Source organism: Pongo pygmaeus, chromosome 4 (assembly GCF_028885625.2).
Source record: "Pongo pygmaeus isolate AG05252 chromosome 4, NHGRI_mPonPyg2-v2.0_pri, whole genome shotgun sequence".
Lineage (NCBI taxonomy): Eukaryota > Metazoa > Chordata > Mammalia > Primates > Hominidae > Pongo > Pongo pygmaeus.
Genome location: NC_072377.2, coordinates 138,795,706 through 138,922,639, shown reverse-complemented (window position 1 = coordinate 138,922,639; position 126,934 = coordinate 138,795,706). Strand labels below are relative to the sequence as shown.

The following is a 126,934-nucleotide window of genomic DNA, read 5'->3' as shown; positions in this document are numbered from 1 at the left end:
CGTGGCTCACGCCTGTAATCCCAGCACTTTGGGAGTCCAAGATGGTCAGATCACAAGGTCAGGAGTTTGAGACCAGCCCAGCCAGCATGGTGAAACTCCGTCTCTACTAAAAATACAAAAATTAGCTGGGTGTGGTGGCGTGTGCCTGTAATCCCAGCTATCCAGGAGGCTGGGGCAGGAGACTCGCTGGAACCCAGGAGACAGAGGCTGCAGTGAGCCAAGATTGCACCACTGCACCCCAGCCTGGGCAACAGAGCAAGACTCTGTCTTTTTAAAAAAAAAAAAAAAAAAAAAGAGGCCGGGCGCAGTGGCTCATGCCTGTAATCCCAGCACTTTGGGAGGCCGAGGCAGGCAGATCACCTGATGTCGGGAGTTCGAGACCAGCCTGACCAACATGGAGAAACCCCGTCTCTACTAAAAATACAAAATTAGCCAGGCATGGTGGCACATGCCTGTAATCCCAGCTACCAGGGAGGCTGAGGCAGGAGAATCACTTGAACCTGGGAGGCAGAGGTTGCGGTGAGCTGAGATCGCGCCATTGCACTCCAGCCTGGGCAACAAGAGTGAAACTCCGTCTCAAAAAAAAAAAAAAAAAGAAAATGCATTTTCCTACAGTCTGAGTAGGAAGTTATGAAAAAAAGAGAAGAAGAAAATGCATTTCCATAGGTTTGTCATCGTGAATTCCATTTCTTTATATGATATGAAGCCCTGATAAAATAATAATAGCCTTTCAGGAATGCATCCACTGCATAAAGCAAGTTTAAATTGTGGAATGATTTCCCTTCAATTGCTTTTATTTATTTTTGTTTTTTCAGAGCCGGGGTCTCTCACTCTGTCACCCAGGTTGGAGTGCAGTGGTGCAATCATAGCTCACTGCAGCCTCAAACTTCTGGTCTCAAGTGATCCTCCTCCCAAAGTGCTAAGAATACAGGCAGGAGCTACTAAACCCAGCCTCCTTTACTTTTTTTTTGAAGACTTCTCTAGTTAATCAAAATCAAGTTTTGTTTCAATTTTCTAATAGGTTTTCTCTCATTGTTTTCTCACTTAAACTGCTTTTCTTCTCATCTTTTAGAATTTCTGTGGCTATCTCACATATAAAATTAACCAGTATTTTAGAATTTCATCCTTTATTTCTGGAATAGAAAGTGGCAAGGAAATCTAAATGTTTGCATTTCAGCAATACTTGTAGTATAGGTAAAATGGCCCACTGTCAGCCTTGAAACAGTACTTTATATTACGATGTTCATATACAGTCTTGCTGAAGACTTGGGGTGAAGATAGAGTGAGATCATAGGAAGGGACAAGTAATAAATAGGAGGAGAACTTTTTTTTTTTTTTAAGACGGAGTCTCTCTCTGTCGCCTGGGCTGAAGTGCAGTGGCGCTATTTCGGCTCACTGCAACCTCCACCTCCCAGGTTCAAGCAATTCTCCTGCCTCAGCCTCCCGAGTAGCTGGGACTACAGGCGTGTGCCACTACACCCAGTTAATTTTTGTATTTTTAGTAGAGACGGTTTCACCATGTTGGTTGGCCAGTATGGTCTCAATATCTTGACCTTGTGATCTGCCCGCCTTGGCCTCCCAAAGTGCTGGGATTACAGGCGTGAGCCACCACGCCCAGCCTGGAGAACTTTTTTTTTTTTTAAATCCAAACTACACCTAGAAAACTGCTTTCTGAGACATTCCTTAGTCTGTGGCTCACCTAATAATCCTCACTCAACCTTACCAGGAGGTAAGGATTCTGTCCGAACTCAGGATCCATTTGGATCGGTGGCCTACCTATGGGAAATGAGAGGAATCATATTAACTGTCACTGTCCATCCTCTGATGCTTTGTAGTCTGTAGTAAAATACATACTGTCCCATATAAAAAATGAGAATTGTGTTACCCTAAATGTCAGATAATTTGATGTTTCCCAGCTCTCCAGCTCTAAAGAATCTCTGCTGGGTATCCCTTTATGTCTGGAAGGAGACTGTCAGCTTCTGGTATCTGAGACCTGTGTGCCCTATAACATCTAGTTATGGCTATCATTCTTAACTAGTTCAGGGATACCTTTCTGTAGGAATAAGAGTAAACACAGATCTTCAGAGGCAAGAGTTTTAGAACTTATTGAAGACTTTTGGTCATATGGAAACTTCATTCAACAGAGTGCACCCCTAAAAAAAAATCTCTACTGTCATTGGGTATGTGTATCTGCGTGTGTGTGTGTGTATGTGTATACATATATATATATGTGTGTAATGAAAAGCAAGCCAGGCAAGATTGTTTCTCCCCAAAGTTCACTCTGTCTGTTCTTTTTTTTTTTTTTTTTTTTTTTTTTTAAATTTAGAGACAAGATCTTGGTATGTTGCCCAGGCTAGAGTACAGTGGCTGTTCACAGGTGTAGTCACAGTACACTACAGCCTTGACCTTCTGGCCTCAAGCCATCTTCCCACCTCAGCCTCCGGAGTGGCTAGGATTACAGATGCATGCTGTGCACAGCTTACTCTGCCTTTTCTAAAGTTAGGACTCCTGGGGCTACGGGGTGGTGGTGTTGGCTACCCTTCTTATTTTGGTTTGGAAGGTTTTCACAATGACTGCAGTAGGGTCAGAGTCCTCTGCATGTGGTCCTATCAGTGATGGATGTGGGTCTGAAGCCCTGCTCATCAATACACACTGGACCAAATGAGGAGGTGGGTAAAAAGACTATCATCTGAACAGATTTCTTGGAAATCAAAGAACAGAAAATAAAAATTGAGGCTGGGTGCAGGGGCTCCATGCCTGTAATCCCAGCACTTTGGGAGGTGGGAAGATCACTTGCCAGGAGTTCAAGATCAGCCTAGGTAACATAGTAAGACCCCATCTCTACAAAACAATTCAAAAAAATAGGCATGGTGGTGCACACCTGTATGTAGTTCCAGCTACTTGGGAGGCTGACGTGGGAGGATTGCTTGAGGCCAGGAGGTTGAGGTTGCAGTGAGCCATGAAAGAGCCGCTGTACTTCCAGCCTGGCCACTGAGTGAGACCTTGTCTCCAAAAAGAAAGATGGGGAGAGGAAAAGAGATTGAGTGACATTGACACTATTTAGCTCCTATTCTTACCTACACTAGAGCGAGAGCTTTTTTCCTTGATGTTGTGTCAAACAAGGATGCCTCCTTAGAATATAAACCAGTGGTCCTAACCCAAGTCCTTTCTTTCCCAGCCTCATAGACTAATGAACCAAAGAAGCCAAAGTATCCTTGAATGTGGCCCCCTCTAGCCTCATTTGCCTTGGAGAATGTTGGTGTTAGAGGTCTGAGGCAGGTCTTGGTCCTCACCTAATATGACAGAGACGCAATGAACAGTAAAGAGGTCAACCTTGAGCTGTGTGGGCCTAGTGACTAAAGTTCTTGCTTTGCTATGAAAGTTGGCACCAAAATCTCATCCTTCTAGGGCTGCATTTTCCATTTCCTCTGACACTCTCATAGTAAGAATGTTGAATTGTCCCTAGTAGGTGTGAGCTGGTAGATATTCCTTCAAACTGAGTGTTACTTTACCTCAGTGTAGGCATTTGCAAAGTGGGGATGATTCTTACTTCAAACTTTATTGGAGGATTCAGTGGAAAAATGAGTATCTATAAGTACCTGGCACTTAGTAGGCTCTCACTGCTTCATTCCTGCCCTAGTTTCCCCTAAGCCCAAGGAGGGAAGATAGGAAAGCTTTTCAACTAACTTAGATTTACACAAAACAGGTGCCCACAATCATCCTACGCAACCAGGCTCCATCCCTGCAGAAGTGCTGCAGAAGTGGACCTTTTCAGTTTAATTTGTGGTGCAGAGCCCAACATGCAATCTGGCACCCATTAGATGCTAGGTAAATGTGGTTGACTGATGAGTGGTGGCAGGCACTGAACAATGCAGCACCAACCAAAATATCAGGCTGTTCCGTAGGGGGAAGTAGCAAAACCTCCAGGGGAAAGGGTTACCAGGTGGCAAACCTTGGCCAGAGGTCATGTCACCACTGCACCCTGCCCCTATACAACCGCACCTCAATACTAGGTGCCTTGTCACCCCTGTACTGCTGGATCTAGGAGGTCTGGAGCTTGTGCAGCCTGTGGGTATGCACCTTTCATTGTGGGCATGGCCTTTGCTCCGGCACTTGGTATGTGGCAGGAGGCTTATCCTGGAGTTTTGTTTTTGTTTTTTTGAGATGGGAGTTTTGCTCTTGGTGCCCAGGCTGGAGTTCAGTGGTGCGATCTTGGCTCACTGCAACCTCTGCCTCCTGGTTTCCAGCGGTTCTCCTGCCTCAGCCTTCTGAATAGCTGGAATTACAGGCAGGTGCCACCACGCCCAGCTAATTTTTTGTATTTTTAGTAGAGATGGGGTTTCATCATGTTGGCCAGGCTGGTCTCAAACTCCTGACCTCAGGTAATCTACCAGCCTCACCCTCCCAAAGTGCAGGGATTATAGGCGTGAGCCATCACACCCTGTCCTGGAGTTTTGTCCTACAAAGTGACTAGATTCGTTATCACTCTGGCTGTGAATTTTGGGCCCCAGCTCACTACAGAACCCAATTCCCTTTAAACCAGCTGTTTTCAACATCTCAGGTGGTAAGACTATGACTCAGATTCCTTCTTTTTGTATTTAACAAATTATCTTTTATGATGATTTTCTACTTTTTCAACAAAAAACAGAACTGCTATTTAAGCCGGGAGTGGTGGCCCATGCCTGTAATCCTAGCTACCCAGGAGGCTGAGGCACGAGGATTGCTTGAGCCCAGCAATTTGAGTCCAGCCTGGTCAACATACGAGACCCTGTCTCTAAAAAATAAATAAATAAATAAAATTAGCTGAGGGGGCACGTGCCTATAGTCCCAATTACTCAGGAGGCTGAGGTTGGAACTGCTTGAGCCCAAGGGCTCCAGGCTGTAGTGAGCTGTGATCATGTGACTGCATTCCAGACTGGGCAATAAAGTGAGACCCATTTAAAATGTGCCCAGAAGCTCAGAGCTTGGACCCCAGAGGTCCCTTGTTATTCTACAGGACTCCTGCTCACAGCCTATGCATGCATGGCCAGAAGCTGTCCAGAAACCAGTTCTCAGTCTTTGGCTTTAATAAAATTTCAGTCTTTAGTACTTTTATTGTTATTCTTAAAGCCTAATCCCTGACTTGGTTTTGAGAGGAAGCCATGGTGATTGTAGTCTCAAGCTGCCCTGTGCTAAAGAAGACCCAGCTCCAGTCAAAGAATTAATGTAGCAACACCCCGTCTATACCAAAAAACGAAAGAAAAAAAAAAAGAAAAAAAAACTGTGTAAGCACTAAGACAGGAACTTTTTCCTACAGATGAGTTTATCAAACTCACCACCTCCAAGTCCTGGTATTGCCTTGGTTGGCTTGCAGAAGGTTCCTTGTCTTTATTCTAAAGGCAACTTTCCAGCTGATGTTCCAGGGAGTTTCCACCTTAAACCACAACCTTATGGCCCATGCAGGAATACTCCTATGACCAAAGATCTCTGCTACACAGCAAGGTTACCAGTTTAGCTTTTCTTTGCAGTGCTCCTTCTCACCTGTAGCTGAAACTAGTAATACAGGCTGAAGTCTCTGGATTTCACCCTGATCTGTGCCTAGTATGGTCATTAGGCCAAGCAAAAGCATCTTTTTCTATAGGAGGGGAAAATATCCCTCAGATTTAAAATGAGGTTAACAGCTAAGCAACTTCCTATTGTTTTCTTTGTACTAACATCAACACAAAAACATAAAATTTCCAATTCAATCTTATACAATGACTTTATACAGGGGCCAGCCAAAGAACTTCAAACCTTTCTGTTTGATGTTCTCTTGTTCAGGAGTGCTGCTAGTCCAGCACTCCTGTACTGGTGGGTTATGGTATTGGCAAAAGATCTTGTTTGTAAAGATGGAAAGGAAGAGGGCAATATATCCCTTGGGCTTCAGAAATAAAGCAGCATAACCAACCCTTTGCTCTTTTTTTGAGATGGAGTCTTGCTCTGTCACCCAGGCTGGAGTGCAGTGGCGCAATCTCAGCTCACTGCAACCTCTACCTCCAGGGTTCAAGCGATTCTCCTGCCTCAGCCTCCCGAGTAGCAGGGATTACAGGAGCCCTCCACCATGCCTGGCTAATTTTTTATTTTAGTAGGGATGGGGTTTCGCCACGTTGGCCAGGCTGGTCTCCAACTCCTGACCTCAGGTGATCCACCCGCCTCGGCCTCCCAAAGTGCTGGGATTACAGGCGTGAGCCACCGCACCCAGCCCCCTTTGTTCTTAAGGGGATCTGCCTCAAGTGCTTTTATGTCTGCATTTTGGCAGTCTTAAAGACACAGTAGAGAACAACTCCTGCATTCCAGAAGAATGGCTAAATTGTTCAGGTTGATGGAACCCGAGGGGATCTTTTCAGAGACAGGCTTCGATTCCCTTTACAGGAGTTCCCAGCCCAGTGGCACTTTATGAATCTGTCTTCCCAGTAAGACTTCAGAGGAGCCAACCTCCCCTAAAAGACTATAGAAGTATCATACTTGTAACCAAGACTGTTACTATTATATAAAGACTTTCTCTAATTGGCTAAAAGGTTACTTTGCTTTCTCTAGGCAGAGCCCACTCTATTATATATTAGAGTCTTCCCAAATATGTTAATCCAGAAGTCACTGATGAACAAAAGCAACATGTGGCCAAGCTTTAGCATTTACTTCCTGAGAGTCATTTCATATGCAAGTTTCTCACACAAGTCTGAATCTTCCATATGCCAAAGAGAACCCTGGAGCCCAAGTTCTTCCAGAGTTCTTGATTTCAGCCATCAAGGAACTAATGTTGAGCTGTGGAGCAGTCAGATAACCAACAAGGTTTGTAATGGGCACAGATCATTCATCTTTTTGGCTCAACTAAAAATTCCTAGGCCATCCTGTGAACACAAGAAGCCCTGAAAGCTCAAGAGATTTCTGACAAAATTGTTTTTTAAAAAATTTGTAGTGATGGTGAGGAGAATTCATTGAAGGAAGAATGGCATACATTTAATTGTGTCTTCTTGTTCAAATGATAAAGAAAAAGTCCTTTCAACAATAAAATTTGGTTTCTAATATCTTTGCTGTCATATACCAGAATGACTGATGATAACTAATCTTTCCCCCATCTGGTAACAGTTCATTCCCCCCTAATTAGATGGGAACTAAAGTAATAGAGCTACCATCTTGGCATAAGGCCTCTGTCCTATGGATAATTTCATTTACCGTGAACAGCTTTCCAGCTATTCACTTTTCTATTTAAATACATGATTCTCACATAACTCAGATTCCACTTGGACTCTACATTGTTGAATGCAATGGAAAAGAACTGTCATTAACACCATCAAGACTCCAAAATTTGATCCCTGCCTCTTAAAACCTGGGAGAACTGAAATATGAAACACCTTAGACATAACTCTGAAGTGTACTATGATCCTCAGTGTTCTCTCTTAAAGAATACTAAATGAATAAACGAAGTAGGCAGTTAACTTGTTTAATGAGCATTAAACAGACTGTTACTAATACCACACCTTTAATAACTTACTTCGCTATCTTCCACCTACATGAGTGTGAATTTAGAGCTGTGGAGCAGTCAGATAACCAACAAGGTTTGTAATGGGCACAGCTCATTCATCTTTTTGGCTCAACTAAAAATTCCTAGGCCATTCTGTGAACACAAGAAGCACGGAAAGTTATTCATATTAATGAAACTTGGTGTGGGGGGTGGGTGGAGGAGAGAAATCCTACAGACTCAACGATATTTCCAGGAAGGGGAAAAATGTGGCTTATTGATAAGTCAGTTCTTTATATAGAAACCAGAAAATGTTCCTAAAGTCAGTGGAAAACGGTAGTCAAGAAAACCCTTTCAGCTGAGTGCAGTGGCTCATGCCTGTAATCCCAGTGCTTTGGGAGGCCCAGGCAGGATTATCAGTTGAGCCCAGCACTTTGAGACCAGCCTGGCCAACATAGTGAGACATTCTCTCTACAAAAGTAAAAAAAATTAGCCGGGCATGGTGGCATGCACCTGTAGTCTCAGCTACTCAGGAGGTTGAGGTGGTAGGACCGCTTAAGCCTGGGAGGTTGAGACTGCAGTGAGCCGCCTGGGGCCACTGGACTCCAGCCTGGGAAACAGAGCAAGACCTTGTCTCGAAAAAAAAAAAAAGGAAACCTTTTCATTGGAGTAGACACAAGTCTGTATAAAACTAAGTTAAAATTATTTCCACAAATTTGGATGAATGTTGAAGTTCTGCAGAATTTCTAAAACCAATCTCAACCTCTTAAAAGATAGCACATTTCTGGATAAGACCACATAGGGTTCAAATCCCAGTTCTATGACTTACTGGCTGGTTGATCTTGAGCAAGTCACTTCATCTATCTGTGGCTAGTTTCATCATCATCTTTTTTTTTTTTTTTGAGCCAGAGTCTCGCTCTGTTGCCTAGGCTGGAGTGCAGTGGTGAGGTCTCGGCTCACTGCAACCTCTGCCTCCCAGGTTCAAGTGATTCTCCTGCCTCAGCCTCCTGAGTAGCTGGGATTACAGGCACCCGCCACCACGCCCGGCTAATTTTTGTATTATTAGTAGAGACGGGGTTTCACCATGTTGGCCAGGCTGGTCTTGAACTCCTGAACTCAGGTGATCCACCCACCGCAGCCTGCCAAAGTGCTGGGATTACAGGCGTGAGCCACCGTGTTTGTGAATTTGAAATGAAATAATATATGTTAAAAGTGCTTAGAATAGTGCCTTTCACAGATTATTCTGTGCTAGGGGTATTGTTACAGGGAATTGCATCACACATGCATTTAAACTTTTTAACATGAATCCATCAATATAACTTTGTACCAACATAAATAAATATTTTAGTTCTAGCTTCTTGCCCTACCATACATTTATGAAACTGACCTAGAGTTTAAAGTAAACACTTTTTGTACGACTCAACCTTGTAAATCGAAGGTTTATATCTGGTACTTAACCAAAGAAATAGGAATCTGTTCCAAGGCTGCAGAAAAAAGTGAGGAGTTATGTATAGATTGAACCTTCTTAAGGATTTTCTCAAAAAGAAATGTGGACACTATGAGTTTTATGCATATGTTGAATTTTGGAGTTAGAACTCACTGACCTCCCTGTAAAGTAACACGTAACTTCTTTATAATTATTTACCAATACTTGAAATGTTCCTGTTTTAAACTGGGAAAGGCAAAAACAGGTCAAGGATAAAAATGGATGTTGAAGTAGTAACCAAATAGCATTTAATGAAATAAGAGGGCAGACCCTCATAACTACTGTATATTTAATCTAGGAGTTACTAGAGTGAATGTCTATAGTTTGTTTTGGAGCTGAACTATAAAAGCACCACACAATTAAAGCATCTTTTTGGGAGCCACGATTCCAGTGAGTGAATTCCCATTTGTATCAAAGTTCCCTAAGATCATACACTTACCTCAGAATTTGCCAAGTAATAGCTTTTATTTTTAAAGACAGGGTATTGCTCTGTCACCCAGGCTGGAGTGCAATGGCATAATCACAGCTCACTGCAGCCTCAACCTCCTAGGCATAAACTATTCTGCCACCTCAGCCTCCTAAGTAGCTGGGACTACAGGCAAGCGCCACTATGCCCAACTAATTTTTTAAAAAATTTAAAGTAGAGAAAAGTCTTATTATGTTGCCCTGGCTGGTCTCGAAGTCCTGGCCTCAAGTGATCCTCCCGCCTTTGCCTCCCAAAGTGCTGGGACTACAGGTGGGAGCCACCTGGCCCAGCCTATAAGCATTTATCCAATCAATGTTAAACGTTGCATAATGAATAGAAGCTGTAGATATTGCCGTACTGTAACCCAATCTTATGGATATGACAAGAAACTCTTGGGGTTACTGAAATAGCTGTTTTAACTACTAGAGACTACACAGGTGGTTCAACAAAATTTACTTGTATATTTTCCATTTTCTATACTATTTGAAGGCATAGGATAGTTTTGTATTAGCTTTCTACAATACTGTGTTTTAAATTTATCCAGTAAACTAAGATGCAGTACAACTTTTATACAACTCAGGAGATTAAAAAAAAAAAATCTCCACAAGAAGAAGCAACTCAGCAGGCCCTGGCATTAAAACATTTCCCAGAATAAACAGATATGCATTGCATTAAAGGTAATTTTCAAATATTTAAGTTACACCAAGATTTCCCTCCAATATGTGCCTTTCTCAAACCAATGCAACTAATTCATTGCTAATACTGGGGCATGAATTTTTGGCAAATGTTTATGGTTTTACTTTCTTCATTAATCAAAAATTTTTTAAAGTGCTACCAAGCAGCAAAACAAGTCGTATCAGTTCTCTGCTCGTGGCAGAAGTGCCAACTGTTAAATCGCAAAAGGTACAGTTTTAACAGTAAGTAATGCATGAAGAAATTGTAACAAATGGCCTAAATACAGAGTTGGACAGAATCAAACCAGTTATGTCTAGAATTACTCAATTGAAACTAATAGAGGTACATTCAAAATAAAGTTGGAGATTATAATCGCTATTTAGAATCAAATTTGAAGACTTCCTTGATAAAATATAAGAATGTTCTTTTGAAATTGTAAATGAAACTATCAATAGATGGAGAACTAGAGACTTATTAACCCCTCCTACACACATAAGGAAATAAGTGACAAAGTCTCTTGCACTGAAGTTATGTATTTTAACAGCTTTACATGTAATATTCATATATAAAAAACTTTAAGTGCTTTTCTCCAATTTAAAAATCTAAAGAATTCAAAAATAAGGCATTCAATATTTGAAAAAAGTACAGATTTACAAAATGTGTATATTCTGTCATGAAAACTCCACACCAACATTATACACTTGGAAAAAAATACAAACAGGATATATTACAAATTTATGCAGCAATAACTTAGTTCACACCATGCAATAAAAAGTACATTAATCAAGATACACAAGCTTTTGTAGGTTCTAAACTGAAGGACTTTTTTCTTTTTTTTCTGCAGAATCCTTAAAACCTGTGGCACTTAAAATTTGTTAGCCTTTCTACTGAGAGGTAAATTATACACAACAATGATGAAAAAGATTAACAGACCAGTTGTCTATTATGAATCATTCCAGCTTTGTTCAACAATGGCCGAAACTCTTTTCTCATATTCCCGTTTGTTTTCCTGATAAAGCTGTGCTGCCTGGCTATTGGCTGGACTGTTAGGATTCGGTTCATCCAGCAGAGACTAGGAGGAAAGAAAAGAAAAAACAGATTTGCATAGTTATTCTTTATACTAACAGGGGTCAGATATGGAATATATTATAGAAAAGTTACACAAAACAACAAATTACTTCAGAGATTAACATGTAGTATAAGTTTGGGTCTAAATACTTTTAGAAATGATTTGATAAATACTATGGGGTTTCCCGCTGCTAAGGTACTTAAGCTTCTGAAATAAAGTTCTCAATTGCCTCAAGACCTACAATTTCAGCTGGGTACAGTGGCTTGCGCCTGTAATCCTAACACTTTGGGAGGCCGAGGCAGGAGGATCCCTTGAGCCCAGCAGTTCAAGACCAGCCTGTGCAACACAGGGAGACCCTGTTTCTATTAAAAAAGAAAAAGAGGTCGGGTGTGGTGGCTCACGCCTGTAATCCCAGCACTGTGGGAGGCCAAGGCGGGCAGATCACCTGAGGTAGGGAGTTCGAGACCAGCCTGACCAACATGGAGAAAACCCCGTAATTTCTAAAAATACAAAATTAGCCGGGTGTGGCGGCGCATGCTTCTAATCCTTGCTACTCGGAAGGCTGAGGCAGGAGAATTGCTTGAACCCGGGAGGCAGAGGTTGTGGTGAGCTGAGATTGCACCACTGCACTCCAGCCTGGGCAACAAGGGTGAAATTCCATCTCAAAAAAAAAAAAAAAAAAAAAAAAGAAAAAAAAAGAAAAAAATACCTATAATTTCAAAGAACTCAGAAAAGAATATTCTTAAGCATATTGAGACGTTCTCATTAAACCAAGGAAATGAACAGCTTAATTTGGTTAAGATATAATATCAATAATTATCTCAGTAACCAACATTTTCCAAGGTTAAACTCTATTACTGCAGTTACTTTGCAAATGTCTGACAGTAAATTTGGGAGATAAGTCTTGTTTCCTTTAATCAACAAACCATATACATTTAGCAGGAAGAGAATGAGATAGGAAGGTTGAAAAACAACGCTTGTAAGATGACCAGAACTGGCCTGGTGCAGTAGCTCACGCCTGTAATCCCAACACTTTGGGAGGCTGAGACGGGCAGATCATGAGGTCAGATCGAGACCATCCTGGCTAACACTGTGAAACCCCATCTCTACTAAAAATACAAAAACTTAGCCAGGCGTGGTAGCATGTGCCTGTAGTCCCAGCTACTCAGGAGGCTGAGGCAGGAATCACTTGAACCCGGGAGGCAGAGGTTGCAGTGAACCAAGATTGTGCCATTGCACCCCAGCCTGGGCAACAGAGCAAGACTCTGTCTCAAAAACAAAAAACAAAAAAAGAATGAAAGAAGTGTGAGAGAAAAAACTTTAAAAAGAACATCACAAACTAACATATTATTTCTGCTCCTCTCAAATCCACAAAACCGAAACACCCCTCACTCCACCCCTCCTAAATTTTCAAAGATTTATTCTGAAATATTCTGCCAGACTGCTTCGACAAATGGTTACATTAGTTTTCCTTTCTTTTTTTAAAATAGAATTTCTTGGATGGGGTAACATACTCAATGCTTATCTGCACTTGGCAGTTTCTTTAGGTTCCTATGGTTTTTCCAAGCCATTTTTTCTTTTCCACAACCCTTGGCTATGCTTCATGGACACAAATTAGGTTTGACCTGTGAGAACATGTAACTTACACAATCAGGAAAGGGACTGCAGACTGGATCCCAAGTACGCGCTACTGAAAGAGAAAAGTTAGCTGAAAAGCATAGATTCTTGTCCAAGCTCTGCCATTGGTTACCTTGTCCAAGCTCTGCCATTGGTTACCTATGTGCTAAGGAGCTGACTATATCCTACAGAATACTGACAAATTATAATACATCCTAACACACACTTACCTGAATTGATGTTAAGATAGAAGATACATCGTATGTTGGACTCCATCGATTCTGAAGGATATCTAAACATATGCTACCATCAGCATACACTGCAAAGACAACACTAAAATTAGTTACACATTCACTCTGCCACATCTAACAGTTAAGAGAAATCTTTAACACAAACAGAATGCTTGGCTTAGAAGTTTTAAATATTAGGTAATAACTAAATTCTTCTGTATCACAGGATAACCTGTCTTAAAACTAAGGTCTCGTATTTTGCATCTGCTATGGTTTGAATGTTCCCTCCAAATCTCATGTTGAAATATAATTGCTGGAGGCTGGGCGTGGTGGCTCACGCTGGTCCTGAACACTCTGGGAGGCCGAGGCAGGCGGGATTGCTTGAGGTCAGGAGTCTGAGCCCAGTCGGGCCAACATGGTGAAACCCCATCTCTACTAAAGATATAAAAATTAGCCGGGAGTGGTGGCACATGCCTGTAATCCCAGCTACTTGGGAGGCTGAGGCAGGAGAATCGCTTGAACCCAGGAGGCAGAGGTTGCAGTGAGCTGAGATCACACCACTGCACTCCAGCCTGGATGACAGGTGTAAGACCCTGTCTCAAAAAAATAAAAATAAAAAAATTAAATGAAAAAAAATTAATTGCCATTGTAACACTGTTGAGAAGTGGGACCTTTAAGAAGTGCTTAGGTCATGAGTGCTTAGGGCAGGAGTGTACTCCAGATAAAAGGATGAGTTTGGCACCATTTCTTATGTCTTGTGTGCTCACTTGTCATTCTGCCTTCTACCATGGGATGTCAGAGCACCAAGGACCTTGCTTAGGTGCCAGCGCCATGCTCTTGGACTTCCCAGTCTCCAGAAGCATGAGCCAAACAAACTATTATTATTTACAAATTTACAAATTATCAGTCCCTGCTATTCTGCTGTAGCAGAAAATGAACTAAGACAGCACGTTATGATCAGGAGGCTTTGAGTTAAATTTCTTCAACACACATCATTTAGCAATCTATTTAAATTCCGTATTTCTAAATATTCTTAAAGCTTTTAAAAAACTGCTTATTTTTGACACAGCAATTACACTCCTAGAAATTAAGGAAATAAACATGGACATGCACAAAGATTTACTTACAGGATGTTCACTATACTACTACTTATAGAGTAGAAGGCCAGGCGCGGTGGCTCATGCCTGGAATCCCAGCACTTTGGGAGGCTGAGGCGGGCGGATCACGAGGTCATGAGTTCGAGACCAGCCTGGCCAGCATGGTGAAACCCTGTATCTACTAAAAATACAAAAATTAGCCAGGCATGGTGGTGCATGCGTGTAGTCCCAGCTACTCAGGAGGCTGAGGCAGGAGAATTGCTTGAACCCAGGAGGCGGAGGTTGCAGTGAGCTCAGATCGCGCCACTGCACTCCAGCCTGGGCGACAGAGCGAGACTATCTCAAAAAAAAAAAGTGAAAAACTGAAACTACCTTGTGGTCCGTAAAAGAGGGAACTGGCTAAATAAACAACGATTGATATATTCATATAAACAATAGCAACACAATCACCAGAAATGATACATATCTACTGTTTATAGAGTAAGACATCCACAGATTATTACCTTAAAAATAAGTTTTTAATTATTTATAATTCCCTGTTTTGATTAAAAAGTTTTATATAAATTAATTTAAAGTATATGTAGTATGTAGTGAAAAAACATTTGTAAGACCGAACGTCAAAATGTAAGTAGTGGATATTTGTAATAGTAGGGTTATGGATGATCTTATTTTCTTTTCCTTTTTTTTTTTTTTTTTTTGAGACGGAGTTTCGCTCTTGTTGCCCAGGATGGAGTGCAATGGTGCAATCTCAACTCACTGCAAGCTCCGCCTCCCAGGTTCAAGGGATTCTCCTGCCTCAGCCTCCCACGTAGCTGGGATTACAGGTGCCCACCACCATGCCCAGCTAATTTTTGCATTTTTAGTAGAGACGGGGTTTTGCCATGTTGGCCAGGCTGGTCTTGAACTCCAGGTGATCCACCTGCCTCGGCCTCCCAAAGTGCTGGGATTACAGGCATGAGCCACTGTGCCCGGCTCATGTTGTCCAAGCTGGAGTGCAGTGGTGAGAACTCGGCTCACTGCAACCTCTACCTCCAGCATTCAAGCAATTCTCCTGCCTCAGCCTCCCGAGTAGCTGGGATCACAGGCATGTACAACCACGACCCAGCTAATTTTTGTATTTTTATTAGAGATGAGGTTTTACCATGTTGGCCAGGCTAGTCTCGAATTCCTGACCTCAGGTGATCTGCCCACCTCAGTCTCCCAAAGTGCTGGGATTACAGGCGTGAGCCACTGCGCCCCCAGCGGATGATCCTCTTTTCTTTTCTTTTTTTTTTTGAGATGGAGTCTCGCTCTGTCACCCAGGCTGGAGTGCAGTGGCGTGATCTTGGCTCACTGCAACCTCCGCCTCCTGGGTTCAAGCAATTCTCCTGCCTCAGCCTCCCAACTAGCTGGGATTACAGGCACACGTCACCATGCTTGGATAATTTTTTTATATTTTTAGTAGAGACGGGGTTTCACTATGCTGGCCAGGCTAGTCTCGAACTCCTGACCTCGTGATCCACCTGCCTCAGCCTCCCAAAGTGCTGGGACTATAGGCGTGAGCCACCGTGCCTGGCCTATCTTATTTTCTTTATCCTTCCTTGTGTTTATGATTTATTTGTGCAATGAGTATACATATTCCATTGGAAAAAAAAAAAAAATCAAGTGACTAACAGGTATCAAAAGTCCTGAACATCTCGGAGGGTTCTTCCCTTTTTAGACTGATTCTGTGAAAATACAAGCAATGAACATTAAGTATTTGCCCAATTGTGAGACTATCTGTAGAAAAAATTTCTAGAAGTGAACTGCTATGTAAAACAAAGGGTAAATGCATTTAAATGTTACAGATACCACTTCATTAAGCAAACCATAACAGGGAGTGGGGAGCAAATCACACTTAAACACTGTGATTCTTCCAGACTCTATCCTAGGCCCTTTTCCTTCTTACCCTTTACACACACACTGGGCAATCCTATTGACTCCTGTGGCCTCAGTTACCATCCATGTGCTCAGTACTCCCAATCATTGGCCTTAGCCTAGATCTAAATCTCAGCTTCAAAGCCAACTTACTGTCCATCCCACAGAAACATCAAACTTAGCTGCCCAAAGCAAAAATTAGTAACTCTGTAAAACCCATAAAAGTGTAAAACAATTTTAAAGTTCTGAGTAACTATTTCTGAGAATCCAAAAGTAAATCAGAACTCAAACATCTTATCAACTGATGAATGAACAAAATACAGAATATCCATACAATGGAATATTATTCAATAAAAAATGAATCACAGATACTATTATATCACAACATAGATGAGCCTTGAAAACTTTATGCTGGGTGACAGAAGTCAGTCACAAAGGACCACATATTATAAGATTCCATTTATATGAAATGTCCAGAATAGTCAAATCTAGAGGGAAAACACGTTAAGGGTTACCTAGGACTGAAGCGGGGAGGGTTAGGACAAACAGAGTTGACTGCTAAGATAATAGTTATGGGGCTTTTTGTTGTTTTTAAAGTGGTCATGGTGATGGTTGTGATTATGCTAAAAACCATTTGAGCTGTACAATTTAAGTGGGTGAACAGCTTGGTGTGTAAATTATATTTCAATAAATGTTTTTAAAAAAATAAACCAGAAAGTTAAATTATAAAAAAGTACTCATAGCAGAAAAAAAGGGAAGCTATGCTATAAATATGAAGAGATGTGAAAACCAAATACACTGTTTTCTTAGAAATGTGCTTAAGTTGATAACCCTATATTTATATCCCTTACTCATTCTACAGTCTTTCCCACCTTGATTTAAAGACCCCCTTATCATAATTGGTTTGGTTTGACTCAATAACAAGTCTAAGCAAGATAAAGCTACAGTGGAATAAATGGTAAATGACTTGGGAACTTCCCCAAAAAGAGAAACAGAAAATAAAATTAAACCTGTCTTGGACAAAAAAAAAAAAAAGCAAAAAAGGCAGCTAGAAGGAAAAAGCAACTTCACAGCAATGAAGCGCCAAAGGTAGTATCTATTACTGGAAAGTCACCTTGATTCCAGACACAAACAAAACACATCTCTCCTCTGGGTAGGGAGCTCTATAATGTATTCTGCAGTACTAGAGACACGACCAAGACAAGAGGACCTCTGAAAATGTTCTTCCTGAAAGTGAGTTGGCTGATGGGGAACACCACATTTAAATGAGCAAAGGCTGTGAGACTGAAGAGGAGCTTCAAGAATTGAGACATCTTTCACATGGTAATTTATAATCCAGAAATATAAATGGAATAGATGTAAACAGCAAGATGTCAAGGAAGACCAAATTTATTACAAAGGAATTAGCCATCGTTTAGTGAAGAATAGTAACAAACTACTCTACCAAGTGAAAATGAGAACAATTCCACTGAAGGAAAAAAATGGAAAATGACATTAAAGCCTTTAAAAACACACAAGCCTCTGACCCAGTAATCCCCACGTTTACAAAACTTAGTCTAGTTGTTATGCAGCAATTAAAAAAACAAACAAAAAACTCAGTCAAAATAATAATTAGTATCTGAAAAGATTTATTTTGAGGCCAGGCACGGCAGCTCACACCTGTAATCCCAACACTTGGGAGGCCAAGGCGGGCAGATCACCTGAGGTCAGGAGTTCAAGACCAGCCTGGCCAACATGGTGAAACCCCATCTCTACTAAAAATATAAAAATTAGCTGGGTATGCAGCTACTTGGGAGGCTGAGGCAAGAGAATCACTTGAACCCGGCAGGCAGAGGTTGCAGTGAGCCGACATCATGCCACTGCACTCCAGCCTGGCCGATAGAGCAAGACTCTGTCTCAAAAAAAAAAAAAAAAAAAAAAAAAAAAATTAGCTGGGTATGGTGGCACACATCTGCAGTCCTAGGTACTCAGGAGGCTGAGGCAAGAGAATCACTTGAACCCGGGAGGTAATGGTTGCAATGAGTCGAGATCACACGACTGTACTCCTGCCTGTGTGACACAGTGAGTCTTTTTCTCAACAACAACAAAAAAATTTTTAAGGTTTTTAAGAATGTTCAAAGTGCTATTTAAAATTGTAAACAATTGAAAACTATCAACAATTGGACACTGGTTAAAAATACGATAAATCTATGTAACAGAACATTTTGCCATTAAAAATGATGTATCAGAATACTCATTTATTTTTTTGAGATGGAGGCTTGCTCTGTTGCCAGGCTGGAGTGCAATGGTGCGATCTTAGCTCACTGAAACCTCCGCCTCCCAGGTTCAAGCAATTCTCCTGCCTCAGCCTCCCGAGTAGCTGGGACTACAGGCATGCACCACCATGCCCAGCTAATTTTTTTATTTTTGGTAGAGATGAGGTTTCACTATGTTGGCCAGGATGGTCTTGATCTCTTGACCTCATGATCCACCTGCCTTGGCCTCCCAAAGTGCTGGGATTACAGGCGTGAGCCACTGCGCTCAGCCCAGAATATTTAATAAGGAAAATATTCACAGTATGTTAAAAAAACAAAAACAAACAAAAAAAAACCCACCTCATTTTATATATAACATTCCAATTTTCTTTTTTTTTTGAGACAGGGTCTTGCTTTGTCACCCAGGGTGGAGTGCAGTGGTGCAGTCATGGCTCGCTACAGCCTCAACCTCCCAGGCTCCAGCAATTCTCCCACCTCGGCCTCCCTCATGGCTGGGAATACAGGTGCGCACCACTGTGCCCAGCTAATTTTTGTATTTTTTGTAGAGACAGGGTTTCATCATGTTGCCTAAGCTGCTCTTGAACTCCTGGGCTCAAGCAATCCACCCGCCTCAGCCTTCCAAAGTGCTGGAATTAATAGGCATGAACCACTGTGTGTGGTCACTGACTCCCAACTTTTTATATGCAAAATTGTACTTTTGAGATAGGATCTTGCTCTGTTGCCCAGGCTAGAGTGCAGTGGCACAGTCATGGCTCACTGCAGCCTTGACCTCCTGGGCTCAAGTGATCCTCTCACCTCAGCCTCCATAAGTAGCTGAGACTACAGGTGTGTGCCACCATGCGCTGATTTTTTTTTGTTTTTTATAGGGATGGGACCTCATTATGTTGCCCAGGCTGGTCTCTGACTCCTGGTCTCAAGCAACCTTCCCACCTTGGCCTCCCAAAGTACTGGGATTACAGGTATGAACCACCACGCCTGGCCAAAATTGTATTTTTGAAAAGCTTAATTTTAGCCAACAGATTTTTCTTGTTATTTTTCATAACTCCACAAATAAACAGATAATACTTTTATCTATTTATTTTAGTAGAGGCAGGATCTTACTGTTACCTAGTCTGGCCTCAAGCCACCCTCCTGCCTTAGCCTCTGGAGTAACTGGGACTACAGGTGTGCACCACTGTGCCTGGCTTAATATTACCTTTGTTATTTTGGAGACAGAGTCTTGGTTTGTCACCCAGGCTGAAGTGCAGTGTTGTGATCTCAGCTCACTGCAACGTCCGTCTCCCAGGTTCAAGTGATTCTCCTGTTTCAGCCTCCTGAGTAGCTGAGATTACAGGTGCCCACCATCATGCCTGGCTAATTTTTGTATTTTTAGTAGTGATGGGGTCTCACCATGTTGGCCAGGCTGGTCTCAAACTCCTGACCTCAGGTGATCTGCCCACCTTGGCCTCCCAAAGTGCTGAGATTACAGGTATGAGCCACCATGCCCGACCACGTATTACTTTTAATTCAGGAGTTATTAAAACAACTTGACCTCAAATTTGGAAGCTTCATAAGAGTCTAGCTACAGAAACATAGCCAAAGGCTGGAAAAGGTGGCCCATTCCTGTAATCACAGTGCTTTGGGAGGTCAAAGTGGAAGGACTGCTTGAGGGTAGGAGTTCAAGGACCAGCCTGGGCAACACACAGAGACTTTCTGTCTACAAAAAAGGAAAAGAAAACAAACAAAAAAATTAGCTGGGCGTGGTGGTCCATGCCTGTCGTCCCAGCTACTTAGGAGTCTGAGGCAGGAGGATTACTTGAACCCAGGAGTTTGAGGTAAACAGTGAACTGTGATTGTACCACTGCACTCCAGCAGGGGTGACAGAGTATAACCTTGTCTTTGAAGAAATAAGAAACAAACCAAAAATCCACAACAAACCCAGCACTTTGGGAGGCCCAGGTGGGCAGATCACAAGGTCAGGAGATCGAGACCATCCTGGCTGACATGGTGAAACCCCGTCTCTACTAAAAATACAAAAAATTAGCCGGGCGTGGTGGTGGATGCCTGTAGTCCCGGCTACTCAGGAGGCGGAGGCAGGAGAATGGCGTGAACCCGGGAGGCGGAGCTTGCAGTGAGCTCAGATCACGCCACTGCACTCCAGCCTGGGCGACAGGGCCAGACTCTATCTCAAAAAAAAAAAAAAAAAAAAAAAAAAATCCACAACAAAATACATGGCTCACATGGACATGGAAGCAACACCTACAAGTGAGCCCTAACAGTAAAAAGTAAGGTGAAAGAGCTAAAAGGAGGGAAACAACTCTTTTCCCCATTATCATCTGCAAAATCTATAAAATGCTACTTACCATTTGGATGAAACATTTTGGATAAAAACCTAACAGTTGGTGGTTTATTTGGATACTCTTCAGAAAATTCTATTACTAGTTTAAAAGTACCTAGAGAGAAAACAAATAATTATAGTAAAGACAAGCACGACTTTTTAATCTCTTCATCAATTCTCAACTGCATACTGGTTTTTGTATAACCACATAAAAGTTAGTATGTCAACTTTGGTTCGGCACACAAAACATACTAAATATACTCTATTTATGTTAGAATGATAACACGCAGCATTGGCAAGCGGTTGGGGAACAGGCACATTCATGTTGCTATTGGTGGGAGTGTTAACTGTCATATTTTTGGAAGGCAACTAGGCCCTAGCTACCAAGATTTAAAATGCATATTTGAAGAACTACAAATAGTTTATTATAGCTTAGAATGGGGGCTGGTCAAAGGATTTTGAGAGGGGCTGACTACCACATGGCAAAGGACCCTCCCAGGAGGTGGAGGTTGCAGTGAGCCCAGATCATGCCGCTATGCTCTGGCATGGGTGACAAAGCAAGACTCTGTCTCAAAAAAAAAAAAATAAATAAATAAAAAATAAAAATAACTCAGAAAATCTTCATTAAAAATAACCGTAGCCAGCTGCAGTGGACCACGCCTATAATTCCAGCACTTTGGGAGGCTAAGGTCGGCGGATCACCTGCGGTCAGGAGTTGAGACTAGCCTGGCCAACATGGTGAAACTCCGCCTCTACTAAAAGTACAAAAATGAGCTGGGTATGGGGGTGCCTGTAATCTCAGCTACTCAGGAGGGTGAGGCAAGAGAATCGCTTGAACCTGGGAGGCGGAGGTTGCTGTGAGCAGAGATCGCTCCATTGCACTCCAGTCTGGGTGACAAGAGCGAGACTCTGTCTCCAAAAAAAAAAAGGTAGGTTAAACTGCAAACCCATTACACAGAATATAAATTAAAATTATATTTCTCCCCAAGTTGGTGATAAGTGTAAGCATTGTTTTACATATTTGCAACTGTCTCTTTAATGATTGGCTTAACAGAAGACAGCTGGATTCTCTTATCCGCTTCTGCACTCCATTTATTACAATATCCTGTTTAGTTTAAGTACATGAAGAAAATCTGGCCTCACACAAATATGTACTTGAAAAAAAGGAGTACTTTCTTTCTTTCTTCCTTTTTTTTTTTTTTTTTGAGACAAAGTCTCACTGTTGCCCAGGCTGGAGTGCAATGGCACCATCTCAGCTCACTGCAACCTCCGTCTCCTAGGTTCAAGCAATTTTCCCACCTCAGCCTCTGGGGTAGCTGAAATTACAGGCACGCGCCATTCCGCCTGGCTCATTTTTGTATTTTTAGTAGAGACGACGTTTCACCATGTTGGCCAGGCTGGTCTTGAACTCCTGACCTCAGGTGATCTGCCCACCTTGGCCTCCCAAAGTGCTGGGATTACAGATATGAGCCACTGCGCCCAGCAAAAAAAGTAGTATTTTAATAGCTTTTTCAGGTAAGTGTAGCTATTCTGTTTTGATATTATACCAAAGAAGAAATGGTAGTTCTTTTAAAGGTTTGCTGCAATACAGAATCTGAAATTATTAGTCAACTTTTTGTACTCAGTTACATTAAAATCTGTTCACTTCACATACATGTTTTACCTATTCATGGTTTTGTATTATTACTCATGGGACATCTGCAAAATATTGGGTGACTCGAGTTTACAGATCTTCCAAATGTTGCCATATTCCATTATATACTATCAAAAAAATCACAACAGGTAACACTACCCACTAATCTAATTAAAAAGTAAGTATCGGGAAGCTGTTATTTTATCAACAGCAACAAATATCTTCAGTTGCTATCCTTAACCTAACAACCCACTTAGATCCCCCCAACTTTTTTTTTTTTTTTTTGAGATGGAGTCTTGCTCTGTTGTCCAGGCTAGGGTACAATGGTGCGATCTCGGCGCACTGCAACCTCTGCCTCCCAGGTTCAAGCAATTCTCCTGCCTCAGTCTCCTGAGTAGCTGGGATTACAGGTGCCCGCCACCACACCGAGCTTATTACATCACTTCTGAGAATATGTCTGCCATATATTCAAACCTGAATAACCACAGCTTGTCTGTATTTTCAAGTAAACATGTTCCATTAAAAAAGTCCTTCAAATTGCAACTCAACTGCAGAAGTGCTTTTCTTCCAGACAACTATCATACTATGACATGCAGAAGTGCTTTGTTCATACATCCTACTTCATATTATACAGAATATTAAAAAGACAGATACTCGGCTGGGTGTGGCTTATGCCTGTAATCCCAGCACTTTGGGTGGCCAAGGAGGGCAGATCACCTGAGGTCAGGAGTTTAAGGCCCCAGCCTGGCCAACATGGTGAAACCCCATCTCTACTAAAAATACAAAAATTAGCCGGGCATGGTAGCGCACGTCTGTAATCCCAGCTACTTGGAAGGCTGAGGCACGAGAATCACTTGAACCTGGGAGGCAGAGGCTTCAGTGAGCCAAGATTGCGCCTCTGCACTCCAGCCTGGGTGAGAGAGCGAAACAAAAAAAACAAAAAAACACATAGATACTCAAGGATCCAGAGCTTCCTAATACTAATAAAAATGTCTTTAAATTAAGAAATTAAGAAAAATTGGTAATTTTTTTAAAGACAGGGTCTCACTCTGTCGCCCAGGCTGGAGCGCAGTGGCTCCATCAGGGCTCACTGCAGCCTTGACCTCTCAGGCTCAGGTAATCCTCCCAAGTAGCTGGGACTAAAGGCATGTACCACCATGCCTGGCTAATTTTTTGTAGAGAAGGGCTCCCCTAGGCTGGTCTCAAACTCCTGGGCTCAAGTGATCCATGATCCACCTGCCTAAGCCTCCCAAAGTGCTGGCTATACAGGTGTGAGCTACTGCCCCTGGCCAACTGGCATCTTTTAAAATGCAAAGAATATAATCACTATTAGTATGGTTTGGTGCCACTGTCTAATGCCTTGATTTGTTCTAAGACATGAAACTGCTTAGGTGTAGTTATAGTCACCATTGGTTTTGTACCATCAATGCAAAGGTCAACAGTCTTAGTATGATGAGATTTGATCATATGGGTCCCCCGAGAGGGTCTCCAAGACCCCAAGGGGTTTATGGATCACACACTTGAGAACCCTTGATGTAGAGAAAAAAGGTGAAGTCCTTAACTACCTCCTTCAACTCCTTACCCCCACCTACAGATAATCACTGATAACAGTTTGATATATAACCCTTTAACATAGACACACATGCATATATGTATTTGCTAAAAATGTGATGCTACAACAAATATTATCCTGCAGTTTTTTTTGTCCTCTTAAGACAGTATGTCCAAATCTACCTTATTCTTTAACAGGTACATATTCCAGAATCCAGATACATCATAATTTGCTTAACCATTTCTCCTACAGGACATTCAGGTTACGTCCTTACAAACTGCTGCAGTCAGTATTCTCGGATAAATATTTTTGATGGATTAATTCTGAAGTCATTTTGTTAATGATAACAGATGTTTAATAATTTCTTAAAATCCAACACTACAATTAGGAAAAGCCTAAGTTCCTGGTTAAAACCAGTTTGATAAGTTCAATTATAAATTCGGTATTAGAACTAGTTTCCCATTTTCCTAGCCCCTGATGAAAATACCCAACTTGAGATGCCAAAGATTATGCAAAATGGTAACTACTTATGGGTGTTAAATGCTAGTAGTACTTGAAACTACTGGCAGCTATGTATGTTTATGAAAAATTTCAGCTCAACACCCTGTCAAATATCAAAGATAACAAAGTAAAAAAGCATGATTTACTCTTCCGGTGTTCACCTCAGAGATATCTTTAAGGCCACCTAAATTTAAACTATTCTCAACATAAACACTGTCATCCGGGCTTACAGTTATACAGGAAAATATTAAAGTAACCTTTAATATTGGTTACCAATGGAGGTGACCAAGCTGCTGTGGGAAGAAGTCCCTTATAAAGTATAAATTTTCCATAGCTTTACTTTTAACTTGGCCTATTAACCATAGAAAATGGCTTCAAGTAGATATGTTGGTGTTACAATTTTCTACTAAAAAGTAACCTCATAACACTATAGAAAACATAACGAGTATGACTTACCATCTTCAAAAGGTGTCCCTTCTGGTCTGAAAACAAGAAGATTTCTGATTAAAAGAAGTTTCTCATTCTGCTTTTTCTTGATTTTCAAGAATGGAAAGGATAAACTCCAACAGAAAAAGAGGGACTCATTCCGATGATTTGTGGAGTTTTAAGATAGAGTTTAGTAACACCTTAGCCCTGGATTTTCATAGACCCAGGCATAAAGTATTAACTTTCATTCTAAGATTTCTTTTTAGGGTGGTTTTACCAAACCAAACAAAAAAACTTGCCCATAATTTTAGCACAAAAAAACTTTCATTAATACTGACAAGTCATTTTGTACATATGTATATTCTTTTTTTTTTTTTTTGAGATGGAGTTTTGCTCTTGTCCCCCAGGCTGGAGTGCAATGGCATGATCTCGGCTCACTGCAACCTCCTTCTCCTGGATTCAAGCGATTCTCCTGCCTCAACCTCCCGAGTAGGTGGGATTACAGACGCCCGGCTAATTTTTGTATTTTTAGTAGAGACGGGGTTTCACCATATTGGCCAGGATGGTTTCGAACTCCTGACATCAGGTGATCCACTCATCGCAGCCTCCCAAAGTGTTGGGATTACAGGCGTGAGCCACCGCAACTGGCCCATATGTATATTCTTAAGAGGAAAAGACATCTTTTCATTTTACAGCAATAAGATGTAAAGCAATACTCTAGTTATGACGCTAAACCCAAGTGTCCTGCTTTCCAATGGAGCCATAACTCTTGTTCAAATAGGCTAAACATAGTTGTCACCAAAAAGCCAGATTTGTTTGCTCAGATCCTTGCCCCCATATCCCAATTTCATCTTTCCTAAGCAGCAGCGTAAAGTTTAATTATTACTTGCAAGGCATATTCAGGATCTCAAAGCAGCAGGATAATATCCTGAAGGTGCCATGTATTCAACTCAGATTCAGAAGTACTTTATGAGGATGAACTTCACTCATTTTCCACTAGTCTTTAAATGTAGACTCTTGTAGCTGATTCTGTAGTGTCAGAATTCTGTTTATCAACATATTCTTTTTATTTTTTAATGCAAAACTCTAGTTTCAAAGGAATGAAAGAAAAAATAGATCAAGTCTAGAAAAACCAAAGAAAAAGCATAAGGAAATTTTAAATTAAAAAGCATATACGCAATATACATAGCAGGTAAAATTTACGACTGCTTCTCAAATGGCTGCATTCTGTTATTTCACACTGGGCTGTGAATCATTTTCGCTTAAATTCTTGAGACAGTGCAAGTTCTTAATATTTTTGGTTCCAAACCTTTTAACAGCTCCAATAGAATGAGAGCATTTGCATGATATGTTTTATACAAAGTAACTTATTATTTCTCCTTTATTATTCCATTCCATTTAGTTTTGAATAGTATTTTAAAAGTAAAACCCCAAGTGATTATGAAACCATATGTAATAATATCAAGGAGCAAATAAACTTTGTATAACTGCTGAAACTTTTTCCTTTTTTTTTTTTGATACAGGCTCTTGGCTCTGCTGGCTGCCCATGTTGGAGTGCAGTGGCACAATCATGGCACACTGCAGCCTCAAACTTCTGGGCTCAAGTGATCCTCCTGCTTCAGCCTTCCAAGTAGCTGGGACCACAGGTATGCACCACCATGCTCAGCTAGTTTTATACTTTTTGTAGAGACAAGGTCTCAGTATGTTGCCCAGACTGGGCCAAAACTCTTTTTTTGGTGGGGAGGGGACAGAGTCTCACTGTCTCACTATATCGCCCAGGCTGGTGAACTCCTGGGCTCCAGCGATCCTCCCAGGTGTTGAGCTACTGTGCTGGGCCAAAACTCTAATTGAAAAATTTTTTTTTTTCTAATTTATCTTGCAGTTTTAGTCCTTAAGATCTCTCATTCCACCTCAGTTTCTTTTCCTAGACAGTTGTTATATGTTCACTTTTCTTAAAGATTCAGCACACTACTATTATTTGTTAAACCTTTCAACTCACCCAAATATAACTGCATTCCACTGCATGATGTTGTTTTCAGATGGTGCGCCACTGACACCCACAGGTGGGTCCTCTTGTAACCTGGAAATCCAGTGTGGTTATTTAAAAAGTTGAACATTAAGGCCACTAAGGAGGCCACATAAACACCTACAGACACTATACCATCTATTTTGAGACACAGACTAACTCCATTTCCTTGTTACTGTGAACTAAAATGAACCATATGACTTAAATATATTAACCAGGTATATATACTTATTATAAATACCTCTCCAAATTATCTAAAAATCGAAAGGGCTTGAGAATCATCCCTCCTTCAATATTATCTCTTCAATAATTGACGTATAGGAACACTTTTACACTATTGGTGGGACTGTAAACTAGTTCAACCATTGTGGAAGACAGTGTGGCGATTCCTCAGGGATCTAGAACTAGAAATACCATTTGACCCAGTCATTCCATTACTGGGTATATACCCAAAGAAATATAAATCATGCTGCTATAAAGACGCATGCACACGTATGTTTATTGCGGCACTACTCACAATAGCAAAGACTTGGAACCAACCCAAATGTCCAACAATGATAGACTGTACTAAGAAAATGTGGCACATATACACCATGGAACACTATGCAGCCATAAAAAAGGATGAGTTCATGTCCTTTGTAGGGACATGGATGAAGCTGGAAACCATCATTCTCAGCAAACTATCGCAAGGACAAAAAACCAAACACCGCGTGTTCTCACTCATAGGTGGGAATTGAACAATGAGAACACTCGGACACAGGAAGGGGAACATCACACACCGGGGCCTGTTGTGGGGCCGGGGGATAGGGGAGGGATAGCATTAGGAGATATACCTAATGCAAATGACGAGTTAATGGGTGCAGCACATCAACATGGCACATGTATACATATGTAACAAACCTGCACGTTGTGCATATGTACCCTAGAACTTAAAGTACAATTAAAATACATATATTAAAAAAAAAAGAATTGATGTATATAGACTGTCCTCTTATACCAAAAAAATTTAAAACCTCAAAAGCAAGTAATATTTTTACAGAACCGTTGATTTTGCTGCTCTAAACATGCAAAGACTGTGTATCCTAAACAGGCTACTTCTGCAAAATGGCTACAAGAAAAAAAAAAAAAAGCAAACCTCAGTGTAAACACGAAATGACTGAAAACACATTAAATTTAACTAGGAAACTAGTATTAGGCAGCAGATTTACTCTATTCCTTTTGCTTCAAACAGCAATGGCTTTAAAAAGTAATCAGTAGGTTTTCCGCCAGTCCCTCTTTTAAAGGCTCTGCACTAACACCAAATCTACCTCTCAGATCAGGAGACTCAATACAAGGCTTTCCAACATTCGTCATAGTCAAATTCTTGTAACCTGCAGATCTCTGGAAACTACAAAAGGTGCCATGCATTCAACTCAGAATTAAGCAGAGCATTACAGTAAGGAGCCAGGGCGACAATGACATGAACTAGTTTACTATCTGAATTTTAGTCACGAGTGCTAATCAAATACACTGATTTCAAGCTTTAGAAAGATGACTTTTGCACCAAAAAGGGCATCTCCTTTCAGAGACTGTAACCTCAATTAAAAATGCTACATTATATACACACACAAATACATATGCAGTTGTTTTTCACGGGGCATCATAATTTGCGACTACTCGACATAAAAAAATGGTTTTTAGTCAATCTCAAGCAAATTAGGCCACCACGAACAGAAGCCTTAGAAGAACTGCACTGCTTGACGCCTACCTTTAAATGGCTAAGAGAAGCTACGAATGAATTAAATAAGTTGGCCAAATCCAAGTGCCTCACATAGGCTTTATAATAGCTGAGAGATGACTTCCTGAGCGACAAATCTAAGTTTTTATGCTAGATATTTTGTTCAATTAGGGCAGGTGTCCCCAGAAAAAATTTTAAGAAAAATGTGCAGAGTATCAAAATGATGTTTTCTCACTTATTTTTTCTATGTCTCTAAGTATCCAATAAAAGGTAAACAACGGAATAATCATTTTCTATCTCACAACCCCAATACCTCCTAACAAAACCCTATTTTATTTACCAAAGGAGGCCCAGGGAGTATCAGATTAGCACCAGTCTAAGGGAAGGCATTTTTCCAGACTCGGGAGGCTATAGATAGGGCTTTCTTCAACAGCCAGAGCTGAGTTCCAGAAAGCACTGGCAGCCAGGGTGGCCAGCTCTAAGGTCCCAGATCTCTAAGTCAGTTCCCAAGGTCCTTTCAGGCGGGCGGGGACAGAGTCGGGTTTCGGGGGATGGGTTAACCTCCGGGCCTCACGCACTGGACCCCACCCTCACGGGACAAATGGAAAGGATTGGCAGGGGTCGGGAGGGGGGTTCGCCCCAACACGGCTCCTCGGAGAAGACGGCGGGGCCGTGAAACAAAGCTGACTGGTGCTGCCGGAGAGGAACAAGCTCCCGCAGGAGCTCACTTTGAGGGGACAAGAAAGGGGCGCCGCAGGGTGCAGGGGCGGGCGGATGATGTCTGATCGCCTGGGCGAGACGCCGGGCAGCTGGCCGAAATGGGCAGCAGGGAAACCTAGACCAGTCGATCGACACCGTTTTACTTTTTGGGGGGAGGGGAAGCAGTATCGAAATTTCTTCGGGCGCCAGAACGAGCGGCAAAGCTTATGGGAGTACGGGCCGAGGCTAGGACCTGGCTTCCGCCAGTCCCGCTGGGCCCACAGCCGGCCCTCTGAGGGTCACAAGGGGAAGGTGTCTGGGATCCACGCCCTGCAGCCCCGCAGCTTTGAGGGGCCGTCATCTAGGCCAAAGTGAAGGCCCTTACCGCTTGAAATCCCGCATGAGCCTCCTCCGGGCCGGGGTCGACATGCTCCGCAGCTGCCCCGCGGTCAGTCTGAAAAAAAAGAGTCCCGCGCAGCCCCCCCACCCCCCGGCGCGGCGGCCGAATCACTGTGGATCGCCGCCGCCGCCGCCGCTGAGACTGACAAACAACCCTGCAATGACGTCTCCCTCCGCCGCCTCCGGCTCCCTCCGCCCTCCGCCGCTACCACAGTGTAAGTGCTGGGGGAGGAGGGGGCGGGACGCGGGAGCGCGCGTTCCCCGAGCCCTTCACCGGGGCGCGGTTCCGCCTGGGCTTCCTGAAGTAATCGACAAATTTGTGTTCTCTGTGTTCAGACTAGACGTTGTGGATTCAGAGACCACAAAACCGAAACACTATCCTGTCTCCCTCCCCGTCACTAGTTTAGGCTCGGCGGGGTGGAGAAAGAGGGATGCATCCGGGCCAGAGATTTCAGGGAAAGGAGGTGGGATGATGTAAGATCACGTGACTGCCCGCGGCCTTGTCAACAATCCACCCCTGAGGGGGAGGGGGAGAAGTATCTAGAACCACGTGTCCCTATGACGCGTTTAGAGCGGGTCACGTGAGCGCCTCGCCTGGATGTGAGTTTCAGCCAGGTCTGTGAAGCGGGTTTAAGAGGGTGAGGGCGGGATAAACCTTTATTAGTTGTTTTCTGTTTATCACAGGTATGGAGACAACGTTACCCAAGAGGTCATGGCAGAATCAACAGCTTGTTTTGTTTTCTTTAAACCGGGACCAAAAATAATTCCTCTCTGGTTGGTTCAGTGGCTTATCAACTCTGGTACTTGGGGCAAGAAGAGTGAGAGGATCGCACGATCTTCTAAGGCAGCCTTGAATACTGAGGCCCACACAACAATCTCCTGAAATGGTTCCTTGAAGCTACCAAATAGGCTTTCTGCTTTGCAGTGGGGTTTCTAGGATTGGAAATTCTGGGCAAACATTAAAGGATGATGTATTATGCAGTTTTCCTTTCTGGGTCTGCTTTCAATTGAAGATATGTGTCAGAGTCCGGGGACTTACCTATGGTGGGGGAGTACCATTGTATTTTTAAGGAATGTGGGGGTGCAGTCTTCCAAGCATATCAATGAGTGGTTGGTTGTCAAAGAAACCTACAAATATGATTCATATCTGGGGGAGAGCTCCGGCAGACATGAGTGAGGGTTATATAGGTAGCCTGAGATAACTTAAGGTTTTCTACACTAGCAAGAAAGGTGCAAATGGGCCAGAAGGGCCCCCCACCACCAGGGGGTTCAGAGGTGTTAACCTCCCACAGAACTTGAATATTTTCTGTGGTCACTGTCCTTCCCTCTATTGCTTCCAATTCCTACCTTCAGGACTTTGTTATACTAAGGACTCTGAGTACTTTTGTATCCATTTGGGGAATTGTTCAGTTCAACAGGTAAAGGGAGGGTGGAAAGAGAATCTTAGCATTGCCTCAGCCTTGCCCCTAGTTCCATGGAAGCAGAGTTAACTTTTCTGACTTTCCTTGGACCTCTTTCTTCAAACCCTGAATTCCCTCTCTGCTTCCAGTGACTGCCTTGGTGATCAGGTTAGCCAGGCCTAACTCTTGATAGGTCCTGTTAGACATTCACAATGTGTTTTCTAAGTTAAAAGCTGAATATTCTTAATTTTTTTGCCTTTCTGCCATTGCAGTCCTAACCCTTCCAATAGCAAAGGAGGAAGACACACAGGTAGGGTTACATGGAGAAAAATGGTAAAGAGAAACTATATCTTAAAAATATCCCTCATGAGCTGGGGCATTAGCTCATGCCTGTAATCCTAATACTTTGGGAGGCCAGGAGTTGAAGACCAGCCTGGGCAACATAGGAGATCCTGTCTCTACAAAAAGTAAAATTAGCCAGGCATGGTGGCGCACACCAGTAGTCCCAGCAACTCAGGAGGCTGAGGCAGAAGAATCGCTTGAGCCGAGGAAGTTGAAGCTGCAGTGAGCCATCATCATGCCACTGAGACCCTGTCTCAAAAAAACCCCTCAACAACCAAAAAAACCCTTGTAATTTATCAGTCAAGGCAGTCACTGAAAGCAGAGACAGAATTCAGGGTCTGAAGAAAGGGAGGTACAAGGAAAGTGGGAAAAGTTAACCCTTTCTGGTTCCATGGAACTATGGGCAAGATGAGGGCAATGCTGAGGTCCTCCTCCTACCCCCTCTTTCCCTGTTGAGCTGAAGAATGGATACAAAAGTGCTCAGAGTCCTCCTGACCCACCAACAAAGTCCTGAAGATGGGAACTGGAGGCAATAGAGGTAAGGAATTCAGTGACTACAGGGATTTATAATTGTTTTGGAAACAGTTTATTATTTTCCAAAATGATATAACACTTTTAACTGATTCAGTGAATGTGCATCATAAAGTCTTACAGCTGTGTATTAGCAAGAATCACTGGCTGTCCTGGTTAACCAGGCCTGCCATAACCTACTCGTAGAAAGAATAATTTTAAAGCTATTAATTGTATGCTGTTATCATTTCTGTAGCTCTGGATTATGAGTTCATTGAGGACAGGGACTCAGTTTGGTTCATCTTTGTCCTGGGCAAATTTTTTTATTTTTTGAGACAGAGTCTTGCTCTGTCACCCAGGCTGGAGTGCAGTGGTGTGAACAGGGCTCACTGCAGCCTTGACCTTCCGGGCTCAAGTAATTCTCCTTCAGACGCCCAAGTAGCTGGGACCACAGGTGTGCACCACCATGCCCGGCTAATTTTTTGTGGAGATGGGGTTTTGCCTTCTTGCCCAGGCTGGTCTGGAACTCCTGGGCTCAGGTGATCTGCCCACCTTGGCCTCCCTGTGATTACAGGTGTGAGCCACTGTGCGCAGCCTCCTTGCAAATATTTAGCCCACAACAAATCATATGCTTACACCAAGTTTGAGCCCACTATAAGATTTACTATGACATTCTTATTTATAGAAGGTATTTTATATTGTGGTTGAATAACTTTTTTTTTTGAGATGGAGTCTCGCTCTGCCACCCGGGCTGGAGTGCAGTGGCGCGATCTCTGCTTACTGGAAGCTCTGCCTCCCGGATTCACGCCATTCTCCTGCCTCAGCCTCCCAAGTAGCTGGGACTACAGGCGCCCGCCACCACACCCAGCTAATTTTTTCTATTTTTTAGTAGAGATGGGGTTTCACCGTGTTAGCCAGGATGGTCTCGATCTCCTGACCTCGTGATCCGCCTGCCTGGGCCTCCCAAAGTGCTGGGATTACAGGCGTTAGCTACCGCGCCCAGCCGAATAACTTTCAAAGAAAAGACAATTCTGAATATTTTAGGTGATCAATGAAAACGATGACCACTTCTCCTTTCTTTCAATATAAACCCTAGCAGCATAGAAAAAACTTGAGAAGCTTCAAAAATACTAATTTATTTACCCTATCCCAATTAAATCAGGTGCTGTGGCATTGGGGCAGGGGTGTGGAGGTGGGGATTGGGAGTTGCTTACTAAAAGCTCTCCAGGTGTGATTTAAATATGCATGCTGGGGTGGGACCCAACAGATTAGATTTATTAAATAATGCCTTTCGTCTTATTTAGCGGAAGCATAGCAAGATTTCGCTTTTACATTTAACTCATTTTATAGAAAAAAGCAAAGAAAGCCCTATTCAATAAAGAAAGCACTCCCTAGGCACTTGCTCTAGTGATATGGTGGTTATTCATTAGGGACTGTCATTCCAGCTGAACTCTATGTCTACTTAAGCAGTCAGACACTGGCCTCTTGATTTCTGTGCTCTTGTACATCATTTCGTATATGGTGGAACCCTTCGAATTACTTGCTTTCCTAGAGTTTGACACGTGGTGAGGGAGATTTTTTTCTTTAAAAAAGATTACTAGCAGTTGGAAAAAATTAAAAGGCATATGGCAGGTGTTTAAGAAAAGTTTTTGATTTAAGAACCATCTTGACTGGGCGCGGTGGCTTACGCCTGTAATCCCAGCACTTTGGAAGCCTGAGACGGGCGGATCACCTAGAGTTCGAGACCAGCCTGGCCAACGTGGTAGAAACCCCGTCTCTACTAAAAATACAAAATTAGCCGGGAGTGGTGGCACACGCCTGTAATCCCAGCTACTCGGGAGGCTGAGGCAGGAAAATCACTTAAACCTGGGAGGAGGAGGTTGCAGTGAGCCGAGATCGGCGCCACTGCACTCCAGCCTGGGCGACAGAGCTAGACTATCTCAAAAAAAAAAAAAATGCGGATCCTCCCCTATCCCCATTCAAAAGCAACCTTGTGAGGAGGCCCAGCTGTGACAGCAATCTGTACTCCCCTCCCCCATTGCCAAGCACAGCACTCTTCCACCTTGCGCCTACCCAGAGCAGGTTTCCGTTTCTTCTCACTTCCCCTTCCGGGTCGGGACCCTGCCCATGTTCCGGTCTTGCGCACGAGGGCTAGAACGCAGCAACTCCGCCGGCGTTTCCATGGTAGCGAGTGGCCGGTTCCTTGCGGGGCTAAGCAACAAAGTAGTATCAGTGTTCGGTGGCTCCACTGGAACTACGCAGAGCCAGACCAGCGGGACCACAGAATGGGCTGAGGCGGCGGCGGCTGTTGGGATAAAGTCTACAGCGGGACGTGGGGCGTGACACCGGTCCGGCATCCTAAGACGTCTGGTTTGAGTTGCGGGCGAGACCAGGCTTTTTTTAGAAACTTGGGCCTGATAAGTAGGCGACTGCAGTAGTGTGGGAACCTATTATTTGACAGGAACATGACAGGAAGTGTGGGGACCCCATGCTTGATGGATGGTGACTTATAGTGTGGTAGTCTCAGTGTTGACCGGCATGACCGAGACAGCAGGAGTACCCCTAAGTTCTGGTGAGAGGTGGAGCCTCAGAAGGACACCTTACTCAAGCTGTCTTTAGTTCCCAAAGACAAAAAGGCTCAGTGGAAAAGATTCCCTTTTTTTTTTTATTAATGTCTCTGTATTTGAGACTGTGGGTTTATTGTGGATATGCATTATCTAGTTTTAATAAATAAAAGTATAAACGTTTAACATTTTCCATTTTCTTTCTTTATTTCTATAAAGTAGTAAAAGCCCAGCTTGAAAATGGAGATGTATGAAACCCTTGGAAAAGTGGGAGAGGGAAGTTACGGAACAGTCATGAAATGTAAACATAAGAATACTGGGCAGATAGTGGCGATTAAGATATTTTATGAGAGACCAGAACAATCTGTCAACAAAATTGCGATGAGAGAAATAAAGTTTCTAAAGGTTTGCTTCTTTTGCCTTAATCATCTAAGTCAAAAGAAAAATTGCATAAAATATTTTAGTTCACATATGTACTGATTCATATTATGTAGAAACAAGTGTAATACTCTATGTTGTCTACATTTTGTAATTTTATAGTGATACAAGATATATGTGTTTTGGGGTATGTAGCAAAAGCTATGCCAATATTGTTTAATAATTATTCAGAAATATTCAAGTATAATACTTAATAAAAATTTCTGCTATGTGCAAGGCATGGTGCTAGGTACTGAGACTATAAGGAGGTAAAAGATAGTTCCTGCCCTTAAAGACTTCTATAGTTTAATCAGAAAGGAGAGTATATAAAAATCATACTGAATAAAAAGTGGCTCATAATAAATGCCAAGGAATCAACACAAAGTCCTTTCCCTGGTAGGGAAAGTTTTTTTGAGGAACTGGGACATGAATTTGGCTTTGAAGGATGTGGAGAGTTTAGATAAGAGGGAGAAACTGTTGTGTTCTAGGTTAGAGGAACAACATAAACTCAAAAGAGACTAAGGAAGGACAAAGGATAAAGGGCAAAGTGGAAAGGACAAAGAGCAAAGACATTTGCCTGTAGAGTTTTCTGAGCAGAATTGGAAAGAGGTATATTAGAACAGTAAATTGGAGGTAGATTTTAAAGTTTTTTAGGCTAAGGAGTCAAAACTTGATTTTGTAAGAGGTGGAAGGTCGTGAAGGTTTTGAATTCAGTGTAAAGAAATGTTGTAAATTTTAATCTACCACTATTGTGCAGAATAGATTGGAGGACTAAGAGTAAAAATAGGTCTGTTAGGAGTTCAATTCAGGAATTTTGGAAAATGTCTGAGGACCCTTGCTAAAATGCAGCAATGTGAATGGAAAGTAAGGTTAGAAAATGCTATATTGTAAAAAGAAGACATGAGGCCGGGTGCGGTGGCTCACGCCTGTAATCCCAGCACTTTGAGAGGCCGAGGCGGGTGGATCACCTGAGGTCAGGGGTTCAAGACCGTCCTGGACAACATAGTGAAACCCCGTCTCTACTAAAAATTAAACAAAAAAAAAAAAAATTAAGGCCTGGTGCGGTGGCTCATGCCTGTAATCCCAGCGCTTTGGGAGGCTGAGGCGGGTGGATCAAGAGGTCAGGAGATCGAGACTATCCTGGCTAACACGGTGAAACCCCGTCTTTACTAAAAAATACAAAAAATTAGCCGGGCGAGGTGGCGGGCGCTTGTGGTCCCAGCTACTGCGGAGGCTGAGGCAGGAGAATGGCGTGAACCCGGGAGGCGGAGCTTGCAGTGAGCTGAGATCGCGCCACTGCACTCCAGCCTGGGCGACAGAGCAAGACTCCATCTCAAAAGAAAAGAAAAAAAAAATTAGCCAGGCATAGTGTCGCGCCCCTGTAATCCCAGCTACTTAGGAGGCTGAGGCAGGACAATCGCGCAAACCCAGAAGGTGAAGGTTGCAGTGAGCCGAGATCACGCCACTGCACTCTGGCCTGGGCGACAGAGTGAGACTCCTTCTCAAAAAAAAAAAAAAAAAAAAAAAAAAAAGAGGGCGCTGTGGCTCACGCCTGTAGTCTCAGCACTTTGGGAGGCTGAGGCAGGTAGATCACCTGAGGTCGGGAGTTCGAGACCAGCCTGGCCAACATAGTGAAACTCCCGTCTCTACTAAAAATACAAAAATTAGCCGGGCATGGTGGTGCATGCCTGTGATCCCAGCTCCTCGGGAGGCTGAGGCAGAAGAATTGCTTGAACCCAGAAGGAGGAGGTTGCAGTGAGCCGAGATCACACTATTGCACTCCAGCCTGGGCAACAGCAACACCTTGTCTAAAAAAAAAAAAAGACATGAAAGAGTGTAGAAGACTATAGAAAGACTATAGAAGGAGTCAAAGGTCTCTGAGGTTCAGTGATTGATACAATTGATAGAAATACGAAAGACTCAGACATGGTTTGGGAACTACTTCAATTTTGGAAATGTTGAATTCGAGGTGACAGGAGTACATTTAAGTAAAGATGACCAGTAGGCTTTTAGAAATGAGGAACAATATCAGCAGAGATCAGGGAAGAAGATAGAATCCTATGCAGGTGTGATAGTTCACCCCAGGAGAAACAACTGAGGAGTGTGGAGAAAGGAGCATTAACATTCCTTGGGGTCTGGGTAGAAAATTAATGATTTTAAAAATATTTAAATATGTGTGTATTCCATTTATTGGAATCTGTTTACATCCTTTAAGGTTTATGATCTTGACGATATAGTATAGCTGTTTTATATGCAGCAGATGTTCTTGTTTGCCTTTATCTGATACAAAAATAATATTTTCTTCTTTCTTTGTAAGTCTATATGAGATATGATGGATCAATTTGCCTTCTTTCTCTTTCTCTCTTTTTTTTTTTTTTAAGAAATGGAGTCTCCCTGTTGCCCAGGCTGCAGCGCAGTGGCATGATCATAGCTCACTGCAGCCTCCATCATCTCGGCTTAAGTGATCTTCCTGTCTTGGACCTGTGAAAGAGCTAGGATTACAGGCATGAGCCACTGTGCCTGGCCTAATTTGAGGAAATATATTAGGCATCTGTGGATTATTAGAATGGCTCTACACTGGGCGCAGTGGTTCATGCCAGTAATCCTAGCACTTTGTGAGGCCGAGGCAGGCGGATTGCCTGAGCTCAGGAGTTCGAGACCAGCCTGGGCAACATGGTGAAACCCTGTCTCTATTAAAATACAAAAATTTAGCCAGGCATGGCAGTGTGCGCCTGTAGCCCCAGCTACTCAGGAGGCTGAGGTAGGAGAATTGCTTGAACCCAGGAGGAGGAGGTTGCAGTGAGCTGAGATTGCACCACTGCACTCCAGTCTGGGTGACAGAGTGAGACTCTGTCTCAAAAAAAAAAAAAAAAATAGCTGGCCATGGTGGCAGGTGCCTGTAATCCCAGCTACACAAGAGGCTGAGGCAGGAGAATCACATGAACCCGGGAGGCAGAGGTTTCAGTGAGCCAAGACCACGCCACTGCACTCCAGCCTGGGCAGTAGAGTGAGACTTCGTTTCAAAAAATAAATAAATAAATAGAACAGCTCTATTTCTAGACAATGAAAAGTTAGTCAGTAAAGATGTTATGATTTTGTGAAAGATATCAGTTCCTGTCCTGATGACCTAAAACATAATAATACTATAAATAAGGCAATTGTGTACTATGAATGAAAATCTGATGAGGAGATTTTTTTCCCCCAAGGCAGTATCTCTTGCTCTTTCTTCAACTGTTACACTTAAACTGATTATTTTTTTTCTATTTAATCATTTTGTAAAACTAACCAGTACGTGACAATACAGAGATGAACTTGAATATGTGTTTTACTGTAACAACTGTTATGCAGATAATTTTGAGATACCCTAACTATTCTCATTGGCTTTTTGTTATTGTTGTTGTCATTGTTTTGAGACAGTCTTACTCTGTCACCCAGGCTGGAGTGCAGTGGCACGATCCTGGCTCACTGCAACCTCTGCCTCCCAGGTTCAAGCAATTCTCATGCCTCAGCCTCCAAGTAGCTGGGATTACAGGCATGTACGACCATGCCTAGCTAATTTTTGTATTTTTAGTAGAGACAGGGTTTCACCATATTGCCCAGGCTGATTTAGAACTCCTGGCTTCATGTGATCTGCCCACCTCAGCCTCCCAAAGTGCTGGGATTACAGGTGTGAGCCACTGCACCTGGCTCTCACTGGCTTTTTATAGGATTTTAAATTTGATGTAATCTAATTCCACTAGAGAGAGTTCTTGGACTAGTTAATATTCTGAGTCTAAAAAACTTGTCATAATTACTTAATTCAAATTACTTTTTTTTTTTTTTTTTTTTTTAGACAGAGTTTCACTCTTGTTGCCCAGGCTGCAGTGTAATGGCGCAATCTCAGCTCACCGCAACCTCTGCCTCCCGGGTTCAAGCGGTTCTCAATCCTGCCTCAGCCTCCTGAGTAGCTGGGATTACAGGCATGGACCACCATGCCCGGCTAATTTTGTATTTTTAGTAGAGACAGGGTTTCTCCATGTTGGTCAGGCTGGTCTCGAACTCCCGACCTCAGGTGATCTGCCTGCCTTGGCCTCCCAAAGTGCTGGGATTATAGAAATGAGCCACCGGCCCGACCCGAACTAAATTTTTATGCTAGAATTTCATTAAATAAATTACAGTTAGAGTAATTAGTGAGAACATCTGTAGAAAAGTTGTCTAGTGATGGAGAAAAACAAAATTAAACAACTTGAAGAGGGGTACTAGAGCATTTCTAGGGATTTCATTTCATGGTTTATCTGAGTAAATACTGTACCTAATTCCTCATCCCTGAATGGATCTTCTACAATGCTTATTCATATTACCCCTTCCCTACTTTCACTGCTTTTGCCTTTAAAATAAAGACTGGACAGGAAACCAGTAATTTTCCCTAAGTAGAGGATTAACATGGTAGTGTCCAAAGCAGTCAATTCCTTGAGACGGAGTTTCACTCTTGTCACCCAGGCTGGAATGCGATGGCACAATCTTGGCTCACTGCAACCTCCACCTCCTGGGTTCAAGCGATTCTCCTCTCTTAATCTCTCTAGTAGTTGGGATTACAGGTGCCCACCACCACACCGGGCTAATTTTTGTGTTTTTAGTAGAGACAGTGTTTCACCATGTTGACCAGGCTGGTCTCGAACTCCTGACCTCATGTGATTTGCCCGCCTCAGCCTCCCAAAGTGCTGGGATTATAGGCGTGCACCACCATGCCCAGCCAGCAGTCAATTCTTTTCACTGCTGCCAGTATGCTATTGCTGCAGCACTCTGGCATCTTGCCAACCAGGGAAATTTGGAGCAAAAAGGAAAGGAATCTGGTGTTATATTTTGGATGTTTTCTCTAGTCATGTTTTAAGGACTTTAGTCTCTTCATTAGTTACAGAGAAGTAGAAAAATTGACATTGTGTTATTGGAATAAAGGTATATATATTTTCATAAAGGTATAGTTTTCTAGAGCTAGGAACAGTGGCTCATGCCTGTAGTCCTAGCAACTTGGGAGGCCGAGGCAGGAAGATCACTTGAGGCCAGGAGTTCAAGACCAGCCTGGCAATATAGCAAGATTCGTTCTCAAAAAAAAAAAAAAAAAAAAAAAACCCTTCATTTTTAGCTAATTGAACACATATTCTTGATAGTTTGAACAAAATGGTTAAATATTTCAGAATTGATTATAATTAAGTCAGTGTGATGAAAAATAGAATAAATAGCATACAATATTAAATCTCATTTGTTTCCTAAGCTGATACATGGACATCATTTACATTTTAAAATTATTTTAGCAGTAATTATTACCAGTCTAAAAAGGTGGTTGTTTAATAGAAGAGTACAGACAACGAACAAACGTTTACCCACAAATAATTACATATTTATGTAAAGTTTCTGTGGTTATAAATTGGTAGTTCACATATCTGAAGATTTTGCATATATTTTGGTGTCCTTTTGTTATAGTCTAATGAATTTATGATGCTCCCTAGAACTTATGGTTTACTTTCTAGAGTTTAGGATTAAAGTTAGAGAATAATTAATTTATATAAATTCAGATCACATACTTAATCGTGTTGAAATCCATGCTCATTTGAAAACATAAGGGCCTTTTAAATTTTGGGTGTTAAATTTAACCACAAACCAACTTTAAAAATAGCAGGATATCTTTCAACAGAATACTAAGTTATAGTACATTAAATTATTTTAATAAGCAACCAAATGCCAACTTGAGATAAAGTAATGTATCTCACTTTGTCCTATAAATATTGATTATAAAATGGATTAAATTTTCTTAAAATAGGAATGGAAGCACATTGGTTGAGAAATTTCAGTTGAAATGGATGGAACATAGGCTGGGCATGACGGCACACACCTACAATTCTAGGAGTTGGGGAGGCTGAGGCAGGAGGATCACCTGAGGTCAGGAGTTCGAGACCAACCTGGCCAACGTGGTGAAACCCTGTTTCTACTAAAAGTACAAAAATGAGCTGGGCATGGTGGTGCACGCTTGTAATCCCAGCTGTTCGGGAGGCTGAGGCAGGAGGATTGATTGAAATGGGGTGGCAGAGGTTGCACTGAGCCAAGATTGTGCCACTGCATTCCAGCCTGGCAACAGAGCAAGACTCCATCTCAAAAAAAAAAAAAAGAAAAAGGAAATGCATGGAACAAAGCTAAGAATATGACTGTTTCTTTTCAAAATTTATACATGTTATATGTACAAATTGTTAGGCTTGAAATAATTAAAAATTTGTGTTGTTTCTTTTGTCAATAGCAATTTCATCACGAAAACCTGGTCAATCTGATTGAAGTTTTTAGACAGAAAAAGAAAATTCATTTGGTATTTGAATTTATTGACCACACAGTATTAGATGAGTTACAACATTATTGTCATGGACTAGAGAGTAAACGACTTAGAAAATACCTCTTCCAGATCCTTCGAGCAATTGACTATCTTCACAGTAATAACGTAAGTGCTTCAGAATAAGCCAATTTGTAGGATGAATACGAATCATAAGTGCTCCTTATACATTGTTTTATTTTTATGAAGGTGGCTAACATTCTTTTTCTATACAATAATAATAGGTATCCTGAAAATGGGGATAGGGAATAGGGGGCACTACCTTTTTGTTGCAGAACCAAAAAATATTGAGCACTCAGTAATTCCAACTATAAGGCAGACCAAGTATGGGATGGTAAAGGCAGTATCAATAATTTTGTTTAGTAGAATCAGTAGTCAGCTGAGGCACTATTACTAGAGAAAGTATATTAAAACATTGAAAGTCAGGTCTGTGGCTTAATGGAGAGTTGCTCATATAAAGGGAGGTTTAGCGAGACTCCGCCTCACAAAAAAAAAGGGGGGGGGAATAGTAAGTAAATGTGGATGCCTTTAGGGGAAGAAAGGAGATATAAAGTGGCGGAGCGGTTTGAGGCCTTGTCATTTAACCTATGAAAAATCAAGGAAGAGGAAAGATCACAGCCATTCTGATTTTTAGTGTTGACTTTAGCATTGGCTTGTAAGCGTTTAGCTCAGCAGGTTTTTTGTTTGTTTGTTTGTTTTGTTTTTGAGATGGAGTTTCGCTCTCGTTGCCCAGGCTAGAGTACAATGGCATGATCTCAGCTCACTGCAACCTCTGCCTCCTGGGTTCAAGCAGTTCTCCTGCCTCTCCTTAAAACATCTCGGTGTTTGTCCGAGATGACGGTGCTCCTCCTCAATCAGCCACCACACCTGGCTAATTTTTTGTAGAGATAGGATTTCCCCATGTTACCCAGGCTGGTCTCAAACTCCTGGGCTCAAGTGATCTGCCCGCCTCAGCTTCCCGAAATGCTGGATTACAGGTGTGAGCTACTGCACCTGGCACAGGTTTTTTAAAAGATCAAATTACGTACTAGGTATAAAGCACTTAAACTGTGTCAGGCACATTTTAAGTGCTCAATAGATAGTGCTGGTAGGCTGGCTATAGTAGCTCACACCTCTAATCTCAGCATTTTGAGAGGCTGAGGCAGGAGGATCACTTGAGCTCAAAAGTTCAAGCCCAGCCTGGGCAACATAGCAAGACCTTGTCTCTACTAAAAATAATAAATTAGCTGGGCATCAGGCATCGTGCACAATCCTGTACTCCCAGCTACTTGTGAGGCCGAGGTGGGAGGATTGTTTGAGCCTGGGAGGTCATGGCTGCAGTGAGCTGATTGCACCACTCCATCCTGGTTGACAGAGCAAGATCCTGTAAGTAAGTAAATTAAATAAATAAATAAATAAATATAGCAAGCTTGTTTGGAGTCAGGAATATTAATAGTTGTGTTAAGGGAAGAAAAGGAAAAAAAAGAAGGAAAAGAAAAGAAAGCTGGTAGGGAGTCAAGAATAGTGGTGTTATCTTTGTATCTGTTTAGAGCCTTGTCTATATTAGACTCTAAAAATGTTTCTTGAATAAAAGGAGATCTCAATCTGGGCTAAACTGACAGTAGAAGACTTCCAAGAGGAGGTAAAACTAAAGTAAGTAGAATTTTGAATTGTAGCTAGGATTTTGTTGGAGTAGAGGAGAAAATGCATTCAGGTGGGATACCATTGTGAAAATAGAAGTAGACCAGAGCAGGGGACTTCAGAGAGTGCTGTTAAGTCAGGTTACGGGGAACAACAGATAGAGGAAGATAAGATTACACAGGTTCCCAGGGGAGAGATTTTCCAGAACCTTGAAATTTATCCACAGGAGGGTGGACTCTTTCCTGAGGATCCTGGGAAACTACTGAAGATTTTGTTGTTTTTTTATTTTTGTTTTTCTTGAGACAGGATCTTGCTTTGTTGCCCAGACGGGAGTGCAGTAGCATGATCATAGCTCACTGCAGCCTCCAACTTCTGGGCTCAAGTGATCCTCCTGCCTCAGCCTCCCAAGTTGCTAGGACTACAGGCACATGCCACCACACCCAGCCCATTGAAGGTTCTTGAGCATTGCTGTGACTGGATGAAAACAAAATCTAATTTTATTTTAACATGAGTAGAAGATATGAGCAGATAGAGACCCAGAGAGATCAGACAGGAAGCTGTTGTGACAGTCTAGATGTGTGGGTGGTAACGGTTTGGACTAAATAGCAATGGGAAGGAGAGGAACGATGGCAGAGGGATAGGATGGAAGTATTTCAAAAGGAAAATCACAGGACTTCGGAACTAATTAGATATGAGAGGGATGAAAACAAAGGGTGAAGTCAGAGGTTATTACAGTATTTTTTTTTTGAGACGGAGTCTCTCTCTGTCACCCAGGCTGGAGTACAATGGCAGGATCTTGGCTCACTGCAACTTCCGCCTTCTGGGTTCAAGCAGTTCTTCCTGCTTCACCCTCCCGAGTAGCTGGGATTACAGGCTCCTGCCACCAGGCCCGGCTAATTTTTGTATTTTTATTTTATTTTATTTTTAGACGGAGTCTTGCTCTGTTGCCCAGGCTGGAGTGCAATGGCGTGATCTCACTGCAGCCTCCTCCTCCTGGGTTCAAGCGATTCTCCTGCCTCAGCCTCCCGAGTAACTGGGTTTACAGGGGCGTGCCACCATGCCCGGCTAATTTTTGTATTTTTAGTAGAGATGGGGTTTCACCATGTTGGTCAGGCTGATATCAAACTCCTGACCTCATGATCCGCCCACCTTAGCCTCCCAAAGTGCTGGGATTATAGGCATGAGCCACCATACCCTGACAATTTTTGTATTTTTAGTAGTAGTACCGTATTTTTAACTGCAGAGCAGGAGAAGTGCCATTGTCAATAACTGAATTTAGAAGTGGGAATTGCTTTAAGATATATTGATGTATTTTAAGGGATAGTGAGAATTTCTAAGTAAAAATAGTGGTTAACCAATTATATCATGGCTTTGGAAGTTTTCAGAACTGGATATACAGATTTGAGAATCTTCCTCTTAGAGACTATGGTTGAAGAGGTAAGAATAGATCATTCTCCCAGAAATGGAAGGAAAAAATAAGAGGTAGTTCTCATCACCAAGCATGGAAGAGTATCTGTGGAGTGTTGGAGAACAGCAGAGAAGGAGGCCTAGACAGAAGCACCCACATTCTTTTATTCTCTTGTTCTTATCTAGAACCTGGAGTAAAATTATCCCTGTCCCTTACCTCACAGAATGTTGTAAGGCTAATTACCTTTGAGAATTAAGGCAGCCATGAGTGAAGTGGCTCTTTAGACTAGATATTATTTACTTTTATTTTATTTATTTTTTTTGAGATGGAGTCTCACTCTGTCACCCAGACTGGAGTGCAGTGGCGCGATCTCGGCTCACTGCAACCTTCACCTCCCGGGTTCAAGTGATTCTCCTACCTCAGCCTCCCAAGTAGCTGGGACTATAAGCGTGTGCCACCACGTCCGGCCAATTTTTGTATTTTTAGTAGAGATGGGGTTTCACCATTTTGGCCAGGCTGGTCTTGAACTCCTGACCTCACGTGATCCTCCCACCTCGGCCTCCCAAAGTGCTGGGATTACAGGCGTGAGCCACCATGCCTGGCCTATATAGGTATTTTTTAAGAGATGAGATTTCAGTCTGTTGCCCAGACTGGAGTATAGTGGTGCGATCATAGCTCACTGCCGCCTTGAACTCTTGGGTTCAAGTGATCCTCCCAACTAAGGTGCCCGAGTAACTGGGACTACTGGTGCATGCCCCCATGCCCTGCTAAAACTTTCTTAGTATTTCCAAATTTCAGATGATGATTTTTTGTTGTTGTTGCTCAGGCTAGAGTGCAATGGTGCAATCTCGGCTCACCGCAACCTCCGCCTCCTGGGTTCAAGCGATTCTCATGCCTCAGCTCCCGAGTAGCTGAGATTACAGGCATGCGCCACCACGGCCCAGCTAATTTCGTAGTTTTAGTAGAGATGGGGTTTCTCCATGTTGGTCAGGCTGGCCTTGAACTCCTGACCTCAGGTGATCTGCCTGCCTCAGCCTCCCAAAGTGCTGGGATTACAAGCATGAGCCACTGTGCCCGGTGACATTTTTTAATTAAAAAAAATTTTTGCAGTTTTCATTTTGTACACTGGAGAAAGACTTTTTTTTTTTTTTTTTTTTGAGACAGAGTCTCCTTCTGTCGCCCAGGCTGGAGTGCGATGGCGCGATCTCGGCTCACTGCAGCCTCCACCTCCCAGGTTCACACAATTCTCCTGTCTCAGCCTTCCGAGTAATTGGGATTACAGACGCCCACCACACCTGGCTAATATTTGTATTTTTAGTACAGATGGGGTTTCGCCATGTTGGTCAGGCTGGTCTCGAACTTCTGACCTCAGGTGATCTGCCCGCCTCGGGCTACCCAAAGTGCAGGGATTACAGGCGTGAGCCACTGCGCCCGGCTGAGAAAGACTTTTTTTATATGATTAAAATGAGATATTGTCTACTATCATATCCTACATATCCTATCCCATGGTCTTTATTATTTTTTTATTTATTTTTATTTTTTGGAGACAGAGTCTCACTCTGTCGCCCAGGCTGGAGTGTAGTGGCGCAATCTCGGCTCACTGCAAGCCCCGCCTCCCAGGTTCACGCCATTCTCCTGCCTCAGCCTTCCAAGTAGCTGCGACTACAGGCGCCTGCCACCACGCCCAGCTAAGTTTTTATTTTTATTTTTGTAGAGACGGGGTGTCACCCTGTCAGCCAGGATGGGCTCGATCTCCTGACCCCGTGATCCACCTCCTCGGCCTCCCAAAGTGCTGGGATTACAGGCGCGAGCTACCTCCTCGGCCTCCCAAAGTGCTGGGATTACAGGCGCGAGCTACCGCGCGTAGCCTTTTTTTGTTTGTTTGTTTGAGACAGTGTTTTGCTCTGTCGCCGGGGCTGGAGTGGAGTGGAATGATAGCCTCCCAAAGTGCTAGGATTACAGGCGTGAGCCGCGGCACCCGGCCTTCTGGTCTTGTCATTGTATCCTTAATCCGCCATTGCTGCTGACATCACTTCCTTGATTCTTTATCACACTGCCTTCACAATTTGTAATTCTTTTGTTTGTTTAGTTGTTTACTTGCTTATAATCTGCCTTCTTTATCAGACTGTAGACTCCATGGGGGCCCGAACCCCCATTCATTGCCTACAACGGTATTTTCTATAGAATAGGCTCTTAATAAATATTTATTAGAAAATGAATTGAATTAATAGGCAATAACAAAAGCCAGGGATGTTATTGAGTACCTACTGTGTATAGGTAATTACATAGAAAAGAAACATTTTCTTTTGTTGTTACATTTTTCTTTTTTCTTTTTTCTTTTTTTTTTTTTGAGAGGGAGTCTGGCACTCTCGCCCAGGCTGGAGTGCAGTGGCGCGATCTCGGCTCACTGCAAGCTCCGCCTCCCGGGTTCACGCCATTCTCCTGGCTCAGCCTCCCGAGTAGCTGGGACTACAGGCGCCCACCACCAGGCCCGGCTAATTTTTTTGTATTTTTAGTGGAGACGAGGTTTCAGCGTATTAGCCAGGATGGTCTTGATCTCCTGACCTTGTGATCCGCCGCCTCGACCTCCCAAAGTGCTGGGATTACAGGCGTGAGCCACTGCGCCCGGCCTACATTTTCTTAAAACAATAATCGGTGTGTTTGGATAGACCCATACTAAATAATATTGGGGGTACAAAATAAGTAGGTATTTTGCCTTCAAACACTATAGTTGAGAAAGTAGGCTTAGACAGTTGGTACAATAAGTATAAAAGTATAGATGATGAAGTGCCAAGTTTTGTGGCACAAACGATATAGTAGTACAGCATAGGATGGGCAAGAAAGTCAATAGGATAATTTCTGACTAAATACCAGTAATACGATATTCCCAAGGATGGCCCGGTGTTGCCCTCATCCACGTGGAACTAAATGCTTTTGATGTAAAACAAAACTAACCATTTGATTGTGAGATAAGAGTTTTTATTTTATTTTTATTTTATTTATTTATTTTTGAGATAGAGTTTCACTGTATCACTCAGACTGGAGTGCAGTGGCATGATCTTGGTTCACTGCAACCTCCACCTCCCAGGTTCAAGCAATTTTCCTGCCTCAGCCTCCTGAGTAGCTGGGATTATAGGCGCCCACCACCACACCCAGCTAATTTTTGTATTTTTAGTAGAGTCGGGGTTTCACCACGTTAGCCAGGCTGACTAACTTTGGTCTTGAAATGCTGACCTCAACTGATCCACCTGCCTTGGACTCCAAAGTGCTGGGATTACAGGCATGAGCCACCGATGAGAGTTTTTAAATAGTAACCAAATAAATTCACAAGTTAATAGGTGAATTTCCCAATGCCATACAGCAGGGGTCCCCAACCCCTGGGCCACAACCAATACCATTCTGCGGCCTGTTAGAAATCAGGCCACACAATAGGTGAGCGGTGGGCGAGCAGGCAAAGCTTCATCTGTATTTACAGCCACTTTCCATTGCTCGCATTACCTGTCAGATCAGCGGAGGCATTAAATTCTTACAGGAGTGCGAACCCTACTGTGAACTGCGCATGCAAGGGATCTAGGTTGTGCACTCCTTGTGAGAATCTGATGCCTGATAATCTGTCACTGTCTCTCATAACTCCCAGTTAGGACCGTCTAGTTGCAGGAAAACAAGCTCAGGGCTCCCACTGATTCTACATTATGGTAAGTTGTATAATTATTTCATTGTATAGTATAATGTAATAATAATAGAAGTAAAGTGCACTATAAATGTAATGCACTTGAAGCATCCTGAAACCATCCCCCAACCTGGTCCATAGAAAAACTGTCTTCCATAAAACCAGTTCCTGGTGCCAAAAAGGTTGGAGACTGCTGTAATACAGTTAATGAGTGATGGAAGAGGGGACTAGATTCCTTCCACAGTCCATGCTCTTTCCTTTCTACCATGCCATGTCTCCACAGCAGCTTAGTATAGAGCGGCTTACCTTTAATTCTTAAAGCCTGTGCTTAGGAAATACTGCAGAATTAGAAAAGTGTTATTGTGTTTGGGAAGCAGTCAGATAACATATATTTATGGCTATGTATACACATGTGTATATGTATGCGTAATACATTTGTTAAATGGAATTAGGGGATCAGAAGAGGAAAATGACAGAGAAAGATTATCAAAACTTTAATTGCTGTTTATAAAAGAGAAATTTATAATCAAAGTTCATCTTAAATCATCTCAGAATTGCGATACAACTTTTCAATAAATACCTTTCTTACCATACTTCCTCTTAACACAATACCTTTGCACATGCTATTCTCTCTTCCTGGATTTGTCTTTCTTCCACTCTTTCCTAGTTTACCTCTGCTCATCCCTCAGATCTTAGTAAAAGTGGAATTTTCCCCAGGGATGTCTCCATTCAAGTTACAATGCTATGTTCCTTTCCTTTGTAGCACTTGTGTTATTTTATATTTGTGTGATTATATGAAGTAAGGTGTTTCTTTTACAATTGACTGTGAGTTCTGTGATGGTAAAGAACTATATCTGTTTTCTTTTTTTTTTTTTTTTGAGACAGAGTCTTGCTCCATCACCCAGGCTGGAGTGTATTGGCATGATCTTAGCTCACTGCAACCTCCGCCTCCCGGGTTCAAACAATTCTCCTGCCTTAGCCTCCCGAGTAGCTGGGATTACAGGCACATGCCACCACGCCCAGCTAATTTTTGTATTTTTAGTAGAGACAGGGTTTCACCATGTTGGCCAGTCTGGTCTCGAACTCCTGACCTCGTGATCTGCCCACCTCGGCCTCCCAAAGTGCTGGGATTACAGGTGTGAGCCACTGTGTCCGGCCTTCTTCTTCTTCTTTTTTTTTTTTTTTTTTTTGAGACGGAGTCTTGCTCTGTCACCCAGGCTGGAATGCAGAGGCACGATCTTGGCTCACTGCAACCTCCACCTCCTGCGTTCCAGCCATTCTCCTGTCTCAGCCTCCCGAGTAGCTGGGATTACAGGCACGCACCACCATGCCCAGCAAATTTTTGTATTTTTAGTAGAGACAGGGTTTCACCGTGTTGGCCAGGCTGGTCTCAAGCTCCTGACCTCGTGATCTGTCTGCTTCGGACTCCCAAAGTGCTGGGATTACAGGCTTGACCCATTGAGCCTGGCCCCAGCCTTGTTTTTTTTAAAAAATGTATTTATTTTTCACTCAACACATATATGTCCAAACTATTTTTCTTTAACAGCTTTATTGAGGTACAGTTTTTTAATTTAATTTAATTTTATTTTATTTATTTATTTTTTTGTGATAGGGTCTCACTCTGTTGCCCAGGCTGGAGTGCAGTGGTGCGATCTCGTCTCACTGCAACCTCTGCCTCCTGGGTTCAAGCGATCCTCCTGCCTCAGCCTCCCGAGTAGCTGGTATTACAGGCATGTGCCACCACGCCCAGCTAATTTTTTGTATTTTTAGTAGAGACGGGGTTTCACCATGTTGGCCAGCCTGGTCTCAAACTCCTGACTTCAAGTGATCCACCTGCCTCAGCCTCCCAAAGTGCTGGTATTACAGGAGTGAGCCACCACACCCAGTCAAGATAAAGTTTATTTTTATTTTTATTGTTATTTATTTATCTATTTTTTGAGACGGAGTTTCGCCCAGGCCGGAGTGCAGTGACGCGATCTCGGCTCACTGCAAGCTCCACCTCCCGGGTTCATGCCATTCTCCTGCCTCAGCCTCCCAAGTAGCTGGGACTATGGGCGCCCGCCACCGCACCTGGCTAATTTTTTGTATTTTTAGTAGAGACGGGGTTTCACTGTGTTAGCCAGGATGGTCTCGATCTCCTGACCTCGTGATCCGCCGGCCTCAGCCTCCCAAAGTGCTGGGATTACAGGCGTGAGCCACCGCGCCCGGCCTTTTTTTTTGAGTTGGAGTTTCGCTCTTGTGCAGGCTGAAGTGCAATGGCAAGATCTTGGCTCACTGCAACCTCCGCCTCCTGGGATCAAGCGATTCTCCTGCTTCAGCCTTTCAAGTAGCTGGGATTACAGGCATGTGCCACCATGCCCAGCTAATTTTGTATTTTTTTAGTAGAGATGGAGTTTCACCATGTTGGTCAGGCTGGTCTCGAACTCCTGACCTCAAGTGATCCACCTGCCTTGGCCTGCCAAAGTGCTGGGATTACAGGCATGAGCCACCATGCCCAGCCTGAAGTACAGTTTAAATACCATAAAATTCACCTGTTTTAAGTGTACGGTTCATTGATTTTTAAAGTTAATTTACAGAGTTCTGCAACTATCATTACAATCCAGTTATAGAACATTTCATCACTCCAAAAAGATTCCGCTTGCTTATTTTCACACAGTCCCAATTTCTAACCCCAGTTCCAGGCAACCAATAATCTGCTTTCTGTCTATACAGATATACCTTTTCTGGATATTTCATATAAATGGAATTATACAATATATAGCCTTTTGCATCTGGCTTCCTTCACTTACCATGTTTTTCTGTGTTGTAGTTTATCTGTATTGTAATATGTATCAGTACTTCATTGCTTCGTTTTTTGTTTTTTGTTTTTTGGTTTTTTTGAGACAGAGTCTTACTCTGTTGCCCAGGCTGGAGTGGAGTGCACTGGCGCGATCTCGGCTCACTGCAACCTCTACTCCCAGGGTTCAAGCGATTCTCCTGCCTCAGCCTCCTAAGTTGCTGGGACTACAGGCACCTACCACTGTGTCCAGCTAATTTTTGTACTTTTAGTAGAGATGGGGTTTTACCCTCTTGGCCAGGCTGGTCTTGAACTCCTGACCTCGTGATCCACCTGCTTCAGCCTCCCAAAGTGCTGGGATTATAGGCGTGAGCCACAACGCCCGGCTCCTTCTTTTTTCAAAACACTTTTTGTGGAGGTGGGGTCTCCCTATGTTGCCCACGTTAGTCTTGAACTCCTGGGCTTAAGTGATCCTCCCACCTCAGCCTCCCAAAGTGCAAAAATTACAGGTGTGAGCCACCGCATTTGGACTTCATTCTTTTTTGTTGCTGAATAATATTCCATTGTATGGCTAGACCACATTTTGTTTATCCATTCACATTTGATGGAATTGTTTCTAAATTTTGGCTATTATGAATAATACTGCTATGTACAGCCTTTGTGTGGACATACGTTTTAAATTCTCTTGGATAGATGCCTGGCAGAATTTCTGGGTCACATGGTTAGGGTTAGTTATGTTTTTTTAAAGGAAACTGCCAAACTTTTTTCCAAAGTGGCTGTATCATTTTATTTTATTTTATTTATTTATTTTTTTTGAGACGGAGTCTTGCTCTGTCGCCCAGACTGGAGTGCAGTGGCGCGATCTTGGCTCACTGCAAGCTCTGCCTCCCGGGTTCATGCCATTCTCCTGCCTCACCTCCCGAGTAGCTGGGACTACAGGCGCCTGCCACCACGCCCGGCTAATTTTTTGTATTTTTAGCAGAGAGGGGGTTTCACTGCGTTAGCCAGGATGGTCTCGATTTCCTGACCTCGTGATCCGCCTGCCTTGGCCTCCCAAAGTGCTGGGATTACACGCATGAGCCAGTGCGCCCAGCCGTGGCTGTATCATTTTAAATCCCCACCAGCAATGGGTTTCTTTCTTTTTTTTTTTCACATCCTTTCCGACATTTGTTATTATCTTTTTTATTGTAGTTATTCTAGTGGATATGAAGTGATACCTTTTTTTTTCCTTGAGGAGTAAACTGTCTTTAATCACAGATGACATAAATCATCTACATAAAAATTCCTATGGAATGTACAACAAAGTTAATAGAACTAATAAGTTTATGAAAGTTGTGGGATACAAGATCAATATGGCAAAGTCAATTGTATTTTCATATATTAATGACAAACAATCTGAAATTTAAAAATACCACTTATAGTAGCACCAAAGAATATAAAATATTTTAGGAATATTGAGGAAAATCTGACAAAAGGTATACAAGACTTATGCACTGAAAACTACTAAACATTGATGAGAATATTAAAGAAGACCTAAACAAATGGAGAGAGAGAATTGTTTTTATTGGAGGTCTCAATGATGGAAGACCAAAGAGGATGTCATCAAAACATAGAATTTTAAACGTTGGAACTCAGAGAGTGCTTGGTTTTCAAGAATAAGAAAATTCTAAATGTAGTCATGGTGTTAGTTTCTAAAAAGAGAGAATGGGCCGGGTTTGGTGGTTCATGCCTGTAATCTACCCAGCACTTTGGGAGGCCGAGGCAGGAGGATTGCTTGAGCCCAGGAGTTTGAGACCCGCCTGAGCAACATAGTGAGACTTTGTCTCTACAAAAAAAATTTTTAAATGTGCTGGGTGTGTGGTGGCTCATGCCTGTGGTCCCAGCTATTCTGGAGGGTGAGGTGGGAGGATTGCTTGAACCCAGAGGTCAAGGCTGCAGTGAGCCATGATCACATCACTGCACTCTAGCCTGGGTGACAGAGCAAGAAACTATCTCAAAAAAAAAAAAAAAAAAGTGAGACTGTCAGGGTATTAAGTGGGTGGATCTGTAGATCTTCCTGCCCCATGTTTAGAACACTGAGGGGAGGTCAAATGGGTGTGTAGTGGGCAGAGTGTGTGTGAAATGATATATATATATATTTTTTTGAGACAGAGTCTCACTCTGTCACCCCGGCTGGAGTGCGGTGGCATAATCCTGGCTCACTGGCGCCTTGACCTTCTGGGCTCAAGCCATCCTCCGACCTCTGTCTCCGGAGTAGCTGGGACTACAGGTGCCTGCCATCATGCTGGGCTAATGTTTTATTTTTTTATTTTTAGTAGTGCCAAGGTCTCACCATGTTGCCCAGGCTTGTCTGAAGCTCCTGAGCTCAAGTGATGTTCCTGCCTCCATTTTCCAAAGTGCTGGGATTATAGGCATGAGCTATCTTGCCCAGCCTGAAGTGGTATTTTTTTTTTTTTTTTGAAACGGAGTCTCGCTCTGTCGAGAGGCTGGAGTGCAGTGGCACGATCTCAGCTCACTGCAACCTCTGCCTCCTGCGTTCAAGCAATTCTCCTGCCTCAGCCTCCTGAGTAGCTGGGACTACAGGCACATGCCACCATGTCCAGCTAATTTTTGTGTTTTTAGTAGAGACGGAGTTTCACCATGTTGGCCAGGATGGTCTTGATCTCCTGACCTCATGATCCACCTGCCTCGGCCTTCCAAAGTGCTGGGATTACAGGCATGAGTCACCGCGCCCGGCTCCTGAAGCGGTATCTTAATGTGCTTTTTAATGTCTATTTTTGTTCACATTATATCCTTAGGTCTTGGAATAGTGCCTGGCATATAGTAGGCCCTCAATTAAAATTCTGGTAGTTAAAAAGAATTTATATATTTTGACACATGGCAACTTTAAAGTGGATCAATTAGAAAGGCTTACCCTAAATTAATTTTTTGGCTATTTATGGAGGGAGACTAAGTCAAAACAAGAGCCAGTCTCAAAGATTTATGGTAGTAAGTTGTATAAACAAGGAAAGATCCCAGATTTCTGTCACTGAGACATTTCTACTTGTGCTGTGATGCTTTATAGGTGATGAGTATGTGCTTCTATAATTCACTTGATAAAATTTTTAAATGCCTTCTTTGTTCTAGGCACTGTACTGAGCACGGGATATTAATTGAACAAGACAGTTGTGCATATTGCCCTCACAGAGCTTATGGTTTAATGGGGGTTTCAGACAAGTAAACAGACAATTAACAGTACTGCATGACAGATGCTATGAAGGGGGAAGTGCAGATTGATGTGAACATATAGAAGGAGCATCTAATACTAACATATAAGCTGAGTCCTGAGGAAATAGCTGGCTTGGCCAGGCAGTTGGAGCAGCATCAACAAATGCATAGAGATTAGACAAACCCTGGCAAATCGGGAAACTAATATTCTATAGGCTAGGGAAAGGAGGTTAATAGGGTAAGTAGGGGCCGAATCTCACAAGGCCTTATAAGCCATTTTAGGGAGTTCAAAATTTATCCTGCAGGATGAGGAATCCTTGAAGCAAAGGAGTGACATGATCAGGCTAGGCACGGTGGCTCACGCCTGTAATCCCAGCACTTTGGGAGGCCCAGGCGGGCAGATCCCAAGGTCGAGAGATCGAGACCATCCTGGCCAACATGGCGAAACCCCATCTCTACTAAAAGTACAAAAATTAGCTGGGCATGGTGGCGCGTGCCTGTAGTCCTGTAGTCCTAGCTACTCAGGAGACTGAGGCAGGAGAATAGCTTGAACCCGGGAGCCGGAGGTTTCAGTGAGTGGAGATCGCGCCACTGCACTCCAGCCTGGTGACAAAGCGAGACTCTGTCTCAAAAAAAAAAAAAAAAAAAAAAGTGACATGATGACACATCTGATTTTAAAATAGTACTATGACTTCATTGTGGAGACTGAATTGGAGAGCACGAATGTGAATTCAGGGAGACCAGTTGATAGACTTGTGTATTAATTTTGTGAGACAGCTGAGGAGACCTGAACTAGGAAGAGCAGTAGATAGGTTAAGGGAGTGTGGGGAGGGAGAAAAATGCCCTTGGTTTCTGGCTTGCATTATGGAGTAAGTGGTGGTTCCATTCACTGGAATAGAAGATTGTTGAGAACTAGTAGGTTTGGGGGAGAAGAAGATGCGTTTAGTTTTAGATTTGCTGAATTTAAAGGGCCTGTACTTAGTTTTGTGGGATTTATTGTGGACTTTTCACTTCTTGTGGAAACCAGGAGAAATATCTGTTAGACATAGAAATGTTGAAATTATCAGTAGTATATGGACAGTTACTAAAGCTATAAGAATAGATGAATCATATACAAAAATCAACTAAAAATAAATTAAAGATTTAATTGTAAGATCTGAAATTGTAAAACTACTAGAAGAAAACATGGGAAAAGTTCTATGACATTGGATCTGGGCAATGATTTTTTGGATATGAACCCAAAAGCACAGGCAACAGAAGCAAACATAGACAAATGGGATTACATTAAACAAAAAAACTTCTGCATATCCAAGGAAACAATAGAAGAAGAGAGAACCCACAGAATTAGAGAAAATACTTGCAAACCATACATCTAATAAGAGGTTAATATCTAGAATATATAAGGAACTCAAATAAATCAATAGTAAGAAAACAAATAACCTGATTAAAAATTGGGCAAAGGACCAGGTACAGTGGCTGTTGCCTGTAATCCCAGCACTTTGGGAGGCCAAGGTGGGAGGATAGCTTTAGTCCAGGAGTTCAAGACCAGACCAGGCAACATGGCAAAACCATGTGTCTTTAAAAAAATTAATAAATAAAAAATGGGCAAAGGAGGCTGGGTGCAGTGGCTCACACATGTAATCCCAGCATTTTGGGAGGCTGAGGCAGGTGAATCACTTGAGGTCAGGAGTTTGAGACTAGCCTGGACAACCTGGTGAAACCCCATCTCCACTAAAAATACAAAAATTAGCCGGGTGTGGTGGCGTGTCCCTGTAATCCTAGCTACTCAGGAGGCTGAGGCAGGAGAATTTCTTGAATCCAGGAGTCAGAGGTTGCAGTGAGCCGAGATCGTGCCACTGCACTCTCGCCTGGGCAACAGAGCAAGACTGTGTCTCAAAAAAAAAAATCAACCTAAGTGTCCATTAAGGATGAATGCATAAAGAAAATGCAGTATGTATACACAATGGAGCACTATTCAGCCATAAAAATAGAAGGAAATCCTGTCATTTGTGATGATGTGGATAAACCTGGAGGATGTTATGGTAAGTGAAATAAGTCATACAGAGGACAAATACCTCATGATCTCAGTTACATACAGAATCTATAAAAGTGCAACTCATAGAAGTAGAGAGTAGAATGGTAGTTACCAGGGGCTAGAGTGGGGGTGGTTGGGGAGATGTTGGTCAAGGGATACGAAAATTCAGTTAGAAAGAAGGAATAAGTTCAAGAGATCTGTTATACAAAATGGTAACTAGTTAATAACAATGATTGTATTCTTGAAAATTGCTGAGTAGAATTTAAGTGTTCTCACTACAAAATAAGTATGTGAGGTAATGTTAATTAGCTTGATTTAGCTAATTTTACAATGTATACATATTTTAAAACAACATGTACATAATATATACAGTTTTAATTTATCAATTAAAATTAACAGTGTTAAAAAATAATTCAGGCCGGGTGTGGTGGTTCACACCTATAATAATCCTAGCACTTTGGAAGGCTGAGGCAGGAAGATCGCTTGAGCCCAGCACTCATGATCAGCCTGAGCAACATAACCAGACCCTGTCTCTACAAAAAAAATTTTTATTAGCCAGTGGTCCTAATACTGTAGGCTGTAGGACTACAGGCATGCACTTGTAGTCCTAGCTACTCAGGAGGTTGAGGTGGTAGGATTGTCTCAGGTGCTAGGCTCCTTGCTTGAGCCCAGGAGTTTGAGGCTGCAGTGAGCTTTGATTGTGCCTTTGTACTCTGGTCTGGGCAATGGAGCAAGACCCTATCTCTTTAAAAAATAATTTCTTAAAAAGAGTTGATCAGATTGAGATGGAGCAGCCAGTAGGTGGGGAGAAGCCCAAGAGTGCTGTCCCTATAACCAAGTGACAAAAGTGGCTCCCCCACCCCACAAAAAAGAGAGTACGTGAGATTGACCAGGAAACTTGATCCATATGAAGAGAGGAAAGCCTAAGACAAGGACCCTATGTTTTAGGAACAGACAGAGAAAGAGGAGCTGCCAGGTAGATAGGAGGAGATTGGGAACATTTTAGGTCTCAGAAACCAGGAATGGAGGAATAGTTGGCGTTTTTTTAATGCTATGAAATCAAGTACGTTATGGGTGGAGAGGTGGCTATTGGATGTAGGAAAAATGTAGATGGCTTTGGCTAGAGAAGTTTAATGCAATGTAGGAACAAAAGAGAAGGTTACATTATCTTGAGTGACTGGGTCAGAAAGTGAAGACTATGAGTACAGATAATGTCTCAAGAGGTTTAGCTGTGAAGGACATGAAAGGGCAGGAACTGGAGTGAGACATAGGGTTAAAGGAAAGTAAAATTTCAATAAGTTATTTTTCTTTCTTTCTTTTTTCTTTTCTTCTTTTTTTTTCTTTTTTTTCTTTTTTTAGAGACAGGGTCTCACTCTGTTACCCAGGCCGGTCTCAAACTCCTGGCCTCAAGTGATCCTCCTGCCTTGGCCTCCCAAAGTACTAGGTTTACATGCATGAGCCACCACTCCCAGCCTCATTAAGTTCTTTTGGTTTTTCTTACAGGAATGTTATTTGCCTTTTTAGTATTATGTCTGTTTTCTTAGCTTCATTTTATTTTGAGGTGATGGATGGGGCAAGAATTGAAAACATATAACTATATTTGCATTGTGTAATTAATCCTTTGCATGTGGTAAGGAAATAGCTTTACTATCTTAATTAGCTAGATTTTCTCAGTATAATTTTTGAGAGATTCTGGATAATGAAATCTCATTTTAATGTATTTTGTATTCTGTTTGTTTTTTAGATCATTCATCGAGATATAAAACCTGAGAATATTTTAGTATCCCAGTCAGGAATTACTAAGCTCTGTGATTTTGGTTTTGCACGAGCACTAGCAGCTCCTGGGGACATTTATACGGACTATGTGGCCACACGCTGGTATAGAGCTCCAGAATTAGTATTAAAAGATACTTCTTATGGAAAGTATGTATATTTTGGGATCCTGTCAGCCTTTCCTAGGTATCTCTTTTTTTGTTTGTTTTTTGAGACGGAGTGTTGCTCTGTCACCCAGGCTGGAGCGCAGTGGTGCAATCTCGGCTCACTGCAACCTCCACCTCCCAGGTTCAAGCAATTCTCCTGTTTCAGCCTCCCAAGTAGCTGGGACTACAGGTGCACACCACCACTCCTGGCTAATTTTTGTATTTTTAGTAGAGACGGGGTTTCATAATATCGGTCAGGCTGGTTTCAAACTCCTGACCTCAGGTGATCTACCCACCTCGGCCTCCCAAAGTTCTAGTTTTACAGGCGTAAGTCACTGCGCCTAGCCTCCTAGGTATCTCTTTTATCGCTTGGTATGTGCTTGTATATCTGTCACCCCTAATACTGACACATTCTGCCCTCTGCATCTAGGTTGGGGCTAAGAAGAGGGACATCTTTAAAGGTAACATAACAGATCCTTTAGGTACCTGCATTGCTGGCTACTACTACTGCTATGCTCACTCAGCTCTCACAGGTTGAATGGACACAGCTCCAGAAGACCTACGCAGACATCCCTCAGAGTGTATCTATATTTGCTTTAAGCTGTGCCATGCCCTTGGCAGAGCTCCCTCTTCTGTTTATCTTTAACCTCTACGTTCTGCAAAGATTTGAAATCATTTACCTTACTCTGCTAGTGTTGCAGTAGGAACTGCCGAGTTTCCCATTTCCTGGAAAAATGGTACCCTCTTTGTGAAGACTGGCAAATAATTTTAAATTGTACTGTTTTAGGTGCAAAATTTAGCCAGGCGTGGTGGCGTGCACCTGTAGTCCCAGCTACTCAGGAGGCTGAAACAGGAGAATTACTTCAAAAGTAGCATGATCTTGGTCTAACATAAAACAGCAGCCTAAAATATAAATAATCAATCGTGAGCATAAAGAGCTAAAAGTATGTAATTTAATACCTGATTTAATAGAATACATGGAGGAGGAGAATTCTCATGTGCTTTTCCTAGAAATTATTATTGTGTTATTATAATAATATGTAATATTAATGAGTACTTACGTTCTGCCAGAAACTGTTCTAAATGCTTTATATACATCAAATAATTTAATCCTTACAACAACCCTATGATGAAGTTGCTACTATTAGCATTCTCATTTTAAACAGTAGAACACTAAGACACAGAGGTAAAGTAATTTGCCTGAAGTCGCATAGCTGCTTAATAGCAGAACTGAACCAGGATTCTAACCCAGGTGGTCTGGATTCACAATCCATTCCCCTGGGTACCTTTTCAACTGTACCTACCGTTGATACCCTGTACAGACTGTCTCTGTACCTCAATTACTTCATCTGTAAAATGGAAATAATAATAGGACTCACTCATAGGTTTGTGGTGAGGATTAAATGATTTGATATATGCTCAATAAATATTATCTACTCTTACTCAAAGTCCTCAAAAATTTTTTCTTTATTTCTTTTTTGCCTCTGGACATAATGTAGCCTGCATAAGATCTCTCTGTCTCAGTTTTACCCTCTTTTGATGATGTAGCTTAAATTCCTTTTCTGATATACTCCCTAGCCCCCCAATCCTATTCGACATCTTTTAGTACATTATCTGTAAATTTTGTGTCAGTTAATATTTAACATGGGCTAGTTCTTTCTCTAGCTCTTTTTTTTTAACCTCCCACTAAAAGTTAAGTTCCTTGAGGACAGGCATAATCTCTTGTATTCTGCATAACCAAACTTGGTGCCTGGCCCACAGTAAGGTTGGATTCTAGGAGACTTCACATTGTGTTTGAAACAAATTTGCTAGTGAGTCCATTTTGAAAACTTTTTTATTGTAAAAGAAAACACAGACGCAGAATATCTCACATAACAAATGGATAGCTCCACCACCTGATCAAAAAATAGGATTTTGCCCGCCACTCCAGAAAACCCTTTGTGTGCCCTACTGCAGTTGTAACATGCTCCCTTCCCTACAAAGCAACCACGATACTGATTTTTATTGTAATCATTTCCATGCATTTTTTAAAATAATAAAGACAGGTCTCACTATGTTGCCCAGGCTGTCTCGAACTTCTGCCCTCAAGCAGTCCTCTTGCCTCAGCCTCCCAAAGTGCTGAGATTACAGGTGTGAGCCACCAGGCCTGGCCATTTCCTTGCATTTTAAAGATAGTTTTATCACCCAAATGTGCATCCATTTAGTTTAATCTAGCCTTTTTTGAGATATGATTCATATATCATACAAGTCACCCATTTAAAATGTACAATTAAGTGGTTTACAGTATATTCACAGAGTTGTACAACCATAACCATAGTCAATTTTAGAACATATTTATCACCCCAAAATGAAACCCTGTACCCATTGTAACTCTCCATTTCCTCCCAACCCTTCCAGGCCTAGATAAACTCCTATCTGCTTTCATTTGCTATGGATTTGCCTATTCTGGACATTTCATATAAGTAGAATTATATAATATATGGTCCTTTGGGACTAGCTTTTTTCATTTAACATAGCATGTATTAGTACTTCATTTCTTTTTTTTTCTTTTTTTTAGCAGAGATGGGGTTTTGCCATTTGGTCTTGAACTCCCAACCTCAAGCGATCTGCTCGCCTCGGCCTCTCAAAATGCTGGGATTACAGGCATGGGCCACCGTGCCCAGCCAGCACTTTATTCCTTTTTATGGCTGAATAATATTCCACTGAATGGATAGAGCTCTTTTTATTTACTTATTCATCAACTGATGGACATTTGGGTTATTTTTACTTTTTAGCTATTATGGGTAATGCTGCTATGGGTGTTTGTGTACTTGTTTTTGTATGGACATATGTTTTCATTTCTTTTGGGTATGTACTTAGGAGTTAGAATTGTGGGTCATATGGTAACTCTATGTTTAGTCTTTGAAGAACTGCCAGACTGTATTCCAAAGTGTTTGTACCATTTTACATTCCCACTAGCTGAGTGTGAGGGTTTCAGTGTCTCCATGTCTTTGCTAGCACTTACCATTATGTTATTTTGTTTAATAGCCATCCTAGCCTTTTTTTTTTAAAGTAAACTTTATTTTGGGATAATTTTAGATTTACAGAAAAGTTGCAAAGATAGTATAGTTTCCCCATAGTCCTCACCCAGTTTCTGTTTACCCTTATATTATCATATTTCGTTACTATGGAAGTTTAACTTTATCATCTCTTTTAAATTTATTACTTGAATACTTTTATAAATGGACATTTCCCCTTATTTGGTTACCTAATGGTATAGTTCATATAGAGAAACTGGGTAAATGCTTGATTTATTTATCAATTTTAAAGATGAATTGGCTCCAACAGGTGACTTCCAAAAGCAACTAATTAATTTTTTTAGAAATATCATTATGAACTCATGGACTTAAACATATTTAATGGGTTTCAATGCATTGCAATTATCGGGGCAAAAAGATAATACCTTTTCCCGGCTGGGCGTGGTGGCTCATGCCTGTAATCCCAGCACTTTGGGAGGCCAAGGTGGGCGGATCACCTGAGGTCAGGAGTTCAAGACTAGCCTGACCAACATGGAGAAACCCCATCTCTACTAAAAATACAAAAATAGCTGGGTGTGGTGATGCATGCCTGTAATCCCAGCTACTCGAGAGACTGAGGCAGGAAAAACGCTTGAACCTGGGAGGCGGAGGTTGCGGTGAGCTGAGATCGCGCCACAGCACCCCAGCCTGGGCAACAAGAGCGAAACTCCGTCTCAAAAATAAAAAAAAAGGTAATACCTTTTCCCTACCTGTAACAAGAGTCACAGCCAATACCCTTATAACAAAAGATAGGTTAGCAAGAGAAAAGCATGACAAATTTAACAAAGTTCTATGTGACATGGAAGCCTTCATAAATGAAAACCCAAAGACCCAGGGAGAATACTGTCTGATTTTATGCTGTTTGCTGAAAGGAGTGGATAGGTGTAGAGAAACATGATTGGGCAAAAGGAGTATGATCTAATGGTAATAAAGCCAGCAAGGCCTGTTTGTTCAGATTCTTCTTGGCCTCTCTGTTTTGCATTCCTTCCTTCCAGATATGGGCAGGACCTCTCTGGAATGAAGGTCTTATGACTTACTTTCAAGGGAGGTGGATCAGAGAGTGACCATTCTATGTTTTATGGCTTGCTTTGGGGAAGAGGAATTCTAATCGCTCTGGAGGTGGGCAGGCGGAAGAGGAATCCTGGTTTCTGTGATACACCTTGGGGGAGAAGGGAGAGCCGGAGAAGGTCAGAGAGATTTTGTTTCTGAGGCCCTTCTAATCTTCTTCAGTTCAAAGTATGTATCATGCCAAAGCACCATACTTTCGGGTATCATAGTCTAAGCCTGGACGCAATTATTGTTATTATTGAAGTTCAAAATCAATGGGTGCTGTCAGGCCTCTGAGCCCAACCTAAGCCATCATATCCCCTGTGACCTGCACGTATACATCCAGATGGCCTAAAGTAATTGAAGAATCACTAAAGAAGTGAAAATGGCCTGTTCCTGCCTTAACTGATGACATTACCTTGTGAAATTCCTTCTCCTGGCTCATCCTGGCTCAAAAGCTCCCCCACTGAGCACCTTGTGTCCCCTGCCCTTGCCCGCCAGAGAACAACCGCCTTTGACTGTAATTTTCCACTACCTACCCAAATCCTGTAAAACAGCCCCACCTCTATCTCCCTTCGCTGACTCTCCTTTCAGACTCAGCCCGCCTGTACCCAGGTGAAATAAACAGCCTTGTTGCTCACACAAAGCCTGTTGGGTGGTCTCTTCACACGGACATGAGTGAAAGGTGCCTTTTCAAGGTGGCTTCCCAAGTCCTTTTAACAGGACCTAGTATGTAGTCTCTGATACTTTCCTTGTGACCTGACTGACAAGATAGCAGTCCAGGCTCATTTTTTACATGTTTTTTCCTCAGACCTGTTATCAGCCATATTATGTCTTTTTTAAAAACAGCATTATTGAGATATTTTTATATAATACAATTCATCCATCTGAAGTAAATTTCAGTGGTTTTTAGTGTATTCACAGATATGTACTACCATCACCACAGTCAATTTTCATCACCTCAGTAAAAACCCCATACCCTTTATCTATGACACCCCTACACCTCTGCACTCCCTCCCTAACCCTAAGCAATCACTACTCTCTTCTCTATCTTTATAGATTTTTATTTATTTTATTTTTTTTGAGACAGTCTCTCTCTGTCGCCCAGGCTGGAGTGCAGTGGCATGATCTCGGCTTACTGCAACATCTGCCTTCCAGGTTCAAGCAGTTCTCCTGCCTCAGCCTCCTGAGTAGCTGTGACTACAGGCGCATGGCACCACACCCGGCTAATTTTTTTTGTATTTTTGTAGAGATGGGGTTTCACCATGTTGGTCAGGCTGGTCTCGAACTCCTGACCTCGTGATCAACCTGCCTCGGCCTCTCAAAGTACTGAGATTACAGATGCGAGCCACTGCACCCAGCCTATGGCTGGCTTTTTTATTTTGTAGAGACAGGGTCTCGATATGTTGACTAGGCTGATTTTGAATTCCTGGGCTTAAGCGATCCTCCCGCCTCAGCCTCCCAAAGTATTAGGATGATAGGTGTGAGCCACCACGCTGAAGCCTGACTTTTTTATTCTAGCTACTCTAATGGGTGTGTAGTGGTATCCCATTGTGGGTTTGATTCACATTTCCCTAATGTCTAATGAGGTTGAATGTCTTTTTTTTGTGTGTGTGTGCTTATTGGCCATTTGTATATTGTCCTTGGAGAAATGTCTGTTCAGATCCTTTGCCTATTTTTAAGATGAGTTGTCTTTTTATTATTGAGTTGTAAGAATTTTCTGCATATCCTAGATACAAATTCCTTATCAGATATGTGATTTACAAATATGTTCTTCCATTTTATGGGTTCTGTCTTCACTTTATTGATTCTGTCTTTTGATTTTCAAATGTTTTTAACTTTGAGAAGTCCAATTTATCTGTTTCTTTTGTTGCCTATGCTTTTGGTATCATATTTCAAAATTGTTTGCCAAATCCAGGGTTATGAAGATTTACAGTTACATTTTTTTCTAAGAGTTATGACTTTAGCTCTTACATTTAAGTCTGATCCATTTGAGTTAATTTTTGTATATGCTATAAGGTAAGAGTCCAAGTTCATTCTTTTGCATTTGGCTATCCAGTTGTTGTCCCAGCACCATTTGTTGAAAATATTGTTCTTTCCCCATTATGGTGTTGGGCCCTTTTTGAAATTCAGTTGACTATAGATATAAGTGTAACTGCTCAAGGGGTTCACCTTGCCCACTGCCTAGACAGAGCCGATTCATCAAGATGGGAATTGCAATAGAGATAGAATAACTCACGCAGAGCCGGCTGTGCAGGAGACTGGAGTTTTATTATTACTCAAATCAGTCTCCTTGGGCATTCAGGGAGCAGAGTTTTTAAGGACAACTTGGTGGGTAGAGGGAGGCCAGTGAGCTGGGAGTTCTGATTGGTCAGGTTTGAAATCACAGGGCGTGGAAGCTGTCTTCTTGCACTGAATCAGTTCCTGGGTCGGAGGTGGCCATGAGATCAGATGAGCCAGTTTAGCAATCTGGGTGGTGCCAGCTGATCCATCAAGTGCAGGGTTTGCAAAATATCTCAAGCACTGATCTTAGGAGCAGTTTATGAAGGGTCAGAATCTTGTAGTCTTCAGCTACATGACTCCTAAACCATAATTTCTAATCTTGTGGCTAATGTTAGTCCTACAAAGGCAATCTGGTCCCCAGGCAAGAAGGAAGTCTGCTTTGGGAAAGGGTTGTTACTGTCTTTGTCTTAAACTATAAACTATAAACGAAGTTTCTCCCAAAGTTAGTCCAGCCTACGCCCAGGAATGAACGAGGACAGCTTGGAGGTTAGAAGCAAGATGGAGTCAATTAAGTTAGATCTCCTTCACTGTCTCAGTCATAATTTTGCAAAGGTGGTTTCATAAGGGCTTATTTCTAGAATCTCAATTCTGTTCCATTGATCTGTAAGGCTGTCCTTTTTCCAGCAATGCACTTTCTTTCCTTTTTTTCTTTTCTTTTTTTTTTGACAAGATCTCACTCTGTTGCCCAGGCTGGAGTGCAGTGGCATGATCTCGGCCCACAGCAACCTCCACCTTCCAGGCTCAAACAATCCTCCCACCTCAGCCTCCTGAGTAGTTGGGACTACAGGGGTGCACCACTAAGCCTGGCTAATTTTTAAATTTTTTGTAGAGACAGGATTTCACCACGTTGCCCTGGCTGGTGTTGAATGGCTGGGCTCAAGCAATCTGCCTGCCTTGGACTCCCAAAGCGTTGGGATTATGGACAGGAGCCACCGCAAGCAGCCGACACACTGTCTTAATGACTATTGCTGTGTAGTAAGTTTGAAATCAGGAAGTGTGAGTCTTTCTACTTTATTTACTTTTCCAAGATTGTTTTGGCTATTCTAGGTCCCTTCCAATTCCATATGAATTTTAAGATCAGCTTCTCAATTTTTGCAAAAAAGACATCTGAGATTCTGATATGGATTACATTGTATCTGTGGAATTGTTTGGAGGTTATTGCTGTCTTAAAAATGTTAACTTTTATTCTAATCTGTGAATTTAGAATGTTTTACCATGTATTTAGATCTTCCATAATTTTTTTTTTTTTTTTTGAGACAGAGTCTTGCTCTGTCGCCCAGGCTGGAGTGCAGTGGCACAATCTCGGCTCACTGCAAGCTCCGCCTCCCACGTTCACGCCATTCTCCTGCCTCAGCCTCCCGAGTAGCTGGGACTACAGGCGCCCGCCACCACGCCCGGCTAATTTTTTGTATTTTTTTTAGTAGAGACGGGGTTTCACCGTGTTAGCCAGGATGGTCTCCATCTCCTGACCTCATGATCCGCCTGCCTTGGCCTCCCAAAGTGCTGGGATTACAGGCGTGAGCCACCGCGCCCGGCTTCCATAATTTTTTCAACAATGTTTTGTAGTTTTCAAAGCATACATTTTGCACTCGTTTTGTAAAATTTATTCTTAAGTATCTTATTCCTTTTGATGCTATCATGAATGGAGTTTTCTTAATTTCATTTCAAATTGTTCATTGCACGGGCATAAAAATACAACTTATTTTTGTATATTGAGTTCATATTGAAGTGGTGTCATTGTCTGGGGTAAATACCCAGGGTTCATCATCTCGTGCCAAGATGAAGGACACGGACATGCACGAGGAGTGAGTTTAGGAGCAGAGGTTTAATAGGCAAAAGAAAGAGAAAGGAGAACAGCTTTCTCCCTGGTGAGAAAGAGGGGCCTCCTAAAGGAAAATCTGGCCCACAGCGGACTGCATTAGATTTTTTATAGGCAGGCTTGAGGAGATGGTGTCTGATTTACGTAGGGCCCATGGATTGGTTTGACCAGGTGTGACAGTTACATACCGCAAGGGGAAGGCTGGTTGCCCCACTCTAATCTTATTATGCAAATTGGACCTTTGCCTGGCTGGGACCATATTGTCTTCTTACTGTACATGTGGTTTGGCAAAGAGAAGGGAAGATGGAGCCACCATTTTGAACATGCTTAGTCCCAGGTAGCCTTTTCCTATTGGCACAACTGCTGGCATTCACCTGTGCAAGCTTCCAGCTTGCGTGTCTGTGTCTGCAGCACAATTTTACAGGCTGCTTTTTGTTAGAAAAGAAAATGATTTGGGGCTGCTTTTCATTAGAAGGAAAACCTTACTGAGGATCCCGTACCCTCACTGCCTGCCTAAATAATTTATTCTTAACTCATATCATTATCATGCAACCTTGCTGAACTTGTTTATTGGTTCTCATAGTTGTTTAGTGGATTCTTTAGGATTTTCTACATAGAAGATCATGTCATCTGTGAATAGATATAGTTTTACCTTTTTGCTGGTCTGGATGCCTTTTATTTCTTTTTCCTGTCTAATTGTGCTGACTAGAATCTGCAGTACAATGTTGAACAGAAGTGGCAAGAGCAGACATCCTTGTCTTGTTCCTAATCTTATCGGGAAATCATTCAGTCTAAGTATGATATTAGATGTGGATTTTTCATAGATGCCTTTTATCAGGTTGGGGAAGTTTCCTTTTATTCTTAGTTTGTTGAGTGCTTTTATCATGAAGGGGTATTGGATTTTATCAAATGTTTTTTCTTTGTCTATTGAAATGATCAAAATGAGAATTTTTTTTTGTTTTTTATTCTATTGATGTATTATATTACATTTATTGGTTTTTGGATATTGAACCAACCTTGTGTTCCTGGAATAAATCCCAGTTGGTCACAGTGCATAATTCCTTTTATATGATACTGGATTCAGTTTGCTAGTATTTTGTTGAGAATTTTGTGTTCACATTCATAAAAGATATTTGTAGTTTTCTTTCTTACTGGTTTGGGTATCAGGGAAATACTGGTTTTAAAAAATGAGATGGGATGTGTTCCTTCTGTTTTTTGAAAGAGTTTGTGAAGACTTGGTATTAATTCTTTTTTAAATGATAGAATTCAGTAGTGACATCATCTAGGCCTGGGCTTTTCTTTGCGGGTAGTTTTTAAAAAAAAATCATGAATTCAGTCTTTTCACTTGTTAAAAGTTTATTGAGATTGTCTATTTTTTATTGAGCTAGTTTCAGTAGTTTGTGTTTTTCTGGGAAACTGTTCATTTAATCTAAGTTATCTAATCTGTTGGCAAACAATTATTTATTCCTTTATGATCCTTTTAATTTCTGTAAAGTCAGTAGTAATGTCACCTCTTTCATTTCGGATTCTAATAATTTGAGTTTTCTCTCTTTTGTTCTTGGTCATTCTAACTAAATGTTTTTCAATTTTGTTGATTTACAAAAAAATAGCTTTTGGTTTCACTGATTTTCTCGGTTTTCTTATTCTCTATTTAATGAACTTTTGCTTTTTAAATATTTCCTTCTTTTTGTTTGCTTGGTTTAGTTTGCCCTTCTTTTTCCAGTGTCTTAAGGTGGAAGGTTAGTTTACTGATTTGATATCTTTCTTCATATAGGCATTACAGCTATACATTCCCCTCTCTGCTTTACTGCATCCCACAAATGCTGGTATGTTGTGTCCTCATTTTCATTAGTCTCAAAGGATTTTCTTTTTCTTTTTGAGACAGGATCTTGCTCTGTTGCTCAGGCTGGAATGCAGTGGTGTGATCTCGGATCACTGCAGCCTTGACTTCCCCAGCTTAAGTGATCCTCCCACCTCAGCCTCCCGAGTAGCTGAGACTACAGGTGTGTGCCCTCATGCTTGGCTAATTTTGTTCATTTTTTTGCAGAGACGAGGTCTCACTGTGTTACTTAGGCTGGTCTCAAACTCCTGTACTCAAGTGACCCTCTCTGCTTCCCATAGTTTTGAGATTAAAGGCATGAGCTACTGTGCCCAGCCTCAAAGTATTTTCTGATTTCCCTTTTGATTTCACCTTGCACCCATTGGTTATTTCGTCGGATGTAGTTTAATATCCATATATTTGTAAATTTCCAAAATTTTTCCTGCAATTAATATTTAATTTTATTCCATTGTAATAAGAGAATATACTTTGTGTAATTCCTGCCCTTTTTAATTTACTAAGGTTTATTTATGGTCCAGCACATGGGCTATCCTGGAGAATGTTCCATGTGACTTGAGAACAATATATAAATGTATATTCTATTGTTGTTCTGTAAAGTGTTCTAAAGATAGTTATTAGGTCTAATTTGTTTATCATGTTGTTCATATTTTCTCTTCTTGATTTTCTAATTGGTTTAGACATGGTTATCATTATTATAGTTTTCTGATAGATTCCTCCTTTATCATTATGAAATTTCCCTCTTCGTCTCTAGTAACATTTTTTTGTTAAAAGTCTGTTTTGTCTTATATTAGGGCAGTCTTTTTAGTTTTCTTGTGATTGTTGTTTGCATGATATATCTTTTTCACAACCTTTACTTATAATGTTTGTATATCGAATATAAAGTATATCTTGCCTAAACAACATATAGTTAGATCATGAGGTTTTTTGTCCCCCTCCAGGCTGACAGTCTCTGCCTTTTGCTGGATTGGTTAATCTGTTAACGTTTAATGCCATTATTATTTTTATTTATTTATTTATTTTTGTTTTATTTATTTATTTATTTTTTGTGAGACAGAGTCTCACTCTGTCACCCAGGCTGGAGTGCAGTGGCACGATCTTGGCTCACTACAACTTCTGCCTCCGGGTTCAAGCAGTTCTCCCTTCCTCAGCCTCCTGAATAGCTGGGATTACAGGCATCCACCACCATGCCTGGCTAATTTTTGTATGTTTAGTAGAGATGGTGTTTCACCATGTTGGCCAGGCTGGTCTCAAATTCCTGACCTCAAGTGATCCACCCACCTAGGCCTACCAAAGCTCTGGGATTACAGATGTGAGCCACCGTGCCTGACCACATTTAATGTTATTATTGATGTAGTTGTAATTACATCTGCCATTTTAGTTTTTTGTGTTTGTCTCATGTTGTTTTCTTGTTCCTCCTTTGCTGCATTATTTTGCATTAAATGATTATTTCATAATTATTTTAATTTCTTTAATAATTTTTTTTACTATCTGTGTGTGTGTGTTTTGAGATAGAGTCTCACTCTGTCACCCAGGCTGGAGTGCAGCAGGGCAATCTTGGCTCACTGAAACCTCTGCCTCCTGGGTTCAAGTGATTCTCCTGCCTCAGCCTCCTGAGTAGCTGAGATTTCAGGTGTGTGCCACCAAGCCTGGCTAATTTTTGTATTTTTTTTTTTTAGCAGAGATGGAGTTTCACCATATTGGCCAGGCTGGTCTCGAACTCCTGGCCTCAAGTGATTCTCCTGCCTCGGCCTCCCAAAGTGCTGGGATTTCAGGTGTGAGCCACCGCACCTGGCCTTTACTATATTTTTGAGGGTTGTTCCTTTTTTTCTTTTTAGTGGTTGCTCTAAGGTTTACACCTTATCAGAATCAACTGATAAGTTCCTATTTATACTAGTTTAATTCCAGTGATACAGGTATAAAAAAGTTATTCTTATGTCATTCTATTCCCTTTTCCATCTTTGTGTGGTATATTTGTTGTACATATTACATCTAATAATGTTACAAACCATTATTACTTTTTCTTTATAGTCATTTCTCTAAACTCAATATAGTTTTGCTCCCTCTCACTTCCTTTTTGATGTCGTTGGCAAATATATTACACATATTACATTTGTAATGTTATAGGCCCAATAATGTATTGCATGCATATTATTTTTTCCCTAGGTAGAGGCAGCTCTAATGGCTTGCATATTATTTTGTATGAGGGGTCTTCAAAAAGTTCATGGAAATGCATATTATGAAAAAACTATGCATGGCTTTAACTTTTTTTTGCACCAAAATAAACTCACACTAACTTGTTATAACATGTCTGAATAGGATCTAGTTTAAGGCATTAAGAAGGATAATACATCAGTTGGAAAAGAGCCTCTATCAAAACAATATGAATTCTGCTAAAATTGAAGCAAGAACAAGCATCAAATTCATGATGAAGCTTGAGTGGAAGAGTGGTGAAAGCACTGATGCTTTATGAAAAGTTCTTTTTTTCCCAATTTTTTAAAAATTTTAAAATTTTAATATAGAAACAAGGTCTTGCAGTGTTGGCAAAGCTAGTCTCAAATTCCTGGGCTCAAGCAATCCTACTGCATCAGCCTCCGAAAGTGCTGGGATTACAGGCTTGGCTTTATGAAAAGTTTATGGAGACAATGCCCCCAAAGAAACCAGCAGTTTACAAATGGATAACTTGTTTTAAGAAAGGAGGAAATGGCGAGAAAACACCAAGATGGCCGAATAGGAATATCTCTGGTCTACAGCTCCCAGCAAGATTGGCGCAGCAGATGGGTGATTTCTGCATTTCCAACTGAGGTACCTGGTTCATCTCACTGGGACTGGTTGGACAGTGAGTGCAGCCCACAGAGGGTGAGCTGAAGCAGGGAGGGGTGTCGTCTCACCCAGGAAGTGCAAGGGGTCGGGGATTTCCCTTTCCTAGTGAAGGGAAGCCATGAGTGACTGTACCTGGAGGAACATTACACTCCTACCCAAATACTGTGCTTTCCCTATGGTCTTCGCAACTGTCAGACCAGGAGATTCTCTCCTGTGCCTGGCTCAGCAGGTCCCATGCCCATGGAGCCTTGCTTGCTGCTAGTGCAGCAGTCTGAGATTGACCTGGGACCCTGGAGCTTGGTTGGGGGAGGGGTGTCCGCCATTTCTGAGGCTTGAGTAGGCGGTTCTATGCTCACAGTGTAAACAAAGCGGCAGGGAAACTCGAACTGGGCAGAGCTCATCACAGCTCAGCAAGGACTATTGCCTCTCTAGATTCCACCTCCAGAGGCAGGGCATATCTGAACAAAAGGCAGCAGACAGCTTCTGCTGACTTAAACGTCCCTGCCTGATAGCTCTGAAGAGAGCAGTGGTTCTGCCAGCACGACGTCTGAGCTCCAATAACAGACAGACTGCCTCCTCAAGTGGGTCCCTGACCCCCGTGTAGCCTGACTGGGAGGCATCTCCCAGTAGGTGCCAACGGATACTTCATACAGGCAGGTGCCCCTCTGGGACGAAACTTCCAGAGGAAGGATCAGGCAGCAATATTTGCTGTTCTGCAGCCTCTGTTGGTGATACCCAGGCAAATAGGGTTTGGAGTGGACCTCTAGCAAACTCCAACAGACCTGCAGCTGAGGGGCCTGTCTGTTAGAAGGAAAACTAACAAACAGAAAGGAATAGCATCAACATCAACAAAAGGACATCCACACGAAAACCCCATCCACAGGTCACCAACGTCAAAGACCAAAGGTAGATAAAACCATAAAGATGGGGAGAAACCAGAGCAGAAAGGCTGAAAATTCCAAAAACCAGAATGGCTCTTCTCCTCCAAAGGAACACAACTCCTCACCAGCAAGGGAACAGAACTAGACGGAGAATGAGTTTGACAAGTTGACAGAAGTAGGCTTCAGAAGGGCGGTAATAACAAACTTCTCTGAGCTAAAGGAGCATGTTCTAACCCATTGCCAGGAAGCTAAAAACCTTGAAAAAAGGTTAGACAAATGGCTAACTAGAATAACCAGAGTAGAGAAGGGCTTAAATGACCTGATGGAGCTGAAAACCACAGTACGAGAACTTCATGAAGCATACACAAGCTTCAATAGCTGATTTGATCAAGTGGAAGAAAGGATATCAGTGATTGAAGATCAAATTAATGAAATAAAGCGAGAAGACAAGATTAGAGAAAAAAGAGTGAAAAGAAACGAACAAAGCCTCCAAGAAATATGGGACTATGTGAAAAGACCAAATCTACATTTGATTGGTATACCTGAAAGTGACAGGGAGAATGGAACCAAGTTAGAAAACACTCTTCAGGATATTATCAAGGAAAACTTCCCCAACCTAGCAAGGCAGGCCAACATTCAAATTTGGAAATACAGAGAACACCACAAAGATACTCCTTGAGAAGAGCAACTCCAAGACACATAATTGTCAGATTCACCAAGGTTGAAATGAAGGAAAAAATGTTAAGGGCAGCCAGAGAGAAAGGTCGGATTACCTACAAAGGGAAGCCTGTCAGACTAACAGTGGATCTCTTGGCAGAAACCCTACAAGCCAGAAGAGAGTGGGGGCCAATATTCAACATTCTTAAAGAAAAGAACTTTCAACTCAGAATTTCATATCCAGCCAAACTAAGCTTTGTAAGTGAAGGACAAATAAAATCCTTTACAGACAAGCAAATGCTGAGAGATTTTGTCACCACCAGGCCTCCCTTACAAGAGCTCCTGAAGGAAGCACTAAACATGGAAAGGAACAACCAGTACCAGCTATTGCAAAAACATGCCAAATTGTAAAGACCATCGATGCTATGAAGAAACTGCATCAATTAACAGGCAAAATAACCAGCTAGCATCATAATGACAGGATCAAATTCACACATAATAATAACCTTAAATGTAAATGGGCTAAATGCCCCAATTAAAAGACACAGACTGGCAAACTGGGTAAAGAGTCAGGACCCATCAGTGTGCTGTATTCAGGGGACCCATCTCACATGCAAAGACAAATACAGGCTCAAAATAAAGGGATGGAGGAAGATCTACCAAGCAAATGGAAAGCAAAAAAAAAAAAAAAAAAAAAAACAGGGGTTGAAATCCTGGTCTCTGATAAAACCGACTTTAAACTAACAAAGATCAAAAGAGACAAAGAAGGCCGTTACATAATGGTTAAGGGATCAACTCAACAAGAAGAGCTAACTATCCTAAATATATATGCACCCAATACAGAACCACCCGGATTCTTAAAGCAAGTTCTTAGAGACCTACAAAGAGACTTAGACTCCCACACAATAATAACGGGGACTTTAACACCACACGGTCAATATCAGACAGATCAACAAGACAGAAAATTAACAAGGATATCCAGGACTTGAACTCAGCTCTGGACCAAGTGGACCTAATAGACATCTGCAGAACTCTCCACCCCAAATCAACAGAATATATATTCTCCTCAGCACCACATCACACTTATTCTAAAATTGACCACATAATTGGAAGTAAAACACTCCTCAGCAAATGTAAAAGAACAGAAATCACAACAAACTGTCTCTCCGACCACAGTGCAATCAAATTAGAACTCAGGATTAAGAAATGCACTCAAAACCGCACAACTATATGGAAACTGAACAATCTGTTCCTGAATGACTACTGGGCAAATTACGAAATGAAGGCAGAAATAAAGATGTTCTTTGAAACCAGTGAGAACAAAGATACAACATACCAGAATCTCTGGGACACAGCAAAAGCAGTGTATATAGGGAAATTTATAGCACTAAGTGCCCATAAGAGAAAACAGGGAAGATCTAAAATCGACACCCTAACATCACAATTAAAAGAACTAGAAAACACAAGAGCAAACAAATTCAAATTCAAAAGCTAGCAGAAGGCAAGAAATAATTAAGATCAGAGCAGAACTGAAGGAGACAGAGACACAAAAAGCCCTTCAAAAAAAAATCAATGATTCCAGGAGCTGGTTTTTAGAAAAGATCAACAAAATAGATAGACTGTTAGCAAGACTAATAAAGAAGAGAGAAGAGTCAAATAGATGCAATAAAAAATGATAAAGAAGATATCACCACTGATCCCACAGAAATACAAACTACTATCAGAGAATACTACAAACACCTCTACACAAATAACTAGAAAATGTAGAAGAAATGGATAAATTCCTGGACACATACACTCTCCCAAGACTAAACCAGGAAGATGTTGAATCTCTGAATAGACCAATAACAGGTTCTGAAATTGAGCCAATAATTAATAGCCTACCAACCGAAAAAAGTCCAGGACCAGATGGATTCACAGCCAAATTCTACCAGAGGTACAAATAGGAGCTGGTACCATTCCTTCTGAAACTATTCCAATCAATAGAAAAAGAGGGAACCCTCCCTAACTCATTTTATGAGGCCAGCATCATCATGATATGAAAGCCTGGCAGAAACACAACAAAACAGAATTTTAGGCCAATATCAGTGATGAACATTGATGCAAAAATCCTCAATAAAATACTGGCAAACCAAATCCAGCAGCACATCAAAAAGCTTATCCACCACTATCAAGTCGGCTTCATCCCTGGGATGCAAGGCTGGTTCAACATACGCAAATCAGTAAACGTAATCCATCACATAAACAGAACCAACGACAAAAACCACATGATTATCTCAATAGATACAGAAAAAGCCTTTGACAAAATTCAACAGCATTTCATGCTAAAAACTCTGAATAAACTAGGTATTGATGGAATGTATCTCAAAATAATAAGAGCTATTTATGACAAACCCACAGCCAATATCATACTGAATGGGCAAAAACTGGAAGCATTCCCTTTGAAAACCAGCACAAGACAAGGATGTCCTCTCTCACCACTCCTATTCAACACAGTATTGGAAGTTCTGGCCAGGGCAGTCAGGCAAGAGAAAGAAATAAAGGGTATTCAATTAGGAAAAGAGGGAGTCAAATTGTCTCTGTTTGCAGATAACATGATTGTATATTTAGAAAACCCCATCGTCTCAGCCCAGAATCCCCTAAAGCTGATAAGCAACTTCAGCAAAGTCTCAGGATACAAAATCAATGGAAAAATCACCAGTATTTCTGCAAAAATCACAAGCATTTCTATACACCAAGAACAGACAAATGGAGAGCCAAATCATGAGTGAACTCCCATTCACAATTACTACAAACAGAATAAAATACCTAGGAATCCAACTTACAAGGGATGTGAAGGACCTCTTCAAGGAGAACTACAAACCACTGCTCAAGGAAATAAGAGAGGACACAAACAAATGGAAGAACATTCCATGCCCATGGATAGGAAGAATCAATATCGTGAAAATGGCCATACTCGCCAAGGTAATTTATAGATTCAATGCTGTCCCCAAAAAGCTACCACTGGCTTTCTTCACAGAATTGGAAAAAACTACTTTAAAGTTCATATGGAACCAAAAAAGAGCCCGCATAGCCAAGACAATCCTAAGCAAAAAGAACAAAGCTGGAGGCATCACGCTACCTGACTTCAAACTATACTACAAGGCTACAGTAATCAAAACAGCATGGTACTGGTACCAAAACAGATATATAGACAAATGGAACAGAACAGAGGCCTCAGAAATAACAGCACACATTTACAACCATCTGATCTTTGACAAACCTGACAAAAACAAGGAATGGGGAAAGGATTCCCTATTTAATAAATGGTGCTGGGAAAACTGGTTAACCATATATAGAAAGCTGAAACTGGATCCCTTCCTTTCACCTTACACAAAAATTAACTCAAGATGGATTAAAGACTTAAAATGTAAGACCTAAAACCATAAAAACCCTAAAAGAAAACCTAGGCAATACCATTCAGGACATAGGCATGGGCAAAGACTTCATGACTAAAACACCAAAAGCAATGGCAACAAAAGCCAAAATAGACAAATGAGGTCTAATTAAACTAAAGAGCTTCTGCACAGCAAAAGAAACTATCATCAGAGTGAACAGGCAACCTACAGAATGGGAGAAAATTTTTGCAATCTGTCTATCTGACAAAGGGCTAATATCCAGAGTCTACAAAGAACTTAAACAAATTTACAAGAAAAAAACAACTGCATCAAAAAGTGGGCAAAGGGTATGAACAGACACTTCTCAAAAGAAGACATTTATGCAGCCAACAGACGTATTAAAAAATGCTCATCATCACTGGTCATCAGAGAAATGCAAATCAAAACCACAATGAGATACCATCTCCTGCCAGTTAGAATGGCAATCATTAAAAAGCCAGGAAACAATAGATGCTGGAGAGGATGTGGAGAAATAGGGACACTTTTACACTGGGAGTGTAAATTAGTTCAACCTTTGTGGAAGACAGTGTGGCAATTCCTCAAGGATTGAGAACTAGAAATACCATTTGACCCAGCAATCCCATTACTGGGTATATACCCAAAGGATTATAAGTCATGTTACTATAAAGACACATGCACACGTATGTTTATTGAGGCACTATTCACAATAGCAAAGACTTGGAACCAACCCAAATGTCCATCAATAATAGACTGGATAAAGAAAATGTGACACATATACACCATGGAATACTATCTAGCCATAAAAAAGGACGAGTTCATGTCCTTTGCAGGGACATGAATGAAGCTGGAAACCATCATTCTCAGCAAAATATCACAAGGACAGAAAACCAAACACCACATGTTCTCATAAGTGGGAGTTGAACAATGAGAACACATGGACACAGGGAGGGGAACATGGCACACTGGGGCCTGTTGGGGGGTGGGGGCCTGGGGGAGGGATAGCGTTAGGAGAAATACCTAATGTAAATGACGAGTTGATGGGTACAGCAAACCAACATGGCACACATATACCTATGTAACAAACCTGCACGTTGTGCACATGTACCCTAGAACTTATAGTAATTAAAAAAATAAATAAAATTAAAAAAAGAAAGGAGGAAATGATGTTAAAAATGAAGCCTGCAGCAGCAGACCATTCATATCAATTTGTGAGGAAAACATTTATCTTGTTCATGCCCTAATTGAAGGGGATGATTGCCCTAATTGAAGGATGATTAATAGTAGAAACAGTAGCCAACAGTATAGACATCTCAGTTGGTTCAGCTTACGCAATTCTGACTGCAAAATTAAAATTGAGCAAACTTTCCACTTGATGAATGCCAAAACCGTTGCACCCAGATTAGCTGCAGACGACAGCAGAACTTTCAATGGAAATTTTAAACAGGTGGCATCAAGATCCTGAAGCATTTCTTTGAAAAATTGTGACAGATGATGAAACCTGGCTTTACTAACATTATCCTGAAGACAAAGCACTGGCTACCAAGAGGTGGAAGTGGGCTGGTCAAAGCAAAAGAGACCGGTCAAGACCAAAGATCATGGCAACAGTTGTTTTGGGATGCTCAAGGCATTTTGCTTGTTGACTTTCTGGATGGCCAGAGAATGATAATATCTGCTTCTTGTGAGAGTGTTTCAAGAAAGTTAGCCAAGGCTTTTTTTTTTTTTTTTTCTTTCAGACAGGGTCTGGCTCTGTCACCCAGACTGGAGTGCAGTTGTGGGAACTTGGCTCACTGCAACCTCTGTTTCCTGGGCTCAAGCGATCCTTCCACCTCAGCCTCCCGAGTAGCTGGGACTACAGGTATGTGCCACCATGCCCAGCTACATTTTGTATTTTTTGTAGAGATGGGGTTTCACCATGTTGTCCAGACTGGTCTTGAACTCCTGAGCTCAAGCACTCTGCCTGCCTTGGTCTACCAAAGTGTTGAGATTACAGGCATGAGCCACTGCACCTGGCTGAAAGTGAGCCAAAGATGTAGCAAAATAAACGTCTGGGAAAGCTTCACCAGAGTGTCCTTCTCCACCATGACCATGCTCCAGCTCATTCCTCTCATCAAACAAGGGCAATTTTATAAACATTTTGGTGGCAAATTATTAGGCATCTACCTTAAAGTCCTGATTTAGTTCCTCCTCATTCTTTTTTTTCCTAATCTTAAAAAATCTATAAAGGGCACCCATTTTTCTTCAGTTAATGTAAAAAGGACTACATTGACATGGTTAAATTCCCAAGACACTCAGTTCTTTAGGGACAGACTAAATGGCTCATATCACTGCTTACAAAAGTATCTTGAACCTTATGGATCTTACACTGAGAATAAAGTTTATATTTTTATTTTTTCTTAGAGTATCATTATTATTATTATTAATTTTTTTTTTGAGACAGGGTCTCACTCTGTTGCCCAGACTGGAGTGCAGTGGCCCAATCTCACCTCACTGCAATCTCCACCTTCCAGACTCAAGCGATTCTCCTGCCTCAGCCTCCCGAATAGCTGGGATTACAGGTGCATGCCACCATGCCCAGCTAGCGAGAATAAAGCTTATATTTTAATTTTTATCTTTTAATTCCATTATCATGAACTTTTTGAAGTCCCCTCGTATAACTGCTTTTTAAAATTAATTAACAGTGTGGTGACTCACACCTGTAATCCCAGCACTTTGGGAGGCCGAGGCAGGTGGATCATGAGGTCAGGAGATGGAGACCATCCTGGCTAACATGGTGAAACCCCGTCTCTACTAAAAATACAAAAAATTAGCTGGGCGTAGTGGCGGGCGCCTGTAATCCTAGCTACTCTGGAGGTTGAGGCAGGAGAATGGCATGAACCCAGGAGGCAGAGCTTGCAGTGAGCTGAGATTGCGCCACTGCACTCCAGCCTGGGCGACAGAGTGAAACTCCATCTCAAAAAAATAAATAAGTAAAATAAAAAATAAAATAAAGTAAATTAACAGAAGACAAGAGAAAATTATGCATTTATATTGCCTTTTATAATTACATAATTACCTTTACCAGTGCTCTTTGTTTTTCACATGGATTTTTTATGTTTTTGAGACAGGTTCTCACTCTGTCACCCAGGCTGGAGTGCAGTGGAGTGATAGTGACTCACTGCAGCCTCAACCTTCTGGGCTCAATCAATCCTCCTGCTTCAGCCTCTCAAATAGTTGGGACTACAGGCATGTGCCACCACACCCAGCTAATTTATTTTTTTGTAGAGACAAAGTCTCACTATATTGCCTAGGCTGGTCTTGAACTCCTGGCCTCAAGCAATCTTCCCACCTCAGCCCTCAAATGTGCTGGGATTACAGGTATGAGGAACTGTACCTGGCCTTCCTGTGGATTTGAATTACTGTCTGGGGTCACTTGCTTTTAGTCTTAAGAACTTCCTTCAGTATTTCTTGTGAGGTGGATTGGTTAGCAACAAATTCTCTCAGTTTTTGTTTATTTTGGAAAGTCTTACTTTCACCTTCATTTTTGAAAGATATCTTTGCTAGATATAGGTGTTTTTGTTGAGAGGTCTTTTTTGAGCACTTTTAATTGTTGTACCACTATCTACTGGTCTCCATTGTTTCTATTAAGAAGTCTGTTGTTAATCTTACCAAAGTTCTCTTGTAAGTGATGATTTGTTTTTCTCATGCTGCTTTCAAGATTTTCGTTTTGTATGATGTGTTAGTTTGTGGATCTCTTTGTGCTTATTGTTCTTGGAGTTTGTTGAGCTTCCCGTATTTGTGGATTATTGTTTTGCAATAAATGTGGGCAGTTTTCCTCCACTATTTTATAAAATATTTTTCTATTCTCCCCACTCATTTTTGTATTCCCAGTATACATATTTTGGTGTTTCACATTTCTCTGAGGCTCTGTTATTTTTTTCATTCCTTTTACGTTCTATCCTTCAGCTTACATAATTTCTATTGGTCTTGTCTTCAAGTTCATGAATTATTTTTTCTGCCTGTTTAAATCTACTGTTGATTTCCTCTCGTGAATTTTTAAATTTCAGTTATTGTACTTTTCAACTCCAGAGTTTCCACTTGGTTCTTCTTTATACATATATACATATAATTTATATCTCTTGATTGATATTCTCTATTAATATTTGATGTGACACTGTCATTATACCTTTCTTTACTTCTTTAATCATGCTTTCCTTTAGTTCTGTGAACATATTCATAATTGTTATTTTGAAATATTTTTCTGCCAAATCCAAGTTACTCTTATAGGCAGTTTGGGTTGCCTGCGGTTTTTTCTGGTGTATGGGTCATCTCTCATAGATTTCTTTGCATACTGAGTAATTTTTGTTGGAACTTGAACATTTTAGATAACATGTTGTGGGAACTCTGGGTATGGGACCCCTCCTTCTGGGACTTGTTACTGTTATTTGCTTGTTTGTATCATGGCGACTGGCTAAATTATTTTCATGGAGCCAATACCCCCAGCCCCCTCACCCACACACACAGTATTAAACCTCTTTAGTTGCTCCTCAGGGAGGCACAGCTTTGGGTAGGCCCACAGTCACTCTGAGATGACAGTGGTATTGATAGGGTTATCTTCCTTTCTTTCCCTGGCTACTCCTAGCTGTTAAACTCCACTCATTGATAGCTTTTTGCTCTATTATTTTCAACATTGCCCAGGGGCTTAAATAGCTCTACAAACTGTTCCAACCAAATTGTGGCTCCTTTGAAGGAGTAGTTTCTGTGCTCAATATTTAATATCTGTCCTGGCCCCAGGAAAGCATCTCCTAACTGTGTTATTCCATGGTTCTTTCCCACAAGCTAGCTGGCCTATACTCTAGACTGCAAGTTCATTAAACTGATGAATCTCCACCCAGTTGTCTTTCACCACATTCTGTACTGTGGTTGAGAATACCTTTTTGGCTGGAACTTCTCTACACTCTGTTGCAAATGATGTCAATTCCTTTGAAAGGGATTAGGAGCCATCTAATTTATGGCTTGCTTCTTCCCCCAGGCAAAATCTCTGAGCCCAGTTTCTGGATCTGGGTTGAATTCATAGCAATTTTCTCTCTAAGTTATACTGTTGCTCTTAAGAGCTGACTACTTAGTGAGATATGGAGAGCAGCAACCTGAGGTCCCCTCAGCTTGCTTCTCCTAGCATGAAACCTCTGCCTTATGGGTGAGGCAAGTGCAATTTCGGCCCCAGTATTGTCTGCGTTGCATTCAAGGTAGAACCATTGTTCCATGAACAGGGGCTGGTTGGAAGAGTGTCTCCCTCCTCTTGACACTAATCACCCAGAACTTAGCCTCAGCAACAGGCAGCTGGGAGAATCATGAGAAATGGTGAAGTTCCACTCCTCCTGGGAAGAAAGCTCTTCAACTGGGAGCTGGAGGAAGAGGGAGCCCTAGAGTGGAGTCTTTGCCTCACCAGGCAGAGAGTGGGGAAGGAAAAAGTTGTCTTGGTTCAAGTACCACAGACTCATCTTTCTTATACTGAATTGCATAGTTTTTAGAGGATAAATAAATCTTCATTTTATGCTTAGCCTCAGGACTATAAGGACTATGTGTGTGTATATATATACACACACACGCTTTAAGTATTTGTGTTTAAAAAAAATAATTCTGAGGCAGGAGAATCGCTTGAACCCGGGAGGCGGAGGTTGCAGTGAGCTGAGACTGCGCCATTGCACTCCAGCCTGGGCCACAAGAGTGAAACTCCATCTTAAAAAAAAAAAATTTACTAGTTTCAGTGATAAACTAATAAGAGAGTAGGTCAGCTGATCTCTTCACTCTGTCATGCTGGAAGTTCATACCTCTGTTTTTTTTAATCCTCCCTTACCCCTACATGTTAGACCTAAGCTTTTTTGGATCTACTTTTCCTGATCAAGGTTCGAGTCTAATACCTTTACTTTCCTTAGTAGGTTAGTTTTGTTATTGTTTTTTCTATTGGACAGCTCTTTTTCTGCAAAATGTTGTGGTTGAAGTGAAGAGGAGAGGTTTTCTCTATAGCTAACTAGGACTTGCTCGTATTTCAGAAAATAGGGGATCCCTTTAAGATTACTGCTGCAATGATAATTAACTAGACATGGTCTGTCTTCTACTGCTCTTTGAAAGGCCTGCCTAGATAATGCTTTAAATTTCTGCAGATAATGGCTTACCTTGCTAAATTGTACTGTGAAATTTCAGGTCAAGCTGGGGAAAAGTGAACTGCTTTGTATAGGAATGTTTTTAGTGTCTCTTTTGGTAGTGGAGGAGGTGCATAGAAATTGCATTCTGTGGAGAGAGTACTTAAAAATAATTACCTTTGGCTGGGCGCGGTGGCTCACGCCTGTAATCCCAGCATTTTGGGAGGCCAAGGCGTGTGGATCATGAGGTCAGGAGATCGAGACCATCCTAGCTAACACGGTGAAACCCCATCTCTGCTAAAAATACAAAAAAAAAAAAAAAAAAAGCCAGGCGTGGTGGCGGGCGCCTGTAGTCCCAGCTACTCAGGAGGCTGAGGCAGGAGAATGGCATGAACCCAGGAGGCGGAGCTTGCAGTGAGCCGAGAGCGCACCACTGCACTCCAGCCTGGGCGACAGAGTGAGACTCCATCTCAAAAAAATAATAATAATAAATAATAATAATAACAATTAACTTAAAGCTTGAGAGTTTTTTTTAATGTGAAAGGTCATATCTTTATTAGTCATCAGAAAGATGCAAACTTATATCACAAGGTGGTACCACTATATAACCACCAGAATGGTTAAATTGAAAAAAAGACAGTAAATACCAATGTAAGTGGAGCAGTTAGAACTCACATAACACTGGTGGGGAATGTAAACTTGTACAATCTCTCTGGAAAACTGTTATTAAATAACAATTAAAGCTGAACATACACATATGTGTATTCACCAAAAGATCCAAAACTTGGTCTTAATTTTATTTATTCTCACCAAAACTTATTAATATTCATTAAATTCTTAAAACTTGTGAAATAAACTTATAAATTACTATTATATCATCTGTGGTTATAATGTAGATCTGAAAAACTGTATGTACTGTAATTAATTCCTTTATTTCTTAGGTCATTATCTAGCAATATACACACATGCATACACATACTTCTCCATCTCCTTCCTTTTGAAAAGAAATAGGAGCATACTATATACATAGTATAGAATCTTGGTTTCCCTCCCCGCTCTTCTTTATTTACTTATGAGACAGTGTCTCAGTCTGTCTCACAGGCTGGAGTACAGTGGCGTACTCATGGCTCACTGCAGCTTTGATTTCCCAGGCTCAAGTGATCCTCCAGCCTCAGCCTTCAAAGTAGCTGGGACTACAGGCATGAGCCACCAAGCCCTGCCACTTTTTATTTGTTTATATTCAGAGACTTTAATTTTTAGACCAGTTTTAGGCTCCAGAAGAATTGAACAGAAAGTGTAGTTTCCTTACGTCCCCTCCACCATACTCCACACATTTCTCTATTACATCTTGTATTAGTATGGTACATTTGTTACAGTTGATGTACCAATATTGATACATTATTAACTAAATTCCATAGTTTAGAGTTTACTCTGTGTTGTATTTCGTGGGTTTTGATAAATGTATAATGTCAGGTATCCATCATTATAGTATCATACAGAATAATTTTATGGTCCTAAAAATCTTCTGTGCTTCATTTTTATTCTTCTGTCCCTCTCCCAGAACTCCTGGCAGTCATTCATCTTTTTACTGTTACTATACTTTAGGCTTTTCCAGAATATCATATAGTTGGAATCACATAGTATATAGCTTTTTCAGACTGGCTTCTTTGACCTAGCAATATATTTAAGGTTCCTCCTTTTTTTTTGGTGTCTTGACAGCTCACTTCTCTTTTATTGCTAAATAATATTCCATTGTATGCATGTACCACAGTTTATTTTCCACTCACCTATTGAAGGACATCTTTATTGCTTCCATGTGTTGGCAATTATGAAGCAAGCTGTTATAAGCATTCGTGTCCACGTTTTTGTCTGGACAGAAGTGTTCTACTCACTTGGGTAAATCCCAAGGAGAGCAATTGCTGGATCATATGGTAAGACTATGTTTGGCTTTATAAGAAGCTGTCAAATTGTCCTCCAAAGTGACTGTATAATTTTGTGTTTCTACCAGCAATGAATGAGAGTACCTGTTGTTTGCCATCCTCAGCTGCATTTGATGTTGTCAGTATTTTGGATTTTAGGCATTCTAATAGGTGTGTAGTGGTATCTCATTGTTGTTTTAATTTGCAATTATCTGATGACATATGATATTGGGCATCTGTTAATATGCCTATTTGCCATCTGTATATTTCCTTTGGTGAAATGTGTATTCATATATTTTGCCCATTTTTTAATTGGGTTATTTTCTTATTGTTGAACTTTAAGAGTTTTATGTATTTTGGATACAAGTTCTTTATTATTTTGCAAATATTTTCTCCCAGTTTGTGGCTTGTCTTTTCATTTGTTTAACAGTATCTCTCATGGAGCAGAAATTTTTAGTTTTAGTGAAGTTCTACCTGTCAATTTTTTCTTTTGTGAATTATACTTTTGGTGTTGTATCTAAAAACTCATTACCAAACCTAAGGCCTAAAAAATCACATAGATTTTTTCCTATGTGATTGTCTAGAGGTTTTACAGTTTTCCATTTTATATTTAGGTCTATCATCCATCTTGAGTTAATTTTTGTGAAAGGGATAAGGTCTGTGTCTAGATTCAGTTTTTTGTATGTTCCAGCACTATTTGTTGAAAAGACTGTCTTTTTTTTTTTATTATTCAATTGCTTCTGTTCCTTTGTCAAAAATCAGTTGAGCATATTTGTGCAAGTCTATTTCTGGGTTCTTTATTCTGTTCCCTTGATCTATTTATCTATTCTTTCACCAATACCATACTATCTTGCTTAGTGTATAAAACATCTTGAAGTCAAGTAGTGTCAATCTTTGTTCTTTTTCAAATTGTGCTGGCTATTCTGGGTCTATTGCCTCTCCATATAAACTTTGCAATCAATTGTCAATATCTACAAAACGATTTCCTAGGATTTTTAAAAATTTACAGATTAAATTGTATGTATTTATTGTGTACAGCATGATGTTTTGAGGTATATATACATTGTAAAATGACTAAATTTGGCTAATTTACATATGTGTGTTACCTCACATAATTATCAATTTTTAATTTACTGGGATTTTGATTGGGATTGTATTGACTCTACATAAAGCTTGGAAGAACTGACATCTTGACAATATTGAGTCTTCCTATTGATGAACATGGAGTAGCTCTCCATTTATTTAGATCTTTGATTTCTTTCATGAATGTTGCTTTTTTCACTTGACAATTTTTCTTGGAGATCATTCCATTTCAGCACATATAGATAGACCTACCTCATCAATTCTTTTTTTTTTTTTTGAGACGGAGTTTTGCTCTTGTTGCCCAGGCTAGAGTGCAATGGCATGATCTCAGCTCACCACAACCTCCACCTCCTGGGTTCAAGTGATTTTCCTGCCTCAGCCTCCCGAGTAGCTGGGATTACAGGCATGTGCCACCACGCCCGGCTAATTTTGTATTTTTAGTAGAGACGGGGTTTCTCCATGTTGGTCAGGCTGGTCTCGAACTCCTGACCTTGTGATCTGCCTGCCTTGGCCTCCCAAAGTGCTGGGATTACAGGCGTGAGCCACCGTGCCCGGCCAGACCTCATCATTTTTAACAGATGAATAATATTTTATTGTGGGGTTGTACAAAAATTTTCTTAGCCATTCCCTTATAGGTGGATGTCTAGGTTGTTTCCAATCTTTTTCTTCTACGAACAGTGCTGCAGTGAAATTCTCATATAATTTATATTTGTGCACACATGTGAGTATATCTTAGGATAAATTCCTAGGAATAAAATTGTACAATCAAAAATATATACAATTTAAATTTTGGTGGTTTTTGCCAATTTTTCTTCCAAAGAAGTCATATAAGTTTACACTCCCAGAAGTTTACAGTCCCAGTACTTGGGACTATTCCTTTCCTATAGCCTCACCAATATAGAAATTACCAATTCTTATAAAGTCGGTATATGATCTACAATAAAAACTTACAAATGGGCCAGGCGCAGTGGCTCACACCTGTAATCCCAGCACTTTGGGAGGCTGAGGCGGGCAGATCACGAGGTCAGGAGTTTGAGACCAGCCTGGCCAACGTGGTGAAACCCCATCTCTACTAAAAATACAAAAATTAGCCAGATGTGGTGGCACACGCCTCTAATCCCAGCTACTTGGGAGGCTGAGGCAGGAGAATTGCTTGAACTCGGGAGACGGAGGTTGCAGTGAGCTGAGATTGCAGCACTGCACTCCAGCCTGGGTGACAGAGCAAGACTCAGTCTCGAAAAAAAACAAAACAAAACTTACAAATGATACTACTTGTTTCTTTAGACTTGGCCTTCTTTAAACATATTTTTAAGAATATATTTATAAATTTCTACATGAAAAAGTGATTTTTTTTTCCCTGATCTGTTTCAGACCTGTGGATATCTGGGCTTTGGGCTGTATGATCATTGAGATGGCCACTGGAAATCCCTATCTTCCTAGTAGTTCTGATTTGGATTTACTCCATAAAATTGTTTTGAAAGTGGGTAGGTATTACTGAAATAGCATGAGTTACATGTCTAAAATAAATATTGCCAGATCAATTCTGCTTGATTTTCAAATTTAGCTTTTCTGTGTAAGTACAGGGAAGCATATTGTTTTGGTAGATGGCAGCAGATGGGTTCCTTGGGCTGATAAAGAAGGCAGAAAATTCTCTGCTTTTGCAAATAATATTTTCTTTGCTAGGATGCAAATAGCTAAGCCATATGTTGATGGTTGATGCTAAGAAAAATAGTACAATAGGAATGTACTTTAATTTGTCTAAAGTTGTTTTTAAATTAGGCTTCTACAAATATCTGTACCTCTAATATAAGGACTTTAAATAGTAGAGTTGAGTCAGATGCTTTTTTAAAGCACTTGGAAATAGAAAAGTAATTATTTACTCAGAAACCACCCTTCTTTTTAAAGAAAACAATAATAGACAGCCAGATAGCTAAATAACTTATTCAAGAACATATTTGATGAAGGCTGGGCATGGTGGCTCACGCGTGTAATCCCTGCACTTTGGGAGGCCAAGGCAGGCAGAGCACCTGAGATCAGGAGTTGGAGACCAACCTGACCAACATAGTGAAACCCCATCTCTACTAAAAATACAAAAAAAATTAGCCAGGTGTGGTGGCGAGTGCCTGTAATCCCAGTTACTCAGGAGGCTGAGGCATGAGAATCACTTGAACCCAGGAGGCAGAGGTTGCAGTGAGCCAAGATCACGCCACTGCACTCCAGCCTGGGCAACAGAATGAGACTTTGTCTCAAAAAAAAAAAAAAAAAAAGAAGAATATGTTTGATGAGAGTTTAATTGTTTGATGATCTGCTTTGGCCACCAAAACATTATGATGGTTAGCCTTGAATGTGCTATTTCAAGATTTATGGGTTTTTTAAATTTTAAATTTAAAATTTTTTTTTTTTTTTTTGAGAGGGAGTCTTGCTCTGTCGCCCAGGCTGGAGTGCAGGGGCACGATCTCAGCTCACTGCAAGCTCCGCCTCCCGGGTTCACGCCATTCTCCTGCCTCAGCCTCCCGAGTAGCTGGGACTACAGGTGCCTGCCACCACGCCTGGCTTTTTTTTGTATTTTTAGCAGAGACGGGGTTTCACTGTGTTAGCCAGGACGGTCTCGATTTCCTGACCTCATGATCCACCCGCCTGGGCCTCGCAAAGTGCTGGGAATACAGGCGTGAGCCACCATGCCCAGCTAAATTTTAATTTTTTTGAGACAGGGTCTCACTTTGTCACCTGGGCTGGAGTGCAGTGGTGCAATCATGGCTCACTGTAGCCTTGACTTCCTGGACTCAGGTGATTCTCCCACCTCAGCCTCCTGAGTATCTGGGACTACAGGCACGTGCCATCATGCCCGGCTAATTTTTGCATTTTTAGTGCAGCCGTGGTTTTGCCATGTTGCCTGCCTCGGCCTCCCAAAGTGCTGGGATTACAGGCGTGAGCCACCATGGCTGGCCAAGATTTGTTTTTTATTATTCCTGGATGAGGAGCTTGAGGAGCTCTTTGTGTGTTGGGGAAGATATGCATAAATTTGTAATTACAGGATTATGAGGAAGATACTATGAACAATTCTAAAAACAGTGAAATCTGGATAATTACTGATTTAAGAAATAGTTTAGAGCCTTAAGACACCTCACATTTTTGTGTCTTTTAAGAAGTTCTGGTTAAGAGATTAATATTAGAAGGAACCTTAGATGGTGGGGTTTAATCCTATCATTTCACAGATGAGAAAACCAAGCACAAGAAAGGAAGAGATTTACCCAAGGTCACAGAACTAGTTATAGCAAAACTGCTAGAACTTAGTTCCCTCCCCTCATATTTCTAGTTCTTTCCATTCTGCTACTACTCTCTAGCCTTGTTTCTTTTTTTGCAATATTTTGATTTCTACATACCTTTAATATTTTAGCTGTTTTGAGTAAGGTTTCAATGTATTTTTCTGATGAACACTTAATAGTAAAATCATTTGGATACCCATATGGAAATGCATAAAAGTTGGAATGTGCATTTTCTGATAGCATTACATATTATGTCTTATAGTTTGGGAAAAGCAAATAAACCTGGTGGTTTTACATCTTCTGTTGCCTGTGGGCTATCAGCAGATAACTGACGAAACCTCAATTTTTATGACATATTCAGATAGTTTTTATTCAACTTCAGAAAATTAAAAGACATAATTCACATTCTTCCGTGTATCAGTTTTTAGTAATCTAATTAGATCACATAGCAATTTGATTATTTTGATTATAGACTAATTTCTCTGTTTTTTAAATATACATTTTTTTCTCTTTTCAGGCAATTTGTCACCTCACTTGCAGAATATCTTTTCCAAGAGCCCCATTTTTGCTGGGGTAGTTCTTCCTCAAGTTCAACACCCCAAAAATGCAAGAAAAAAATACCCAAAGCTTAATGGATTGTTGGCAGATATAGTTCATGTATGTTTTTTTTTTTTCTCCCCCGGAGACAGAATCTTGCTCTGTTGCCCAGGCTAGAGTGCAGTGGAGCAATCTCGGCTCACTGCAACCTCCGCCTCCCAGGTCAAGAGATTCTCCTGCCTCAGCCTCCCAAGTAGTTGGGATTACAGGCGCCTGCCACCATGCCCAGCTAATTTTTGTATTTTCAGTAGAGACGGGGTTTCACCATGTTGGCTATGGTTGGCCAGGCTGGTCTTGAACTCCTGAGCTTAGGTGATCCGCCCACCTCAGCCTCCCAAAGTGCTGGGATTACAGGCATGAGTCACCGTGCCCAGGCAGTTCATGTATGTTGAGAAATTGAGAATTTATATCTGAGAAATTTGCATAAATTATAATAGTTTTTAATTATCACTTTAATGAAATTCCAAAAGGATTCCTAAAGTAATGTAATCTGTAGAAAGTTATGTCTTTAGTACAGACAAATTAAAATTCATAGACCGTCAGAGCTGAATGCCCCTTAAGATAATTATGTTCATTATATTTAATTTATCTCTATTTTAATAATTAGGTATAAACCGGAGAAATGGGCCAGGCACAGTGGCTCATGTGTGTAATCCCAGCACTTTGGGAGGCCGAGGCGGGCGGATCACGAGGTCAGGAGATCAAGACCATCTAACATGGTGAAACCCCGTCTCTACTAAAAATACAAAAAGTTACCCGGGCATGGTGGCACGTGCCGGTAGTCCCAGCTACCCAGGAGGCTGAGGCAGGAGAATCGCTTGAACCTGGGAGGCCGAGGTTGCAGTGAGCCAAAATCAGGCCATTGTACTCCAGCGTGGGTGACAGAGAGAGACTCCGTCTCAAAAAAACAAAACAAGCAAACAAACAAAAAACTGGAGAAATTCTAAGGACTTTCTGTGTTTATCACTACCTTTTAACATTTAGTTTAGCCCAGTTAGGGACCTATTTTTTGTACTAAAATATCTACAGGACCTCAGCAGCTGTAGTTTTAATGTTTGAAGATACACCAAGGCCAAAATCCATCTTGACCTGGAGAAAATAAAAACATTATATAGCTCCTTTTTATTATTTTAAAATTTAAAATTTTATTTATTATTTATTGTTTTTGCTTTCATTTTTGTTTTTTTTTTTTTTGAGATGGAGTTTTGCTGTTGTTGCCCAGGCTGGAGTGCAGTGGTGTGATCTCAGCTCACCACAACCTCCGCCTCCCGGGTTCAAGCGATTTTCCTGCCTCAGCCTCCCGAGTAGCTGGGATTACATGCATGCGCTACCACGCTCGGCTAATTTTGTATTTTTAATAGAGATGAGGTTTCTTCATGTTGGCTAGGCTGGTCTCAAACTCCTGACCTCAGGTGATCCTCCCACCTTGGCCTCCCAAAGTGCTGGGATTACAGGCGTGACCCACTGCACCTGGCCTTTATTTGTTTTTGTTTTGTTTTGTTTTTTTAAACGGGGTCTCACTCTTTCACCCAGGTCAGAATGCAGTGGTGTCACCTCGGCTCACTGCAGTTCCGACTTCCCGAGCTCAATTGATCCCCCCAACTCAGCCTCCCGAGTAGCCTGGACTACATGTACATGCCAACACGCCCAGATAATTTTTGTATTTTTTGTAGAGATGGAGTTTCTCCATGTTGCTCAGGCTGGTCTCAAACTCCTGGGCACAAACTATTGACTTGCCTCAGCCTCCCAAAGTGTTGGGATTACACACATGTGCCACAGTTCCAGTTCCCGTTTAAAAAAATTAGTTAATTATTTTTTATAGTCTCATTCTGTTGCCCAGGCTGGAGTGCAATGGTGTGATCGTTGCTCACTGCAATGTCGAACTCCTATCCTCTAGTGATCCTTCCTCCTTGGCCTCTGAAAGTATTGGGATCACAGGCATAAGCAACTGTGCCTCATCAAAATTTAAATTTTATTTAAAATGGCTGGGTGCAGTGGCTCGTGCCTATAATCCCAGCACTTTGGGAGGCTAAGCCGGGTGGATCACCTGAGGTCAGGAGTTCAAGACGAGCCAGACCAACATGATAAAACCCTGTCTCTACTAAAAATACAAAAATTAGCCGGGCGTGGTGGCATGCACCTGTAGTCCCAGCTACTTGGGAGGATGAGACAGGAGAATCGCTTGAACCCGGGAGGCAGAGGTTGCAGTGAGCTGAGATCGCACCACTGCACTCCAGCCTGGGTGACAGAGCAAAACTCCGTCTCAAAAATAAATAAAAATAAAAGCATAAATTTTATTTAAACTAGGTAATACATATACCAACATATTTAGTACAAAATTTATTTATTTATTTTTATTTTGAAAGTAATGGCAAGAACCACAATTACTTTTGCACCAACCTAATATAAGAAATACATTATAATTATAGAAAAAATATAAAATACACAGTAAACAAAAAGGAGAGGTTCAGATTTTCCCAATTCACATGATCCAGAAAAAAATTACTATTATCAATTTGGTTTACAAACTTCTAAAGTTTTCCCAACCAAATAGATGCATAGAAATTTATGCTTTTAAAAAGGTGTCTTACTTTACACAGTGCTATGTAACCTGTTTATTTTTACTTACCAGTACATTTAAAGATACTATAATGTTAATAAATATGGAACTACATGATAGTTTTCAGTGATTGCGTAGTATTTCACTGTATGACTATAAAATTAGTTTATTTAAGTGATTTTGCATTTTTGGACATTTGAATTATTTTCAATTTTCCCCCCACTATTGGTAAAGATGTGACAATGAAATTTTTTTTTTTTTTTTTTTTTGAGTTGGAGTCTCGCTCTGTCACCCAGGCTGCAGTGCAGTGGCACGATCTTGGCTCACTGCAACCTCCGCCTCCAGGGTTCAAGCAATTCTCTGCCTCAGCCTCCCAAGTAGCTCAGATTACAGGTGCACGCCACCATGCCGGGCTAATTTTTGTATTTTTAGTAGAGACAGGGTTTCACTCTCTTGGCCAGGCTGGTCTTGAGCTCCTGACCTTGTGATCCACCTGCCTCGGCCTCCCAAAGCGCTGGGATTACATGCGTGAGCCACCGCATCCAGCCGAAAAGTTTTTGGTATTTGTCTATATGCATTTGTTTTATTTTTTTTTTTAGGAGAAATTACTAGAAGGGGTCCGGGGGCAGGGGCTCATACCTATAATCTTAGCACTTTGGAAGGCTGAGGTGGGAGGATCACTTGAGCCCAGAATTCAAGACCCACTTGGGAAATATAGGGAGACCCTGTCTTTACAAAAAATAAGAAACTAGGAAGGCACAGTGGCATGCACCTATAGTCCCTGCTACTTTGGAGGCTGAGGTGGCAGGATCACTTGAACCTGGGAGGTAGAGGCTGCAGTGAGTTGTGATTGTGCCACTGCACTCCAGCCTGGGCAACAGAGTGAGACCCTGTCTTAAAAAATATATATATTAGAAGTGGATTTAGTAAGCCAAAGGATTTATACTTTTTAGAATTTTTGATATTTTGCTGTTTTTTTCACAGAAATGCTTTTCTTATTTATATCCTCACTCTCACTCTAGCATTGGATATTATTATTGTTATTTGAGATGAGGTCTTGCTATGTTGCCCAGGCTAGTCTTGAACTCCTGAGCTCAACCAATCCTCCCGCCTCAGCCTCCTGAGTAGCTGGGAGGTATCTTTTTTAAAATTGTTATCTATATCATTACAGGAGAGAGAAACATTATGCTAATATTCATTATCTATTTGTATTTCTTTTTTTAAAGAATCCTTAGGCCAGGCGTGGTGGCTTATGCATGTAATCCCAGCACTTTGGGAGGCCAAGGCATGAGGATGGATTGAGGCCAGGTGTTCCAGACCCAGCTTTGGCAACATAGTGAGACCCTGTCTCTAAACAAAAGCATAGGGTGTCGTGATACCCACTTGTAGTCCTAGCTATTTGGGAGGCTGAGGCAGGAGGATCCTTTGAACCCAGGAGTTTGAGACTGCAGTGATTTATGCTTGCACCACCGCACTCTACCCTGGGGGACAGAGCAAGATCCTGTATAAAAAAAAGGAAAAAAATCCTTAACCTATTTGTCAATTAAAATATTTATCTTACTGATTTGTGAAAAAAAGCACATTAATCTTTTGTCGTAAGTTTTGCAATATGTTTGCAAAACTTGCAATATGCTTTTTTTTTTTTAACAACTGTATCATCCGATGATTTGGAATGCTATATTTATCATAGACAAAATGCTTATACATGTGTGGGTTTGTTTCTGTTCCATTGATTTTTCTCTTTATTCTAGAAGTAGTACAACTTTGATTTACTATTGTAACTTTAAAATACACTTTGATATCTGATGTAGGGCACATATTTTTCCTAGATATAAATTTTCTAAACAATGTTATTGGGGTATAATTTATGGGCAGTAAACTACACATACTTAAAATGTACAATTTGAAGAGTTTTGATACATGTATACACACATGAAACCACCACCACAATCAGGATACCTAACACACACACACACACACACACGAACACACACACACACGATACCTAACATTTCCATCACTCTCCAAAATTTCATTGTGTCCTTTTACAATTCATCTTTTCTTCCATTTCTGTCCCCAGATAACCACTGATTTTCTTTCTATTCCCATAGATTAGTTTGAATTTTTTAGAATCTTATATAAATAGAATCATACAGTAGGCACTCTTTCATGTCTGGCTTCTTCCACTCAGCATAATGGTTTAGAGATTCATTCATGTTTTTGTATGTATCAGCAATTTGTTCCTTTTTTGCAGAGTAGTAGTTCATTATATGACTATACCACATTTTAAAAAATCCTTTCCCTGTTGATGGACATTTGGGTTATTTCCCATTTTTTGCTATTACAAATAAAGTTGCCATGAGAAGATTCATATTCGTATTTGTGTGGAACACACAGTGTATTTTCATTCCTCCTGCAGAAATATCTAAGAACAGAAAGGCTGGGTCATGGGTAGGCATATGTTTAATTTTTAAAGAAATTGCCAATCTGTTTCCCAAAGTATCATGTTTTACATTTTCCAAAGTAGGGCATATATTTAAATTTACTGAATTATATTCACAGAAGGACTGCCTCTAATTTTCTGCCTCTATGATTTGGTCAGACCTTTTAGCATTTTTCTTATTAAGTTTTAGTGATAGATTACCATTATATTCTAAAATGAGCACATATTTTTAACTAGTTGCAGTTTTTGTTTGTTTGTTTGTTTTGTTTTGTTTTTGAGACGGAGCTTTGCTCTTGTTGCCCAGGCTGGAGTGCAATGGCGCGATCTTGGCTCACCACAACCTCCTGCCTCCCGGGTTCAAGCGATTCTCCCGCCCTAGCCTCCCGAGTAGCTGGGATTACAGGCATGTGCCACCACGCCCGGCTAATTTTGTATTTTTTTTTTTAGTGGGGACGGGGTTTCTCCATGTTGGTCAGGCTGGTCTCTAACTCCCAACCTCAGGTGATCCACCCACTGTGGCCTCCCAAAGTGCTGGGATTACGGGCATGAGCCACCACCCCTGGCCAACTAGTTGCAGTCTTAAAGATCTAGGTATTGCCACATCATTAAGTAGGTAATAGTCTTAAATAATTTCTCTTTGTGAATCAATGTTTTTTATTTTGGTAAAAAAAAACCCCACATAACATGGAATCTACCTTCTTACAAAATTATTAAGTGTACAGTATGGCATTTTTAACTATATGCACATTACAGTACAGCAGATCTCTAGATTTTTTTCTGTGAATCAGTTTAAATATGCATTTTGAAATAAACAGAAACATAATATTATATACAATTATCTTGGATTTGCTGGATTTTAATTGTGGTTCCTCTACTTATGAGATCTTAGACAAATTACTTGATCTCTCTGGGCCTCAGTCTCCTCATCTGTATAATGAGGATAATAATAATAATACTTACTTTGTAGGACTGTTGTTGGGATGGAAGGAAGAAAAAGCTGGAGCATTGTCTGGTATGTAATAAGCATCAGTAAAAGTTACTAGTCAGGCTTGGTGGCATGTGTCTGTAGTCTGAGCTACTCAAGAGGCTAAGGAAGGAGGATATCTTGAGCCAAGGAGTTCAAGGCTCCAGTGAGCTATAATTGCACCACTGCACTCCAGCCTGGGCGACAGAGTAAGAACCTTTCTCTAAAAAATTTTAAAAGGCCAAGCACAGTGACTGTCTTCCATAATTCCAGCACTTTGGGAGACTGAGGCAGGAGAATCACTTGAACTCAAGAGTTCATCAGCCTTACAACATAACAAGACTCCCATCTCTACAAAAAAGTTAACTATTATTGTTTTACCTCCTTTCACAGGAGGAATGAAAATTGTAAAGCAGATGCTTTTTATTCAAAACCTGTCTTCAATATTTTGATTAAAGAAATGTGTTCCATTTATAATTATTGTTATTTAACTACATATAGATTTATTATGTACAACTTAACATTCAAAACTACCTTCCATATTTTGTTTGTTTGTTTCTATACCAAGAAAGGGAAACAGAAAAGAGCTGATTTAATAATGGGTTATTGAAAGATTTAGGGACTTGAATATTTGCAAAATGGTATTATGATATAGAAAGAGTGCTGGATTAGGAGTCAGACAACATGGGTTAAAACTCATGTTTGGCAAACTACTAATCATGCTTCTAGATCTGTAAAATGCAAATGATTATCCATGAACTTTCCACCTCTCAGGGCAGAAAAGAGGATCAAAATGAGCTAATTAATTTTTGCTAATTTCAGCAGAAACAGACTGACCTCTGTTTTGGCTAGAATCATGGGACATTTAACCTATATTAATGTTTTGCAAGTGCAAATTCCTTAGGGAAATAAACAGTCAGAACTTACTACCAGAAATTCCTGAGGTCTAATTCCATCTTTTCAAGAATGCTTTTTGATCTGGATAATTACTTCTTAATTTGTCAAATAAATTTAATTTTTACCATATGGAGCCCTGTTGAGAGCTCACTTATCATTAAAATCTTTTTCCTTTCCTAGGCTTGTTTACAAATTGATCCTGCTGACAGGATATCATCTAGTGATCTTTTGCATCATGAGTATTTTACTAGAGATGGATTTATTGAAAAGTAAGCATTTTGAGTGAATGTGGGTTTTTTAAAAGCATTTTGTATTGGGAAATTTTACTAGCAGGAAAATTGCTGTATACGTTACTTTTATATAACAAATATTCAGTTTAACAAAAATTTATTGAGTTATTGTATCAGGTATTGACTAGGAAGATAGTAGACTTAACAAGTGTCATGAATGAAAAGCCTAATAATAGGACGGGCACAGTGGCTCACACCTGTAATTCCAGCACTTTGGGAAGCTGAGGCAGGCAGATCGCTTGAGCCCTGGAGTTCACGACCGGCCTGGGCAACATAGGGAGACCCGTCTCTACAAAAAATACAAAAATTAGCAAGGTGTGGTGGCACATGCTTGTAGTCCTAGCTGCTCGGGAGGCTCAGGTGGGAGGATGGCTTAAGCCCCAGAGGTGGAGGTTGCAGTGAGCTGAGATTGCACCACTGCACTCCAGCCTGGGTGACAGGTTGAAACCCTATCTCAAAAAAAGAAAAAGAAAGTCTAATAATAAAAAATAATTGCAGCTAACATTCATTACACAGTTACCATGTCCTAGGCAGTGTGCTCTGCTCTTTACATACTACAGTTTCAGTGTCATCATAGACCAGAGATAACATTAAATAAGCAGTCAATACTTCTTAGCTTTATTCCTGTTTGGACCTCTGACTCAGAGAATAGTCTGGTTTTTCCTCTTCTGATGAAATTCATTTATCATAATTAGCATGCACTTCCCGAATGATTTTTTTTCTACTTATTCTCTGTTGTAGTGCCTGTTGTCTTTTTTTTTTTTTTTTTTTTTTTGAGATGAAGTCTCACTCTGTTGCCCAGGCTGGAGTGCAGTGGCACAATCTCGGCTCACTATAAACCTCCATCTCCCAGGTTCGAGCAATTCTCCTGCCTCAGCCTCCAGAGTAGCTAGGATTAGAGGCACATGCCACCACGCCTGGCTAATTTTTGTATTTTTAGTAGAGATGGGGATTTTGCCATTTTGGCCAAGCTGGTCTCAAACTCCTGACCTCAGGGGATCCACCCGCCTTTTCCTCCCAAAGTGTTGGGATTACAGGCATGAGCCACTGCGCCCGGCTGCAGTGCCTGTTGTTGTATCCTACCCATGAAATTGGAAGTTCCCTGAAGACAGGTGCCATGCTTCTTACGGCTCTTCTGTGCCCCACATTGCCTATGACATGCCCAGCATATAATCTGTATTACAATTTAGATTCATGAATCAGCCATATTTCTAAAAAAACACCATTTTCTATTTGGGCTTTGAAAGAAACAGGAAAAGTTTCTCATTAACTGTAAAACCATTCAGCTTGTCTTTGGACATGACATTAGAAAGATGAACATCCATTAAAAATATGATGGAGCTAAGGTCAGATATGGAAAAGTCCAGGAACTGCTATTGGAGATAGACTAAATAGAAAAAAACAAAGAGAATCCTTGAGGGTGACTAGAACTTTGAGCATTTCAGGAATTTTACTCTAAAACAAAAAATAAGAGGATATATTTAAAGTGCCAGTGGCAAGGTGCTGTGGCTCATGTCTATAATCCCAGCATTTTGGGAGGCCAAGGTGGGCAGATCAACTGAGGTCAGGAGTTCAAGACCAGCCTGGTCAACATGGTGAAACCCCATCTCTACTAAAACTGCAAAAACTTAGCTGGGCGTGGGCATGTGCCTGTAGTCCCAGCTACTCAGGAGGCTGGGACAGGAGAGTCATTTGAACCTGGGAGGCTGAGGCTGCAGTGAGCCGAGATCACGCCACTGCACTCCAGTCTGGGTGACAGAGCGAGACTCCATCTCAAAAAATAAAAGAATAGGCCGGGCGTGGTGGCTCACACCTGTAATCCCAGCACTTTTGGGAGGCCGAGGCAGGCAGATCACGAGGTCAGGAGATCAAGACCATCCTGACTAACGCGGTGAAACCCCGTCTCTACTAAAAACACAAAAACAAAATTATTCGGGTGTGGTGGCGGGCCCCTGTAATGCCAGCTACTCAGGAGGCTGAGGCAGGAGAATAGTGTGAACACGGGAGGCAGAGCTTGCAGCGAGCGGAGATCGCGCCACTGCACTCCAGCCTGGGCGACAGAGCGAGACTCCGTCTCAAAAAATAATAATAATAAATAAAATAATAAAAAATAGAATGAAGTGCCATTGATAAAAAGTGGCAGTTATTGGCTGGGCGTGGTAGCTGATGCCTGTAATCCCAGCACTTTGGAAGGCCAAAGCAGGCGGATTGCTTGAACGTAGGAGTTTAAGACCAGCCTGGGCAACACGGCAAAACCCTGTCTCTACAAAAAATACAAAAATTATCTGGATGTATTGGTGTATACCTGTAGTCCCAGCTATTAGGGAGGCTGAGGTAGGGGATTTCTTGAGCCCAGGAGGTCAGGGTTGCAGTGAGCGGTGAGTGTGTCACTGCACTGCAGCCTGGGCAACAGAGAGAGACCCTGTCTCAAAAGAAAAGATGCCAGTTATTGAATTAAGAAGTTGCTTCATATCACTTCTACACAGACTAAGTTTATTTTTCTTGGACATTTAGATATTAGGCTTTTATTATTGTGGGGTGAAAGTACCTTGAGTTCAATTTATAGAATCCTCGGAAGAGTGGGCTGGACTAGGGAAGAATTCATTCATGGGCTGATGTTTTAAAACCTTCCCAAATTGATAGCTGTAGCTGCTTCAAGGAGGGGACTTGTGCAGTTCAGGGAAGGGGTGGGAAGGAAACTTTTCAGTATGGACTTTTGAACTTTGAACCACATGAATGGACTTTCTAATCTAAAAGAAAGAAATCAAACTAAAACCAAAATAATCTCTCTCCAATATGAATGTATTCTGTTACATTTCTCTAGAGTAAGATTTTAGAAGCTAGTTAGTTCATTTTTAAAGTTCTATCACTTTAAAGAACCACAGCTGGGTGCGGTGGCTCACACTTGTAATCCCAGCAACTTTGGGAGGCCGAGGCAGGTGGATCACCTGAGGTTGGGAGTTGGAGACCAGCCTGACCAACATGGAGAAACCCCGTCTCTACTAAAAATACAAAATTAGCTGGGTGTGGTGGCACATGCCTGTAATCCCAGCTACTCGGGAGGCTGAGGCAGGAGAATCGCTTGAACCCAGGAGGTGGAGATTGTGGCGAGACGAGGTTGTGCCATTGCACTCACGCCTGGGCAACAAGAGCAAAACTCCGTCTCAAAAAAAAAGAAGAACCACAGAAAAGGTCAAAGTGGTCTGAGTCTTCCTTAAAAATAACAGTATCTTTATCAAAATTAAAAGCAATATTTTTCTGAGTAAAGTTTGCATCGCAAAAGGAATCTAATTAGTATAAATCTATTTTGTAAAAGTTTTATATAGTAGGTTCCCGTAGCATAATTTTCGAAAGATGTATCTTTAGAAGAAAGCAATTTTTATTAGGTAAATGTTGGACCATCTCTTGGCATGCATTATAATTAGACAGCATTATTTATGCTGTAGCTGAAATATAAATTAATTGATGAAATGGTTTATTCAAGATAAAATACTCCATCTGCATATATAAAAAGATTACTTGTTGATATTGCTTGTTTTATCAGATTCATGCCAGAACTGAAAGCTAAATTACTGCAGGAAGCAAAAGTCAATTCATTACTAAAGCCAAAAGAGAATTCTAAAGAAAATGAACTCAGGAAAGATGAAAGAAACACAGTTTATACCAATACACTGCTAAGTAGTTCAGTTTTGGGAAAGGTAAGAACTTTGGTTTTTGTTTCAGCCAGTATAATTATATTATAGTTAGACTCTAATGACAAAAATAACTGTTATGATGACTCAGATTTTGGATGTATCTATTCCAGGAAATAGAAAAAGAGAAAAAGCCCAAGGAGATCAAAGTCAGAGTTATTAAAGTCAAAGGAGGAAGAGGAGATATCTCCGAACCAAAAAAGAAAGAATATGAAGGTGGACTTGGTCAACAGGATGCAAATGAAAATGTTCATCCTATGTCTCCAGATACAAAACTTGTAACCATTGAACCACCAAACCCTATCAATCCCAGCACTAACTGTAATGGCTTGAAAGAAAATCCACATTGCGGAGGTTCTATGACAATGCCACCCATCAATCTAACTAACAGTAATTTGATGGCTGCAAATCTCAATTCAAATCTCTTTCACCCTGGTGTGAGGTGAGCTGTAACAGAGAAGAAACCTAAATAATACAATATTCCTGTATAATGGTATTTCAAAGAATCATGTTCATAGTGTCTGTATGTAAACTGAACTTGAAGAAAACATATTGAAATTAAAGCTGTATAATGGGCCATTTACTGAGTGTTTCTTATGGATGCTGTAGAAGAAATTAACTTTTCTTGGCCATATAGATGTTTAAATTTTCACTAATGTCTTCTGGAAAAACCTTATTAAAAAAAAAGACCCTTTGAAAAATGTTTTTATTTTTGAAGAGAAAAAAAGTTGATATGTCCTAAGTTCTGGTATCAGTGTGCCTTGGCATAACAAAATATTTATTTGTATATCATAGCAAATTCTCTAAGTGGAGAAAGGGTAGTAAAAAAATAATCTTTCATAATCAAATAGCCTTTCAAGGTGAAATATTTTGGGAGAAAAATAGCATATTAGGCCAGTTTTAGATTTAACCTCTGATACAGATTGAGAGACTGGTCCATGAGTCTGGTTAATCAAGGGCAGTGTGATGGATGGTGAGGGTCTGTCCAACAAGGCAGTAAGGCCACTTCAAAATTTAGGGAGGCTGCTGTCATTCTAGGGGAGGAGACTGGGTTCATTAGCCCAAGAGGATTCTAGCAGACTGGTTTGGGCTACAGGTTGTGAAACCCAGTGGTCTGCAGAGGTGAACAAGTGGACATATCCATGTCAGTCCAAAGGTACAGCAGGCTACAGACTGCAAGAGCCCAGTTGTTCTTGAGGTGATCCCAAAACCATGGTACCAGTAACAATGGTTGTAAGCCAGTCAGTCTTGGACAGTAAGTTCATAAATTGAGAAAGCTGGTAGTTAAGAAGTCCAAATTCAGAACAGATAGAAGGGAGCAAGTAGGCCAGCAGGAGTAACCCCACGACATGCCTGTCACCACTGATGTAAACATGCACTAATTGTTCTCTGCCCTGTTACCACCTCTCTCCTAAGGGCAATTGGTAGATAAGGACTCACTTGCATTTTGGTACTCGGTGTTCAAACAGTAGACTTCCATGCCATAATTTATTCATTCTTGAAGCTAAAACAAAGGCATTTTGGCCGAGCACGGTGGCTCGTGCCTGTAATCCCAGCAATTTGGGAAGCCAAGGCGAGTATATCACTTTAGCTCAGGAGTTTGAGACCAGCCTGACCAACGTGGCAAAACCCTGTCTCTACAAAAAATACAAAAATTAGTTGGGCATGTTGGAGCGCAAGAGTAATCCCAGCTACTTGGGAGGCTGAGGCAAGAGAATCACTTGAACCCAGGAGACAGAGGTTGCAGTGAGCCAAGATCATGAAAAAAGCATTTCTGGGGAGTTCTAATAACTTCTCATTCATTTTTAAATAATAGGTTAACTGAAAGAGCAAAAAAGAGACGCACTTCTTCACAATCTATTGGACAAGTTATGCCTAATAGCAGGCAAGAGGATCCAGGTCCTATTCAAGTAAGGCAAGAAGCTACACATTAAAATATGGCCTCTTTTAACATTAGGTTTTTTTCCTTTTCTCTATCTTTGGGGCTCTAATACTTTTTTGTTTGTTTGTTTTGTTTTTTTGAGACAGGATCTCTCTCTGTTGCCCAGACTGGAGTGTAGTAGTACGATCTCAGCTCACTGCAGCCTCGACCTCCTGGGCTCAAGCAATCCTCCCACCTCAGCCTCCCAAGTAGCTGAGACTTCAGGCACGTGCCACCATGCCCAGCTAATTTTGTTCATTTTTTTGTAGCAACAAAGTCTCACTATGTTGCCCAGGCTGGTCTCAAACTCCTGAGCTCAAGGGATCCTCCCGCCTCAGCTTCCCAAAGTGCTAGGATTACAGGTGTGAGCCAACGCACCCAGCCTCTTAACACTTTTAAAAATGTGCTTTAAGTTTCTTTTTTTCTTCCTGAGATGAAAATAGGCCATTATTTTCTAAGTGCTTTCACAATTAATTAAGTTCATATATCTTAATTTATCACAATTAATTAAGTTCATATATCTTAATTTATGTATTTAATATGTGACTTAGGCAGAGTAAGTTAAGATTTCCACCTTTGAAAGTCACAAGAAGTTTTGTTTTTTTTTCACTTCCAAAAAATGTTTTTAATATCTTTATGGATTAAAAACAGTTGCCAAATAAACACAACTTATTTTCACTAGAAAAAATAATCAATGTAGTTCATCCCCCTCCCAACTTTTGTTTTGTTTTGTTTTTGGCTTATTTTGCATTATTCATCTCTAATGGGACTTCACAACTTTTTACATAGGAAAGTGATTTATTCAAAATTGAAGCACAATGTTAATTATAATAACAAAAAACTGAAAACAATACAAACCTGTCCAAGAGCAGGTGACTAATTAAGTACATTAGGGTACATTCATACAGTGGAATACTATACATTACATTGTGGAAGAGTGTTCATTGACCCAGACAAGATTTTATGATCTGTTTTCAAATGAACAAAAATCTGGTAACACAGAATGTTTCCCAGATGCTGGATGTGCAATTAATTTTTTTCCTTTGGGTTTTCCCAGTGTTTACAAAGCATATCATTTTCTAGGTAGTTAAATAAGTTATTAAGAAAATGAACTGAAGTAATTTGTTCAAAGTCAGAGTAAAGTGAATAGTATTAAAAACAAAAAGTTAAATTTGTGGTTCTGGCCAGGCACAGTGGCTCTCACCTGTAATCCTAGCATTTTGGGAGACTGAGCTGGGAGGATTGCTTGAGCCCAAGAATTTGAGATCAGCCTGGGCAACATAGCGAGACCCTGTCTGTACAAAAAATGAAATAAAATAAATTAGTCGTGTGTGGTGGCCTGTGGCTGTGGTTTCAGACTGGGGGGCTGAGGTGGGACTATAGCTTGAGCCCAAGAGGTTGAGACTGCAGCCATAATGGCGCCGCTGTATTTCAGCCTGGACAACAAAGCAAGACTCTGTCTTAATAATAATAATAATAATAATAATAAGGCCAGGTGCAGTGGCTCATGCTTGTAATCCCAGCACTTTGGGAGCCCAAGGCAGAAGGATCACTTGAGCCCAGGAGTTTGAGATCAGCCTAGTCAACATAAGACCCCATCTCTATGAAAAATTTAAAAATTAACCAGGCATGGTGGTGTGTGCCTGTAGTCCCAGTTACTTAGGAGACTGAGGTGGGAAGATCACTTGAGCCCAGGAGGCTGACGCTGCAATGAGTCATGATCATGCCAATGCACTCCAGCTGGGTGACAACAAGACCCTGTCTCAAAATAATAATAATAATAATAATATTGTGGTTCTCATGACCAAGACTATTATGCTCAGAATATTAAATATGCTAAAAATGTTTGCTTTATGAAACTTTTATTGGAGTTTGAACTGTTGATATGTTCAATAGTGTTCTATTCTAAATCTTCTTAATTATTAAATTAATTGTTATGTCTATCTTATACCATCCAAATGGCTAGCAATTCTAGGATTGTCATTCTACAAATAGTTAGACACATTTCTTCAAACTAACTCTTGTTTGTTTGTTTAGAGCCAAATGGAGAAGGGTATATTTAATGAGCGAACAGGTCACAGTGATCAAATGGCAAATGAGAACAAAAGGAAGCTGAATTTTTCCAGATCTGACAGGAAAGAATTCCATTTTCCAGAATTGCCTGTCACAATACAGTCAAAAGATACAAAAGGAATGGAAGGTACACATTTGTTGCATAGCTTTACAATTATGATGATATCATTTATAAGATTTTTTCATAATATAACTTACATTTTATAGTGTGATTTAGGTAGAAAACAGTAAATTGGTGAGGAAAACATTTCAGCTGATGAGATTTTCTCCCCATTGTCAAATAAGGGGTATGATTTTAAGGAGATAACTTTAAAGAGGCTTAGGCTTGTAATCCCAGCATTTTGGGAGGCCATTGCAGGAGGATTGCTTGAGCCCAGGAGTTTGAGACCAGCCTGGGCAACATAGCAAAACCCTGTCTCTACAAAAAATAAAATAGCCTGGTGTGGTGGTGTGTGCCTGTAGTCCCAGCTACTCAGGAGGCTGAGGTAGGAGGATTGCTTGACCCAGGAGGTTGAGACTGCAGTGAGCCATGATCACGCCACTGTACTCCACTCCAGGATGACATAATGATACCCTGTCTCTAAAAAAAAAAAATTTTTTTAATTAAAAAGAAAAATAAAGAGAGTTTAAGACAGCTTTAAAAGGTAAATTTTTAAATTTTATTTATTTATTTATTTATTTATTTATTTATTTATTTAAGACAGAGTCTCACTATGCTGCCCAGGCTGGAGTGCAGCATTGCAATCTCAGCTCAGTGCAACCACCACCTCTCGGGTTCAAGTGAGTCTCGTGCCTAGCCTCCTGAGTAGCTGGGACTACAGGTGCCCGTCACCACACCTGGCTAATTTTTGTATTTTTAGTAGAGATGGGGGTTTCACCATTTTGGCCAGGCTGGTCTCCAACTCCTGACCTCAGGTGATCCACCTGCCTTGACCTCCCAAAGTGCCGGGATTACAGGCGTGAGCCATTGCAGCTGGCTGCAAAGGATAAATTTTTTATTAGCTCAATATTGTTGAAATGTTAGAGCAGTATTTGAGAAATTTTGTTTAGTATATGACCTGGAGTAAATTGCCTTTCTATGTTTCTTCATGATCATTTACCCATATAGTAGCAGAAATTTTATATGTATTTTGGGCATTCAAGGATTAAATATATAAGATTTATAGGCTGGGCACGGTGGCTCACACCTGTAATCCCAGCACTTTGGGAGGCCAAGGTGGGCAGATCACCTGAGGTCAGGAATTTGAGACCACCCTGGCCAATATGGCAAAACCCCATCTCTATTAGCCAGGCGTGGTGGCTCATGCCTGTAATCCCGGCTACTTGGGAGGCTGAGGCAGGAAAATCGCTTGAAACCGGGAGGCGGAGGTTGCAGTGAGCCAAGATCACGCCACTGCACTCCAGCCTGGGTGACAGAGTGAGACTCCATCTTAAAAAAAAAAAAAAAAAAGATTTATAAACTTAAGATTTATATCAGAATGAAACTCACTTTTGTCTTGAATAAATGTTCTTATGTTTCTTTGAAGAACAGTGACACCTTGTGAAAAGTTAATATAATAGCAAGAATATCATCCTTGTACAGTTCAAGAGGAATTATCTGATCCACTTAACAGTTATACTGAGAATAATAAAATAAAATAAAATAAAATAAAATAAATGTCTTATTTTAATACTTAGTAGACTATTTGTAAAGTTATAAAACAAATAATTTACCATATTTTACCATTACAACTCATAATTTATTTTGTTCCTTTGTAATGAACTGAGAGACTGACTTAGTGGATTTCTATTTGAAATTCTTGGAAAGGAAAGTAAAATTTCAAAGTAGGAATAACAAATTTTCATTGTTTTGTATATTTTTGCAAAAGTTAAACAGATAAAAATGCTGAAGAGAGAGTCAAAGAAAACAGATTCATCTAAGATACCAACTTTACTTAACATGGATCAAAATCAAGAAAAACAAGAGGTAACTCTTTTTGTATATAGCTTTTACTAAGGCATGTTGTTTAGAGGACTTGACTCAGTGTCTAAATTTAGTTATTACTATTGGAAAGCTACATAAAAATTCAAAATTTTATAATCTTTGAACTCAAGAAACAGATCTATATTTTCCTAGAATAACCCATTAATAAAAGTTTCTAAAAGTTATTTTTTGGTGGGTAATGTTGAATGATTAGAATGCATAGCACCCAGGGAAAATAGTATCTGTATTGTGTTTAGTGTCAGATATCAGGCAGGTAAGTCAGACTAGTGAAAATGAATAATGGTGTAAATATGTGGTTATATGGCCACAAGCATGTGTGTCTTTGTCTTTAAGCCTCTTCCTTCCTTCTTGTTTTCTCTCCAGTTTATTCCCCTATCTCTGCTGTCTGCCTACTGTCCTATTTTCACAAATATTTGCTCTCAGCTAACTATCAGGTAATCTTGTTGAAATATTCCCAGTCCCTACCCACCAGAGAGATTCTCAAATTTTATTTGAAAATCTTGAAGCCCTGTAATATCCAAATGAATGCTCTGTAAAGACAGTCTTTTAAGAGAAAGAGATTGTGCTGAGCACCCACTGAATTAAATCAAATCGATGGCCTCCTATTCTGCACTTGTGAGGTCATCTCTGTATGTGATTTATCAACTTCTGTTTTTGTTTTTGTTTGTTTGTTTGTTTGTTTTTTGAGACAGAGTCTCGCTCTGTCGCCCAGGCTGGAGTGCAGTAGCGCGATCTCGGCTCACTGCAACCTCTGCCTCGCGGGTTCACACCATTCTCCTGCCTCAGCCTCCCAAGTAGCTGAGACTACAGGCACACGCCACCACGCCTGGCTGATTTTTTTAAAAAATATTTTTAGTAGAGATGGGGTTTCACTGTGTTAGCCAGGATGGGCTCGATCTCCTGACCTCGCGATCCGCCCGTCTGGGCCTCCCAAAGTGCTGGGATTATAGGCGTGAGCCGCCGCACCCGGCCCAACTTCTGTTTTTTTAAAAAATAAAATTTATTACAGTTTTACTCATGATAAAATTAGTAAATACTTATTAAGAAAATTTGAAGAAATTAAAAATATTTTTAAAAATCAAACTCTGTAAGAAGGCATTTTAACAAGGCTACTTGATCTCTATAATATTTGGATAAGAGGGTTATCAGACACTATTAGATGTATTCTCACTGTGACATTTAGGGCTATCTCTTTAGTCTTGGCCTAGAGCTTGTTAAGAACTCCACAGTCCACTTTGCAGAGAAGAAATGTTGTAGAACAAGAACGCCATTAGGCCGGGCACAGTTGCTCACACCTGTAATCCCAGCACTTTGGGAGGCTGAAGAGGATGGATCACCTGAAGTCAGGAGTTCAAGACCAGCCTGGCCAATGTGGTGAAACCCCGTCTCTACTAAAAATACAAAAATTAGCTGGGTGTGGTGGCTCATGCCTGTAATCCCAGCTACTCGGGAGGCTGAGGCAGGAGAATTGCTTGAACCTGGGAGGCGGAGTTTGCGTGGTGAGCCGAGATCAAACCATTGCACTCCAGCCTAGACAACAAGAGTAAAACTCCGTTTCACAAAAAAAAAAAAAAAAAAAAAAAGCCATTAATAGTCATCTTTCAGTTCATTATAAAAAGTAATAAGGTGGCTTTAAACTTTTAAATTTGGGTGACATACTCATGTCACAGCATGTTGCACAGCATACCATTTGCACATTTTTTCAATCATTGGGTGAGTTAGGGCTCCTGAGGTAGGCAGACTATTAATGTGCCTCATGTGTTTATCCCATTATCCTATGAGAGTCCCCAGGAACTAAAATTACTTTCTAGTCCAGGAAAAAAGGAACTCTGCAGGAAAAAAGACCCTTCTGTGATTTTTAGGATAAATAATAAATTAAGGAGGGAAAACATCTTCTTGTTCATATGATATAGAACTCCAGAAAAAATGAAGTCATCAGTGTTGGTTATAGTTTATTTGTACTGCTTATTCAAATGCAGCTCTGACAAGTGACTGAAATTGCATATAAGGCTAGTACAACTGGTTTTAATAAATGTCAGAATTAAGAAAATTTCTTAAATTTTGAGTTTATTTTAGAGCATGAGAGAATATGACATATTTTTAAAAACATCAGATAGGGAATTGCTAGTTATTTTTTCTATTCTTGGCTCTGTATTGACTTGGTTTTTGAATTATACAATCAGATCCAAGCACTTCTCAGGTTTACTTTATTTTTTATTATTTATTTATTGACACAGAATCTCACTCTGCCACCTAGGCTGGTGTACAGTGGTGTGATCTTAGCTCACTGCAACCTCCGCCTCCTGGGTTCAAGCAATTTTCCTGTCTCAGCCTCCTGAGTAGCTGGGATTACAGGTGCCCGCCACCATGCCTGGCTAGTTTTTGTATTTTTAGTAGAGACGGGGTTTCACCATGTTGTCCAGGCTGGTCTCGAACTCCTGACCTCAGGTAATCTGCCTGCCTCGGCCTCCCAAAGTGCTAGGATTACAGGTGTGAGCCATCACGCCCTGCCAGGTTTACTTTAAACTCTTTCAGGTATCTTAAATGTGCATGCATGCATTGAATAGGTTCTATAACCAGAGAGAGACTCTAAATTACTGCGAATGAGTGAGTTAGGCAAGAGAGAAAAGAGTCCATACAAAGGCCACCTTTTGTTTTGTTGGATGATAATGATAAGGAATACATTGCTAAATAGTTTCCCTGTACCTTATGAAACAACCCATGGGGCAAAGTACAAGTATTTATCTCTGGCTGTATTTCCTTAGCCAAAGACTCACCATGTCCTCAATTAAAGACCTGTTTCTATTTACTTTTTAGAATACAGGAAATGCACAAACTGAAAGGAAGAAGAACTTGCCAGATGTAGAGTAGAAAATGCAGCAGCTGAAAATTCAGGGAATCCCAGAATCACTGTATGGTTTTTTAAAAATCCTTTTTATTAATGTTACATACACAAAAATGCTAACTAGATAATTTTACAGGTATATCGTAAATCCTGTTATATGTACATTCACCTAAATTTGTTTTTAAATTTATTAATCTTTAAATTATTCATGTTTTCTTAATTTGAACATGAATTTATAAAAACTACCTGACTGATACATCCTAATAAAATTGCAGCTTACATTTAGTCATATAATTTTATTTGATCACCTATTATTTCAATCATACTTGATTAGTGGTCATTCTTAGCATTGGTTTAGGGCTTTATAATTACAGAAGGAAAAGTTTCTAAATATGTGATAAAGTAAGATCCTGATGTCTGGGAACACCAAACGTTTCTGAGCAAACAAATATGCTTGATAACCATGTAACATGGGTTTGGCTTCACACTGAACTTTCTGGAGCAGCATTTAAACATATCATGAAGATTGTTTAAAAGGATGGAAATTGGTCGGGCATGGTGGCTCACGCCTGTAATCCCAGCACTTTGGGTGGCCGAGGCAGGTGGATCATGAGGCCAGGAGTTCGAGACCAGTCTGGCCAGCATGGTGAAACCCCATCTCTACTAAAAATGCAAAAAATTAGCCGGGCATTGTGGCGTGCACCTGTAATCCCAGCTACTCAGAGGTGGAGGCAGGAGAATTGCTTGAACCTGGGAGGCAGAGGTTGTAGTGAGCCAAGATCACGCCACTGCACTCCAGCCTGAGCAACAGAGCGAGACTCCATCCCGCCGCCCCCCGCAAAAAAAAAGATGGAAGTTGAGCAAGGCATCGAAGCAAATCTTTTGGCTTGACTAGCATGTTTATAATTTAGTAATTTACATGTAATTTAGCATTAATAAAGTCAGAGTTTTGGTAGCATATATTTACATTCTAGTCCCTGATTCTTACTAGCTTGGTTTCTAATTTTAGGGTGGAGATGGCCATTGTGAGGGGAAGAATTTGAAGAGAAACAGGTTTTTTTTCTGGTAGTGTCTTTTCTTTTAAATAGTCCTAAAAATACAAGATGACAACTCTTCCCGTTTTATTTATCTACAATAGAAATGTGATGTGCGTCGTTGTTAAGACAGCCATCCGTGTGTGAGCATCATCCAACTTTTTTTTGTTAGCAAAACATTTACTGTTTTCTTTTCCCTTTTAAGACTCTGTTGATGTCATAATTTGATTTGGAATTATAAAGTCACCTCTTTTCTGCCTACTTCTTTTTTTTGCCATGATTACTGAGTGGATAACACAAGCCGTGACGTGATACAAACTGTACTTATACTTAATGATTTCTGCCTTCTCGTAGCCACATAACCTCGAGTCAGTTATCTCCTATAACACACAGGCCTCTTTAAATGAGTTCTTAATAAAATATTTGAGCCATTGTTTTAAAAGCTATTCATGGCTGGGTGCGATGGCTCATGCCTGTAATCCCAGCACTTTGGGAGGCTGAGGCAGGCGGATCACTTGAGGTCAGGAGTTCGAAACCAGCCTGACCAACACGGTAAAACCCCATCTCTACTAAAAATGCAAAAAATAGCTGGGCGTGGTGGTGCACGCCTGTAATCCCAGCTACTCAGGAGGCTGAGACAGGAGAATTGCTTGAATCTGGGAGGCCAAGGTTGCAGAGAGCCAAGATCGTGCCATTGCACTCCAGCCTGGGTGATAAGAGCAAGACTTTGTCTCAAAACACACACACACACACACACACACACACACACACACACACAAGCTATTCATGGTCGGGCACAGTGGCTCACACCTATAATCCCAGCACTTTGGGAGGCTGAGGTGGGCAGATCACCTGAGGTCGGGAGTTTGAGACAAGCCTGACCAACATGGAGAAACCCCATCTCTACTAATAATACAAAAATTAGCCGGGCGTGGTGGCACATGCCTGTAATCCCAGCTACTCAGGAGGCTGAAGCACGAGAATTGCTTGAACCCAGGAGGCGGAGGTTGTGGTGAGCCGAGATCGTGCCATTACACTCCAGCCTGGGCAACAAGAGTGAAACTCCGTCTCAAAAAAAAAAAAAGGAAGAAAAAAAGAAAAAAAAAGCTATTCATTACATTACATGGTTAAAAATATGTTCTGTTGGTCAGCAATGAACGCACTTATTTATAATTTAGCAGCATCTCTGGTCTAAAAGAAAATATATAATGTTTATAAAATATTTAAAAATAATATGGTATTCAAATGTTAAATTGTTTTATCTGTGATCTGAGGGACCAAAATAGACACCCCTTTATCAACTAAGATGGACCCTAATGTTAAGGAAACAAAAATTACCTCTGGGTTGAGGGTTTAGGGCTCAGCTCGCATGACAACTTTCTAAATTCCTAGGCTGTAAGAAAAATCACACTCTTGCTGGGCACGGTGGCTCACGCCTATAATCCCAGCACTTTGGGAGGCCAAGGCAGGCGGATCACCTGAGGTCAGGACTTCGAAACCAGCCCGACCAACATGGCAAAACCCTGTCTCTAGTAAAAATACAAAAATTAGCCAGGTGTGGTGGTGCACACCTGTAATCCCAGCTACTCAGGAGCCTGAGGCAGGAGAATCGCTTGAACCCGGGGGGCAGAGGTTGCAGTGAGCCAGATGGAGCCACTGCATTCCAGCCTGGAAGACAAGAGTGAGACCACGTCTCAGAAAAAAAAAAAAAAAAAAAAAGAAAAGAAAAAGAAAAACCACTCTCTTGCTAAACTCCCTAACAACAGGAGCTGTCAGGCAAATTCCTAATCCTGATTTACAACCTAGACTACTACACCTCTGATTGAATAGAGATCCGTGTGTGTGTGTGCATGTGTCTGTGTGTGTGTGTGTATGTGTAGAGACAGGGTCTTGTTCTGCTGCCTAGGCTGGTCTTGAACTCCTGACCTCAAGCAAACCTCTCACCTTGGTCTCCCATAGTGTTGGGATTACAGGCATGAGCCAGCATGCCTGGACGCAAACATTCTTTCCTGATAAGCAACTATAGACCTTAAGTAAGTTTCAGCCAGTTTATAGAGACTGCACAAACTGTCTTTATGTCTTATAGTTCACCTTTTGATGTAAAGAGACAAATTCTACCTCATCTTAATGCTTAAAGTCCCATTCCAAAGTGACCATGGGATGTATATTATATTTATATGTGTTTGCCCATTGCACATGTGCTCTGTTCCTCTCATAAATATGTATAACTTCCCCTGCAAACCTGCTGAATATGTATGACTCTCTTGTGTTGTACAGGCCCTGTAAGGCATAAAACCCAACCTGCTCTTTTCCTCTTTGAAGAGAAAGCACCTTCAGTCCATGCTGGAGATTGTCTTTTCCTAGTTTGCAAACTGGTATCACCAATAAAATTCCTTTTTTCTACTATTTAGCCACCTTGGTGGTCTTTTGGATGACATATTCTCTTAAATAATTGTCAGCACTCAGCTGGGCGCGGTGGCTCACGCCTGTAATCCCAGCACTTTGGGAGGCCGAGGCAGGCGGATCATGAGGTCAGGAGATCGAGACCATCCTGGCTAACACGGTGAAACCCCATCTCTACTAAAATATACAAAAAATTAGCTGGGTGTGGTCTCAGGCGCCTGTCGTCCCAGCTACTTGGGAGGCTGAGGCAGGAGAATGGCGTGAACCCAGAAAGTGGAGGTTGCAGTGATCTGAGATTGTGCCACTGCACTCCAGCCTGAGCAACAGAGCGAGACTCCATCTAAAAAAATAAAATAAAAAAATTGTCAGCACTTTTCTAGTTTCCTAGTTCCATCTGATAATGCCTTCTATGTGGTACAGACTTGTTCTATTTCATAAAGTATACAATGTACAACCCAGCACTACCAAAATTCTGAATCTTCCTGTTCTTCAAAAAATAATAAAATTGGATTAACTGGTGTTTTACCAAGACTCTACCTAATTTTATATTTACTAAAGAAACATGAAAAACAAAGGAAAACATAACTTATTATAATATTGTGATCTCTGTTAATCTTGAAAAAGCTTGATTAGAATTGATAGCTGAGGCCATCATACATAATATACCTTTCTAACAGACTCCCTGGTGGCCTCAGCAACTATTAGGCTGGTGCGAAAGTAATTGCTCCTCTAGGGAAATCAAGAGTTATTCCTGTGGTAGGTTCAACAGGTATAAATCTGCTGATTGCCTGTTGTATTTATATATTTGTTGATCCTTACTCCAATGTCAAAGATTGTCCATTTTCAGGAGTCAATTTCTACAAAAATGCCTACTGGAATTTTGATGGGATTGTTTTAAATCTATACATCAATTTGAGAATGGATATCTTAACAATATCAAGGCCAGGCATGGTGGCTCGCACCTGTCATCCTGGCATTTCAGGAGGCCGAGGCAGGCAGATCACTTGAGGTCGGGAGTTGAAAGCAGCCTGCCCAACATGGTGAAACCCTGTCTCTACTAAAAATTTAAAAAATTAGCTGTGTGTGGTGGCAGGCACCTGTAATCTCAGCTACTTGGGAGGCTGAGGCAGGATAATTGCTTGAACCCAGGAGGTGGAGGTTGCAGTGAACCGAGATTGCGCCACTTCACTTCAGCCTAGGCAACAGACTGAGACCCTATCTCAAAAAAAAAAGAAAAAAGAAAAAAAATCAAATCTTCCAATTCGCGAGCATGATACAAACTCTTTATTTAGATCTTCTATAATTTTCCTCCTCAATATTTTATAGTTTTCTGTAGCAATCTGATACATCATTTGTTAAATTTATTTTTATATAGTTTGTTTTTCGATGCTGCTGTAAATGGTATTGCTTTTATAAATCTCATCTTCCAGTTGTTTGTTGCTAATATACAGAAGTACAATTTGTTTTTCTGTGTTGATCTTGTATCCTGAGACCTTGCTAAATTCACTTATTAGTTCTGGTAAGTTTCTGTTTTTCCTTCTTTCTCTCCTGACTCCCTCCCTTCCTTCCTTCCTACCTTCCTTTCTTCTTCTCCTTCATCTTCTTTGTTTATTCTTAGGATTTCCTATATAAATTGGCCTATATAGGATGCCTTCCTATATAGGCAATCATGACATCTGCAGATAATAATAGTTTCGCTTCTTCTTTTCCAGTGTTTATGCCTGTGTTACTTTTTCTTGCCTTATTGCACTGGCTGGTATTTGTGATACAATTTTGAGCAGAAGTCATGACAGTGGACATTTGCTTTTTTCCTGTAGCAGAGGGAAAGCATTTTTATTCCACTAAGTATAATGCTAGCTATAGGTCTTATGTAGATTACTTTTATTAGATTGAGGAAAGTTCCCTCTGTTCCAGTTTCCCGAGAGTCTTTACCATGAATGGGTGTTGAATTTTGTCAAATGCCCTTTCTTCATCTACTGAGATGGTCTTATGATTTTCCTCCTTCATTCTGTTAATGTGAATTATATTAATTGAAATTTGAATGTTAAACCAACCCTACATTCCTGGGATTAAAATCCATTTGATTCTTTTTATGTATTATTGGATTCAATTGATAAATATTTTATTTCATTTATTTTTTTGAGACAGAGTCTTACTCTGTGGCCCAGGCTGGAGTGCAGCAGTGTGATTATAGCTCACTGTAATCTTGAACTCCTACGCTCAAGCAATCCTCCCACCTCAGTCTCCCAAGTACTCACTGCAGCCATGTGCCCCATGCCCAGCTAATTTTCATTTTCTTATTTTTGTGAAGATGGAGTCTTGCTTTGTTGTCCAAGCTGGTCTTAAACTCCTGGCCTCAAGCTGTCCTTCTGCTTAAGCCTCTCAAAGGCTGGGATTACAGGCATGAACCACTGTACCTGGCCTATTTTTTTAAATTTTTTTTTGTAGAGACTAGTTCTTACTCTGCCACCCAGGCTGGAATGCAGTGGCACAATCATAGCTTACTGCAGCCTTGAACTCTTGGGCTCAAGCCGTCCTCCCAACTCAGCCTCCCAAGTAGCTAGGACTACAGGTGTACACCGCCATATCCAGCTAATATTTAAATTTTATTTTTGTAGAGTCAGGGTCTTGCTATGTTGCCCCAGCTGGTCTTGAACTCCTGGCCTCAAGTGATCCTCCCACCTCGGCCTTCCAAAACACTGGAATGGTTAATATTTTATTAAGGATAAAATTGGCAGTGAGGCCAACAGGGCCTGGAGTTTTCGTTGTGAAAGGATCTTAATATACAAATTTAATTTCCTTACATTTATTTAATAGAGATATTCGGATTTTCTTTTCTTCCTTGTATCCGTTTGTTTGCTTCTTTCAAGGAATAGATTCATCCCAACTAGGTTGCTGATTGTATTGGCATAAAATTGTTTAATATTTTCCTTTGTTATCATTTTTAAGTTGGTGGATCTATGGTGATGTTCCCTTTATCATTCCTGTTATTGATAATTTGTGTTTTCTCTCTTCCTTTTTTTATTGGTAAGTCTAGATAGAGGTTTATCAACTTTGCTAATCTTTTCAAAGAACTGCTTTTTGTTTTATTGTTTCTATAGTTTGTTTTCTATTTTATTGAGTTATGTTCTTATATTTATTATTTCTTCTTTCTATTTATTTTGGGTTTAATTTGCTCTTCTTTTTCTAGCTTCTGAAGGTGGAGGCTGACGTCATTGATTTGAGACCTTTCTTTTCTAATATGAGCATTTAAAACTTTAAATTTCCTTTTATAGCTGCTTCCTACAAATTTAAATGTTATTATCCTATCATCAGTGAAAATATTTCCCAACTTACTTTTTGATTTTTTCTTTGATCCATTTATTTAGAAATCTGTTTTTAATTACCATCTATTTGGAGGTGTTCCAAATATCTTTGTTACTGATTTTTAATTCAATTTCAATGTGATCAGAGAATATACTCTATATTATTTTAATCCTTCTAAATCCATTGATTCTTGTTTAATATCCTAGCATATGGTCTATCTTAGTGAATATTTGTACTTGAGAAGAATAGCTCACTGCAGCCTTGAACTCTTGGGCTCAAGCCGTCCTCCCAACTCAGCCTCAGGGTCTTGCTATATTCTGCTGAAAATGGGTGTAGCATTCCATAAATGTCAATTAGGTCAAGTTGGTTGATGGTGCATTTAAATCTCATATCTTTACTGATTTTCAGTTTACTTTTTGAATCAATTACTGAGGGAAGACTGTTGAAATCCTCAATTATAATCGTGGATTTGTCTGTTGCTCTTTTCATCAGTTGCTTTATGTATTTTGAAGCTCTATTATTAGCTGCATATATATTTAGAGCTATAATATTTCTGATAAAATTGACCCTTACCTGTTATCACATGCCTGAAAACAGTTGTTTTATATATTTTGTACAGTTTTATTATTATTTAAGGTAAAGCTGATACCTGTTACTCCAACATGGCTATCACTAGAAGTTCAGTTAAAGAGTTCTTTTTTTTTTTTGAGACGGAATCTCGCTCTGTCACCCAGGCTGGAGTGCAGTGGCGCGATCTTGGCTCACTGCAAGCTCCACCTCCCGGGTTCACACCATTCTCCTGTCTCAGCCTCCCGAGTAGCTGGGACCACAGGCACCGGCCATCACGCCCGGCTAATTTTTTGTATTTTTAGTAGAGATGGGGTTTCACCGTGTTAGCCAGGATGGTCTTGATCTCCTGACCTCGTGATCCGCCTGCCTCGGCCTCCCAAAGTGCTGGGATTACAGGTGTGAACCACCGTGCCCGGCCTAAAGAGTTAATAAGGCTGGGCCCGGTGGCTCATGCCTGTAATCCCAGCACTTTGGGAGGCTGAGGGGAGTGGATCACCTGAGGTCAGGAGTTCAAGACCAGCCTGGCCAACACGATGAAACCCCATCTCTACTAAAAACACAAAAAATTAGGCAGGTGTGGTGGTGGGTGCCTGTAATCTCAGCTATTCGGGAGGCTGAGACAGGAGAATAGCTTGAACCCAGGAGGCAGAGGTTGCAGTGAGCGGAGATCGCGCCATTGCACTCCAGCCTGGGCCACAAGAGCAAAACTCCATCTCAAAAGAAAAAAAAAAGGGAGTTCTTAAAGGAAATCTTGTCACTATTGTGAATAATGGAGATCTATTGACTAATATAATGACATTTATCTTAAAAATTTTAAAGTACTTTTAGAGTAATTGCCACAGGTTATAGCTCTTTTTATGTAAATTGACCTTGATTGTATTGTCTGATGTTTTAGCTGAAGACCTTACCTAAGGGTGTGGATATGGAGACAGAAAGTCGTCTCCTTATTCTATAGATAGAAGCCTGCCCATACATTTTTATACTTATTTTGATTATTGTAATGATCAATTATTACATAATTGCTGATGACATGTGAACTTTTCGACGCTGATGACATGTGAACTTTTCGCCGTAATATAATAAAACGTCAGCAGTCAATGTACTTGGTAGGGTGGATATTTTATGGCTAATAATACTTGTCAAAAGCTATTTGGTCTGGCAAGTGTGTTTATGTTTCATTTCTGGTCTGTTTTCATTTTCCACATATGATTCTATCTTGTAAATCTTTTTTTACAAAGCACCTTTTTTAAGCAAATGGTTGAAGTAATGAGTTGCTTACATCAAAATAAAAAGGCCAGGTGTAGTGGTGTGCACCTGTAGTCCCAGCTACTTGAGAGGCTGAGGTGGGAGGAACACTTGTGCCCAGGAGTTTGAGGCTGGCCTGGGCAATGTAGCAAGACCCTATCACTTAAAAGAGGAGGAGGAGAAGGAGGAGAATGAAGGAAGGGAGGGAGGGAAGAACAGCAATAACAAATGAAAAATGTGAGGTGAGAGGATCATTTGAGCCCAGGAGTTCAAGGCCCCACTAGGCAACATAGTGAGACCCTGTATCTTAAAAGAAGAAGAGAAGAAGAAGAAAATAAAAGAAAGAAAGAAAGAAAAAAAAAGGAAATGATCCATTTGGCTAGAACATGATGACATTAAGATAGGTCTCAGAGTCTTTGAAAAAAGATATAGTCTTGATTTCTGTGTTTATTATTTATATTCCAAGCTTGCAGACTTTTCACCTATCCTCCCTAAGGAGATTGATTTCCAGAGTCTGAGTAAAAATAGTTGAAAGTGTAGTTTCAGTGTCTACTAAGGCCACAAGTATGGTAGACTGCTGCAGTCAACATTTTCCTCAAATTCAAGGTTAAGAAAGTATAGCTTTTATTTTTATTTTTTTTATTTTTTGAGACAGAGTCTCACTCTGTTGCCCAGGCTCACATGCAGTGGCAAGATCTTGGCTCACTGCAACCTCCACCTCCCGAGTTCAAGCGACTCTCCTGCCTCAGCCTCCTGAGTAGCTGGGATTACAGGCATGCACCACCACACTTGGGTAATTTTTAATATGTTTTAGTAGAGACAGGGTTTCGCTATGTTGCCTGGGCTGGTCTCGAACTCCTGACCTCAGGTGATCCACCCGCCTCGGCCTCCCAAAGTGGTGGGATTACAGGCGTGAGCCACCGCGCCTGCCAAGAAAGTCATGGCTTTTAAAACACATACTTGTATATACATAGGAACAACTATACTAGGACATAGGAATGCCAAGAAGAAGAAAAGCTGGCTACATTCAGAAAGTGTAAATTAAAGGGCTTTAAATGGAATTGGGCCAGGTTACTAAAACTGTTAGCAGTATTGCATAGGGAAGCAATTGAGAAATCTTAGGTGATATGGGAGCCATAAATTATAAGATGATAAAAGACAGCAAGAAAGCATTCTTTGATTTTAATAAAAGGCAAAAGTATAGAAAGAAATCAAATACCCTACTATCTCACTAAACTCCTAACTGCCCACCTGCTCCTCCTGCAGGGTTAGGGAAAATTGATAACTGATGACTGTGTAGAGGCAGATGATTATGATGATTTTTCTTTTTTTCTGAAAAAGTAATCCTGAGGTTAGATAACCAGAAGAATGCACTTATGATAGGTGGGATAAAAACCAAACTAAAGAGAAGAGGAAAACACTAATTAAAGAGCTCTTCAAGCTGTGTTCTATTCAAACTGGTCCAATATATTGTCATTTACTGTAGGATTGCTGAGAAATCATTAGCTATTATTGATTAGTTTTGAATTATTATTTGAAAATCTCTCAGAAGGCAGACAAACCTAGCACCCTTCATAAAAATGTCAGGCAAAAAAATAACAAATTTGTTTATCTTAATTTTGAAACCTGGAAACCTAGAAAGAATCCCAATAGTTGATTTATAGTCATCCGGAGAAACAGTATATAATAATCACTATGATTTTGTCATTTTATCTGGTTAGTTTGTCTTTTTTTTTTTTTTTTTTTGAGATGAAGTCTTGCTCTGTCACCCAGGCTGGAGTGCAATGGCATGATCTTGGCTCACTGCAACCTCTGCCTCCCAGGTTCAAGCAATTCTTCTGTCTCAGCCTCCCAAGTAGCTGGGATTACAGGTGTACGCCACCATGCCCAGCTACTTTTGTATTTTTAGTAGAAACGAGGTTTCACCATGTTGGCCAGGCTTGTCTTGAACTCCTGACCTCAGGTGATGTGCCTGCCTCAGCCTCCCAAAGTGCTGGGATTACAGGCATGAGCCACCGTGCCCAGCCTGGTTAGTTTCTCTTAATAATAGTTTGATGAACCTGTAAACAATGGGAAAGCAAGAGATATGATGTTTTCATAGTTCACACATTTGGGTTCACTTCTTAGACCTCTTCTCTTTTTTGTCTATACTCCCCAGATAATTTTATCCAGACACATAACCTTGAATACCATTTATATGCTGATGATTCTGAAATCTCTCCTTCCAGCCTGGACTTCACCCACAAACTCCAAACTCAGATTTCCAATTGCCCATTCAACAGCTATATTAAAATATATAATAGGTATCTCAAACTTAACATATCCAAAATTAAAGTCCTGATCTCTTCCCCGCTCCATATGCTTCCTTGAGTGTTTTCTGCATGTTAGTTAAGGGTAACTCCATTCTTCTAATTGCTCAAGAGAAAAATCTTTGAGTAATCCTCAACTCCTCTCTTTTTCTTATACCCTACATCATCCTTTCAGCTCTATTTTCAAAATATTTCCAGGATTTTACCACCTTATACCCCTTCACTGCTATTCACAACATCTCTTGTCTGGATTTTGTAGAAGTCTCCTAACTGATCTCCTGCCTTCACCTCGGTTCAACCTTCAGTTTCTCGTTCTTCAGTTTCTTCAGTTTCAATGCACTGCCTGGGTGTTCTTAATAAAACTTAAGTCAGATTGTGTGTGGTGGCTCACACTTATAATCCCAACACTTTGGGAGGCTGAGGTAAGAGGATCCCTTGAGGCCAGGAGTTTGAGATCAGCCTGGGCAATATAGCAAGACCCCATCTCTACAAAAAAATTTAAAAAAAAAACACTTAAATCAGATGATGTCATTGCTCTGCCCAAAACCCTCATGGCTTCCTACTTCACTCAGAGTAAAAGCCACAGACATCACAATAACTTACACAACCCTACACAGTATGCCTCTCCCCTTCTTTGACACCATTTGTTATTTTCCTCCCTATTGCTCATTCTGTTCCAGGCCCACTGGCCCCTTTGCAATTCCTACAACACAATGGTTATGCTTTTGCCTTAGAAACTTTGCTCTTGCTGTTTCCTTTGCCTAGAAAATCTCTTTCCTCATGCATCTACACGATTTCTTTCTTCACCTCCTTCCAGTTCAAGACAAACTCTTTTTTTTTTTGAGACAATCTCACTCTGTCACCAGGCTGTAGTACAGTGGCGCAATCTCGGCTCACTGCAACTTCCCGACTTCCTGGTTCAAGCGATTCTCCTGCCTCAGCCTGCCGAGTATCTGGGATTACAGGCATGTGCCACCATGCCCAGCTAATTTTTGTATTTTTAGTGGAGACAGGGTCTCACCATGTTGGCCAGGAGGGTCTTGATCTCTTGACCTTGTGATTTGCCTGCCTCAGCCTCCCAAAGTGCTGGGATTATGGGCGTGAGCCGCTGCCCCTGGCCAAGGCAAAGTTTTAACGTCTTGTTCACTGCTGTATTCTCCATGTTTAGAACAATGCATAACATATATTGGCACACAATAACATTTGCTTTGTGACAAATGAATGGATTTATTAAGCACTCCACATAGTAAGTCACTTGAGGAAAAAAAGCAGAAGAACGAAATATAAGATAATTTTACCAGTGGGGTAGAATATGCCCTCTGTATCATGTTAGTATTAATTTCATTTTCTGGATAACAGTACTTTGTATTGATTGTTTCCAGTAGCTGTTACATGGTCTGTATGCCCCTCTTGCTCAAGAGAGTAAGGATGATCCTGAAATTCTCTTCGAAGTCAGATTATCATAGTCTCCTCCAGAGGGAGCCCACAGTCCAGCATTTTCAAGAGCTGGAGTCACCCTCTGACCCTAACAGAGGACAAGCCATTTGGTCTCCTGTTGGACCAACTAATGTATGAAGATGGGATGCTAATACAGCTGTGCTTTTTGGTCTAAATCCCCTAGATGAGAGATGCAACAAAAGTGCAAGCTAGGAATTTGGTTTCCTCAGATGAATGACTCCAAAGTCTCAGGACATTTCAAACCAAGACCTAGATTATACACATTTCAGGCAACATTTACTCTTGGGCATCTCTGAGTAATTTCTTTGTGGCTACTAATTATTACATTGAACAGTATTATTATAATGTTAAAAGCATCTGATGCCTCATGAAATTACTTTAACAACAGGATTTATTATATAATAATTCTGCCATCGATATTGTTGGATTCCTTGGATTGTTGTTGAGTTTGGAAAATTGGTTTCTTTAATTTCTCTCTATTCTTCAAATAGAAAATGTGATGGTATCAGAATATTTCTTGAAACTGTACCTACAAACTCTGGGGATTTTTTCTTTTCTTTTTGTTTCCTTTTTTTTTTTTTTTTTTTTTGAGACAGGGTCTTGCTCTGTTGTCTAGGCTGAACTACAGTGACATGATCATAACTTACTGCAGCCTCAAATGCCTGGGCTCAAGCAATCCTCTTGCCTCAGCCTCCTGAATAGCTGGGAGTACAGGTGTTCACCACCATGCTGGGCTCATTTTTAAATTTTTCGTACAGACAGGGCCTCACTATATTGGCCAGGCTGGTTCTTTAAAAAAAAAAAAAAAGTTTATTGAACAAACATTCCATTTTTATTTAAAGTCACATATTATGAGAGTCCAGATTAGTATCAGATTACTTGAGTTACTGAAGGCAGATGCTTTTATCACCTCTTCATTGGAAACCTGTTTGGTGCTTTGCTGCCTCAGTTTTCCCAGCTGGATAATGGGGACAAAATAGCTTATCTTAGAGATATTGTGAGGACTCAAGGTTTAACACACACAAGACATAGTGGGTTTGTAGTGGTGAAATTTAGTAGTCCACTGGGTCTCTGTGTCTTCTTCAAGGATGAAGAATTATGGTCTTTAAGTTTTGTTGTGCGAGTTATCTGAGTTTATCCTGACTGAATTCCCTTTGGGAATAAATTAGGTCTGAAAGCGTCCTCTACCCTTGTTGCATACTGCCTGTGAAACTCCTAGGGTATCTGTGCAGTGGTCACCATTTATTTAGACATAAAGTTGGCATGAGTTATCTGTTCTGCATGCATAAAGTGTTTCATTAAATACAAGAAAAAATATGGCATTTACAGTTTTAAAAGAGAACTGTATAATGTGTCTGCTATTGTGGTTGGGAAGAAAATTAATCTCTGGAGACCCAGTTAGAGTTGTACCATGTCAAAAGAGAGATACTAGTACTGTAATTCTTTTCCATACTGAGAAAAGCAAGTTTGGCTCAACACTTTCCAACTTTTATCATTTGGGGTTACATTGGATTTTCTCAGAGTTTTTGTGTGTTAGTGGAGTTTTAAAAGTAAAGTTACAGGCCAGGCTCGGTGGCTCATGCCTGTAATCCCAGCACTTTGGGAGGCCAAGGCGGGCAGATCACCTGAGGTCAGGAGTTCGAGACCACCCTGACCAACATGGAGAAACCCCGTCTCTACTAAAAATACAAAATTAGCCGGGCGTGGTGGCACATGCCTGTAATCCCAGCTACTCGAGAGGCTGAGGCAGGAGAATCACTTGAACCCGGGAGGCAGAAGTTGTGGTGCACCAAGATCACACCATTGCACTCCAGCCTGGGCAACAAGAGTGAAACGCCGTCTCAAAAAAAAAAATAAATAAATAAATAAATAAAGTTACAAACATAGCTGTGGTAAGGTGTTGAGAAGATGAGTTACTGGTTAATTTAGGCAGATCCAGGTTTTATGGAAGCTGATACTTTTAAGTGAGGGTGCTTTTTGAGGAGAAAACACAAAATTTCAAAGGCAAAATTAGAAGGGCTGTTTCCATGGCTTTGGGTGCAGCCTGTGCAAGTGAGGGGCTACATTGGCTTTCAACAAATATGCCTCTGCTGATAGGATTGCTCCTACTTGGGTCTCTGTGGCCACCAAAACTCATGCAAACAAGTAGGTTATGGCAATGGCAGTGGCAGGGGCAGCTGAATTGGCAATCAATTGGCCAGGTCTTGAAATCTGTTGGGTAGCATCCATGTGATGATTGGGAGTCTTGACTCTAAGTCCTTTGACCACATGAAGTTGTCATAAGTGAAAGGAAATACAACTGGTTGCTCAGTGGCTTGCTGCTGTGTGGCACTCATTACCTTTCCTTTGGAAGAAGGAACACAGAATATAGTCACAAGGATGGGGAACACTGTCCTGTGTTTAACACCCCTTGAAGAATAAAATTAAAATTTGATCCATTAAATAATTGAGTCAGGGTTCTGTTTTCACCAGAGTAATAAAAACTTGCTTTTGATGGGCACCAGTTATCATCTAATTGTCAAATTCAGTGACTTTTTAAAAATCCTTGTTTTTCCTGATCTTTGTGTCACATTTCACACTATGAATCATCTTTTCCTCCTCAAAGCGCTCCATCTTTTTTGTCACATGTCATCATTTTTTTCTTAATTCTAAGTGCTTTTCTGTTCTACTGATAATTTATCTTCCTACCTGTTTCCCTGGCAGTTCTTAAGGCCTCCACTCTTCCCTGTTCCTTGAGAGAAGTATGTTACTCTTATAGCTTGGCTACCACCTCTGAGGGTATTACTCCAAAATTTGTAGTTCTTCCACAGAAATTTACCTGAAGCTACAGTCTCTATATGTTTGCTAAATGTTTCCACTTTATCATTTTGCTGTTTCTTCAGCCTTACTGATAGGGTTTGGCTATGTCCCCACACAAATCTCATCTTGAATTCCCAAGTGTTGTAGGAGGGACCTAGTGGGAGGTAATTGAATCATGGGGGCAGGTCTTTCCTGTGCTGTTCTCATAACAGTAAGTCTCATGAGATCTGATGGTTATTATAGGGGGGAATTTTCCTGCACAAGCTCCCTCTCTTTTTGCATGCTTACATCCATGTAAGACATGACTTGCTGTTCCTTGCCTTCCACCATGATTGTGAAGCCTCCTTAGCCATGTGGAACTGTAAGTCCAATAAACCTCTTTCTTTTGTAAATTGTCCAGTCTCAGGTACGTCTTTATCAATGGCATGAAGACAGACTAATATAATGAATTGGTACCAGTAGAGTGGGGCATTGCTGAAAAGATACCCAAAAATGTGGAAGCAACTTTGGAACTGGGTAACAGGCAGAGGTTGGAATAGTTTGGAGAGCTCAGAAGAAGACAGGAAAATGTGGGAAAGTTTGGAACTTCCTAAAGACTTGTTGAATGGCTTTGACCAGAAGCTTGATCACGATATGGACAATAAAGTCCAAGCTGAGGTGGTCTCAGATAGAGATGAGGAACTTGTTGGGAACTGGAGCAAAGGTGACTCTTGTTATGTTTTAGCAAAGAGACTGGCGGCATTTTGCCCCTGCACTAGAGATTGTGGAACTTTGAACTTGAGGGAGGTGATTTAGGGTAACTGGTGGAAGAAATTTCTTTTTGTTGTTGTTGTTTTTTTTCTTTTTTGAGACAGTCTTGCTCTATAACCAGTCTGGAGTGCAGTGGCATGATCTTGGCTCACTGCAACCTGTGCCTACTGGGTTCAAGTGATTCTCCTGCCTCAGCCTCCCGAGTAGCTGGGACTACAGGCGTGTGCCACCACACCCAGCTAATTTTTGTATTTTTAGTGGAGACGGGGTTTCACCATGTTGGCCAGGATGGTCTTGATCTCTTGACCTCGTGATCCACCTGCCTCGGCCTCCCAAAGTGCTGGGATTACAGGCATGAGCCACCGCACCCAACTGGTAGAAGAAATTTCTAAGCAGCAAAGCATTCAAGAGGTGACTTGGATGCTGTTAAAGGCATTCAGTTTTACAAGGGAAGCAGAGCATAAAAGTTCAGAAAATTTGCAGCCTGACAATGCAATAGATAATAAAATCCCATTTTCTGAGGAGAAATTCAAGCCAGCTGCAGAAATTTGCAAAAGCAATGAGGCGCTGACTGTTAATCCCCAAGACAATGGGGAAAATGTCTCCAGGACATGTCAGAGACCTTTGCGGCAGCCCCTCCCATTACAGACCCAGAGGCCTAGGAGGAAAGGCCCAGAATCCCCATGCTGTGTGCAGCCAAGGGACTTGGTGCCCTGTGTCCCAGCTGCTCCAGCCATGGCTGAAAGGGGCCAATGTAGAGCTTGGGCTGTGGCTTCAGAGGAGCAAGCCCCAAGCCTTGGCAGCTTCCCTGTAGTGTTGAGCCTGTGAGTGCACAGAAGTCAAGAATTGGGGTTTGGGAACCTCCACCAAGATTTCAGAGGATGTATGGAAATGCCTGGATGTCCAGGAAGAAGTTTGCTGCAGGAGTGGGGCCCTCATGGAGAACATCTGCTAGGGTAGTGCAAAAGGGAAATGTGGGGTTGGAGCCCCCACACAGAGTCCCTACTGGGGCACCACCTAGTGGAGCTGTGAGAAGTGGGCCACTGTCCTCCAGACCCCAGAATGGTAGACTCACTTGTTATGGGAAGTCAGGGGCCCGAACGGAGGGACCGGCTGAAGCCATGGCAGAATAACATAAATTGTGAAGATTTCATGGACATTTATCACTTCCCCAGTCAATACTCTTATAATTTCCTATGCCTGTCTTTAATCTCTTAATCCCGTCATCTTCATAAGCTGAGGATATATGTCACCTCAGGACCTTGTGATGATTGCGTTAACTGCACAAATTGTTTGTAAAATGTGTGTTTGAACAATATGAAATCTGGGCATCCTAAATAACAGCGATTTTCAGGGAACAAGGGAGATAACCATAAGGTCTGACTGCCTGTGGGGCCAGGCAGAACAGAGTTATATTTCTCTTCTTGCAGAAAGCAAATAGGAGAAATATTGCTGAATTCTTTTCCCAGCAAGGAATAACCCTGGGAAAGGAATGCATTCCCAGGGGGAGGTCTCTGAAATGGCCACTCTGGGAGTGTCTGTCTTATGCGGTTGAAGATAAGGGAGGAAATACACCCTGGTCTCCTGCAGTGCCCTTAGGCTTGCTAGGATTAGGAAATTCCAGCCTGGTGAATTCTAGTCAGACCAGTTGTCTGCTCTTGAACCCTGTTTCCTGTTAAGATGTTTATCAATGACAATGTGTGCCCAGCAGGACATGGAACCTCATCAGTAATTCTAATTTCACCCTGGCCTTGTAATCTTGCTCTGCCTGTCTGCCCTTGTGATCTTTTATTGCCCTTTCAAGCATGTGATCTTTGTGACTTACTCCCTGTTCGTATCCCCTTCCCCTTTTGAAATTCCTAATAAAAGCTTGCTGGTTTTGCGGCTCAAGGGGCATCACGGAGCCTACCAATAGGTGATGTCACCCCCGGAGGCCCAGCTGTAAAATTTCTCTCTTTTGTACTCTTTCTCTATTTCTCAGACAGGCCAACACTTAGGGAAAATAGAAAAGAACCTACGTTGAAATATTGGGGGCTGGTTCCCTCGCTATTCACTGACCGCTTGCACTGTGTGCCTGAAAAAGCTGCAGACACTCAATGCCAGCCCATGAAAGCAGCCAGGAGGGAGCCTGTACCCTGCAAAGCCATAGAGGTGGAGTTTCCCATGACCATGGGAACCCACCTCTTGCATTAGTGTGACCTGGATGTGAGACATGATGTCAAAGGAGATCATTTTGGAGCTTTAATAATTGACTGCCCCATTGGATTTTGGATTTGCATGGAGCCTGTAGCCCCTTAGTTTTCGCCAATGTCTCCCATTCGGAATGGCTGTATTTATCCAATGCCTGTACCTCCATTGTATCTAGGAAGTAAATAACTTGCTTTTGATTTTACAGGCTCATAGGTGGAAGGGACTTGCCTTATCTCAGATAAGACTTTGGACTGTGGACTTTTGAGTTAATGCTGAAATGAGTTAAGACTTTGGGGGACTGTTGGGAGGGCATGATTGATTTTGAAATGTGAGGATATGAGATTTGGGAGGGGCCGGGGCGGAATGATGTGGTTTGGCTGTGTACCCACACAAATCTCATCTTGAATTCCCATGTGTTGTGGGAAGGACTTGGTGAGAGGTAATTGAATCTTGGAGGCAGGTTTTTTCCATGCTGTTCTTGTGATAATAAGTCTCATGAGATCTGATGGTTATTACAAGGGGGCGTTATCCTGCACAAGCTCTCTCTTTGCATGCTGCCATCCACGTAAGATGTGACTTGCTGCTCCTTGCCTTCCACCATGATTGTGAAGCCTCCCCAGCCGTGTGGAACTGTAAGTCCAATAAACCTCTTTCT

General features: G+C 41.1%; 3 protein-coding genes across 17 annotated transcripts; 2 read left to right on the top strand and 1 right to left on the bottom strand.

Annotated features, from left to right (window-relative positions):
- Positions 1-9,865: 9,865 nt before the first annotated feature.
- On the bottom strand, positions 9,866-29,732 carry UBE2B (ubiquitin conjugating enzyme E2 B). Its single transcript, XM_054488589.2, has 6 exons — positions 29,525-29,732; positions 26,697-26,777; positions 24,728-24,753; positions 20,611-20,700; positions 13,021-13,109; positions 9,866-11,176 (listed from the first exon to the last, which is right to left on the bottom strand). The coding sequence occupies exons 1-6, from the start codon at positions 29,566-29,568 to the stop codon at positions 11,048-11,050; spliced, it is 459 nt and encodes a 152-aa protein (XP_054344564.1). The 5' UTR covers positions 29,569-29,732; the 3' UTR covers positions 9,866-11,047.
- On the top strand, positions 29,540-30,522 carry LOC129036896 (actin nucleation-promoting factor WASL-like). Of its 3 annotated transcripts, none has more exons than XM_054488591.1 (2): positions 29,540-29,753; positions 30,223-30,522. In XM_054488591.1, the coding sequence occupies exons 1-2, from the start codon at positions 29,540-29,542 to the stop codon at positions 30,300-30,302; spliced, it is 294 nt and encodes a 97-aa protein (XP_054344566.1). In that variant the 3' UTR covers positions 30,303-30,522. The 3 variants fall into 3 exon arrangements, 1 of the variants encoding a protein (XP_054344566.1); XR_010126480.1 differs by lacking the exon at positions 29,540-29,753 and adding an exon at positions 29,978-30,138; XR_010126481.1 differs by lacking the exon at positions 29,540-29,753 and adding an exon at positions 30,074-30,153.
- Positions 30,523-33,962: 3,440 nt separating this feature from the next.
- CDKL3 (cyclin dependent kinase like 3) lies at positions 33,963-111,654 on the top strand. Of its 13 annotated transcripts, none has more exons than XM_054488575.2 (14): positions 33,963-34,138; positions 34,574-34,759; positions 41,040-41,234; positions 57,587-57,765; positions 86,055-86,167; positions 88,467-88,606; positions 94,517-94,561; positions 95,591-95,679; positions 99,245-99,398; positions 99,506-99,834; positions 101,209-101,302; positions 103,351-103,513; positions 105,255-105,352; positions 109,225-109,510. In XM_054488575.2, the coding sequence occupies exons 2-14, from the start codon at positions 34,595-34,597 to the stop codon at positions 109,282-109,284; spliced, it is 1,824 nt and encodes a 607-aa protein (XP_054344550.1). In that variant the 5' UTR covers positions 33,963-34,138; positions 34,574-34,594; the 3' UTR covers positions 109,285-109,510. The 13 variants fall into 13 exon arrangements, with proteins under 13 accessions (XP_054344550.1, XP_054344551.1, XP_054344556.1 ...); XM_054488576.2 differs by lacking the exon at positions 109,225-109,510 and adding an exon at positions 108,188-109,189; XM_054488581.2 differs by lacking the exons at positions 94,517-94,561; positions 109,225-109,510 and adding an exon at positions 111,527-111,654.
- Positions 111,655-126,934: the final 15,280 nt, after the last annotated feature.

Excerpts from the sequence above, each read along its gene's own strand:
- UBE2B (XM_054488589.2), bottom strand. The coding sequence starts at position 29,568 with ATGTCGACCCCGGCCCGGAGGAGGCTCATGCGGGATTTCAAGCG. Across the intron at positions 24,754-26,696 it reads TGGAATGCAGTTATATTTGG|ACCAGAAGGGACACCTTTTG; the intron begins GTGAGTTGAAAG and ends TCTTGTTTTCAG. Across the intron at positions 20,701-24,727 it reads AGGGACACCTTTTGAAGATG|GTACTTTTAAACTAGTAATA; the intron begins GTAAGTCATACT and ends TTTTCTCTCTAG.
- CDKL3 (XM_054488575.2), top strand. The coding sequence starts at position 34,595 with ATGGAGATGTATGAAACCCTTGGAAAAGTGGGAGAGGGAAGTTACGGA. Across the intron at positions 86,168-88,466 it reads TAAAATTGTTTTGAAAGTGG|GCAATTTGTCACCTCACTTG; the intron begins GTAGGTATTACT and ends TTCTCTTTTCAG. Across the intron at positions 99,399-99,505 it reads GTAGTTCAGTTTTGGGAAAG|GAAATAGAAAAAGAGAAAAA; the intron begins GTAAGAACTTTG and ends TATCTATTCCAG.
- LOC129036896 (XM_054488591.1), top strand. The coding sequence starts at position 29,540 with ATGAGCCTCCTCCGGGCCGGGGTCGACATGCTCCGCAGCTGCCCCGCG. Across the intron at positions 29,754-30,222 it reads CCCTCCGCCGCTACCACAGT|GTATGGAGACAACGTTACCC; the intron begins GTAAGTGCTGGG and ends TGTTTATCACAG.